General features: G+C 36.2%; 1 protein-coding gene and 1 pseudogene across 1 annotated transcript; one reads left to right on the top strand and one right to left on the bottom strand.

The window, feature by feature from the left end:
- The first annotated feature begins 405 nt into the window (after positions 1 to 405).
- CAAP1 (caspase activity and apoptosis inhibitor 1) lies at positions 406 to 54,738 on the top strand. The gene is made up of 6 exons (XM_037495454.2): positions 406 to 765; positions 4,967 to 5,167; positions 6,334 to 6,418; positions 7,309 to 7,384; positions 28,664 to 28,737; positions 48,360 to 54,738. The coding sequence occupies exons 1-6, from the start codon at positions 484 to 486 to the stop codon at positions 48,704 to 48,706; spliced, it is 1,065 nt and encodes a 354-aa protein (XP_037351351.1). The 5' UTR covers positions 406 to 483; the 3' UTR covers positions 48,707 to 54,738.
- Positions 40,495 to 42,395, bottom strand: LOC119232912 (peroxisomal membrane protein PEX13-like; annotated as a pseudogene).
- Positions 54,739 to 121,896: the final 67,158 nt, after the last annotated feature.

The following is a 121,896-nucleotide window of genomic DNA, read 5'->3' as shown; positions in this document are numbered from 1 at the left end:
ATACAATTCCCTAAAGTCACTAAAAATCTACTCAGATGATTAAATTCTCTTTTTTGTTATAACGTTTAGTGTCTTAAAGATTGGAAAGAAATGAAAACAGACGTTCGGAAACTACGTTCCTCTTACCACGTAACTGCTTAACGATAACGTTTGAAAAAAACAGAATCAATAAGGCAAACAACCGCAGTAAAGCTCCACCTCCGTCCTCTGCACAGGTGGAAAAACAAACAAAACCCCACCACGAACGCAGCCAGCTCTTCCGCAAACAACTGACGTCCGCGCTCGCGCAAACAGCCTGATTGGTCCGCGCCAGCGGAAATAGCGTGGTAGGTCCGGGCCGCCACTTCAGAAACGTCTCTAGGCTGTGCGACGAGGCCGGAAGTGACGCAAAAGCTGCGACGCCAGCGCCGGCCGCCACCGGAGCGGGCTTTTGGTGGCTCCACAGGCAGCGAGCTTTCCTTGGATGCTCGCGGCGGCGCGATCATGACCGGAAAGAAGTCTTCCCGGGAGAAGCGGCGCAAACGAAGCAGCCAAGAGGCAGCCGCGGCTCCCGCGGCCCCGGACGTGGTACCGGCCCTCGCCGGCAGCGGCAGTGGGAGCACCAGCGGCTGTGGGAGCACCAGCGGCTGTGGCAGCGTCAGCTGCTGTGGTAACACCAGCTTCACTGGGAGTGTCACGGGCGGTGGGAGCAGCGTGGAGCGCGGCGAGCGCAGGAAGCGGAGGAGCACGGACTCTTCTTCCAGCATCTCGGGCTCCCTCCAGCAGGTGCGTGCGCGCTCTGTCGCGGGCAGGGAGGGGATTGTGAGAGTGGGATGGGGTGCCCGCTGTGGCTCGCTGCTAGAGCTCCAGTTCCAAGGTTCCAGTCGTGCTTGAGATCCCAGCACCTGCATCTCGGTAAACCCCCTGTCCCCAGGGCCTGAACTTCAAGTTTCTGCATGTGCTCATCACCTAACTCGTTTTCCTTTGGGCACTTTTCACTCTGTTCTCTGTCTTCCTGAAACGTGTGGGTCCGGAGCTGTCCTTAAGTGCCCTTTGCGAGACACACTTTACTTTGGTCTTAATTTTCACCTTTTAGTAGATTATGATTGACGTTGCAAGAGCTGGAAATGTAGCGTCAGAGGTTAAGGATGTTAACCCCCTACTCACAAAAATGTTAATAACTTCTACATTGGAATCCACTGTCTGACTATAAAAGCGATGTTTATGTTTCACCAACCAGCCAGGATACCACAGTTTTAAAAATCGTGTGCTTATATTTTATGTACTGTGAAATAAATGCATGAATATATGCTTAAAGCTCATACAGTGTTGGAAGGGAAAAACTTGTCTTTTTTTAAACTTCCCCACAAATAGTTTGATACACCACCTCCTCATTAATTCTTGTCAGATATGTGTAAAGTCTCCACGTAAGTCATATTGTTATATGGCTCTCGCCTTCCATTGAATTGGCTGATATTATTGTATAGGGCTGAGGGATCTTTCTATATGTCGTACTTTTTTTTTTTAGTGACTACAAGATAGTGTCTTCATTGAATATTAGATTTCCAGTTTTATTGCAGTCAGAGTTAATATGAAAATGAATACCCCCATACAAACGTCTTGTGCAAGAATTACTTTAGTGAAGTCGCAGAATGAAAGTTGCTGTGTCAAGTTTATGCGTTAAAAAATATTTGGTAGGTATCAACCACCAAATGCTCACCAAGGAAGGCTTTATATTTCAAGTAGTATATAAAAATGCCCATTTCTGCAAATTTGCTTTATGCCCACTGTAAAATTTTTTTATCAGTTTATTGAGTAAAATCATTACTTCATTTGCTTACATTTACACTTTCCCTATTAATAGTGAGAGTGAATGTTTTTCTATTTTAATTTGCCATTTGATTCCTTTTTATGTAAATTGCACATACACAGCCTCTACTCATATTTTTGTTCGATACTCAAGTTCTTACTGGTAAGTTTTCACTCTGCATAAAGTCTTTGTTCTAATCCTTATGAAAGATATTTTGCAAATGTTACTTTGATTTTATACAAAGTGACTAGATAATCTTTTTCATTGCTTTATGAATTTTGTGTGTTTAGCAAGATCTCTTCTATTTCAAGATTATACAATTATTCTGTATTTTTTCTAATACTTTTTAATGATACATATTTAAATTGGCAGTTAATGAAAGCATAAACGACTGTTTATTTCTATGTATTTTCTTGTATGTAGCCTCACTGTTAATTATTAGTTTCAAACTGATTCTTAGAAAATTGCTACTAACAGGGAGTTTTGCCTCCTCTTCTTCAGTATTAGTATTTCTTATTCTTTGTTCTTTTGTATTATCTAAGACTTTTAATGTAGCATTGCATGGAAGCAGTGATAGTAGGTATATTTTTCCCAATCCTTTTTATAGTGGGACCATTTCAAATGTTCCATTAATAAGTATATTTGCCATCTGAAAGATGCCTTTTATCAAGTTAGGGAAATTATGTTCAATTACTAGTTCCCCAAGGGATGTGAACTTTATCAGATGCTTTTATGTCATTCTGTTGAGATACATAATTTAATATTAAGTCATAGATAAGTAAGTCACATTGAATTCTCCTTGAAGTACTGGAATAGACCCTATATGTTTTGTTTGTTAGGCACAGCTGGAATTCAACAGTTATTTTTATTTTAAAAGATATATTTATTCATACAAGAGCTGGGTACAGGCCAGAGGTTTGAGGGGTGAGAAGATTCACCAGAAGCAGAGTGGGAACAGAACAGGCAGACTGACTAGAAATATACTGCTGAGGAGAGCAGGTGAGCGAGTCAGGAGAGGTCTGCTGTGCCATATTGGTAGCTCCCTGGCTGGCAGGCTATCGGACTCCTGCTGCAGAGACTGGGGACTATTTCATAATGCTGTGCTTAATCCTGTGTGCCACCAGGGAGGCCTCCAACATAGTTATTTTGTGTCATAATTAAACACTATTTAGAATGAGAACTAAGTTTATTTGTTTAGAAGATGTCACTATATTTGGGACTGTAGATTGCATCTTAGAATTCTTGAGCATGCCATTGTATCTGTTGTGTATTGAGTTCCCTATTACAACATTTTTGGTAGTAATTTTATAAAGGTATAAGTCAGTGTGCTGTTCAGTAGTTGTAAATATTGAAAGAGTTGTGCAACCATCACTATAGTCAATTTAAAAATCTTTTTATCACACTGCAAAGAAACCCTTATAGCTAATACTCTCCCATCTGGTTCCTTACCTAAGCAACCAATAATCTACTTCCTGTCACTACAGTTGTATATATTTACCTGGTCTGGACATTTTGTATGAATGGAAATATATAACTCATGTTGTGACTGGTTTCTTTCACTTAGTGTAATGTTTTTTCAAAGTTCATCCATATTGTAACACATATCAGTACTTCATTCTTTTTTTGTGACTGATTAAATTTCCTGTAGGGCTATGTCACACTTTGTTTTTCTCATCATTTATCACTTGAGCGACATTTGGATTGTTTCCACCTTTTGGCAATTATGAATAATGCTGCTGTGAACATGTGTGTACAAGCTTTTGTGCACATATAAGATTGCATTTTCCCTGGCTTGTATTATCTAAGAATGGAATTATTGAGTTATTTTGTAATTCTTTGAGAAACTGTCAAATTGTTTTGCAGAGCAGCTACACCATTTTATTTCCTGTTAGCAGTGAATGAGAATTCCATTTTCTCTACATCCTCACTAACACTTGAAATACCTTAAAAGCCATCAGAATAAGAGCCAATCTTACTTACTTTTTCATTTAATTATAGTATTTAAAAAAAAATGCCTGTTTTTAACCTGCTTTTAAAACAATTTTACTAGAAAATATAGCAAAGAAACCTACCTGTATATATCATTCAGGGTGATTTTTCCAAGGACATAATTTTTGAATCGATATCTGAATTTGTTAATCTTGAAAGTACAGTGTAGAGTGGGAGATGGGGAGGAAAGACTGTCGTAGACAGCGGTATGAAAATCCTGCCTTAATGAGATGAGGGGAGAATAGGTTATATTTGAGTAATTCAAAGAAATCCATGTTGTTTGTAGCATGAACAATGAACATGAAGACCCAGATTGGCTCTATTACTCAAAGAGCAGTGGAAAGTTATTGGATGTCATACAAAACAAATTGGAGATACCTTATGTTAGCTGTAGGGAGTCTAGTTAAGTGACTGTGAAATGATCTAGGAAAATTATTATGGTATATCTTGGACTAGAATTATGGCAGTAGAGTTGGTGATATAGTGTAAATTTAGGAGATAGGAGGAATTGATATAAACGTCTTAAATTGTGTGTTTGAATTTGATCAAATTATGTAGCAGTTTTAAAAATGATACTAGTTCCCGGTAGGCAGTAGTACTTTATTATGTAATATTTGTGATTTATATTGCTATCCCATTTCCTTATATGTATTTTAAAAGATTGATGATGCATGCATATTATTTGTGAGTGAATAGTCTACTAGGGAAATATTTTAATTCTTTAGAAGTCTAAAAATTGTAGGAAAATATTAAGTATTGAGTATATTTTAATTATTGTGTTCTAAGATATTATTTTTTCACTTTCTATCAATTTACTGAGCTTATTACAATGTGGAGAGTAAGATAAAAAATATTGAGCAATTAAAAGAATAACTATAAGAAAGAAAAAATAAAAAAAAACAAACAACTGTAAACCAGAGACACACTATGGGGGTGGGGGCAGGGAAAGGAGTGTTTGGGGCCAAAATAAGAGGGGTGCAATTGTATTGTATGGGGAATATAAAAATTAAAAAAAAAATGAGCAATTAAATATTTTTCCCTTTGGGTTTAGATAAACAATCCATGCAAACAAGGAATTTGGAAATGTTTAATAAAGAATATATGAAATTGAAGTCTAAAAATTATTTACATATCCCATACATTTTAAGTAGTATTATTTAATTATTTTTTAATCTCTTTTAATTTTAGGAAACCAAATATCTTTTGCCAACTTTGGAAAAAGAATTGTTCTTGGCAGAGCACAGTGACCTTGAGGAAGGTGGACTGGACCTGACCGTGTCATTAAAGCCAGTTAGTTTTTATATATCTGACAAAAAAGAAATGCTTCAACAGTGTTTCTGTATCATAGGAGAAAAGAAGTTACAGAAGATGCTTCCTGATGTGTTAAAGGTACTTCATGACATACACTACCAGACTTTCCACATGATTAGACACATGTAAAATATGTGGCATATTTTTTTCTGTGGCACTCATTTTACTTAATGCAGATTATAATTAGTGTTTTCAACTAAAACAGGCTACTTCAAAAACATATAAAAAATGATTTTGGAAAACTGCAAATGGCCTTGTATATTTATAAATTTGTCAAGGATGAAAGGGATAATTTACTGTATTTAGGTAAGAATTTATTGACCCTCTGAAAATAATTTTATTGAATGCAGGCATTACTAGTAAGTAGGAGCACTGATGACTCTGGTGCTTTAAGAAATAATGTATTGCTGGGCCGCCCTGATGGCGCAAGGGTTTAAGCACAGCACTGTGAAGCAATCTGTAGCCTCCGCAGCATGAGTTCAATCCCCGGCCGGTCAGGGAGCAACCCACGTGGCACAGCAGACCTCTGCTGTCTCGCCTGCTGCTCCCCTTAGCAGTGTGTTTCGGTCAGTCTGCCTGTTCTGCTCCCCACTCTGTCTCTGGTGAATCCTCTCACCCCCCGGTACCTTGGCCTGTACCCCAGCTCTTGTATGCATAAATAAATATTTTTTAAAAAAAGAAATAATGTATTGCTGTAGAACAATACATAGTGATGTATTGGGTTGTTGGAAAAGTCATGACATATTTTTTCTATGTTTTTCAAAAAAAAATGTGTCTGTCATGACTTTTCTGACAACCCAAGAGCTTATATTTCATTAATTTACAAATATTTCATATACTTCTGAAAATTAGTCAGAGAAGTACATGGTACTTAAATTTTGCAATTGTGGAAATTGGGTTTAGACAAGCTAAACCAAGCATCATATATTTAGGATGTATAGAACAAGGACTTGAATATTTAAACCTTTAGAGTAGTTACCTAGCACAAATAGGCTGCTATTAAACAATATATGGACATTGGAACCTGACTTACTCTTTAGTTCATTCTTTAAACTCATTTCCCATTAACTCTATCAAGTATAATGTTCACATGTTAACTAGTAGTTTTGCAGATATCAGCCCATAAAAGAATTTATGTGGTTTTAATGTAAGATTTTACTAACCAAACTTTTTTTGGATTGCTGTTTTCTAGTTACATTAGTGCTATGTTACATAAATGCGTTTTTAAAATTCATTTTCTTTAGAACTGTTCAATAGAAGAAATTAAAAAACTATGTCAAGAACAGTTAGAGCTGCTATCTGAAAAAAAAATCTTGAAGATTCTTGAGGGTAAGAATACATATTTCTACATTTTGATAACATTAGTAAACACTATGTTCAGCAAAATCCTAGGTATATATATTTTTTCCTTGAAATTTATTTATATTTCATTATTGAGTAATCACTGAAAAGTATTTTTACTTCTATTTGTGCTAAGAAATATAACTCCCATATTAGAATAGCATTTTACAAATGGACTTTTTGATGATTTATGCATGCTTTTTTCCAAATCAAGCATACAGGTTAGAGTATAAGTTTACACACAGTAAAAAATTGAAATAAAATGTTTACCCAAAGTGCTATAGAAAATTAACTTCATAATTATAATTTTTTTATTGTTTTCTTTATATTTATTACTTTTGGTTACCTATTTGCTCTAATGAGAAGTGGATGCAGAATTAGAAGAATTTCTTACAATTTGCCAACATTTATATTTTTGTCTGAAATATCACTCCTCTTTATGATACTATCACCTGTAGAATTTTGGATTTTTAGGTATTTTTTTGCTTTTGTAGCTTTACAAGGATTTGAGCTTTAGCATCATAAGAGAAGCAACAAGAATGGAGACTTTCAATTTCTGCAGATATCTTTTTAAATAAAATGTTTAATGGAATTTGTAATCGGCATAAGATGTATACATATGTGTATAATCTGAAAGTATATATACACACTCTTCTGTGTGTTTGTGAGTGCATTTAAATAATAGATAACAGGGAGGCAATAAGAAATACCTAATAGTCATTAAAAACTCATTTTAAATACAAGCAATTAAAAGTGTCATCTTTCAACAACTATAAAGTTCTTTGAACTGCATAATTTTTAAAGATAACAACCTTTTTTATAATGATTTTAACTGTTCTATGAGCATGCTTTCAGTTTTATTTTATTTTATTTATAAGGTGACAATGGTATGGACTCTGATGTGGAAGAGGAGGCAGATGATGGCTCTAAGATGGGATCTGATGTAGTCAATCAGTAAGTAAAACTTTCATTTTCATTTCAAAATTTCTTTGTTATTCCTTTGGTGATTTCTTACCTCAAGAATGTGATTGTTTTCTGGTGTTTATTTATATGAACCATTTCAACAGTGTAGAAGAATTGATTTGTTTACTTGTAATGATTGGTCATTTTGGTGTATATAAGGATAGAGTTAATTGCTTTGAGGATTAAGATAATTTTCTTAAACTCCTAGTCATAAATATAGGACAACAGCAATGCCACCTTGAAGTGGAATTATGTCTCATTTAGAATTTGCGTATACTGTCAGTGGTATCCACTATATATTAAGTACTTACTCCACCAGGAGTAAATAGCTTAGAACACTTACCTCACTGATTCTTCTGTGTACTGAGCAATGTGCATATTTCTTTTGGAACTTTATGTGGATTTTAGCTTTATCATCATAAATGAAGGAAAAAAATGGAAACTTTTGATAACAGTTTCAATTTTTGAAACTTTTGTCTAAATTTCACGGATGAGATGGTTCATTTTATATTGGTAAAGATAGTTTAATTGTTATAGTGATAAAAAATGCCTAAAATTTTGGGATGCTGACTAATCAAGGAGACATGTGCTATTTTCCCTCTAGATTATTCTATCCTGCCATGATTCATCGAACTTTGACCCACTAATTTTAGCATTCATTGATGATTTTGGCTAATATAATTATTTTTTGTTGTTGCAAAGACTGTTTTGTATCTCTCTGTAAAGAGTGGTAGCACAAATAAGAATAAACTAACAGAGGAAGTACTTCGCATAAATAAGTAGTACATTGGTGAATATACACCCGAGGGGGGGAAGAAAAAAACCTGTATTGTGGGGGTAAAAAAGGAATGTAAAATAACATAATACTAATGGGTAAATGTCACAAAAGACAGACTAGTTGATTTCATGTTAAAACTGTAAAAGCTATCATGTATTCTACTTGAACTGAAGCATTAAAGAACTCTTATTGCTTGGATGCTTCATAATTAGTAATTTTTGGTCATCCCATTTGGACACACGTGGGTGTCATAGGGCGATTTATACTTACCTACGGAATAGAAACTTTACATATTGGTTTCCCTTCAAAATTCTTGGCTTTAAATTATTGTAGTAACTAATCTATTTCAGCTAGTTAATCATTTACAAGGCTTGTCACTTTCTAGCACCTAAAAAATTCTTAAATTATCTAAATTGATCATTTTGTTTCTTGATGTTACTTAGAGAATTCTGAATTGAACTTTTGCTTGATTACACTTATTTTGCCTTTATTCAAATCTATTAATTTTTCCCAGCTTTTGAAATGTTGTCAAGGCTAGTGTTTTTCACACCGAAATACTAGTGTTATCTTTTCTACTTCTAAACCATTTATTGGCTACCCAGTGAGATTAGAAATTTAAATCTTTTATGAGATGTTATGATCTCACAATGTTTGACTTCTTTTCCATTTATCTAATGGAAAAAATGAAGAATAGATTTAAAGTGACTATCATGAAAAAACACTTTGCATGTGCTTATGAGATAGGTCATGTTAACTTTTTTTTTTTTTTTTAAAGATTTATTTATTTATTTGTTTATATAAGCACTGGGTACAGTCAGAAGCGCGGAAGGGTGAGAGAATTCACCAGAGCCAGAGCGGGGAGCAGAGCAGGCAGAGGGACCAAAGTGCACTGCTGAGGGGAGCAGCGGGTGGCAGGAGAGGTCTGCGCTCCATGTGGGACCCTCCTCCGGTGGCCGGGGAGCAGCCGGGGATCAAACCGGCACTGCAGAGGCTGCGGACAGCTTCGCAACCCAGCGCTCAACCACTTTGCCACCGGGGAGGCCCATGTTAACTTTTTTTAATGCTGCAGTGAGGTGATTGAATAGTCACTAATAGTATCAAAAATTGGCTTAATAGCCACTGTTGGTTTGGTAAGTGCCAGATCATTGAGATTCTTTTGAATTATTTGAGAATACAGGCATTTCTCAAAAGAAAAAATAAATTGTTTGGCCAAAGATGCCAAAATAAAAATAAGAGTTAACACTTACTGAGCATTTTATGCCAGACACTGTTCTAATTACTTAATTTGACTTCATTCATTCATTGGATTTGTACAACAGCCATGTGAAGTAGATGGTACTAGCATCATCATTTTATAGATAGAAGAGTAAGGCCCAAAAATGATTTGTGCCCCTGAAAGGAAGAGGATCTGAGATTTTCAGTTACCTTTTGATATGCAGGAGAGGCTTTAGATAGGGAACCTTATTCTCTTCAATGTATTGAGCAAAATCTGAGGCACAGAGTCAAGGCAGTGATTTGTCCTTCCATGCCTTAGGAGGCCTCTTAAGAGGACTCAGTTGGCAGAATCCTTTGTGTTTCATTGGTGTGTTTGATATCTTCCTGTTTGTTTTGTGCTTAGAGTTGATTCAGCACTGTTAATTTTTATACAGGGAAATTGAACTGATGGGCAGACCCACAGAAACCTCCTTCCTTTGCTTAACAGATTGTTGACTAATATATTTGGTGCTTAGTGCTAACAGTTCCCATGTTTTTATTGCATGTTGATTTTCCCCTTTCTGATCGATGCCAGTAGTCTGACCTGTCTGGAATATGAGGGAATAGTCAATTACAGTAAGCAGGGGACGATTATAGGAATTCTCTAACTTGAAATAGGAAATCTAAGTGGAATAAGTAGCACAGGAAGAGTCTGTGGAGCACAGAATTTATAGAATTTATAGAATACAGGAAAGAAAACTTCAGGGAACTAATGAATGAAAACTCTTAAAAAAATACATTTAGAACAAATATAATTTCAGAAACTGAGAAATAATTCTAAATTAAGTAGGTGAATCAATGACGAGATTAGTTATAACTGGACACTTAAGTCATTATCCTGAAAAATCAAGTTGTTTAAATACAAACCAATAGAGAAAAATCATACAATCACAGAACTACAGTTTGTGATATAGTTAGAAACCAGAGTGTATTCAGTTTTTTTTTCTCAATTGCTTTGACTCTGGGGTTTTTTTGTTCCATAGAAATTTTAGAATTTTTTTTTCTGTGAATAATTGGAATTTTGATAAGAATTGCTTGAATTGCTTGGGTTGTACGAGCGTTTTAGCAATATCAGATCATTCCAAGCCATGAGCGCAGAATGTCTTTCCGTTTGTTATATTTTCATTTACTTTGATTAATGTCTTACAGTTTTCAGTTTACAAGACTTTCATCTCTGGTTAAATTTATTCCTAGATTTATTCTTTTTTATAAGATTTTTTTAAAATTTTTTTAGAGGTTTTTTTTGAGGTTTTCTTTATTTATACAAGAACCGGGGTACAGGCCAGATGAATGGGAGGGTGAGAGGATTAGCCAGAGACATAGTGGGGAATAGAACAGGCAGACTGATGAAATACACTGCTGAGTGGAGCAGCAGGCAAGACAGGAGAGGTCTGCTTGCCATGTGGGTTGCTCTGAGGTCAGCCGTGATCAAACCGTCACTGCAGAGGCTGCGGACAGCTTCACAGCTCTGTGCTCAACCGTCTGCACCACCGGGGAGGCCCCCTTGATAAGACTTTAAATGGGGTTATTAATTTTTCTTTCTGATAGTTGTTAATAATGTATAGAAACACAGTAGATTTTTGCGTGTTCATTTTGTATCCTGCAACTTTATAGAATTTGTTTATTCGGAAAGATTTTTGTTGAAGTCTTTAGGGTTTTCCATATGTATTATTAAGCTACTTATAAATAGTGATAGTTTTACTTCTTTCCGCGTGGAGCCCTTTTCTTTCTTGCCTACTATTTTTTTTTAAGACTTTCTTTTTATTTATTTTGTACAAGAATTGGGGTACAGGCCAGATGCACGGGAGGGTGAGAGGATTCACCAGAGACAGAGTGGGGAACAGAACAGGCAGACTGACAAAATACACTGCTGACAGGAGCAGCGGGCATGACAGGAGAGGTCTGTCTTGCCATGTGGGATCCTCCCGGCCAGCCAGAATCGAACTAGCATGGCACTCAACTGCCTGCGCCCCCAGGGGAGGCCCCTTGCCGACTGTTTCTGACTAGGACTTCTAATACTATGTTTAATAAAAGTTAAATCAGAGCGTGTGATAATATCCCTTTGCTCTTCTTCCTCAAGATTGCTTTGCCTCTTTGAGTTTTGAGAATATCTTCGTCTTGCTCCTGGTCTTAGAGGAGAAGTTGTAAGCTTTTTACTACTGTGTGAGATGTTAGCTGTGTGGTTTTGTTATATATGGCCTTTATTATGTTTAGGCATGTTTCCTCGGTTGATACTTTGTTGAGAGTAGTTGTCATATGATATGTCAAATGGATATTGAACTTTGTCAAATTATTTTTATACATCTGTTAAGGGTTGATTTTTAAGCTTCTGTTCATGTGTTGTATTACATTTATTGATTGGATGTTGAACTATCCATCTTTGCATACCTGGTTGATATAAATCCCCTTAAATATGGTGTATGTTTTTTCCCATGTATTTTATTTTATTTTATTTTTTTAAGATTAATGAATTTATTTATACAAGCACTGGGTACAGTCAGAAGCACGGAAGGGTGAGAGAACTCACCAGAGTGGGGAGCAGAGCAGGCAGATAGACAAAATACGCTGCTGAGGGGAGCAGCGGTGTGGCAGAAGTCTGCGCTCCATGTGGGACCCTCACCTGCGGCCGGGGATTGAACTGGTGCTGCAGAGGCTGTGGGCAGCCTTGCAGCCCAGCGCCCAACCACTGTGCCACCAGGAAAGCCCTTTTCCCCTGTATTGTGGAATTTATTTTCCTAACATTTTGTTAAGAATTTTTTTAATTTATGTTCATCAAGAATATTGGCCTGCAATTTTCTTTTTTTATTCTGACATCCTTATCTGGTTTTGCTATCAGAGTAATAGTGGCCTCATAAAAATGAGTTTGGAAGAGTTCTCACCTCTTCTGTTTTTTTCATGTAGTTTAAGAAGGATCAGTATTAATTCTTCTTTGACTGGTAGAAATCACCAGTGAAGCTTTCTAGTCCTAAGTTTTTGTTTGTTGAGAGGGATTTGATTAGTGATTTAAAACTTTTCCTCTAACGTTGCTTGTTTCTAGGATTGATCCATTTCTTCTAGTTTATTGAATTTGATGACATCTTATAGTATATTTATATATTTTAACTGATTGATTGATTCTAATAGAATCCAGATATAGTTTGGAGATCATGTGTTCAATATGATTGTTAATATCACAAAGCTGAGATTAAAGGGAAGCTTTAGGTTTGATAGATTAAAGCTCAATGATTAGACCAGGAACTTAATCATATTTTAAAGGAATTAGAAAACTAACATCTAAAAAAGGTTGGAAATATATAATAACAATGAAAGTAAGAACTAAAAATAACGAAATGGAAAACAAAAAAAAAAGCATCATTAAGTTCATAAACTTGGTCTTTGTAAAGACTGGTCACATTAGGTCTGATTAAAGAAAGAAGTAGAGAGCAATTATAATTAAGATTAGGAAGGAAGAAGAGATAACCACAGACAATTGTGAGCTTAAAAGAATAATGAGAATGCACACGCAGCAATTTATTAACAAACTTGAAACTAACAAAGGGATGGTTTTCTGTCAAAATACACATTAATGAAATAGAACCCTGCTAAAAGTAGAAAACAGGAAAAGGTTAACAAAGAAGAAATTGGAAAGGAGAGTAAAGGTTTCCTCCTGAAAAAGCACTGCTCAAAAGTAGATTCACGAACAGAATTGCATAAATCAATAAATGTAATATGTTTACAGCTAATAAAAAATTCAATAAATGCCATTTACTATTGTTTTCAAACAAATTACACCTGTGTTATTTAAATTAGTCTGGGCTCTAAGAAAAGGTCTTCATATTACTTCTGCATAATATTAATACCCAAAATCTCATAAGTAATGTTAAAAATGTGTGTGTGGGATTATAGCCCATCTCACTTGTAAATATATAAAAATTATAGGTACAGTGTTAGAATATAGAATTCAACAATGTATCAATTACACTACTGACCATGTAGGATTTATTGCAGGAATTGTAAAGAGACTTAATTAGAAAATGTATTAGCATAATTCATATTAGCATATTAAAGGAGAAAAATTACATGGCCAGATAAGTAGATGCTAAAAAGTCCTTTAATAATATTCAGCACTCATTTCTAATAGAAGCTGTATATAAAAAGAGACATAGTAGAAAACTACTTAGACATGATAAAAGCTATCTGATCAGACTAAACTACTGATTGGTGAATTAAAGTGAGGACCTGGACAGGAAGCATGTTATGAGCATTCATTTTTAACATTCATTTGTGGGGGTAGGGGACTGTAGGGTGTCTAGCAGACAAAAATTACATGCATGCAAAAAACAGGTAGCAAAGTTGGGGAGGGACTGATTGATAAGTTTTAGAAAAGAAAAATCAAAATTAGGTCTCTAGTTTATAAGATTATAAATCTGAAACACCTGAGAGATATTGGATGGACTTGGAGATAAGATGGACTTTAAGAAGAGTGTTAAAAAATCCAACAACTTTTCTCTCTTCTAATAGAAGCATGTCTAAAGAAATGTATTAGTCAGGGTTTTCTAGAGACATAGAACCAGTAAGGTAATATAGTTGACCCTGGAACAACATGGGTTTCAACTGTGTAGGTCCTCTAACATATAGCAGGTGATAGAAACTTATGCTATCAATAAATATACTACTGTACTGTAAATGTATTTTCCTGACTTTTTTTTTCTTCCTTTGTTGTATTATACAGTATATAGTGCATGTACATATACAAATTATGTGATAATCGTCTATGTTACCAGTCTGGCTTCTGCTGGAAGGCAGGATATTTATTAGTAGTTAACTTTTTGGGGGGTCAAAAGTGATGTGAATTTTTGACTGCATAGGGGATCAAGGCTCCTAACTTGCATTGTTCAAGGATCAACTGTATGAAAATATGTAAAAGAAGAGATTTATTATATAAATTGGTTTATGTAGTTATGAATGCCAGGAAGTTCCATAATCTGCCATCTCTAAAGAAGACAACCAAGAAAGCTGGTAGTTTAATTGAGCCTGAATCTTAAGCTTAGAGAATGGTGGGGGGTGGGAGAAGTGATGGTGTAAGTCCCAGTCTGACTCCAAAAGCCAAAGAACCAGGAGTGCCAGTGGTTTGCCATTCCTCTGTTTTTTCTGTCCCAGTCCTCAAAGGATTAGATGATGACCACCCTCATGGGGGGTCATCCACCCATTTTACCAGTTCAAATACTAATCTCTTCCAGGAACATTCTCACAGACATGCAAAAGTAACATTTTACCAGCTGTCGGGCAATCCTTAGCTCAGTCAAGTTGACACATAAAATTAGCCATCATTGCAAATTAGAAAAAAATAATCTTTTCACAATACCTACAAAAAACTGTGATATACATTCATACATTTAACAGTAAACGGAAAATCTTATGATCTTATTAGAAGACAGTCATGTCCTGAAAAAAATAGAAATATGATTTGTGTAATCTATATGGGGGGTGAGGAAGGTGGAAGAGGTTTTTAAATAAGTTTAAAAACCCAGAAACCATAAAGTAAAAAAGAAAGAATTATTCATTTGAATAATTATTCATTTGAAAAATTTTGTTCTAATTTGACACACATAATGTTAACATGTGTCAAAGTCAGTAACAAAACAAAAGGTCTGAAAGAGGGATTTGTATACTAGATGGAATAATACTAAAATCCGTCTAGGTTGAATTCAGAGCAAAAAGATTTACATGAGGAAATAAAGGAGAATTTATAGTAATAAAATGTGAAATTCACATAGAAGATCTAACAGATGTATACCTCATATCTGATTCACTTATCCATATGTATGTATACTTCCTCTGTGTAGCTTTTTAAAGCAAAAACTACAGGAATTATTTAAAATAGGAGGAAGTATATGAGTACTAGGAGCTTGATTTTGTCTTTTCTGTCTCATGAGAGATCATATGGATGAAAAAGTAAGAATATTAAATATCCTAAAAGTAGTAATTGATATACATCATATCTGTACTATGAAAATAATATATTGATACCTCCTATAGAATATTCATAATGATTCTTGGTCATAAAATGTCAATAAAATACATAAAGAAAAAATTACCTGATTTTAGAGAACTAAACTGAAACAAAAAATGGTTGAGGAATTTCACCATCTACACAGTTTAAAATTCAACAACTTTTAGTTTAAATAATTATAAACTACCAGAAAACTAAGAAATCATATGCTAACCTAATGAGTTTTATAGGATGCAGCTAAAGTAGTACTGAGAATGAACCTTTAGCCTTAAATATATATTATTAATGCACAAATAATTAAAAATAAGTGAATTGTATATGCAATTCAATAAATTAATAAAGAACAACATAATAAACTTTAAAAAAAAACAGAAGTATATAGGTAATGGCATATGTAAATATGAATGGCTAATGTTTTCTTTCTAAGTTAGGAACAACCAAGAATATTTACTCTCATCAAGCCTGTTCACTGCTCTGGCAGTTCTAACAGGTGCAATAAAGCAAGAAAAAGAAATAAAAGGCTATAGATTAGAAAGGTGGGAGGGGTATGGGAGAGCTGTTTCAGTTTTCAGAAAGCATACTAAGGTCTGTTGGAGCTACTTTAACAAAATACCACAGATTGGGTAGTTTATAAACAGCGAAAGTTTATTCTTAGTTGTGGAGGCTTGAAGTTTGAGATCAGAGTGCCAGTATAGTCAGGTGAGGGTGCTCATCTAGGTTGTAGAATTCTTGTATTCGCACATTGCAGAAGGGGCTTTGAGATTTGTAAAATCTTTTTCTGAACAGTTATAATCCCATGGGGCCCTAATCACCTTCCAGAAGACACTACCTAATACCATCATCTTTGAGGTTTAGGATTTCAATATATGAACTTAGTAGGAGACACAAACATTCAGACCATAGTACATAACCAACTATATAGAAAAATCTCAAGAATGAACAACAGAGAAAGAATGGATTCTCTCCTGGTGCCTCCAGAAATGCAGCATTGCCTGCACCTTGATAATAGTGTCCTAAAACCCATTTCAAATTTCTTACCTCCAGAACTATCAAAGAATAAATTCATGTTGCCTCAATGTCACTAAATTTGTGACCATTTGTTATAATGACTATGGAAAACTAAGGCAAGGTTCTTGATTAAAACCTAGACATAAGCCAAAGTTCAAATTGTTTGTCTCGAACTATAGAGATAATTTGTTTGATCTAAAAGTTAATTTTTTTCCAAATGCTTTCCAACACTTAAAAAACTAAAGAACACACCAATATCTGGATTTCTGAGTTGCTTGAAAAATCAGATCAAGCAACTTTTCCTGAGAGCAAGAAATTAATTGGATTTATGTATAATTACTCTTTTTTTGCATGGTATGTATATTTTTTCAGTGTGTCACAGAGCACTTCATTTGCCTGAATGGTAATGTGCAAAGTATCTATAAAAAAATCGAATGAAGGGGAAATAAATAAAATCCAAAGGTTGGCTTTGGAACCAATTATATCATTTTGTCTTATCAACTGGAATGTAAGCTTTTGCCTCTTTTTCCCAATTTTGAAGAGCCAAAATATTCAAATAGGTATACATAGAACAATTTTATATTACAGATATATGAAAATTTCAGTAGGTTTTCTTATGGGCAACTTACGCTCTTTTAGTATGTTTTTTTTTTTTTTAAATTAGAAAGTATATATAGTAGAATTGTCTAAGAAACCCAAATTTCAATGTGATGTATATATGAGAATGTATGTGGAATTTAATATGCCATATGTCAGTTAATTTTCTTATACAGTCTAATTTTTTAAGATGCAGAAGTACACATAGGTGTTTGTATACAAATAAAAAAATTCTAAAATTATCTTTATGATTTTATATTATCTCACATTCCAGCTTTATTTGTTTAAGTAATATATTTCAAATGCTTGCTTTTCTTCACAGTCTCTTTTGATCTCACTGCTGTTTAAAAGATTTGCTTACTTTTATTATTTGCTTGCAGTAGTTTTTGTTTGCTACCAAAAATAACAGGAAATCTGTATTATAAGAAGTTTTTGATATTGCACTACTTTGAAATTTTAAATGAAGGAGTGTAAAAAATTTTCATAAGACATGAGATTGAGGAACTGTGACAATATAATACCCATGTTAACAGTATTGCATTGGGATTGTCATCTAAGTTCCCCTAGGTAAGCAAATGAACAAATTTATATTGTATTGCAGCTAGTTTAAAAATTTAGCATCTCTAATTTTGCAGTATTTTAAAACTATTAGGTATTGCAGTATGATTTGCAAATGTTATGGATTTGGACAACTTACCTAACAAGAGCAACATTTTTGAGTAAATAAAGTAATATGGAGTCCTGGAATTAAACTGCTATCTCCATTTGTAGATATTATTGTATTTGGAGAAGCCTTATTGTAGATAAAATCACACTAAAAATGAGAACAGGTATTAGCCTGGCCTATTATGTGAGATGATTATGCTCTCAGAAATATGTCTGTAATGAAATTTAAGTCTTGAATAGTGCAATAAAGTAGTCAGGATTGAAGTTTTATATATAAAGAACAAAAATACAAACACGTTAGGGAAATCTTAGTATTTTTGATTTGCTCTGTTAAATATCTTTTTAGGGATTTTAAATTAATATAGTTTAAGTTGATGATATTGAAGGATATGTCAGTGGGAAGGAAGCTGTGTTTCCCTACAGATAATAAGTGATGTTGAGGTAACATCATAGTTCTAGAAGAGAAAGGAATTTTAAAATCTAAGTTCTCAAAATATACAGCAAAGCAGATTCTATTGTATATAAGTGTTTTGTAGCTATTATTTCTTGTCACCTCTCCTTTCTTAGCACAGTGGCTGAACATATTCTAAATTGGTTATTATTGCGTTCCAGTTTTGGGGTGATAAACTTTTGTGAAAAATAAGATATTTCTTAATTGGCCTTGAAGATTTTAGGTAATACTTATAAGTTGACAATTTATATTCACTAGAATATTTAAATATCTAATGAAATTTATAGGGAAGTGTTTTGAAAGTGAATAAATCTTTGGTAGAAATTATTCTTAAATTCATTTAATTATGTGTTGTAAATCTAAATAGTGAGCGTTTTTGTTTAAAATGCAATACATGGGTATTACTAAAATAGAAATGGTGAAAAATAACAAGTAGTCATCTGGTTCTAGTTAGTATTTATAATGTACTGGTTACGAGTTACAGTATACTAGTAACTGGAATTGTATTTCTTAAATAGTCCACAAGTCATTCCATCCTTTAAAACTGAAGTAACTTCCTATTTACTCCTGGATAATCAGATTAGGCACTGTAGAGTTGATAGAATGATTAGAGCATAATTCATAAATGTGTGTTTGTTTTAGAAAGGGCAGGTAAATGACTTCTTTACATTGTTATTCTTAAAAATTCTGGGTGGTTCCTCTGGTTTGATCATTTGTCTTATTGAGAGCAACCACTAGAATTGTGTGTGTGACCTCATTTTAATATTGATGAAGTTCAGTATGTAGTGGAACTCTGGTATCATTTGTTTAATAAAAAGCCAGAGATTAGTGGCTGCATTAATTTTCCTAGTGTGCAATTATGACATAGCTACTTACCACCTTTTGGTTTTAATAGTAAAAAACATCCATGTCCTGTTCATGAATTATTGCTGTCAGCTGTCATTAGATTACTAAGAGGTGTTTTTTGTTTTTTGTAACATATATTCCTTGAATGTGAATTATAAATAACTTTCAAAGGGGTAGCAATATTCAGCCAAATGCTGAATTAACAGCAAGTATTCATAAAAGTGAGCTTGTTAGGAATAACAGTGCTCTGTAAGCTGCTGTTATTGAATTGTTGAATAATGCATGTGAGCAGAATGCACAGTGCGATTGTAACAGGGTGGTCCCCAGGAAAGGGGGAGGTTCCCTGCCCCACCCAAGGGAGGGTGGAGCTGAGCAGGAAGAGGAGAAGCGGCAGAAGAGACTGAGGAAGGAAGCAGGATGGAGCCAGGAGACCTGGAGGAGACGCATGGAGCCTAGAAACACGTAAAGAAACTGCGCTTGTCTTTTGGTCGTGGACTGGGTGACACAGATGTGGGTGAGACCCGTGGGGAGGTGACAATGGCAGCTTTTATCTTGATGTTGATTTTGCTCTTTTCCTTCCGGGCTTGTCCAGTTGTTTGTGACCCTTTTCTGTGGGTCCCCACTGGAAGATGTTTTAGACTTGTGGTAGACTTTGGGGCCTTGTTCTGGCCGATCCCATATGGATGGACTTTTACCCACGAGGGGATGGGTAACTTTAGGTGCTTCATTTAGAAACTAGACTCTTTGCCTTTCCTGTATTGTTTCCTAGTTTAATTAAAGTTCCTTCCCATTAAAGTCTCATGTGTTTTGTGTTGATGCGGCGGATGGCAGAACCCATTTAGAATAGGCAGGTTTGCGGGGCTTGGGCTGCCCCTCTCCCTGTCCTATAACACTCTGAAACATTGGATTAATAGGCAGCATACATCTACCATGTGTAATTAATTATTTTTATCAGTGGATGCAAAAATAGGCCTCAGGTAGACCTAAGACCAGGACTTATTGGAAATTGATCTGTGATTCATACAATCCATTTTGGATTATACTCATGTTATGTATTTTGGAGTGTATTGGGATTGTTTTCTGGTAGTTACCTATTTATTTGACTCTATTATGGAAAATTTTAGTGTAAAAAACCCTTGCATATCTGTCACTCATTATGTCTCCTCCCATATTACTTTTATTTATTTTTTTAAAGATTTATTTTATTTATACAAGAACTGGGGTACAGGCTAGAGGCATAAGAGGGTGAGAGAATTCACTAGAGACAGAGTGGGGAGCAGAACAGGCAGATAGACCGAAAACACTGCTGAAGGGAGCAGTGGGCGAGACAGGAGAGGTCTGCCGCACTGTGTGGGTATCTCCCTGGCCAGTCCGGAATCGAACCTGCGCTGCAGAGGCTGTGGACAGCATCACAGAGCTGCGCTCAACCCACTGCGCCACGGGGGAGGCCCCCATATTACTTTTAAAACTCTTCTAAAGTCTCCTTCCTCCATAACTTTGAAGCAGGTCTTGACCCAGTTTCTTTTAAATGTTAAACAAAGAGGCACTTTTCCTGAATGTGAATAGAATGGGAGGGAGCAAGCTTTTCAGTGGTTTCAAATGGGAACTTGATTTGAACTGCAGTTGTTTTCCTCTGAGGAACTTTGGAGGGACTTGGGAAACTGTGTTTTTGTAACTATCTCTACACAAAGCATTTTACATTCTTACAGAAACGTGGTTTTTAAACTCTATTGGGATTTTTTCATGCGTTTACTACTTCATCCTGCTGCTCAAGCACTGGGTTAGATGTTAGGTGTTTTTCCTTCTTTCTGTTCTTCTGTCATTAAAAAAATAAAAGGAAATAGCATTTTCCTAATCCCTTGACAGATAAATGGTATTATTAGTTCTTCCATTTCATTTGAAAAATAAACTCACTTTGCATAATTCCCACCAGTTCAATCCATGTTATCTCGAATGGCAAGCTTTCATGTTTTTTTTTTTTTTTTTAATAGCTGAGTAGTATCCATTGTGTGTAATATACCACATCTTCTTAATCCAGTCATCTGTTTGTTGGGTACTTTGGTTGTCTTCATTACCTTAGCTTTTGTATTAGCACTGCAGTGAACATAAATACATCCCTTTGAATTAGTGTTTCTGTATTGTACAATCAAGGCTACCAGAGGTGGAGGGTGGGGGGTGGTACATAAAGGGGTGGGAGCCCAATGGACTATGGTGAGAGGGTTATAGTTGCTTTGTAGTGGGTGTGGGGAAGTCAAGACACCTCTCAAGAGGTGTCAACCAGCACCTCTAAGTCTAGAAAATGCTTTAAACCATATTGCCTCAATATAAAATAATAACAAAAAAATTCACTCATGTTCAGAGAGTGCTGAATTGGTTGTTAATGATTCTCCTTTACTACACCTGTGTACTTCTCCCATCATTTGATCAGTTTGCATACCAAGTCACTCATTTGTTTCTAATGCAATTACTGTAGTTGCATAATTTACTTAAATTAATAAACAGATGAAATGTCAATATGAAAAGAGTAGTTGGTTAACGTGAATGTTTTGGAAAACATTCAAAGTCAAGTTGTTAAAATTTGTCAGCTGTAGGGAAACAACAATAAAAGATCAAGGGACTTGGTGTATATGGGAAGTTATTTTTTTCTTTTGCAAGATAATTTTCACATTTTAAATAAAAGAAAAATGTAGAAATGTGGACAGTGTTGCATGTTAGTGGGATGAGACTGAACTTTCTTCCATGGATTCATTAATATGAAAGGTACGGCCATGGTGTCATATCCAAAGATTAGTGAATGAAGATATATTTCTTTTTCATGTTAGTCTAAAATGTCTGTTATATATTTAATTTTTAAAAGTGCTTCCCTCTGTTAATGAAACATGTTTTCACCCAAGTGACATTACCTTCCATATCAAATAAGAGAGATTTTACTTTCTTTCTTTTAATTTTTATTATGAAAAGTGTGAAAATTTTTTTTAAGATAACAAACCCCCATACCAGTTGCCTAGATCTAACAGTCTACAATTTTTATATTTGCTTCCTCTGCTTTCTTGAAGTATTGTAAAGTGAGGTACAGATGGCTTCTTCCTGAAATTTGTGTTTGTATTTCCAGAAAATAAGGACATTGTCCTATAACTGTGTCTGACATATAGAACAATGTCTTTATTTTCTGGAAATACAAATAAATATTGTTATCAAACAACTTATTTTTGAATTGTAAATGTCTGAACATAATTAAAAAAAATTAAGTAGTGAAAAAAGTCCATCTTTTTCCTTTCCCCATTCTCCTTTCTTATAGGCAACCACAGTACACAAACTTCTTGGTTTATCTTCCTAGAGATATTTCCATTCATTTATTTACACATATATACACTATGTGTAAATATACACATTTACACATTATTACACTAGTAATACGCATATATTTATATGTGTATGTTCTTTTTTCTCACACAGATGGCACAGTGCTGTGCAAACTATTCTGTAACTTTCTTCTGTTTAACTTTACCTATATATTAATATGTCTTGTCTTAGATTTTGTTTATCTGGTATATGTGATACTTCCTAAATTTGTCTTTATAACATTCTGTTGGATGTAGCAAAACAGACACCAGTGGACTTTTACTATGTTGCTATGTGTTGTTACTATAAATGATGTGACTCTCTGTATATACATATTTTTTTCCTTCTGTGATTTTATATGAATAAATACCTAGAAGTTAATTTTTAGGTTTGGGTACTTGCAATTTTGGTTGATATTGCCATAATTAAGCTAATTTATACCACCTCCCTACCATGTGGAGTATATGTTACATATACTTTAACCTATATAACATTTTGGTCTTCGTTCATCTGATAGAAAAAAAATTCTCTTACTAGTGAAATTAACCATTTTCCCATGTATCACAGAGGTGTTTGAATTTTTTGTGACCTTTTTGCCATTTACTTACCTTTTGTATGTCTTTTTAGTCCATGGATTGTGATAAAGTTTCCAATTACTATTATTATTTTTTTCCCCCGCTTGTTGTTTTTTGTTTTATAACTTACTGGTTTTTAGCATTTGTAAATATTTCTTGTTTATATAGTCTAATTTTAACATTCTGGGTTTTATAATATAATTAGAAAATGCCTTTTCTGACATTATAAAAAGTATTCTTCATGTAATTTTTAGTACTTTTTTTTTTTTTAACGTTAAGTCTGATGCATTTCGATTTTTTTGGTATAAGTTGTCAGGCAGGGCTTTCAAGACCCTCTTTTAATTTTCATTTTGTCATATCCCTCTTTACAAATATCAAGTGTTCACTTACAATATTATTTTGATTGTTCTTGATTAGACAGCTGTTATTCAGTAAATTCTGTGTATTTATCTTGTATCAGCTGCTTCATCATTTATTATCTTCCTTGTTTTCTCTGACAGGCTTATGTGAACCTGTGTTTTCTTTAGCTTTTCTTAAAATGTGAAAATGTAAACATGGGTATGGTTTAAAAAATTCAAACAGTGTAAAAAGGTATACAGTTAAAAATGTTTCTTTCTGACTTTTACTTCCAACCTCTCAAACCCTTGTTCAGATTTATTGGTCTTTTGTTGTTGCTCATATCTGTCTTTCAAATGAAACTTCCCATTTTTAAAACCGTAATTCTCTCTGATGATTTAATAGCATAAATAGCATATTTTTCTCTCAGTTGCAGCTTCCTATTTTTAAAATAATTCTCTCTTGATGATTTAATAGTATATCTCAGTTTTTCCAGTAAGAAAGAAGTATTTTTTTCTGGTGCCTTGAGCTCAAATTCTGAGTAAAAACTGACTTTATACTTTAAGGTAAACATAGCTCTGTGTGTGTGTGTATATGTGTGTATATGTGTGTGTGTAATTTTGAAGTGTTATTACTTGGAGAACTGTTTCTCTAAGTAGTAGAAAGTATGCATAAATGTAAAGAGTGAAGTTTGAGTTAAATTGCCTACATTTTTAACTGCAAGACTCCAGTTTAGTATCTCATTGACCTTTGGAAGTTGGTTGTGATAATGATTAAATAAGAAAAGATTGTTAGTGCTTAGAATAACTCTTGTCACATGGAAGACATTGAAAAAAATGTAGCTGTACTTAATTTGGAGTTTTTACTCTATAACAACAGTTCCTACTACTCTGATGGGAAATTCCTCCCCATTGGCAGTTTCCCCCCAATGCTTTCATGAAAACTTAATGAGTGCAGGGGAATAATAACTGTGATTTTTAATTATTATTCTTTACTGTTACTACTTTCCACAAAATTCATTGTTACAAAAATAGTTTAAGAGCAAACTATATATATATTTTGTTTATATACATTGCACTGAATACTTTTTTAATTGATGTAACACTGATTTATAGTGTTACATAGTTTTCAGGGTATACAGCATTATAGATAACATCTGTACACACTGCATTATGTTACAATTGACCATTGTATGATTTCATTTCCTAGGGTTAAGTGTCATAAAATGTTTAAGAATTAATTTAGATACAGTAAAATTCACTTCTTTACTATACAGTTCTGCCAGTATGGACAAATGGATGGTCATTTGTCTACCACCACAGTTTCTACATAAATGGTTGCAACATACCAAAAATTTCCCCCATAACTCTTTCTAGTCAACTCTCCCTATCCCCAGTTAATAACAACCAACTGACCTGATTTGTCCTCTACTTTCTCCAGGATGCCATATAGGTGAAATAATCAGGTAGATAGCCTTTTAGCCTGGCTGCTTTCACCTGACATACTGTATTCGAGATTCATTTATTGTAATGTGTTTATCAGTAATTCCTCCATTTTTATTGCTGAGTCATTTCTGCTCCATTGTGTAAGTGTGCCGTTGTTTGTTTATCCATTCCCCCATTGAGGTACTCTCATAGGATGTGTACATGCTAATCCACCACTCTAGAGTGGTGTACACTCTAATCACCAGTACATGAGTAACATTATGTGTACTTTATATGACAGAAGGGACTTGACAGATGTAATAAAGGTAGGGACCTTGAATTGGAGAGATTTCCTTGGATTTTTAAATTGCTCCTGTCTAATCATGTAAGTTCTTAAAAGTGAAAGAGGTTAGAGGAGTGTGTTAGACATTCAACATGAGAAGGCCTGATCTAGAAATTAGGAATGAGGGGCCTCCCTGGTGACGTCAGGGTTAAGTATCAGCACTAGCACGCTATCACTGATGCAACCTGAGTTCGATCCTAGGCCAGGGAGCTAACTCACATATGGCGCACCCTTTGCTCCCCTCAGCAGTGTATTTCAGCCAGTTCACCTGTTCTGCTCCCCACTGTCTCTGGTGAATCCTCTTACCGCCCCACGCCTCTGGCCTACACGCCAGATCTTCTACACATAAATAAATAAATCTTTTTAAAAATTAGAAATTAGAAATGATCATCTACTTACAACAGCAAGAAAACAGGGACTTTGGTTCTGAACCTCAAGGAACCAAATTCTGTCGACAACCCAGATGAGCAGGAAATTACTTCTCTAGAACCTCCAGAAAGAAAGGCAACCTATAGACACTTTGATTTTAGTCCAGTAAGACCCACATTAGACTTCTGGCCCACAGAACTGTAATATACATTTATGCTTTTGTTTTAAACTCTCAGGTTTGTAGTAATTTGTTATGACAGCAATGGAAACTAATAAAGGAACATTTGAAGTATTTCCTGTTCTTGGTGATTTGAGATAGTCTCTGTAGACTGCATCCAAGTTCATCAACATCCAGTTCCAGCTGGTTTGTTTTGTTTCTTTACCCTTCTATTGAGATGTCCTTCCAGTTTTTCTTTGAACAAGAAAATGACTTTATCTAGTAATTCATTGTTTTTCATTAAGTTCCATAATCTCTCCAGCATATATTGAGGGTGGAACTGTATTCAGGGTAAAAAAAAAAAAAAAAAAGAGCTGATGTTGCCTGGAAAGCCTAAATCTGAAGAAAAGTGGTTTCTTATAATCCAAGGCCAGGATTGTAAAGCTGCTTGAAAGAGCATTGCAGATGGGAGAAGGGAATTAGAAAAAAGAGAGAGTACGGAAGTCTTTGGTGTTAGCTGTGTGTTCCCTTCCTCCCCCAACTTCTCTTTTTCCCCTTCTTCTCTCTCTCGTTGAAAATTATGTTGAAAACTCTTCATAGTTTTAAAGTGTTGGATAGAAATATTTAAATGTTAAATATAAATTTGAAAAAGAAAATATATATGTTGTATTCTTATACTTTGATATTTCCTGATTGTTTTGCCTTTCATGATCTTTGGTGAAGATCTTTAAATTGTATTAGAGAAATCTAAATCTATATGACAGTTTTAGTTGCAAAATATATATGTTGGGAAAGTTTGCTAGATTTTTAAAGTTTCAAATTATTTTGTGGCATTTTTTTCAACTTTAGATAATGCTGATACAAGTGCATCTTGCTTTTTACTTTTTAGCCACATGGTGGTGCACTATTCCTACTGTATGAAATTATGTTTGCCCACTTTCTTCAACAGTCTGATCAAACCCATCTGATCAAACCCAGTGTAAGATAAAATAGAATGTTTTGAAAGTTTGCTTTGGACACAAAAAGAAATTGTTTATGTCAATAGTCTTTATAGAGGACCCACTTTATTTAAAGGGGATTCAAGGGTGTCTTTACAGAGAAAATAAAGCAATGCATAAGATAAATGCATTTTACGGCATTATTATTGAAACTTCATTTGGAAATGATTTCAGACTTATTAAAATGTTACAAGAATAAGAATAGCACAAGAAACATCCTTATACTCTACCTATCAATAATACATGTACCTATTATTAACATTTTGTCCCTTTTGTATATCTTTTCCTGAAAAATTTGAGCCTAAGGTACATATGCCATAACCTTTTACCCTAAACACTACATGTGCTTTTCCTAAGGCCAGCAATTTTTTATTTTATATAACCATAATACAGTGTCAACTTCAGTAAATTAATATTGATAAAATACTTTCATCCATTCCTACCTTCAGTATTTCAGTTTGTCATTTGACTCAGTAATGTCCTGTGTAATGCCCCACCCCCCCACCAGTTCAGTCTCAAGTCAATTATAACTTAATTTTCATCTTTCTTCAGCCTGGTATATTCCTTGTCTTTTATAACAGTGACATTTAACTTCTCTCCCCTTTTGTTATAGAACATTATTCATTTCCACTTTGGCTTTGTCTGATGATTCCTCGTGATAAAGATAGTACATTCTTAGCTATAATATTGCATATAATACTATTACAGATGCCCATGACTTTCAGTGGTGATGTTGCATTATGTTTTTGTTCGTCTTTTTTTTTTTTTTTGTAAATTTAGATGTGTCTTTAAAAGAACAAAGCACCATTCTAGGATGTTTAAGAATAAGCAAACATTTTCTCTAAAGGAAGTTACTTAGAGATAAATTAATATTCTTAGTAGATAAAGTCTAATTTGACTGAATGGCTTATAGTATATCTTAACTTTAATTCTTGCAATGCTCTTAATCGTATATTGACATTTAATCCTTGGAATCTGCCAGTGATTCTAGCGAAGTAATGGAATCTAAATAGGTGACATTAGACAGAAAGAAGTATAAAAAACAAGTATCTCCATAATAGTTCTCTCAGGTATCATCATACCAATCCAAATAATTTTATAGATTCTGTTTGGGTTTGTGCTTATGTTAGTTTTAATACAAAACGGTCATAGAAGTGCCAGATATGTTGACTGGAAAGAATATCATAAATTTCCCAAAGAAATTATCACGAGTTTTTTATTCTTTGACTATTTGAGTGATTTGTTTTGAAGTGCATAGAAATTGTTTTGTGAATAAGAAAATTTCTTAAATATATCTAGTGTGTTATTCTGGATGTGTATACATAATCTCTGAAGGTCACTGATACCTGTTTCAAAGAAAACAGTCATTTTGAGTATTTGCAAATAATTCTTGATTTTTAACTGAAAAGTATTGTAAAAATCAATATAAAGATGGTATAATGACCTCTAAGGAAGAACGTTAGTTTCAAAACATGATGAATCAAAACTTTTTATAGAGTGATCTTACACTTAATTTATTTTCTTGGATTTCATGTATATGTTACATATAAAATATGTATTTCCCACATAGATAATGTAGGCATCAAAGCATTTGAGGTCTGAAATTAGATGAATATAACATACTTTGAATGCCAAAGTGCCCATTAAATTTGATAGTTGAACTGGAAAAATTATTAGATCTGTGAGTTTTAATTTCTCTCATCAGCTGTCCTGCAAAGGATTAGAAGAGAGAAAAAAAATTACTTCCATATTCCTTTCAGGCTTATCCCTGAATTTTACAAAGAAGTATACAGATTTCCTCTGTTGTCTAACAGTAGAACCTTCCTATTTGTTATGACTTGGGAGGTTATTTTGGGGGGTATGGGGATGCTCAGAAATGTTTCCATGTAAATTATTGGTAGTAGTGTTTCCAGACCCCAAAAAATCACCTGCTGAATAATACCAAATATGAACATTCTACTTTCAGATAGTGGGGAAATCTATGCTGCTTAAACTGGTAAATGTTTTAATAGATGCTGCTTCTGGTGCTTGTATATATGTGTCTTAATTTCTAAAGTGCACTAAATGGTATCCTATGCATTAAATATCATTAGATTGAATATGGTTTTTATAATGTTTTATTTTCATTCTTTAGACAAGACACTTGTATAGATTCTACTTCATCCCTGAGAGAGACCAAGCAACCTGAAGGATTGGAATTAAAACAAGGTATGAGTCAATTTATTTTTACTTAGGTTTTACCTGAATTAGCAATTTACCCATCATAAATTTTCAGTGTTCCATCTAGGCTTCATTTTACAGATAGGGCAACAGAATAACTTCCTTGGTTTAAGGTCAGAAGAGTACAGAATACATCCTTATTTCATGTCTCCATTAATCACTACTGCATGAGTGATGTGTAGATACAGATGCCACCAGAAAGTAGTCATCTTGAATGGTTTTATAAGTAACTATATCTTCAGGTGCAAAATACTGGAACTAGGTTAACTGCATAGCTTTAGGTCCTATGTGGAAAAATATGTTTTACAGGATAAGTTTTTTCTCTCTATTTGCAGAGGTAGTTTGTCCTTATTTAATTTCTTATTTATTTGTTGTTTTCTATAAATCAATAGCTGTTGACATTACCAGCTAGCAGAAGTAAAGTGGTAATTTGTAATTTATTCAAGCCAAATAGATCAATCGGTCTCATCTTTCGCTTATCTTTTTTGTTTGCTTCTTTTTTATCTTGGTAGGGAAATTGAAAGCGAAATAAATTTTTATTAGTTACTCAAAGACCACCTCACATTATTTTCTTTTTCATGATAATATTACTTTAGAGCAATAAGATTCTGTTGCAGCCAAGAGTGTGGTGATATTTATTATGTAGACAGCTAATACTCAGTGACTTAGAATAGAACTACTTGTTAGAGATAAACAGGTCATTGGTTATTTAGGGAGAATTTTTTTAAAAAACTGGTTGGTGTTACTAATGTATAATCAGTAAAATGAATACAAGTTGAGTAATTCGTTTTATGATTCAATTTATATATACAGAGAACAAAATCTAACTTAAGTTTACTGAGTTGATGTATTTCTGATGGTTTTAAGGATCCCAGTGCTCTTCAGAAGTGCTATTAGGTAGCTTTCCAGTTGTCAAGCAAAATTTATTTTCGTACTCTGCTTCTGAGCACCTTCACCCTGCCCCATTAGCTCAGATTCATGCTTTGGTTTACATTTATTTGTCATATGTAAATACATGTTAAACACCTATTGTTTCCATGTATTTTAATCAGTCGTGTAACTGTTGCACCCCATGTATAATTGGACAGTGCTGCTTTTTTTTCTGCTTTTGTTTCTACTCTTTGCATAAGAGCAGGCATTTGGGTGAGGGGGGTTGGTAGGGTTGCTGTTAGATCATCTACAGGAGAAGAATGTAACGTAAAGAACAAAAAATGCTAGGATGTGCTGATTGACTCCAGGTCCCAGGGTAAAAAGGAATGCAGCCCTCATTGTACAAATCATCAGCACTGCCCTCCGAGGGAAAATGTTTGTGTTTGGACACCTGAGCTCCTTAGCACTCCCTTCCCAATATTAACAGTCTATTTTGTTGTGATTTTCTTATGGTAACTTTAGTCATTTTAAAGCTGGTCATGGAAGCAAAGAGGCAGAATAAAAGAACTCAGAGTAGCCAGAGGTCACAAAGCCCAGATCTTTTATGCTTAGGAGCCTATAGAATACTCTCAAGTTCTCACTTAGGCATGAGAAACTTCAAGAACACATTGTCATCAGTAAGTGACAACAAATGGAGGTGAATAAGCATAAGATCAAAGCACAGCAGTACCTGTGTGCAGTTCATAGTGTGACCACATCTGTAGGAAATGACTAAATTAAGCTTCCTGTCAGTTTTTTAAAAAGCTGGGATATAGCTAAAGTCTAAAGATATTTTAGAAAAATGTTTATAGAAGTGGTTAAAATATTCTGTTTTATTAGAGAATAAGCCATTTATTTAAAAGAATCAATTATGTAGAACATTTTCCCGATAAATATTAATATAGCTAAAACACTAGCATAGCTAAATTTGAATCACATAGTAAGTAACTTGCTGGGAGTAATCCAGAAAACTGAGGTACATCAGGAAATAGAAATTCTGGTAAGTGTAATAAAGATTATTGTCTTCTTTCTAAATGAACTAATATTGTCTGTTTTTAATATACAGAAACATTCTTTGACCATTTAAGAAAATTCATTGAAACATTTAGTACTGAGGTAACCCTTTTTTCAGACATATAAGACAGCATTGAATTTTCTCTACTCGTTCAGAGTAAAATACATCTTATTATATTACCTATTAATGGCTTATGATACTGGCAAGTTATTTAAATTATGTTTTCAGTTTTTTAACATCTAAAATACTCAAATACTGAGAAGCATTGACTATAAATAGTTAAAAATGAAATTGGCATTTCTTTATCTAGTACTGGTTTCGTTTATCTTGTTGATAAGAAATGTCATTTATTAAGCTTCCTTGCTGAAGATGAGTATCAGTGTATACTCACTTCTGCCATACTAACAGAGGACTAACACCTGAATCTTGACCTTCACTGTGTAAACGTTACTTAAATGTAAATATAATCTGCTGGTTGATTGAATGGTATTATTGTAAAATAGAAACTCTTCTGTTAGTCTTAGTTTCCTAAGTCACTCATTTTTAGTAGGACAGGTATATAAGAAACACTATAGTTTTCCCTTTTATCTTTATTTAGCACAGCTGTGTTTGTGTGTACAGGCTCATATACTTGTGCAAACCTGAGATCTTATGTTAATTTCCTGGAAAATTTCAGGGCTTATATTATTGAAAAGGAATAGCTCAGCTTTTAAACTAATAATGGTTTATATAAATTTTCTAAATCGGTCATTTTGCTATAGTTTACACAAAATGAAAACTGCCATTTGTCAAAGGTACTTGATTTGTAGAAAATATTTTTAAACTATCAGACAAATTTTTGCTAAAGTCCTGTTAATTTTAATGAATTATCTTCCTGTATATTTGTTAATAAGTAAATGAATTTGCTTAAAACATCTGCTACATTAAAAATAATGGTATATATTTAAATTGTTGCTTTAACGTTTACAACTGATACGTGTAATTTTGCAAATTATTCTCCTTTATGGCTTGAAGAATTAGACTCTAATGCTTCCATGGTTCTTAGAAGTTGTTCATAAGAAATGTTTAATAGACATGAAAAATACCTAGTTCGATTTGAATATTTTGGTTGAGGTTTGGAGTAGTCTCTCTAGTGAAAGACCGACTAGGCTTGTTATGTCTCCAAAAATAAAGATAGGGCCAGTAGATACAGTTACTATTAGACTAATTTTCATTCAATTTAATTTCCAGTAATAAGTATCAGAACATGTATGCCTTTTGATCTTGCTCCTGTTTGGGAAGTGTGAAATACAGTTTATATAAGCCACCACTTGATGGCGTTGTTGTAGAGCTAATTCAAGCAATGTTTAGGTGTTTGGCCTTAGTCTTGAAGTTCTTTCTAGCTGTCAGATTTTGTAAGTGGTGCCTAGAGCAGTGTCTGTTCTTAGGAAGAGCGCTTAATAACTGTTTTCTTATATTGTTTCGTATAAGCAGAATAGAATATGCAATTTTTTTCTATTTCTACTTTTTTTCATTCTGTTAGAAGAAAAAATGCTTTAAGCTGTATGATTGTAGCTTGAAATGCATTCGTTGAATATGGTCGTAAAAATAAATAATGTAACCATGTGGTATATAAAAGGATCAATATCAATGTTTTTAATACCTCCTACTCTCAATCTTTTACTTTCTCATGTGAAAATTATACTTCCTTTTCTTAAAAACATGCTAACATACAAAATATGGAGAGTTGTGCTGTGGCTAAGTGCAAATATTGATACTTAAAAAAGCAGTAATAGAGTTATCTTATGCAGTCATATTTTGACCTTCTAGTTCACAAGTTAATGAGTGATAGATAGCTTTAAGAATTATCCTATTGTGGACTTTAATAGGGAAAAATGTTTTATTGGTTAAAACTATGTGATGAAAGTTGAGAATAGATGTCTTCTATGGGCTTCTCTCTGCCTTTCCTACGAGTGGTCACCAAAATGATTATACACTCCCAGAGAATGCAAGAAGAAAACATGCAGACTTCTAAAGTAAATGAATATACATAAACATATTTTTCAGTCTGTCTCCTAAAATTTCTGATTACATGTTATCTTTTTTTTTAAGATTTTTTTTATTTATACAAGAACTGGGGTACAGGTCAGAGGCGTGGGAGGGTGAAAGAATTCAGTAGCGACAGAGTGGGGAACAGAACAGGCAAACGAACTGAAGACACTGCTGAGGGGAGCAGCGGGCGAGGCAGGAGACGTCTGCTACGCCATGTGGGTATCTCCCTGGCCGGCTGGGAATTGAACCCATGCTGCAGAGGCTGCAGACAGCTTCACAGCGCTGCGCTCAACCCTCTGTGCCACCGGGGAGGTCTGATGAATACATATTTGTTACATGTAATATAAATTTATTACTAGGTAATAAATAGGTACTGAGACAGGTACTTGAAGTTTTCACTGATAGGCTTATGTAGATAATGAAATTGAGAGATCACTCCTTTAGACTATTGTAAAGAATTGGTGATAGTGGGCCTCCCTGGTGGCCCAGCGGTTGAGCTCTGGGCTGTGAAGCTCTGCAGCACCAGTTTGATCCCTGGCTGCCAGTGAGGGTCCCACATGGCTCAACAGACTTCTCCTGCCACACCCACTGCTCCCCTCAGCAGCATATTTCGTCAGTCTGCTGTTCTGTTCCCCACTCTGGCTCTGGTGAATTCTCTCACCCTTCCGTGCTTCTGACTGTACCCAGTGCTTGTATAAATAAATAAATAAATGAATCTTAAAAAAAAAAAAAAAGAATTGGTGATAGTCATAGCTAACTCATCCATTCTAAAAAACTGAATGTGACATAAGAGATTTAGTTAAAGTAGTTAGTATGAAACTGTGAGTCTATTCAAATCCTTATAAGGTGAGGGATGAATGGGAAAAAAACAACATTTTTTTCTTTTTCTTTTATTTTTGCATAGAACTGATGTGTAGGCCACAGGTGCAGGGGGATGAGATGATTCACCAGAGACCAAGTGGGGAACAGAAGAGGTAGATTCACTGAAATACACTTTGCTTAGAGGAGCGGTGGGCAAGACAGGAGAGGTCTGTTGTGCAGTATATGAGATAGCTCCCTGGTCCAGGATTGAACTGAGTCTGAAGCAGTGATAGCATGATAGTGCTGAGACTTAAAATTAACCCCAGGCCACAAGGGAGGCCCACCATTTTTTTCTTATTGCTGTTACTATTTTTCTTTTCTTTTTTTTCTTTTTTTTTAAAAAGATTTATTTATTTATGCAAACAAGAACTGGGGCACAGGCCAGAGATGCGGGTGGTGAGAGGATCCACCAGGGACAGAGTGAGGAACAGAACAGGCAGACTGAGTGAAATACACTGCTGAGGGGAGCAGTGGGCGAGACAGGAGAGATCTGCTGCGCCATGTGGATTGCTCCCTGGCCGGCCGAGGATTGAACTCATGCTTCAGAGGCTGCGGATTGCTTCACAGTGATATGCTTAACCCTTTGCACCACCAGTGAGACCCTGTTACTGTTTTTTAAGGTTAGTACTGCACTGAGAAGCAAAGGTGGGTGAGTAGAGTGACTAGAATAACAGAGTGAAGAAATGAATTTGCAGTTAAAAAGGAGTTAGTTAAGTCTTACTGAAAAGAACTTTACAAAGATAACTGAAGGAATAAATACAAATAATGAAAACGCAAGGAGAGTAAAAACAATGTCATCAAAGACTTTTATTGCTTTGTAAAGGAAGAGAAAAAGATGATCATTTAATTAAGCAGAATTTGTAGACCAAGAGTTTTACATGTCTGTCGTGTACGTTTTGTCTTAGAAATCTTAGCTTGGATGGATGAATTCTGTGCTACCTCTTCCTTTGAAGAGCTGAATTTGAAGAGCTCATGAGTTTTAGAAAGTTACGTGGAATTTTCATGGGGGAGGAGTGTTACAAGGCTGTTGTGAGTTACAAGCAGAGAAGTACATGTACCACTGATTTATTATAAAAATTTGAGTCTAATTCCTTTCTTCCTAGCCCTTGATTATTTCCTTGACTTGTTCTGAGAAATAAGTTTTCACAGAATGCAGCTTCCTAACACGAGTTAGCTTCTTTTTGTTTTGAATTGACTTCTTTAAAGGGTTTTTAAAATCTTGTTCTGGGGAAATGATGTCCAGTTGGAGAAGTAAAGAGACGATGGTTGTAACCATCAGTGCTTGCTACTTAAGAATTAGTGTTTCTTTATTCATTTCTTTAAACCTTTCACAAGTTATCACTAGCAGTGACAATAAACAGCATCTCCCTCCCCCTTTTTAATTTTCTCATTATGTGAAATTGTGAAAATTATATTTGTATGGCACGTTAACTCATACTGTGTCTGTACCTTTTGAAGGTCCTTCTGTTGCATTTATTTATTTATTTTTTTTTTTCAAATATTAAATTTTATTTTTATATTCCCCCATACAATTGCAAACGCCCCATTCTGACCCCAATCCTTCCCCTCCCACCCGCCACCCCCCAAAAAGTGTCTCTGGTTCATAGTTTTTGTTGATTTTGATTTTCACTTTCTTATATTCATTTTCCTGGTCCCTTATTTAAGTTTTCTAGATTCCTGCTATGAGTGAGACCATCCTTCTGTTGCATTTAAGTGTGAGACTTTCCTGGGTGTTTTTTAAAAAAAGCAAGATTTATACATGCCATAATGCCTTGTATGTATTTCATCAATAATGAAATTATGAAGAATGTCAGTATTTTGAGAGAGCTATTTCTTTGTGCCCATTTCAAACATTCTATCTTTCAATGGCAGCTACTTTGATGGTTACATGGTCTAAACTTTCAGAAAATAGCTAGAACCCCTTTGTGTTCACTGTGCTTTTCAGTCATTAGGATAAGTACTTACAAATATGCAAGTGCTCCTACCAAAGAAATGAGTAAACCCTACGTTTGGAATCAGATTTTATTGCTAGTTCTGAACTCTGCATAGTCTGTGATTTAAGTAGCAGTTGTGGTTGCTGTATCACATAGTTTATTAATGTTGAACTTAAGATAAACTTACTTTAAATTAATACTCTTTAATTTTTTAAACAATTTTAGGCTTTTTTTTAAAAAAAGGGCAGAGTTGCTGTAGACCCACTTAACCACCTCTTCTCCTGCTCTCCTATGTTATCATCTTGGGTTACTGTGGCAAATTTGTTTTAATTGATAGACCAATATTAGTACATTATTTTTGTTACTTAAATTCAATATTTTACATTAGGGTTCATTCTTTGTGATGTGTTTCCCATGAGGATACATGTGTAACAGCACGTATGCTCTGTCACAGGATCACCACATCAGTTTATCTCTCCCTTCCCCAGACTCCTGGCAACCACTGATCTTTTTACTGTCTCTACAGTTTTGTCTATGATGGAATCATACAGTACAGTGTAGTCTTTTCATATTGGCTTCTTTTCTTCTGTCTTTTTGAAACTGGATGGCTCATTTCACGATCTAACGTGCCTGTGAAGATCTTATTGTGGCTGTCCTGTGGTATGCTTATTCATTTACCCACTGAAGGACATATTGGTTGCTTGCAAGTTATGGCAATCATGAATCATCTGTATGTGAGTTTTTGTATGGATGTAAGTTTTCAATTCTGGGTAAACACCAAGTTTAATTTAATAAGAAACTGCCAATCTGTCTTTCAAAATGCTGTACTATTTTACATTTCCACCAGCAGTGGATGAGAGAGTTCCTGTTGTTTCACATCCTCATCAGCATTTGTTGCTGTCAGTGTTGTGGATTTTGGCCTTTCTGAGAAATGTGCGGTGGCATCTCATTGTTTTCCTCTGCAAGGCTTTTCATCTGCTTCTTTGCTATCTGCATCTCTTCTCTGGTAACTGGAGTCTTCAGATCTTTTGTTCATCTTTTTTAAATGGGTTATCTGTTTTCTAATGGACGCTAGTCCTTTTTCAGGTCTGGTTCCCAATTATTTCCTCCCAGTCTTTAACTTTATTCTCAATATTTATTCATATTTTATACATACTTCTTAGGAGACTTACATATTTTATTTATTCTGTGTGTTTTAAGTACCTCCAAGTAGTTATATATAGCCTGAACCAACATTCTTATCTGTGATACTTCTGTGGGTGTTCTGATTCTGTTAAGATCTGGGATGCAGTAGAGAATGTTTAAATGCATAATTTTTCGAAACTTGGGTTTGAATTTTGCCTCTGCCACTTTAGTGGGAACTGGAGCATATTTTTTTAAACTCCTTTCCTCTATTTCCTCATGTATTAAATAGGAATAATAACATGAATGCCTCTGCCATTTTGTTGGTATAACCTTTAAATGAGTAAAGTGCTTAAGAGAAGTTCTTACACATAATACATGCTCAGTAAACATCAACAGTTGTTGTAATTATCTTTGCCATCATTTTGTTACTAGTATTTTCTGTTTCATTATCTTAATAATCATCCTGGCTGTCTCTAATAGTTAAAAATGCCTCTAAATTGAACCATAGTCTCCCTTTATATAACTTTTACTCATTTGTCCTTTTATGTTCTTTGGATTATAGAAAATAAGTTTAGTACATCTAGATAATGTCTCTTCAAATTTTGAAGCTGACCTCTCCTTTCACCCAATTAATTGTTTTGTTCTAGCCATGTGATAGAAGTATAAATAAAATGTGGCCTGTCTTGTAAGAATTTGTCTAATAAAGGAAGTTATTTTTTTTCCTATCCACTTGTGTCTGAACTTATTACTCCTATTTGTGAAAATGGATGAACTCTTTGTGTTGCTGAGACTAGCCTCTCTTTTGTGATCAGAACCCCTTTTGGTACCTGGAATTGTTTCCTCTTCTTCCCTCATCAATGCCCCCCTCTCTAGTGACCTTTGCCAGCAACTATTTCACTGGTCATTGCCAAGTTCTCATGCTATCCTACTAGCCATGTTTGACAACCTAGATTGTTATCTTTCTACTCAATCCATTTTGTATCATGCTTCCTGTACCCAACTTCTAAAGGGTGAGAGCCCCAAAACTTTTTAGATTTTTCCTCTTTTCAGCATTCTTGTTTTAAGACTGGCAAGTAAAAATTTCTCTAATTCAGACTTCTTCCCAATACTTAATGTCTAACTTACTAAGTATTGAATAAGCATCTTAAAATTAATAGGCCCCAGAATAAATTCCAGATTATTCCACTTTTCCTTCCCCCTTCTCCCCCCACCCTGCTCCAACCTGGTGAAAGCAGCAAACAAAAATAAATAAGCAGAGACTTCAGAAACCTTGTTTTTCCTGCAGCTTTCTATCTCCTTAATAGCTACTATATTCTTCTTTATATCAAGGCCAAGAACCTTGGGATCATTGTTGAGTTCTTTCTTCTTGTAGAATGTTTAGAATCCATCCACATTACACCTTTTCTTAGCCATATTGTTCTGGTGTTGATTCTTATTATATCCTGGTAACTATTTTTATATTTTTTCAACTTCAGTATATTTTTTGTCTAGAAAGGTAACTTGACAATCTATTAATATTAAAAATGAAACAGTATCCAATTTTTTAATTAAAAAGCACGATGTAAAAGACAACTAACTATATATTAAAGTTAATGTATAATTATGACACCAACAGACTAAATCGAGTGCTTAAAATGTTAGAACGTGAAAATTTAGAGTACTCTTATCTCTTCCTTTCTAAATCGATGATACAATCAGAAAAATTTTTAAATGAAAGTTGTTTTCTTACTATAGCTTGTCGTTATTTCATTTAATTGAAAATGTTTTGATTTCGGTTAGTAATTTCTGTAAAGTAGCACTCCTTAAATAAGTTTCTAAAAATAACAACATTGGAGACTTGAACATTACATTTATCATTTAGAAAAATTATGCCCAAACTGTCATAATAAATAGGTTACAGAATTTCTCTGCTTATTCTAGTTCTAAATTCCTTTTTTAGAGTTTTAATAGAGACTGAATTTTCAGACACAAATTTTCAGTCAGATCATCTGTACTGCAGTTTATTGTATTTAACAACAACAACAAAAAAATAAAAAATAAAAAAACCCAAGAGAAATGAAGTTAATTTTGTCATTCATTCTGTCATAAATTGCCTCACTATACATCTTTAGTAGTAGTTAAAAATTCTATCCTAACCATTCACCTTTTTTTTAACTAAATAGTGCTGACACCACATTTCATTTCCATTTCACTTCTGGCATTCAATTTAGGTATCTCTCAACACCAACTTCAATGATTCCTTTTATCAAAAATTTGTTTCAAGAACAAAATTCGCACAAATGGCTCTGACATACCAAAGCATAGTCTGATTGTAGAACATAATGGAAAGTAATATACAAGAAACTTTATTTCTGCAACTTGAAAACTTTAAGTAATACCTGAGTATTAGAAAACTAGACTGAATGTAAATAAATTTTACCTTATTTCTGCATAGTGTCAAGATTTGTATTTTAAATGATATATTACTTGTTGTACTGTCATTTCAAAAAAGTGGTCCCCAAGGAACTTTTGGTAAATAAACTTAGTTTCTGTATGTCTTACTTTAGTCTAAATGTTCTGGAATTGCTTATTTGATGAACATAAAGTTTGTAAGAAGAAAGATTAAAAAATATAATCAAATCTTTATCAAATTATTCCAAGTTTTCAACAACATCTATAAACATATTCTTGTACACCTATAGTCTTAGTTTTATTGTATAAGCACAGTAAATATACAAATGTTCCAATTGAATGGGAAATAAACGTTCACGTGAATGAAATTTAACTGCATTTAAAGTCATAATTAAACAAAAACAAAAAAACAAATAGTATTAATTTAAATAAGAAATGAGCATTTTATTTTCAGTCTCAATAGTCTTGGTACTAAAAACTGTATGTAAAAAAAATGTGTCTCCAGTGTGGCACATTTCCAATATTTGGAGAATAGCCTGGATGTATAATTTCAAAAAAATATTAGGTAGAAGCAGAGACTCTATGAAAAAATTGAAAATCATTACTGCTGGAATTATTAAGTACAAACTAAAGATTTGCGTCTTGGCTGGAGCAAAAGAAAGTAAATTTTTCATATATTTTGATTCATTCAAGATTAAAACTAGTCATTCTGCAAAGGTATACAAAGTTATATGATCCTCAGGAGAAATGGAAGCAATCTATAAGAAAGGTAAATTTCAGCTGTTTTACTAGCAGAGAAAACTATTAGGGCTAATCACACTCTTAGAACGATTTCTTTCACAATGCTTCTAGTGACCTATTCAAGATAACTTTTTAAAAATACAATAAAAAGTTAACGGCATTAGGTTTTGGTGGGTGAGTAAAACTATATTATTGGCTGAAGCAAACCCGGCTTGGACAGAATATAGATCAGGAAATTTTTATTATTTAATTTAAGTTGTGAAAAAGTTAGTCATTTTGTCTGTCTCCTATTTATGTTATAACTCAGTTTCTGAGGATTCCAGCCAAAGAAACTTAGAACATTAAATGATTAATGGTCCCTACTGTAGCAAACTGTGTGTTCCACAGTTTATATTTTACTCTCTACTTTTACTTCGTAAACAAAAGGTTTTAAGATGAATGCGATAGCAGTCTCCATAATTGTACAATCTAGGTTAGAGGACCATCCTCACAGACCAATAACATGGAAATGTAACCATGTCACTTGAATAACATAGTGGTTGCACAGCACACTAGTAAGACAACTTTAATAATCTCTAGCAGGAGCATATATGGAATAGCCAATAACAAATGTTTTCATTGGATTATTGATTAATGTCTTTGTAAGAAGTAATTTTTAAAAGTATACTCCACAATATACTTCAATTGTAGGTGAACATGAATGATATTGGAGATTTTATCTCCAGTTTCCTAGTGGAATTAGGTACATCCTGAGGCCTTATTCATTTCTGCAAAAATAGATTCAAAGGCAGTTCCCTGTTCTTCCAGAGAATCAGCAGCTGTGATTCCTTTAATTCCTGTTACGTTGGTTAAAGATTGTTGCTGCTTAGAAAACTTTACAGTATAAATCATGTTGTTTGACCAGTAATACTAGCCAGAAGCCAGTCACGAACTTTGGGCTGCTATTCTTTGAGAGCTCTTAGCTCAGCATCACCAGCATGGAAAGACATTTCTCCTTCAGATAGGGCAGCAAAATCATATTCTGTCCCAGCAACTGCATGGTCCTCCTCACCACTTGCCCAGTTGGTATTGTCCATTAGGTCATCATTGTGCTTAGACAGCAGTTTCCAGCTGAGGGATGAACCACCAGAGATGTCAGCAAAGGCCAAGATTTTGCTGAGTTTAGCTACTATATCCTCAGCACCAAGGCAAGCCACAATTCCTTCACTTTCTTCTAGTAGGTCCTCCTTCTCAGAGTCTCTTCTTAAACTTATACCCTGTATCCATTTATAAATATACCTTATAATCCTTGCTAATGCAGAAGCTGAAAAAGCCCTTGTGGTGTATTTTTAATTATGAAAAGTGATTTGCTACATCTACTACAGCCCTGAAACTGTTACAGACAGCTGAAAAGGTAGTATCCATTATCATACTGACAGAGGCTAATGCAGCTACAGTACTCTCAATGGACTGAAATGCACCTCTGCTGCTTTCTTCAGCTTGCTGAACAAATCTGCTCGGTAGAAGATCATCTACACATGGATGTGGTTATAACCCAATCCATTATATCCATAACTGTAAGGCTTATAGCCTCCATAAAATGAATTTCTATAGCCACCATATCCAGAAAGGAAATGAACTGTAAGCAGGTCTGAAAGTGTTCACATGCCACTTCCTGTCTCCTGTGATCACCTTGAAAGAATAGGTGGGGACACTCTAGTAAGTATTGGTTGTCCAGGCCTTGTTAGTAAAGTAGGACCCAAGTCAGCAAAGTCATTGGAAAGTGGGTCTGGGTGCTGATCCTGAGAGGCCCCGGGAATTCATTGGTCTTCCAGGGTTTTGGGGAAGAGTGCAACTGACAGACCATTTTTTCTGCCTCTGTTCTGGCTCCGTGCCCGACCCCTCTATTTCTGTATATGCTCCCTCTAGTCTCTTAACATTCTAAAGGATTATTTTAAGCCACAAGAATGACCATGTCACTTTTCTTACCAAAGCCTTCCAGTAGCTTCATAACAAAATCTGATGTCCTTCATTCTCATGGCCATGACGCATGAATGCTATGTGCTGATGCATGAATGTGGTATGTGGTATGTCTTGTCACTTTCCCTCCTTGTTCATTCTGGTCCTTTCTTGCTTCCGCCTAACACTCTAAGCACTTGTGTGTCAGGGACTTTGCTTTTGCTGCTCCCACTGTCTGCATGTTCCTCCCTAAGATATCCATGAGTCCTCCACGAATCATTTAGATCCCTGATCAGATATCACCTGATCTGTCTAAACTAACTAGCATTACTTTTTTCAGAGCTCACAAGCCTCTTAATAAATGTAGATTTTTACTGGGAGTTGATATCGGGTTTACTTTACTGTGGTCTTGTAGAAAGCACTTTCTTTGAAAACCAGAACAATGTTGTTCTATCATGTGTCTAGTTTATAGCATATCTCAGAATATAAATAGAAATCAGTGTGACTGCAAGTTTTATTAGCACTTGTTCAGATCTGAGATTTTTGTTCGTACTGGTGGTGTACTCTTACTGGTCACACTTCTTGCTCTTCAAGATCAAATATCTCCAATTAGGTGAAGCCTTTCCTGACCTCCTGCTGCTGACATCACCTCTTCACTCAGTGCCCTTGTATAGAATTGATTGTCACCTTACCTTGTTCATACCAATATCACGTATTATGTACTTATATTTTAATACTGCCTAATAATTAGTAATTCTTTTTAATTTAAGAAACATTTATGAGTATCTAAATGCTATTTTGACATGGTCCCTACCCTCAAGTGGCTTCCCACTTAGGAAGACTGATGCTTGTTAGGTATCCTAAGTTAATTTTAGTTTTTATATTATTTTACAATGTTCTCTTTTGTCACTTCAGTAAATTCTTGGTGGGGAAGGGAATTAAACATGTGTGTTCAACTTGTTATCTTTTGCAGGAATTCAGACCGATTTAATTATTACACATTCTAGGGTTTGTCTCTTGACTCTACTCAACAATTCCACTATCAAGAAGTTTTACAAGCATGTAGTCACTGTATTAGATGTGCTTTTATTTTATGCATAGAAACATTCTGGTAAGTTGTATTATTAGCAGTAGAATATTATAGGCACTGTCATGGCTTATATATGCTAGTACAATTTAAAAATCCTAATTCTGAAACTTGATATACATGAGTCCTAATCCTTACTCATGTTTTAATTAATAATTCTTATGTGTTTGCTCACTTCATTGGATATTTAAAACTTTTAACAAAAAGCGAAAAGACTTAAAATATTTTTCCTTTATCTAGCTTAGGGAATCTCTGCAGCTCTTAAGCATTAAGGTTTGTTATATATGATAATAAAAATACAAGTAGTGCATTTTAGCTTTTTAAAATTATATATGTGCTGAAGATGATACTTTTAAAGTAATTGTATCTTTTATAGTATTTTTCATCTTGTCAATAAAATGTTTAAAGGGTGTTGCCAAATATTTTGCTTTTATTGTTTAACCCATGTTCATAACAGTTCCTCATTGAATAATATAAACATATTTCTCTGTAAATTATTCCATTTATTCTTCTTTGTCAGTGATGGATATGGTAGTGATTGATTCAACTTGCTGTCTAGATACGTGTCTGGGTTGATTGGTTTATTATTTGAGAAATCTTTAGTACTCATGTTACAGGGCATTAAGACAAAACATATTCTAGTTTTTAAGACCTTCAATGGAAAGAAACTTTAATACAATTAATGTGTAATACAGAAAAGGGGAAGAATATAGTTTCCAAATCAAGCACCCAAAGTTACTCATCCCCTCATGGGTAAATGTCTAGACCAACGGGGTTGGCCCAAAGCAGGGCCACTGAGGTCTGAAAGCCTGCCACAAGTCTAAGGCACATTCTGGCAGGGACCCATAAAATAGGGTCAGAAACCCAGGACAAGTCTGGGAGGAAAAGAATAAAATCAAAATCAAGATAAAAGCTGCCATTGTTATCCTCCCCGTGGGTCTCTCACCACGTCTGTTTCAACTAGTCCAGGACAAAAAAGTAAGTACAACTTCTTCACATGTCTGTGCTCCATGTGCCTCCTTCAGGTCTCCTCCTGGCTCTCCATTCTTCTTCCTTTCTTCTTCAGTCTCCTGAAGGAGCATTTTTTTCCTCCCTGCTCAGCTCCATCCTCCCTTGGGTGAGGCAGGGAACCTGAAACCTCCCCTTTTCCTGGGGACCATCCTGTTACACTCAGGTACAGAGGTTTACTGGGGTATAAATCAAGTCAGTAACACAGAAGTTAACAGGAAAATAAAAGAGAGATGGTGAAAATATATATACCAGAGGAAAATGGACTGGAATGTACTTTGGTGAGTAATTGGATCAACTATAAGTGATAAATGCCCAATAAATATATTAACTTTTTATTAAAAAAGTTTTCCCTTTAAAAGTATTTTAACTCTTATTATGTCTTCCTACAATTATTGATTAGCTAAGCTTTTAAACATTTTAAATCCTTCCCATGTTACTTGGTCCATTTCTTCACTTACATTGCTGTTTCTGAGGTTCTCTAAATGGTATACAGTATTTTAGATGCTGCTCATCTTACTGGATGTGTGTGTGTGTGTGTGTGTGTGTGTATGTATATGCATGCATATATATGCAGAACTCATTAATGTTATTTTGCAATTCTGTGGCATCAGTGAGTTGTTTATAATTTTATCCTTGCTTTCTTTCCTGAGCCACTTTTGCTTAAGTCTTACAGAGTTAATACCCTGAATTCTTAGTAGCATTTTTAATTGCATTTGTATTATTTTACCTCAGATCCACCTGTCTTTTATTTTTCTTCTTGGGTTTTAGTAACCTTAGTTTAACATCATGTGTACATTGAAACTTTTCATTTCTTTTAGAGAAATTGACCTTAGATTGGTCTGTTACTCTCAGACTTCTAACCCCCTTTGAAAACTTAGTATACCTTGTTTTGTGGAGTTTTCATATAATTTAGATGGGCACTCCCTCTGCAAACACATGTGCACGTATGCACACAGAAACACACAATTCATAATTGCAGGTGCAGAAGGACAGAACATGACAACACTAATATTTTAAGGACTTTTAGTATGACATTTTAGAGTTAAGTTACTACTGAGAAAGGATGTATATGATTTATCCCTTCCACTTTGGGGATCATAATTGATAGAGAAAACCCCAACAATTTCTTAATACCAAGAGTGAGAATAAGTTATCTTTAGGAAAATATCCCTATGTTTGCAAATAATGAGTCAGTAAAATGATGAAAATTAAGGAGTAGTGGGCTTCCCCTGGTGGTGCAGCAGTTGAGCGCTGAGCTTCGAAGCTTCCCGCAGCCTCTGCAGCACCAGTTTGATCCCGGCCGCTGGTGAGGCATGACAGATCTCTCCTGCCGCACCCACTGCTTCTTCCCTCAGCAGTGTATTTCGTCAGTCTGCCTGTTCTGTTCCCTGCTCTGGCTCTGGTGAATTCTCTCACCCTCCTGTGCTTCTGACTGTAAAGACACTTGAAATATGATCCTAGGTCTACAAATAAGCTTATCATGTTATATTAACTTTTTTTTAAGATTTATTTATATAAGAACCGGGGCACAGGCCAGATGTGCGGGAGGGTGAGAGAATTCACCAGAGACAGAGTGGGGAACAGAACAGGCAGACTGACTGAAATACACTGCTGAGGGGAGCAGCGGGCAGGACAGGAGGGGTCTGCCTCGCCATGTGGGCATCTCCATGGCTGGCGGGGATCAAACTGGCACTGCAGAGGCTGTGGACAGCTTCACAGTGCTGTGCTCGATTGCCTGAGCCACCAGGGAGGTCCATAACTTGTTTTAATATTTGTGAAGTACTGAAGTTTTTCTGCTATATGTTCACAAGACTTTGGCATCTGTGGTGTAGGTATAAGATGGAAACTATGAATGTGTTTACCAAAAGCAAAGCCCCGTGTGCCCATTAAAATGTTAGAAACAAAGTCAGAAATATAAATGAAAATACTTGTTAACATTTTCTTCTTCTAAAAATTTGAAGTGTGAGTGTAAACATTATATTCCCGAATCTTTGGGCTGATAACTTCATTGAATAAGGATTTTATTATCATGAACCCAAGCAGAGGAATTCTGTGGTTACTTCTTAAATAAGCTTTTGTAAGTAGACTTAAATTACCAGAATTAAGTGAGAATATATAATAGCTCATTTGTTCTTAGTCATTTAAAAAGTATTTCAAAGCTATGGACATCCTCTCCAGAAAAAAAAAAAAAATTATGAACATAATATACATTTCATTTTTAAAAATACCTATACACACTTAGGTATCTCCCAGTAGTCTTTTGATGAGAAATAGTAGACTGGTGGTATATGACACTGTCATTCAGTTAGAAGATTTGACACTAATCACTTCAGGATCTACTAGTAGAGATTCTTCACTTATTTAACAAAAATATCTCTAAGTTTCATTGATTTTTTTTTTTTGCTGTTATTCTTTTATTTCCTGCATATAGATTCAAAACAAATTTCATAAAAATGCAGCTACTTCAAGCTTTGTGATTTATCTTTATAAGGGATTTCATGGTTGTATCATTGTATGCTGATTCCTGGACCCAAGATAATAATATCTGGACATTATAAATGTATTTCTTTTTTGGTAGAAAATCTGTTGCCAAAATTTTTTTGGTGGAAAAATTTAGTAAAGCATAATTTACTCACTGGTTACTAATCTTTCATTGTCTATTGCTGCCGTGTAGAAAATCTTTTATGCAGGGGGAAAAAGGAAAATAATTTAAAGTATTGCCATTTTATGTTTTTTTACATAGACTTAACCCACTATGGTCTTTAGAGATATCCTAGGATAATTAACTAATTTAATTTAGGGAATAGAAACTTTAAGAAGGAATTTTCTCCTTACCACATAACTTAGTGTCAGAGTACATTTTAGGACTCGTGTATCCCATTTTTCAGATTCTCCTGCCTTTGTCCTCCCCCAATTATATTCTACTGCTTTTTATTTATTTACAGGTGACAAATTCTAATTTTGAATAACAAATTACATGTTTCCAAACTTTTCTTTTTAAAAATCTAAACAGAATCAGTGACTAGATTCATAAGTTTAGATTAAAGCATGATAGGTGTGAGATTAACTTTTTGAGATTGACCAGTTTAACACTTAAATTTTTGTTTTTTTTTTAATATTTTATTTATTTATTTATTTATTTATTTATTTATTTATTTATTTATCCAAGCACGGGGTACAGTCAGATGCGCGGGAGGGTGAGAGAATTCACCAGAGCCAGAGTGGGGAGCAGAACAAGGCAGAAGGACCGAAGTACACTGCTGAGGGGAGCAGTGGGCGCGGCAGGAGAGGTCTGCGGGCCATGTGGGACCCTCGCAGGTGGCCAGGGACCAAAATGGCACTGCAAAGGCTGCGGGCAGCTTCATAGCCCAGCGCTCTACCACTGCGCCACCAGGGGAGGCCCCGTTGTTATTTTCTTTTACACAAAGGCTATATTCATTTTCTTGCATCATCTTGAAGTATTTGTTGCTTTGGGGGAAATTTGTAAAGTGTTCTTTAGCATCAAATAAAATTGTAGCCACTTTTTTTTTTTTACAAGCTCTATTTGTGGACACAAAGGTAATTTATTGATTTGTTTTCCACTTTAATTTTGGAATAGGGAGTAATTTTTATGTGGAAAGATCTATCAAAGTCAGTAAATCTTTTGTTATAAAACAGAATTGTTTTTGTTGTTATACATTAATAACAAAATCTTTCAATCATTTTTTACAAATAAAATTTCCCTGTTATAAGAAAGCTAAAATATGAGGGTCATCACCCCCCCCCAACCCTTTTTTTTGGACATATTAGGGATCAAAAGATAAATAGCTTGAAGATATCAGCACTGGAAATTGAAAATGGCACTTGAACTTGAGTATCATCCAAGGTCAAGGTCGCTGAAATCTATCATCTGTATTTATATTCAAGTTCTTAGCATCAGTTCTAGAAGTTTTATAACAAATGCATTTTTAAAAATTACGGTGAACTTTATTAATTGAAATCCTCATAGTAAAAACTTATTTTATCTTAGAAAATGGCCTTAGGCATGCTCCTTTATATTATTGATTTAGACCAGTGTTTGAAAAAAAAATATGAAAAGATTTGAAGTGATTGTTATGCACATGGTGTCCAGCTTGCCAATGATATTTTCTCCTTTTTATAATTTATAAAGCAAAGTATATTAACTCCTGGAATGGAATTCTCCTTAGTAATAAGCAATTCTCGGTCCAAAGGGTTTCCAACATTAGCTTTCATTTTGTAACGTAGAAACTTCACTGTAGTATAAAAGTTAGGACACATTAATTGTTAGAATAGGTCTTGGAACTCCATATGATAATGTAAATTTCCCAGTATTTCCATGTTTTACTAAATTGGAATGTTCATTACATTAAAATTTACAATACATGTAAATAACACTTTGAATTAAGTGTTTTTTTGAAGTTGAGTCAGGGAATAAGGGTGTGAGTTGGGATTATGGAATGCGTTGGGGGAGGTAGGTTCAAGCAAACTGTTATCATAAATAGAAAGGACATTCTGACCTGGGCATTTAGGTTACATGGTTCTTTTCCCCTTTTTCTGTTTGTTACAGGCAAAGGGGAAGATAGTGATGTACTCAGTATAAATGCAGATGCTTATGACAGCGACATAGAAGGCCCATGCAACGAAGAAGCAGCTGCTCCCGAGGTCCCAGAAAATACAGTTCAAAGTGAAGCTGGTCAGATAGATGACCTGGAGAAAGACATTGAGAAAAGTGTGAATGAGATTCTGGGACTGGCAGAGTCTAGCCCAAAGGAACCCAAAGCAGCCACTCTGACTGTTCCTCCTCCAGAAGATGTTCAGCCTTCTGCACAGCAGCTGGAGCTGCTAGAACTTGAGATGAGGGCGAGAGCTATTAAGGCCCTAATGAAAGCTGGTGATATAAAAAAAACAACCTAGTTATTTAACTTGAATCTGTGTTTGAGCAAAGCCATGTCATATTTTGTATCTGAAGTTTATTTTGGGTCTTCTATTTCACATGTAACTCTTATTTGATAAATTCATCTTAGGTCTGAAATACCTATTTTTTTTGTTGTTGCTACTTTTCTATTGTATATGTGTTACTGTTTTTTGAATTCATGGCGAATACCTTTGGATAACCTAGATACTTTGTTAGATGAGTATTTAGTTATGTCTGCAAGTTAATATCCAAAAAGCCATTAGCAAAGAGAAGAGTCATGGCATTTTTTTTTTCTTTATTCTTAAATGTTTTGGCCACCAAATCTAAAAGCCAATAAAGATTGCCTAAGCATGTTGTTCTTAAGGCTACCTATATTTTGCAATAGACTATTAAATTATTGCTTCTAGATTTGTTAACAATTGAAAACTGTTCATTATGTTGCACTTACAACTATGTTCTGTCTTAAAGATGCTTTCTATGAGTGTGGATTTAGTAGTAAAAACTGCATAACAGTTTTTGTTACAAGGCTTACATAGCTGAAATGGATGATTAAAAACTTATTAAAGAAGAAAGGATTTATTATAAGGCCGATTTTTTTAACAATGTAGAACTAACTGCCCAGCTTTAATTCCAGCAGACAAACCATTCTAGCAGATTATTTCATATTATTGGACACTTTGTTCAGGTTTTTCCTTCAATAAAAGGGGAACACATTTTCATTTACATTCCAAGCTATCACGAAAAGAATATTTGATCATATAAGCTTTCATCTGATGTTTTTGCTTGAAGATCTGATGTGCTATAATTCCATGAATTAAAAATAATAAAGACTATCATTCTGGACCTGAAGACTTTTGATACATTTCCAAAAGCAAAATTAATTTCAGGAAGCTTTGATAAATTGATGTTACAATTAATCTAATTTTGTATAGTTTTTGTAAATAAATTAACATCCTGCCACAATCACAGATGCTTTTTGCCCCATCACTAATTACAGTTGTTTGATACCAAAATTAATTCAGGGTAAAGACTCTTTAAGTAAATTAGTTTTTCCTTTTTCTAAAATACAAACCTGGAACTGTTGTTTTTATATTTGCTAGCAAATGTAGTATATTTCATTTATAAACCATGCTCTACTAATGTTCTATGAGCATTTTCCTCATACATAAAACTTGCAGGGATTGGATTGTATTAACTGGCTTTATTACATGTAAATTCTAGAGTGTTTCTTCGGAAACAGTATTTATGAAACATTGGAATTGTGGCTACAAATTTATTTTGTTGTTGCTCTTGAACAGGCTTTTAAATAACCCTATTATTTTTTCCCATTGAATTTTTCTAATGAAACACTGAGGCCTGTATCATTTGAATTACTTCTCTTAGGCTGGTAAATGCAGATATGGTTTAAATAGTGAGTTCTCATTGTTCTGCTTCAAGATGAAAAAACATTGATATGGTAAAATAATTTTTCAATTCCAAATTAAAAAGTTAAAATTACATAGTGCAGAATAAATTTTATTGCTATTTCTGAATTATGAAATGTCATTAGCATTTGTGTGATAAAACATCATAGTAGAAAAAGGTCTGAGTGCTTTGTAGCTGATGATCTTCACTGCCGTTGTAAAGTGTTTTGTCCTTTTGAGTGTGTAGACTGAGTTAGAGTACATTTGACTAGAGTGGATATGCGAGTGAGAATGAGCTGAACGAATTAAAGGCTACTGAGATTTCTACCTTGGAAAATCAACTTTTCCTTTTTATTGGTTCTTTTTTCTTCTTTTTTAGTGGTGAAAGACATGAGATCTTTTTGAAGATGAATGGCTTTAGAAAATAGAAATAAGTTTGTTTTAGAAATGCCTACGTATGAAAAAATACCATATATTGATCTGATGCTATCATTTAAATCATCAGCTCCCACGTATTTATTGAATACCTCTGAGGTGTTCAGTCTTGTTCAGAATCTTAAACTCAGGGACGGCACAGTATAGATTTTAGCATGGAATAGACTGATTAATAAAGATGGATGCCGCTTCTTTATTCCAAATTCCTCCCTTTTGCCAAGGTAGGGGAAATTTCTAGGCAATGATTCATTAGCAAATGAAACAGGAAAAAAGGCAGCGTAATTTTTTTTAATTGAGATAACATTGATTTACAACACTGTATATGATTCACAGGCATAGGATCACACCTCCACAGATGCTTACCACCACACCACATCCACCCCCAAGGCACCTACTGTCCTTCACTATGGTCTGTTTTGCCTCCTCCTGTCTTTGTTTTATCCGCCCCACCCCCTCCATATCTGTAGCCTCAGTTCCACAGATTTCTGGGGTTTATTACTGGTTTGTTACTATATGACACCTTTATTTTGTTTCTCTGTATTCCACATAAAAGTGAAACCTAGTATTTGTCCTTTCCTTTCTGACTTGACTTAGCTTACTTAACATTATCCCCTCCACTTCATCCATATTGTCTCAAATGCAAGAGTTCATTTTTTTTATAGCTAAGTAGTATTCCGATGTGTATATATACCCCATCTTTTACATTTTTTTGAGGAACCTCTATATTGTTTTCTAAAGTGACTGTGCTAATTTACATGTCCACCAACAGAGCATGAGGGTTTCTTTTCTCCACATCCTTGCCAATGCTTTTTGTTTCTTGACTTAGTGAAAGTAGCCATTCTAACCAGTGTAAGGTGGGACTTCATTGTGACCTTGATTTGCAATTCTCTAATGATAACCATTATCTAAAAGTTGTAGACTGTCTTTTCATGTTTATTGACCATCTGTATGTCTTCTTTGGTGAAATGCAAATTTAGATCTTTGCTCATTTTTTTATTTGGGTTCTGTGTTTTCTGTTAAATGATGAGTTTATGTATTATGGATATTAACCCCTTGTCTGACGTACATGGTGGAAATAGCGTCTCCCACTCAGTTGGCTTTTTTGTTTTAATGATGGTTGCTTATGCTGTGCAGAAGCTTTTTAGTTTCCTATAGCCCCATTTGTTTATATTCTTTTGTTTCTCTGGCTGTTGGAAATGAATTCACAAAGACATCACTAAGGTCAATGTCCAAGAGCTTATCTAAACCTGTTTTCTTCTATGTATTTTATGGTTTCAAGTCTTACATTCAAGTCTTTAATATATTTTGAATTGACTTCAGTATATGGTATAAGATAGTGCTCCAGTTCCACTCTTGTAGTTCTTCCAATAAGCTGAATTTTTCTCTTCTATCATTTTACTATCTAAAAGATTTTGTTGTTGTTGTTCTCTCAGTATTTTCTCTTAACAATAATAGTATTATGTTCTTGTGTTTGTAGGACAATGGATCTACCCTATTGTCCTGGTGACAATGCACCTGTCCCGGTAGGCCATGTCGGCAGAGTATGAACCTCCAAAGGACTAAGTCTTTTTTTTTTTAAGATTTATTTATTTATACAAGAACTGGGGTACAGGCCAGATGTGTGGGAGCATGAGATGATTCACCAGAGACAGAGCGGGGAACAGAACAGGCAGACTGACAAAATACACTGCTGAGGGGAGCAGCGGGCGAGACAGGAGGGGTTTGCTGTGCCATGTGGGATTCTCGCCGGCCGGCTGGGATTGCTGCAGAGGCTGCGGACAGCTTCACAGTGTGGCGCTCAACTGCCTGTGCCACCAGGGAGGCCCCAAAGGACTAAATCTTGAAGTAACATCCTGTGTGACCCTCCTAGGAGCATGACTAGAAAGGCAGTCACCAGAACTTTTTCTCATCTGCCTTTCTTGAAGAAGACTTCCTGTCTTGCAGAGGGATGTCTTGAGGCACATTTTTCATCTTCCTCCCTACTTCCTTGCAGACATGAGAAGTTTTATCTTACCCCTCTTAGCACGACTATATAAAGTTGATTAGCTGCAGCATGGCACAGAGGATCCCACCGACCCTGTTGCATTTGGTCCCTCTTGATTTGGTGTCACCCTCACCCTGCACAAAGGTCATGTGGACTTGTCACCTTTTCACCATGGATATAAGTAATAAGGTGTTTCAATATAGAAAAGAGTACATTGTTTTTCTTTACTGCCTGAATGCCTCAGACTTTCCTAGGCCTTTGTCTTGGCCTCATGCTTGACAGTTTTGTGTGTGTAACCTTCTACCTCTCTGAGGATTTTAATTTTAGTGGTGGTTTTTCAAGTTTTCTTCTGCTTTTCTGCTTTCTGATAATTTTCTCAAATTTCCTTATATCTGATCATGTTTGCTGGTTGCATATTAAGAGGAAGGTACTGAAAAACTTAACTGGAAACCCTGTTTATGGATGAGACTCATTAATTGGTAGAACTCACTTTTGTCTTGTTAGAATTAAGAGCAGTATATCCTTTTAGAGGAGCTGAGGATTTCTCCCTGATGGCTTTTACTTCATACCCCTGTTTCATTCGGTTAACCCTGCTCTTAACAAACTCCTTGGTTTGCCTGAATTTAGAAACTCATGCTGCAATTTTGCTAGTCTTCTGTGGAGTTGGAGAATGAATGGTTGCTTGTTTGGGTAAAGACCAGCTTTTCATGTTCACCACCCCTCCACCCCCGTAGTCTATCTTTGTAGGAACTTGGGATCTTCATAACTGAGCCTTACTTGGGTTTATGTTTAGAATCAACTTATTTCTGAATTTTATCTTTTTGTAGGCCTTTAAGTTACAATCTCCGTCTGCCACGTCAATATCACTTATTTGTGTTCCAGCTTCCAAAATTTTCTTGACCCATCTATACCTTCTATTTCATAACCTATCTAAATGAGTTAGTCTTTACTCTGTCATTTTAGTGGATTTTCATAAGGGAGCAGTGGCAAATACAGTATTCAGTGTTCCTTGTTTAGGGAAATGTTACTTAATTTTAAAACTTTTTACTTCTGCCAATCTTATTTTTTTTTTTTCTGGATAAATCCAAGGTTAAATTAGTGTAGCATTTTAGTTTTCAATATACATCCTTTCTTGCGGATCTTTTGTATCTTCATCTTGAGTTAAAAATTTTCTTGTTTCTCTATAGGCATTATATTGTGCTTATTAAATCCTGTGTTCCTTCTGTAGTGTAGTTTTCATTTATGAAATGAGATTTTTCTTTCATCTCTAATTCTTCCTTGAATGCCATCACCTCATATAATTCCTGTTATTTATGGCATGTCATTTCTTAATGACATTAATCTCATTTTAAAATACAAGAATAGTTTTGATATGTTCTTGGATCTTTCTGGTGTACTTTTGTCTGGAGGGTGGTTATTCTCCTTATTCTCTCTTTTATTTCTACATTATTACATAGAATTTGACCTTGATATTTTTGTTTCTTATTTTTACTTGATCATTTTCTTGAACTTTCCAAAGGAATCTTTGAACTCAGAGTAGCTTTTCAGCCTTTATGTTTGTTTCTTTGTCTGATTTTTGGACACTAATGTTTAAAATATGGTGGCTTGCTTTCTAAGTTTCCCTGGCTCTCTTCCCCTCCCCCACTTTGACTTAGACTTCTCTTTCCATCCTGTTAACTTTCTCTGTTCCCATTTTGATTCCATAACCATTTTGATTCCATAACCACCTTAGTGCGTGACTCAGGTCTAGAAGGGAATGCTGGGCAGTTTCAGGTGATCTTAGGTGCTAGACTGCTCCAGCTCCTTTCAGACCTTGTCATTCCTTGTGCCACCTGCTGATCTTAGAGGCAGAACCCTTCCCAAGTTCAGTTGCTGCCCCAACTGAACTTTTCATGATTTCTATTTTAAGTTTCTCCTATTACCTATTTGATGCACAATTGACTTCCCCCTGCCCTCTCCCATAGAACTGCTGTTGTTATGTAAGTAGTATGACTCATTAGTGGTTTGTTCTAATCTGCTTATATTTGGGGTCTCATAGGGATACCTTAGTTTTGTTTTGAACATTGCCCAGGGTTTTTGGTTTTTCTTTCTACTGTTCTGCCTTTTTTTGTGTGTAGGTATTAAGAAAAGATTAAAAGACTCTTTTGCTACTGCCACTATCATCCCATGTATTCACACTTCAGCATATACAAATAAAATGTATTTTATATCAAGGAAAATTAATTTACATGTAAAATATCTTATTGAATTATTTATAGTGTATTCTTAAAACTATTATTAATTTTGATGTCTTTCTTAAAAAGGTACTTCTTATTTGGAAAACTAAAGCCTGTGTGTAATCTTATTTGGTAGAGTTGTCAGCCTGATATATAGAAGTTAGCACTGCTCCTTAATAGCAAAGGAATTTAGCTTTATTGGGCATATTCTTATAATAGATAATTATGATAAGTTGAAGAATTTTTAAAATCTGTTAAAATTAAAAATTACCTAAAATTAAAAATACAGCATAGATTCAAAGGATCAGTTGTTTAATATTCTTAAAAGTTTTTGGAAGAGAAGATTTAAATTTTCACTTTTAAAAGACAAATTATCTTTCCTTTTTGAACAATTTCTATTTATTCATTGCTCTTCTGTCTGTCATGCCTTCTGTACTTGAAATATATTTTCTCAAAGTCCAAAAGAGAATTTCAAGTTTTGGCAAATGACTTTTTCCTTCTAAGTTACTTTGATATAAGATTTTTAAGTAAGATCTGCCTTTAATGTATATTTAAGTCACAACATTAGTGGATATTTGGTTTTATCACCTCTCATATTTATCAGTCTATTATAACATGGTCATAAAACAAACACACACAACTCTACCTGAAGTGAGATTCAGAAAGGATTCATTAAGTTTTCCTTTCTGTTCCTTAGTGGAAAAGATACCTTGATACAGTTGCTAACTATAAAACATTTTGTTATTAAATATTTGTGTATAGGTTTATTTGTGAGATTTTTGAATTAGTAAACATGGAAGAAGAGAACATATGAAGAACACAGATATAAAATTAAAATCTGATGAGGTCCTTTGACTTAAAATTATATAAACTTTTTTGTTTATTTCACATCAAACCTGCATTGTGATAAAAGGAAAAAGTTTTATGTCAGGTTTCATGTTTTATAGTTTTTTCTTGCCATTAACATTAAATCATGGCGAATACTTAATGCTTTCTGAAGTCTGCATCAGACTGCTGCTGCCAAAGAACTTAACTGTCACTACTGCATGGTCATGAAACTGCAGAGGCCAAAAGAATCATCCTTTTGTGTGTGTGTGTGTGTGTGTGTGTGTGTATGTTCATACAATTAACTATTTCAAAAATAATACTTTAAGATATCATCTTTTCCCATCTAATTTGTGAACTTTTTTGTGAGAACTTAATGTAAAATTTTACATGGCAAAAATCAGTTTTATATAGCTTAGTGTTATCCATGTTGAGTAAATGAGAAAAGTCTCTCCAGTTATAAACCGTGTTTACATCAAGTTAACTACAACTAGAGGAAACTGGTTTCATAGTTACCTGTATATAATGATTAATGTTAATTTTTTAAAGCCTGTTAGTCTTTAGTGAAAGGTAGGTATTTCATTGATTATCCTTTTTTAAAAACTTTTTGTTATTTTTTGAATCCCCAAAAAAGAATCTTTGTTAGGTAGATTGATGCGGAATTCAGAAGTTTTGATTTGTAGTTCTCAAAGTTTTATTTAAACCATGAGTGATAATTGTAAGCACATAGTATAGTGAATTAGTTTGAAATGATTTGTCTTTATTAGCCACATGCCATCAGACAATTGTTTTGATTGGTAGGAAAATAAAGTTAAAAGTTTATAAAACTACCAAATGGATAGTCAGCTGAAGGGTGCAGCTACCCACACTGGCTAGGGAGTAAGTCTGCTTTGAACCTGTCCTCCTGACCAACCATTTTAGTAAATATTTTGTCTCTTTTTTGTTTCTTTTCTTCCTTTTTCTCTTGCACTTCACTTTTTGTTTATATAGAAGAACTGGCTGTAGGCCAGGGATGCAGGGGATTGGGGGTGAGGCAGGTTAGAGGATTCACTGGAGACAGTGGGGAGCAGAACAGGTGGATCTACTGAAATACACTGCTAAGGGGCCAGTGGGAAAGACAGAAGAGGTCTACTGAGCCATATGTGGGTTAGCTGCCTGGCCTGATTGAACTTAGGCCAGTGATAGAGCTAAGACTTAACTCCTAGTCCACCCGGGAGGCCCTTACACCTCATTATTAGCTCTTTCCTTTTCTGCCAGTTCCCTGCCCTACACTTCCTGAACTGTTCATTATTTGAGGCAAAATATTTTTTTCTTTTAAACTTTGTTTAAGACCTGTTTTTCATTTTATGGTAGATAACTGAGAATATTATAGTCATAAGGAACCAGAGAAACAGAATTTTCTGGGATGGGATATTAAAGATCTGTTTTAAAATACCAACAAGTTGAATACTTTATATGATTTGCAAAAATATGCTTTCTTGAGTTAGTGTTTTTCCATTACAGAAAAGATTAAAGGGTCTCATTACGCCTCTTTCCCCATCCCCCACAGTAGTTTCAGTATATATGTCACTCAAATACTAATTTTTTCCCTTACATTTCCACCACAACTTCAATTTAAATTATCAAAAGTATTCGAACACTGATTTTTGAGTTCAAAGGTGTTTTTAAAGTTTGTTTTCTAGTTCCAAATTTCTCACCTATAGTGCTGCAGGCTTGTTGCAAAAAACTTGGACAAAAAGGTATAAAGAGGAATCCTACTATCTAGATGTATAGACTGTTTTATATAGTGTTTAAAATAATTATCTGTTAATGAAATTAGCAGTGCGCACATACACACAATCATGCAATATTTATCTTGGTAATAGTGTAAGGTATAAAAAGATAAAAGAAAAATCTGGAGGAAAGCATTTACACAAATATAAAAGGTATAGGGTTGATATTCTATCAACATGTATTACATGTAATCAAGAAATTATACCCTTGGGGGCCTCCCTGGTGGCACAAGGGGTTGGGTGCCACACTATGAAGCAATCTGCAGCCTCTGCAGCACGAGTTCGATCCCTGGCTGGCCAGAGAGCAACCCACATGGCGAAGCAGACCTCTCCTGACTCGCCAGCTGCTCCCCTCAGCAGTGTATTTCACTCAATCTGCCTATTCTGTTACCTGCTCTGTCTTTGGTGAATCCTCTTGCCCCCCTCATCTCTGGCCTGTGCCCCAGCTCTTGTATGCATAAATGGATAAGTTAAAAAATAAAAATAAAAAAAAGAAATTACACCCTTGTCCTGAAATGGTGTGTTCACTATGGTTGCTGATTCTTCAAGACTGGAGTATTTTGGAAGGGTGGGAGAGAATGCTGGGGGAATGTGCAGAGAAACAGGAAAAATGACAGTTGTCACTGAAATACATAAAACACCTTCAGTTATGTGATCCTTGGGGACGATTTAGAGCAGGAGCAAATAGTATCACACTCAGAAATTTTTGTTTAAGCATCACACCACAGTATGATAATTGATGTTTCTGATAAATCCAAGACTGCAAGGAATGGAGTTTATGTGCAATTGTATTCAAATAAGTTTTATTGTAAAAATGTGTTAAAGGTGTTTTGGTGTAAGAAGACTAAGGAAAGATACTTTTCTTGGTTTATGGCTAAATAAGGCATCCTCTTTAGGCAATTATTTGAAACAAACACTGTTATATTCATGCACATTTGTATTTAGTTCTAGGTGCAGTCAAACTCTACATTTCCTGGAAAATGGTAATTTGTGCTCTCAGAAACAATACAATGAAGAAAATGGACTTGTATACTCTGTGGTAGATGGCCACTTAGTGCCATTTGAAGTATAAGGTGTTTATCATTGAAAGCTGAAATTAGCCCCAGAACTAGCAGGCTGTGTTTGACAGTTTAAAGGTGTAAACTCAATGAGGAACATAATTAGGGATAACAGGCTTTTATGCTTGACAGGGGTAGGCGGCACATTTACTTAACATGCATTGCTTAATATTACCCTCTTGATGGATTCTCCAAATATTTTTTTCCATGGCAACATATGCCTCTATATGTTTGGCATCTAATATGAGCAAGATTTTTTTTTAAATGGCTGGTTGCAGTTAAATAATAAGAATTCTATAGTATGGTCAAAGTGAAATGTCAAATATTTCGTATATAATAAGTTTGAGTACTCTAACTTATTGAAAGAGTTCAGTTACACTACAGTCAAGAAATCAAACTTTTTTTTTTAAGAAATCAAACTTTTTAACAGTTGTGAATCTGTAATCTTCAGCTTCCTCACAATTCAGTGCTCTGTGAAACCAGCACTTCCTCTGCCTGCCTTGCTTTTGATTTTTGTGTTTGTTTTCTCCTGAGGAGAGTTCCCAGATTATATTTCCATATCAGATCCTGTAAGCGTTCAAAAATTTAACTAATCAGAGATATGAATAACCTTTTCTTTGTTGTAGAATTTTGAATAAACAATGCCTAAGTAAAATAGTAGAAACACAATAAAGGGAAAATACTCTTTCAGTGTTTTAAATTTGTGTCATGTCCTTTTTTTTTTTTTTTAAAGGGGGTAGGGAAGAAAAGAACTTCAGATTTTTATATTTAATTGAACTAACAGCATGTGCTGACAAGTAATAAATAACAGCGGTTCGAAGTGACTAAATAAATTGGTTTCCACAAGCAATGATTCATCTTCTGTCTTTCATTGCCATCAGGCTAAGAGACAGCTTCTTTTTTGTCAACTTACAAGAAAAATATTTGACAGTAAAACAATCCTGTTTCTACTCCTGAAATAAAAGCTCATTATCTTCTATCATATTGTAGTTGCATTTAAAAATATTTAAATACAATTTTAAAAATATTTAAATACAATGATTAAGTCTATATTTGGTTGTTCATTTACCTAGAACTTTGTGAAACCATACTCAGTCTTGGTGGTGTTTTATAATATTTTGGTAGGGTCATATCCCTTTTAATTTTTCCTTTAACTCATGGTTTACTTAGAAATGTGTTACTTAGTTTCCTAATATTGGGGGATTTCCTAAAGACCATTTTTATTTATACTTAATTTAATGGTATTGAGGACATATGCTAAGTTTTGTATGACTTGAATCCTGAGTCATTTATTAATGTTTGTGTCAAGTCATTTATCAAGGTTTGTACCATGGCCTAAAATATAGTTTATGTTGGTGAGTGTTCCTTACACACTTGGAAAGAATGCATATTCTTTTTTTTTTTTTTAAGAATGTATATTCTGCTTTTGTCTGATGGTGTGTGAGATAAATGTCAATTAGGTCTAGTTGGTTAATAGTGTTGTTCAAATTTCCTATATGCTAACTGATTTTCTGTCTATATTTTCTTATTGAGAGAGGACATATATTTTTTTTCTGTTTTTTTTTTTTTAAGATTTATTTATTTATTTATACAAGCACTGGGTACAGTCAGAAGCACAGGAGGGTGAGAGAATTCACCAGAGCCAGAGCGGGGAGCAGAACAGGCAGATGGACAAAGTATACTGCTGAGGGGAGCAGCGGGCGGCAGGAGAGGTCTGCGCGCCATGTGGGACCCTCGCCCGGCGGCCGGGGATTGAACTGGCACTGCAGAGGCTGCTGACAGCCTCGCAACCCAGCACTCAACCGCTGTGCCACCGGGGAGGCCCGAGAGAGGACATATTAATTTTCCATTGCTGCATTAAAAAATGTCCAGAAATTGGGTTTAAGGCAACACATGTTTATTATCTCACAGTTTTCATGAGTTAGGAATATGAGGATATCTTAGTTGTATCCTTTGCCCAGGGCCTTAGAAGACCACATTATGTTTGAGCAAATTATTGCTACATGCAATGAGGGAGAATCTCATAAATGTAATTCTTGAATGAAAGAAGTCAGACATGGAAGGGGACATGAAGAGGATTCCTAGGTACTGGCAATGACTTACTTCTGCACCTGGATAATGGTAACATTGGTTTGTTCTCTGTAGAATCATTGGGTATTATGATTGGTTACTTTTCTGTATTATATTTCAATTAAAAGTTAACTTTTTGCTAAAAAAGAAAATTCTTTTTACTATATTTTTGTCTTACTAAACAACATAGCTATTTAGTTACGTTTCAGCATATCAAAATACATTTATTTTACCTGTATCTCTACATTTGTGGGTATATCATATGTCTTCTGATAGGAATCTTTAAATAGTACATTTAGTTTCCATGGCTCATTCTACAACTGTCTTAGAGACCCTGTATCTCTGCTGAATACAGTTTCCACATTGGAGTTATATTAAGATATTATCTTTGTGTGTTGTTAAACAGTCTTCCTCCAGAATATTTTATATAGAAATAGTTCTAAGACTTTGCAAGGGATTGAGAATTATGACGGTACTTTAAGGAATAATGCTTTTAAAACCACTGGAGAATTTAGCATAGAATTTCTATGCAAGCTTTGGGAGATCTTGACCTCATCATAGAGAAACCATTGACTCAGTAACTTTAAGAAACAGTCTGCATTTTGGTCAATGACAGACCATGTTTTCTACTGTAAACTGTATCATGGCCTAGGTGTGTAGTAGATTGTACCATTTAGGTTTGTGTAGTTATAATCTATGATAATATTGCTTAATGATGCATTTCTCAGACTGTATCCTTGGTAAGGGACCTATGGCTATATTTCTGTGCAATTATCTTAAAACTTTGTTGCTTAAAACAATATACATTTATTTTTTAATTTTAATAAATATACTTTTTATTTTATACATTTTTTACATCATTTTTCATTTTTGCACAATGTATGCATTTTCATCTTGGTTATAGTCCCCATACAATCCACCCCCCCTTGTTTTGATCCTACTCCCTCCTATCCACTCCCAGTCTTTTTCCTGGCTCCTTATTTGTTCTCATTCATAGCAGGAATATACATTTATTATCTCATAATTTCTGTGGATTAGAATTTGGATACAATTTAATTGGGGTTCTCTAGCTTAGATATTTCACCAGGATGAGACAATAATAGTGGTCTTAGCCTGAAAGAAGAACCTCATCTAAGCTCATTCAAATGATTTTTCAGAGAATTCAGTTTCTTGGTTGTCAGAGGAAGAACCTTAATTCCTTGTAGTTGTTAGTCTTGCACAGCTCCTTGCCATGCGGGTGTCTCCATAGGGTAGCTTACAATTCGGTACCTGCCTTCAATCAGTGCAAGAAAAAGAGAGTAAGAAAGGACAAGCAATATAGAGGCCATAGTATTTTTGTGACACCCACCACTTTTTGTTTGGTTCTATATATCAGAAATGAATTACTAGGTCCAGCCCATACTCAAAGGAATTTAGACAAAGGTGAGAACTATCTAGAGGTGAAGATTATTGGAAGCCATCTTAGAAGCTGTCTTTGGCTATAAGTAGCTGAGGTGATAATATGTAAAATATGGTTTTAGAGGACATATGAGATTATCTTCAAAGCAAATTTTTCTTTGGTTTATTCTGACTTCTATTCCTTGGAGTGTTTCTCTAATTTTTTTTTTTAAGATTTATTTATTTATTTATACAAGCACTGGGTACAGTCAGAAGCGTGGGAGGGTGAGAAAATTCACCAGAGCCAGAGCAGGGAACAAAGCAGGCAGACTGACAAAGCACACTGCTGAGGGGATCGGCGGGCGCGGCAGGAGAGGTCTGTGTGCCGTGTGGGACCCTCGCTGGCGGCCGGCGTTGAAGAGGCTGAGGGCAGCTTTGCAGCCCAGCGCTCAACTGCTGTGCCACCAGGGAGGTCCTGTTTCTCTAATATTAATATGGATCAAAACATACACTTCAGATTTGCAACCATGTCTCTTCACCTCCATTTACCTCCACTTTCCTCTGTTCCCTTTTCTACAAAACAAAGAACTACCTATTTATTTTATATGATATAATGTCAGAATCCGGAGGCATACTCATTTCTGTGTTTCAAAAAAATTCAAATTAAAATGTTAACTTGTTTATCTGTGTTCTGTTATATGAGGGTATTGCTTATGCACGAGCATGAGTTAGTGGAACTCTCCACTAGTTGTCTGTGTCACTCACATTTCCTTCAACAGTTCAGGATATGAGTTAGATTGTCCTATTTCCTCCAATTTCCACAGAAGGAGGTAATTGGTGCTACTAGTATGTTTAAAATATATCTCGTTAAGGCTTTCTTGCTTTACAGTGAAATACTGTGTTGTTGTCTGTTTTTCTTAGTATTGTCAGCAATGAATCTTAAAAAGAGTTGAAATCATGGTAACTTTAGGCCCTTATTAAAGTGGCAAAGAAGAATTACTGGAGAATAAATGTACATTTCTATGAATAACTGTTTTCTGGTTGTAAAATAATGCTTATTTGTATAATGTTTAAATAATACAAAAGCAGATGGTTAATAACTCCTATCTGTAGCCATAAAAGTAAAATAAGTTTGTTTTAATTTTTTTAATATCAAATGAACATGTGGGCAATTAATATGTTGCGATCTTTCCATTGGGAACAAATTGAAAATAGTATAAAAATATTTAGAAATGATTTTTTAGTTATGGAACATAGTTTCTTATTTTGCTTCTCATTGGCCTCTTTGTTCTTGTTGGCAATTCTGAAGTATTGAAATTTGTTTTTTCTGTAAAGAGCGCTCCTCCCTTTTATCCAGGAATAGATTTTGTGGCAAATCATTGAGTCAGCAGTTATTTTGACTCTAACTGAAAGAGATAAAGTTCCTAAGAATTTATTATATATGTGTCTTGCCACCAAGTGAGCAAGAAAAATACATACCCATCAGTGCTGACTGGTTGGTAATTTCTGAAACATGATGCCACAGCTCCTCATAAATAACAGAGTAACAGAATCACAGAGAATTTGGCAGAGATCAATCTCTAGATGGATGAGTTAGTCTATAAGCAAATAGCTACTCAACTTCTTTTGACTTTTAAGAATGGTCTATGTGTTTTCTAATCCAGAGCCTTGGATTTCAGTGAATCCCTAGAGATAAAGAAATTTTTACAGATAAATAAAGACTAACCATTCAGCAACTGAGCATTGGTATATGGAGGTACATTGTAATTTCAGTGGAAGACACGCCTGTTCTGCTTCAAGAAAATCTATTTATTCCTTAACTTGCTATTATGGAAATTCACCACCACTGCTTAGTGAGTTGAATTTGACCTTGATGTTGTAGCATGAGAAAGTATAGATTACATCAGTGATCTGCAAAAACTACTAATAAAACAATTGTGTGGCCTACTTGTTCTATTTTTGACATATTTCTAAGGCTGGGCTATGCAATGTCTTTGCCATATGTTTATCACTAACTTTTATAAAAGCATATCTTTAGTAGCCAAAGATATCTCCATCCCTTACCACATTTCTTCAGCAACTATGCATAGAAACTATAAATGTGTATCTATTTGATAGGTTTGCTACCTGATAATCCTGTTGCCTTGTTTGGACCCTGCCAACATCACCCAACTCTGTAAGTGAATAAGGAGATGAACTAAAAGCAAGTAAATTTGATTTGAACTTCCAAATGAGATAGGAACCCAAGCAAGCCTTTTAGCCAAGGAGTGAGGTGGTAGGAGATGCCTGGAAATGACTTTGAGGTGCCATCAGCTAGTATCTCAGGGTTTTGGTAGCTGTAGGCAAACAGGGTGGTTAGAAGTTTGATAAGTGTTTAATAAGTTATGTCACGTTTTTATTTTTATTTATTTTTTGTCTTTATTTTATTTTATACATTTTTTACATCATTTTTCATTTTTGCACAATGTATGCATTTTCATCTTGGTTATATTCCCCATAAATTCCCACCCCCTTATTTTGACCCTAATCCCTCCTCCTCTCCGTAGTGTGTCTTTATAGTTGCTTGTTGATTTTGATTTTTACTTTAATACAATTAGTCGTTTTCCTGGTCCCTTATTTAGGTTTTCTAAATTCCTGCTATGAGTGAGACTACGCAGTATTTATCTTTTCCCTCTGGCTTATTTCTCTGAGCATGATCCCTTCTAGCTCCATCCATGTTGCTGCAGATTGCATGAGTTTATCTTTTTTTGATTGTTGAGTGATATTCCATTGTGTATATGTACTGCATCTTCTTGATCCAGTCATCTAGTTGTTTCCATAGCTTAGCTATTGTGAATAGTGCTGCTATAAACATAGGGGTGAAGGTGCCCCTTTGAATTAATATTTCTGTGTCCTTTGGGTAAATACCTAGGAGTGGAATTGCTGGATCATCTGGAAGCTCCATCTTTAACAGGTTGAGGAATCTCCACATAGCTTTCCATAGTGGTTGGACCAGTTTGCACTTGTTTGCCTCATTGTACGGCTTCTTACAGCCTTTTTACATTTGGACAAATTGAGGTATTTTTAAAATGGATTTTTGTTTCAATATGTCACTGGGTAGGGACAAAACTACTGTATGGGGCATTTTAACTATTTGGGGATGGATAGCCTTAGACATACTTGTAAAATAAGCCAAGTGCCTTTCTGGCGACCTCTTTCAAAGTGTCCTTCTGTATGAAGGGATTTGTACTATCAGTACTGCCCAGGGCCCCAATCAGGTTAAAAAAAAAAAAAAGGTGCCATTTTATAAAGAACCAAGAGAAATGGCAATACTGATAATAACAACAGTAAGTTCCCTATTGTGTGTTGGGCACTGTGCCAAGTACTTTATATATGTTATATTCTTCATGAAAACAACCGTGGGAGGATTGTTATCCCCTATGTGCTCACAGTACAGAAAAATAACAGGCAATATCCATCCATCTGGGGCAAAACAGCTTCTTTGCTTTGTGCTGCTGTTCCTACTTCGAATGGTTGATCACTGGAATTTTGGACATCATTAAGAGAACATGATTTTAGGGTAGGGATTCCCCTCTCCTCCCTTCCCCTCCCCTCCACTCCCCTCCCCTCCTGTCCCCTCTCTCTTTTTTTTTGCCCCTACCAGAGACACATGGAATGTTGCAGGTGGGATTGAGGCAGAACTACTCAGTCTGGAGACTGAGAGGCTAAGGAAAGGGGGAAATGTGTATTTGGAGTTTTGGACTCCCATTAACACTGTGTTTTCTTATTCTCCTATTAAAGTTTTATAAAAGGCCCTCCTAGCTCTTGCCTCCTAAGAGGCATCTTCCCCAACACCAAGGGGCAAAAATCATTCTCTGAGTGCTTGACTTCACCTAGCTCCAGAACATCCCCAGCCCCTCCCTGCCAAAGGAGGAGTGGCAGCAGGAGCATCTGAGCAGGCACAAACACATTTATTTACTAACCAAAAGAATGATCCTAATGAAACCGATATGTTGAAATAATTGCATGTAAAATATTTATAATAAATATAGTAATTAGTTCATCCTCACAGCTAATTGCTGTGCAAAATGATGGGGTTTTTATTCTACTTTTTCATAGACTCGAGTCCAGGTGACATTCTTTATCATGCATCCCACCGCCGATAAGAGTTTTCTTGTTACTGTCCTTTCCTTCTTGTCCCATTCCTAATGTTGGGCCAATGCCAGTAGAGAAATTCTTCTTAACTTCTTCAGGGTATGAAAAGACAAAGTTAATTCTGTCACTGAGATTTTCACACACCCTAGAAATGTTTTCCTGTCTTTTTGAGTCTATGAATAGATTAAATGTATGATAGAGCTATAAGCCAATTATAGAGAACAAATAAACAAGAAAAGGTCTAGATAATGATGGGAGGTCTTTTCTAATTACTGGAATAACTCCTGTGAAAATCTGGCACCCAGGACGTAGGAACCACTCTACCTGTTTGTACCTGAAAGCCTTCAGCCCCTTCTGTGAATGTCAGAGGAACAGTTCTTAGAACTGTAGCTGGTGCATTATAAGAATTCAGTAAATGTTAGATATGATAAATAAAAAAAAAAATCCTTTTTTTTTTTTTTAAGATTTATTTATTTATACAAGCACTGGGTACAGTCAGAAGCGTGGGAAGGTGAGAGAATTCACCAGAGCCAGGGCAGGGAGCAGAGCAGGCAGAAGGACCGAAGTACATTGCTGAGGGGAGCAGCGGGCGGCAGGAGAGTTCATGCGGGACCCTCCTCTGGTGGCCGGGGAGCAGCCGGGGATCGAACCAGCGCTGCAGAGGTTGCGGGCAGCTTTGCAACCCAGCGCTCAACCGCTGCGCCACCGGGGAGGCCCTAAAAAAAAAATCTTTTGAGTGCCTATGATGTGCAGGCACATTCTGAGTTTATGCCTCCCCTCCGGCCTGACTCTGCCCAACTTAGAGGTTAACATTTATTGAAAGTGCTTATTGACTTTCACTAGGTATCACACTTTCTACTAAAATAAGTGAGTGAGAACTCTCTCAAAACCAACCTGTCCTGTTTTGCCCTAATAACAAAATTTTACAAATGGAAGTAGAGATCATGGAGTCTACTTCCTTATTTTACATGGTTGAGGAATCTGAAGCTCAGGAAGACTGAAGAAACATTTTTCTATTTTTGTTACATAGTCATTTCTCCGTTGGCTAATGAGAAAATTATAAGACTGTTATGGCAGATGAAGGCTTATGTTTCTTTAATGTGTCATATGAAGTCATTATGTGCACAGTGATGCTTCCTTGGAAACATATAGAATAAAATAGAAGTTTGGCACTACAAAGGAACTAGGTAGAGAATGAATTCATCTCTTGGGCAGTGAGTAGAATGCACAGGACCCTGTCATAGGCCTCTTCAAAAAGGAATGTGTCACGGGGTTTTTTCCTTACCAGAAGGAAGCATCCAGATACAAAACTCTTGGGATGTTCTACATCCTTGCTGTGAAACCACCTAAGGAGAGACAGGGGGTTGTTACTCAGAACATCTGATTTCTAACACCAGTTATTGCTAACAAATGATCCTGACAATAATGTGAAACAACATAGAACATGAAGATCTTAATAAAAATTGTTGTGTAACAAGATGTATTGCTTGAAATGAGCATCATCTCCATCTACCTAGAAACAAAATGAGAGGACTCAAGTCCAGATGCTTCAGCAACACAAAAAGAGACAGCATTTACTGTTGACCTTGTCTAAAAATTCTTTATTCTAGCAGCTGACCGTCAGGTGCTAAAGACTTATTTATTTGTTTATTGTGAGAGGAAAATGCAATATTCAGTTTGGGACATTCAATTGGAAAGCTGAAGTAAAGTGATCTAGAAGTAAAAAGTATTGAAGAATGAAGACCTAGAAATAAATCAATCTCTCTCTCTTCCCCCTACACCTTCCTTCCCTCCTGCTTACTCTTCTTCCTTCATTCCCTCCCTCCTCTGAAATAGCTTGAGAAACTATGAACAAAAATCCAAATCAGTTGCGCTTTTTCATTGATATTAGAACAAAACAGAGGCAGAAGTTATACCATTTAAGGCATTTAAGTAATAAATTACAAATTTTTTTCATGCTGTCAAAGTTACTACTGCCTAGAATACCAAAGACAGGACTAACTTTTCCAGGAAGGTTATTTGTGGTGTACTTAAAAATAAACTGGCATATATGTAGACAAATACTGGGGGGAGGAAATCAATGTATCAGTATACTCCCCCTAAATACCTCATCTGTATATCATTAATTAGAATTTAATAGTTATTTGCATTCTTCTTCTGATGTACAATTTGCAAGGAAATGCATCACATTAAGAGTACAGTCACTGAGTTTCAACACACATACACATGTCTAAGCTATCAAGATAAGGAACACTGAGGGCCTCCCCTGGTGGCGCAAAGGTGAGGGCCTCCCCTGGTGGCGCAAAGGTTGAGCGCTGGGCTGCGAAGCTGCCCGCAGACTCTGCAGCGCAGGTTCGATCCCCGGGACCCACATGGCACTCAGACCTCTCCTGCCGTGCCCGCTGCTCCCCTCAGCAGTGTATTTCTTCATCAGTCTGCCTGTTCTGTTCCCCGCTCTGGCTCTGGTAAATTCTCTCACCCTCCTGCACTTCTGACTGTAACCAGTGCTTGTATAAATAATAAATAAATAAATCTTTAAAAAAAAAAGATAAGGAACACTGATAGTACCTTCATTTTCATTTTCCTTCCCAGTGAGTTCCTCCTCCAAACCCCAGAGAAAACCCCTGTTCTGATATTTTTCTATAGTAGATTAATTTTTCATCAATTAATTTCTTTTTTTTAATATTTATTTATGCATACAAGAACTGGGAAATAAGCCAGAGGTTTGGGGGTGGGCAAGAAAATTCACCAGAGAGAGTGGGGAGCAGAACAGGCAAATACACTGAAATACACTGCTGAAGGGAGTAGTGGATGAGACAGGAGAGGTCTGCTGCGCCACGTGGGTTACTTCCTAGCTGGGGATCAAACTCATGATGCAGTGGCTAAAGATAGACTGATAGCGCTGTCTTTAAGCCCTGCGCCACCAAGCCTTAGATTAATTTCTATAGTAGATTTTTTTCTATAGTAGATTGATCTAAAATCATGTAAATATACATGCTTTTGTATAACTTCTTTCACTCTGCATAATGTCAGATATTCAGCCATATTTGCTCATGTATCAGCAATTTGTTCTGTTGTGTTGCTGGCTTCATTGCTTACTACCATTTATCCGATCTCTGACTCATGGGCACTGGGATTGTTTCTTGTTTTTGGTTATGTGAATAAAGCAGCTGTGAACATCACAAGACTATTTTTATTTTTTTAAATATTTATTTATTTTGTAGAAGAACTGGGGTGTAGGCCAGAGGTACGGGGAGAGTGAGAAGATTAACCAGAGACAGAGTGGGGGGCAGAACAGGCATATTGACTGAAACGCACTGCTGGGGGGAGCAGCAGTGATGTGATGCAAGACATCTTAGCTACCCAAGAATCATGCATATGTCCTTCCATACTCTCTTGTAGAAGCCTTATAGTTTTAGCTTTTATGTTTAGGATACTTACCTTTTTACCAATTTTCATAATTTTTGAAGAATAGATCTAAACTATGTGGGATACTTTCATAAATAAACAAATAATTTTAATCAGGTTATGAAAACCTATTATGCCATCTTTCCTGAGAAAAATAGGTACAAACATGGACTTACTGAAAAGATCAGACCATCTTCCACATTCATGTTTTGTTTTTAAGCATGTAAGTTAAAAATAAAAGAATTCTCCGATGAAAGAGCAATCTTGGCTTCAAGAGGTATTTTAAACACATTTTTTCAACTAAAATAAAATGAACAGCTCTGAGTATGGATCTGTAATGGTGAGCGGCAGGGAGAGAGGAGCCGCACCTATAGATACCTCAGGCTTTAGTCTGCTTAAACATGAATGCGGGAGGAAAATGAGAGCAGAATCGGCATCCTCCTGGATTACACAGGAGACAGAAAGTGACTCTGTGTTCCCAGTTGTCCTCATACTTGTCCTCCCCTGTCCCCCACATTCAGATCTATGGAAGATGACCCTGGCCACACTGCTTCAGGCAGGGAACATAACTTGTGTTCCTTTACAAGGTCTGGCTCCCAGCTGTTACATCGATGGAGAAATCTGACACACTGATAAATGAACAGGCCACCTGATATTCTATCCAACAGAGGGCAGTGGCTCATTTAAACTCTCACATAACATTTGCTCTGAAAATGGATTTTCTGAAACTTTCCACTTAAATAACTATGGATTAACTTTTAGTGAGGCTAACATAGTGGAAACTAAGCAGAGCGTATAACCCCAGACTGTTGGGCAGACACACAATGTCACGGTTCTGACTTAATTCACTGCATATTACTTCCTTTGAAATTTGCAGCCAGATTCTAAACTCTTCACCTTTTAAAGTCTGGAAATGCTTAAAACATTTGGCCATTTGTTCACCTTGTTTAAGCAGTACACCAAGGTAGGGTAGAAATTTATTTGTCAAAGCGAAGTTCTCTCAAAGATTAGACTGGTACTTTCAAAATGTTCTTCTCACTTAGCCACGCCATGGAATGTTAGTGATCATGTTTTTATACAATCCTTTCAGTGATAACATTCCATGTCATGATGCCTCCACTTCCCCCTTTTTTTTATGAACCTAAAAAAAGTTTCTAATATAAAGGTTATATTATCAGCGACTGTTAGTTTGAAAGAACCAAATAGGATTTTGAAGATTACCCTTCTTTAACAATGCCTTAAATTTTTATCTCCTTATCCATTCCTCCTTGCTTTCTTTCTCACAACATTATGGTTTATTGTGTCTTCACCAGGTACCTTGCATGTGATTTACACAGTGAATGGCCCTGCTTTCGGAGCAAGTTAATGATATAATATCCCCATTTATATTCAGAGCAGTCAACACTTTCTAGCTCTCAGAATAATAAAAGCACCTGCATTTAATATACATGGAAGAATGGGAAGGCAAATAGCAGATAAGGCACAATCAGGTAAGCGTAATCAGATAAAATATCACAATATTATAGTAGATCAGCATCTGGTAATGACTTGAATTTTGAAAGACTGACAAACAGCATGGCCTAAAGCAGCCAGGCAATACCTCATTCAGATCGACTCTTCCCAGAGCTGATTGCTCCTCTCATGTGTTTTTTGGCAGATTAAGCAGGTAGGGTTTCTTATTTTAACTCTTCTAGAACTGCATTGTGCCACTGGAAAAACACTAACAATGTTCTTTTTGAACCCAGATTGAAAACAAAAGCAAATGACATATCTAAAAGCAATACCTTGCATCTCCCAGCAGTTATCTCAAAATTGATCCAAATAAATTTTATTGAAAAAAAGAGCTTGCGGTGATCAGCAGAGCTTTCTTTTCCATCTGTGCATGGCATAGATATTTTATTTTGTTTTTAGTTGGGGAAAACTGCTAGTTTATTAGAAACTGATTTTTCTCAGAGAACTTCTTTACTTTTAACTATTGTCAGCTGGTAAAACTAGCTGAGTACCTTAGCCGTGCATGAGCCCTAATGTAATAGAACCATATGGAGTCAAATAACGAGCTTCAGTTTTGCAAAAACCTGAACTGAACAAAGCTTGTTTGTAGAGTGGAGTTTAATAGTTTTCCTTTTCCTTTTTGTTGGAGGCCAGTGATCTCTTCCCTGAACTCACTTCACTCTGATTCACAGTTGACTCCAGTGTTGGCCTGTCTTGGGGGTTTGGCACCAGCTCCTTCACAGAGAAATCAGGAAGTATTTTTGCTCTTATCTGTTGCAATTGGAGTAGGACATTGTGTGTAGCAAATGGAACTCTCTGCTCCTTCTTCTGAGAAGGGGTCTGTTCACTCTCTTAGTCCTCAAATTTTATGCTTTTGTTCTGTTTCAAGGGTGGTAATCCTGGGGGGTCTATTTAAAGGACACTTTCATAAATATGAGTAAGAAAGTGATGAAATAACTGTCCATTGCTTTCAGAACAACTCTTTTTGAATGAAATAACTTCCCAGAGTACTCTGTATCTCTATCTGGTTTAGTCAGCTCAGGCCATGATAACCAAATATCATAGATTGGATGGCCTAAACAATGGGAATGTATTTTTTCACACTGCTGCAGTCTGGAAGTAGATGAGTTTTGGTGAGAATGCTCTTCCTGGAATCTGGTGGCTCTCTGATGTGTGCTCACATATCCTCTTCTTTGCAGAGAGAAAGAAACAGCAAGCTCTCTGGTGTCCCTTCTTTTTAATGACACTAATCCCATGGGTCCTACCCAATAAGGTCACCATCTCCAAATGCCATCACATAGTGGGTTATGAAGGGCCTTGCCATTTGAATTTGGGGGCACACAATTCAACCCATGGCATGACTCAATTGTCTTACTGTGGCAAAGTGAGTAAGGCTGAGAAAAAGAGCCACTCTGGCAAAACAGTTGACATGAAGACTATCAGCAGTTCCGGCCACCCCGGAGCCACGTGAATTAACAGGACCCTTTGATAACCACACCCATACCCATACTCACCCCTACCTGCCACACTCACTTTAGACTTGTAGAGAAAAAGATCATAAAGGAAGGTGTTTGTGTCAGTGTAACAAGGTGGTCCCCAGGAAAGGGGGAGGTTCCCTGCCCCACCCAAGGGAGGGTGGAGCTGAGCAGGAAGAGGAGAAGCTGCAGAAGAGACTGAGGAAGGAAGCAGGATGGAGCCAGAAGGAGACCTGGAGGAGGCGCATGGAGCCTAGAGACACGTGAAGAAACTGTGCTTGTCTTTTGGTCGTGGACTAGGTGACACAGATGTGGGTGAGATCCGTGGGGAGGTGACAATGGCAGCTTTTATCTTGATGTTGATTTTGCTCTTTTCCTTCCGGGCTTGTCCGGTTGTTTGTGACCCTTTTCTGTGGGTCCCCACTGGAAGATGCTTTAGACTTGTAGCAGGCTTTGGGGCCTTGTTCTGGGCCAATCCCATTTGGATGGACTTTTACCCACAAGGGGACGGGTAACTCTGGATGCTTCATTTAGAAACTAGACTCTTTGCCTTACCTGTATTGTTTCCTAGTTTTATTAAAGTTCCTTCCCATTAAAGTCTCCTATGTTTTGTGTTGATGCGGCGGATGGCAGAACCCATGTAGAATAGGCAGGTTTGTGGGGTTTGGGCTGCCCCTCTCCCTGTCCTATAACATCAGGAATTAAGTTGGAAAAGTAACAATCTTCAGGATTTTTATGGTGTCAGCATTTCTCATACTTTCTACCTTCTCAGCATAGATTTATCACTGAGTTCAGAATAATGAATTAACCACAGAGAATTTATTCACCCAGGAAGTTATCAGTTATATCTTGAAACACAGAATATTTCTAATGACAGGAGTAGAAAGTAAGGAGTTTGTGAAGAATCGGGGTTCATTATATACCCTATTTCCAGAGCATCCCACTTTAATGTATTCTTTCAAAAAATTCATTATTGAATGGTTTGGGGAGGTGGGCTGAGATTTACATTTATATATGAAGAAATGTGACTTCTTCAAGGTCATGAAAAGATATCTGAATTATTAATTTAACATGAAGTACACAATATTGAAAATAGGAGGGAACGCCCCCAATAGTTTCTTTGGTTTTGCATTTTAGTTGTGACCTAAGAGTAATAAGAGAAGCATTCTGTTGTTATTTTAGCCTGCCATCTTGTGAGTCTAGGTCATGAAAAGTCATGAGGGCCATGTTAAAAAGAAGATGTATTAACACTATCTGATTTGTGATAGAGCCAGCTTTAGATAAAGCGTAAATGAGACTATTTCAGCTTCCAAATTGAAAACATTTCTGTTTCTGTTTGAAGCCACATGGAAAGGCATTTTATAAATTGTGATGGTGATAATATAATGAGCAAAATTATTTTCTGGTTCCACCTTCATTCTTTACCCTTTCATCAGAGTTCTTTTCCTGGAGGGCCAGACTACTACAATAAGTTATTAGTAACACTGTTGTCTGAAGTATACCCTAAGCAATGACTTATCTTGAGTATTTAGTGATATGGAATATGAAACATAAGCCTTTGCAACTTCAGATTGTGACTTAGACATTTTTGCCAGCACCACCCCATTTTTGGCAGATGAAGTAGTGATCACTTAGAAAGGATTGAAGAAAATAAAAAGACTAGAGAGGCATGTGGGTGTAATGCATTTACCCTTAGAGAAGGACAAGATCATTACTTTAAGAGAGAATCTATGATTATTTTTTAAGGACTGCATGATTCATTCTTTTCCCCTGTATATAATTTGTGTTGAAAATAGTAGGTAACAAGAAAAGATACTTTTTTGTTGCCTTTTCAATTATATTTGGGTGATATACTCTGACCAAGGGAAATACCTAAGTTTATCTTTGTTAAGTGCATATCCCAAATCTAAACTTGGTTTATTTCAGGCTTCTGGAATTAATAAAGATTAGAACATCTTAAGACGTCGTTTAGTTTTTTACTTCAGGTTTCTCATTTGAAAAGCAAAACCATTATTTTATGCCAGGTTTAATAATCTACTCATTTCTTAGCCAAATTGTCTAGATAGTTGTCAGAAGATTTTGTCATTATGTGATGGGATGCAATTATTTAGTAAGTTATTGCTATAAAGACATTATAGAAACACATATATAAATAGATATCTAAAGAACAAGTGTACATAGTTGGAGATGACAAGTTGTTAAATATCAAATATGATTAGCAGAGAAAAACCATCTGAAAAAATAACTCAGCTGAGCAATAAATGCTACAATTAACATATTCTACAAATTTATCAATACTATGGCTCAGCAATGCTGATTTCCTGCTCTTTTTGCCTTCTGAGTCCCATTTCCTCAGGAATTTTTGACCTTCCTGTGAGACACACAATGTATTTTGCAGCTCTCATAAAACATTCCTCAGAGTAGACTTTGAATTTAAATCTGTATTGATAGTTCCTTCTATAATGATATGTCCATATAATTTGATTACCAAGAAAGGTTGTTCTTTTGCAAAGGAGGATCTGCTTCTCTAGGACTGTCAGTCTGTGCCTCCTCAGTGGTAGCCTTGAAGGATCATGTGTTGAAGGTCACGTAGGACCAGAGATTATACCACAGAGACCAAGTATTTCTCAGTTGGAATTTCCAAAACTAAATACCACAACTCATCTCAGCGCAAGGAGGGAAAAGCCAAGAGGCAGGATTCCAGAAAAAAAGGAATTTTTGCCAAGAAGTTAGAATTTGTATGTTGACTCCCAGAACAAACACCCTACCAAATGGAGGTTTGGTGGCAGCTGCCAGAATCTGTGCAAGACCTGAATTGTTCTGTTCCTGAGCCTTCTTATACTTCAACTGGTGATGACTTATTCTGAATCACCTGATTATTGTTAGAACTCAGAGACAAGAAATAAATTTCTTTGTTCTCTTCGCTCCCTTTCTCTCAAATATGTTTTTACAACTTGAAAGAAGTTGTATTTTATTTTGGTCTTTTCTCTGCTGCCAGTTTGCCTGATTTTTAAGCCCTACTTAACTCTCACTTTTTTTAAAAGATTTATTTATTTATGCATGCCAGAACTGGGGTACAGGCCAGAGGTGTGGGGAATGAGAGGATTTACCAGAGACAGAGTGAGGAACAGAACAGACAGATCCACTGAAATACACTGCTGAGGAGAGCAGCAGGCAAGACAGGAGAGTTCTGCTGTGCCATGTGGGTTGCTCCCTGACTAGCCAGGGATTGAATTTGTGCTGCAGAGGCTGTGGACAGCTTCACAGTGCTGTGCTTAATCCCTTATGCCACCAGGGAGGCCCTTAACTCCCACTTTTATATATACTTACTCTATCCTTCTGTCATTTTTATAGTTTCAGTCTTCACCATCTTTCACTAGGTTGTTGTACAAGGCATGTTTTGGAACTGGCCACCATCTTGTCCCTATCTGTAAACCAACTATTCTTCCAGCATCTACTCCAGCTTCACCCACCTGTCAGTAAAGTTTTCCTTCTCACTTCTTGGGTCTAATAAACTCTATTTTCTTTAATTCCACAGCACATTAAACAGTATAAAGTGAACTTGTAAGATTATACTTACTTGTTGGTGGGCCTGTCTTCACTGAATTGTTAGCTCTTCGATAACTACGTGTGTGCCCTTTGTTTTCATATACCTGGCACAAAGTAGGTGCTGATGGAACATTTGATGAACAAATGTTCAATAATTCTCTTTTGTTACATGTAACAAAATATTTTTAAGTTAATAGGGAGCTTTTCACTTATAACTTAAAAGATATAAGTGAAAAGAATAAGTGCGTATATAGCAGGCCCTTATATATGTCATTTCATTCAACATAGTTTTGGTTTAAGTTGATGAGAAAAAAAGAAATTGACTCCTGACTGGGGCCACTGTCTGTGTGGAGTTTGCACATTTCCCCAATGTCTGTGTTAGTCTTCTCTGGGTATTTCATTTCCTCTTACATCCCCCCAAGGTGCATGTTAGGATCACTGGCATGTCTAAATTGTCCCAGTCTGAATGTGTGTGTGTGTGTGTGTGTGTGTGTGTGTGTGTGTGTGTGTGTAAAGATTCTGTGCAGTGTTGGGTCCTATCTTGCACCTGAGCTGTCAGGATAGGTTCCTGACAGCTCCCATCCTAAAATGGAGTAAGCTGGAAAATGAATGAATGAGTGAATGAATGAATACAAATTGTTAGCATTAGAACTGCTTGGGATCTTTTTGAAGAAGTTGGGTGATGTTTTTGTGACCAGAAATATGCTGTAGAAGCTAAATTCTTGTTTATATTATTTAGCCTATGCCAAGATTGATTCATTACACTTTGTTTCACTTCACGTTGCAGTTTCCACAAACCTATTGACAATGTTAAGTGAGGATTTACTGTATTTTATTTATTTTAAGACATGTAAAACTATATATATTTAGTAAATTTGGGTAAAAATAATGGACTTGCTAATGGTAACAGGACAGACCATTTGGATGGCATAATGAGGCACAAGGATTTTAAGCCAGAGTTGTAGACATAGCTTTGCCATAGAAACTTGCTGAAAGGTGCCTAGAGCTTTCCCCTTGCTGAGCCTAATTTTATCATCTTGTAGAATGGAGAGACTGGATAAGATCACTTTACATGTATTCCTAGACTGCTCTGAAACTGTCATCTGTCATTACAATTCCATTTAGGGTTGTCTGACACTGCCAAGAACTTTACTTATCTAGCCCTGTATAAAGGCACTTAAATATTTCTTGCATCCTATTCATATTTGGGGTCCTTTAGATATTTAGATTTTTCTTGGTTTCCTCCTTTCATACACTTCCTTATCCCCTAGTATTGTAGGCTTAGCCTTGAAACTGCAGGTTAGTTTGAACACAACCCACCGTTATATGGTTCTTCCATCCTTCCCATAGGGTCGCCAGAGTCACCTCTCCACTCTGTCCCTTTGCCTCATTGCACCAGCCCTGCATGCACTTTTAGCCTCTATCCAATGGCACTGATAAGATTTTAAGACTTGTATTTTGCCCGATCTTCAATTTTTTTGTGCAAAAATCATCCTACCCCAAAAATCTACAGCCATTTCACCATCAGCTTGCCTCCCTTTTTTCTGCTTTTCAGAACTCTCCCACCTTTAGTAAGACAATCATAAAAATACCTGTTAGTGGAATGTTTGCTGTTATGCCAGCTATTGTGATAGGCATTTGCTGACATATCCAGTCCTTGCAGCATCCCTAAAGGTTAGATCTTTTGTGTTAATTTTAGAGTTGAAGAAAGTAATTCTTAGAGTTTTTTTTTTTTTAATAAAACTTAGCCATATGGTACAACTCCAAGGCCACTGCTGTCTCCCCTGCATTATACATGCTGCATTTCAGCATGTATAGGTCCATATCAATTTTTGCTGTTTTGTTCAGATCAGCTTTTTCTTTGTTTCAGAAAAGGTATTATATCATCAAAAAAGAAAAACATTTCACCACACTTTATGACATATCAACTTGCTATTTTACTTTTTCTTATATATGCCTCTACTCTTATTTTACACATCTTTGAAAGTTATGATCATAATATAGCATAGTTCTTATTCTAAAAATTGTAATTCCATAAGCTTCTTCTCTGTTGCTCTCTTCCATGTTGTCGTTTTAATGACTGCATACTTTTATTTAGATTATTTATACTTTGGGAAGTACATTATGTCATAATAATATGTATATCCTTTTTTAGATTATTGGTCATAAATTGACTTTTAAAACCTTCTTTGTTGTGGAATTTTTTAAATATTTTCAGGAGACTAGAGAGGACCTGCTTCTATCATTCAGTTTCAACAGTAATCAACATTTTACTCATCTTCTTTCATTGGCTTGCCCACTTTTTTCTTGAGAACATTAAAGAAAATTTCAAGTATATTTTATGTAAATATGTCACAATAAACTTGTAACTCTTTAGGACTTTTCCCTAACTCATCCAACATTCAGTCTATGTTTTAATTTCCCTGTTTATCACAAGAGTGATTTGTTCACATGTTGCAGTTGGTGTTATATATCATTAAAGTTTTATTTCTTATAAATATACACATACACGCACACACATACCCTTTTAATGCAATCAATTTATTGGCAAAATCATCTCCATAGTCTGGTAGAATGTCTCCCATTCCAAGATTGATAATCTTCAAGGTCTATTTAACTTGTTAATCTACGGTATTTGTTTTCACCAGTGCTTAAATGTCTGAGACCTTAATAAGATTGTATTCAAATTATGTAAGTACGGTCCTTTCAATTTGAGGTCAAGCTCAGCATGCTGGTCAGAACTTTTTACCAGATAATAAACTTCTTTCTTGTTCTGCTAGAAAGTCTCTTCTATTGGCATTTTCTTCAAATAAAAGCCCATCCATGTCTGATGCATGTAACTGGATCCCTGCTAATCTCAGCTTCTTTTACCCTTCTGTATTAGTCCAATGTTAGCATCCACTAACTTCTTTCTACCCCATCAGCCTTGGTGAAACACCAGGAATTGCCGAAATAATTTTGAAATCTGCTAGAAACCCAAGAAAAACCTCAATTTGAAGGAGGATGCGTCAACCTTAGACAGTAAATGTTCTGGTTCACAGATTAAGTTCAAGGGGATTGGGCATGATACTGTATTGGTGCCTTTACAGGTCAGAAAAGGGCTGACGCATATACCTGTTTTTCTATGTTTCTATCCTTTGAGTTTAGGGTAGTTTAAATGGCATGGCTCTTTTTTTAAATGTTAATCTGGAAGGTCATCCTAAAGCAGTAAGTTCTAATGAGTCTGGTACCTTCATACAGGGCCACCATGGCTAGACAGGTTTAAGTTGGGGGAATTTCTTATCTCTATATAACATATTCCTCCCTGTATTTTAAATGTTATCTCTTCAGGAACACATAATATCCAGAGTCCCACCAAATAAAGTAAAAGCTTGTGCAAGATGTGAAACTCCTGGCCCTCTGCATTTGGAAAGACCCTTTCTGTAGTTCATGACATCATTGCCTTTGTTTCATCATGTTAATTTAGTACGTACTGGTCATTCCTTATCAGTGTTTATAATTGATAAACTGGGTAATTGGTATATGCTTCCTGACACTGTTCATTCATTGTTCATTTCTTTCTACTGCATAAGCAATAAATTTCCAAGCAAACAAAGGAGTAAACTCTGTATATATGGATAAAGCTAAAATAAAAAAGCTTGACTATCTGACATGCATCAAATGTGCTCTACAGACTAATCCATTACTGAGTTTATCTGGGAATGCATGAATTAATCTTAATCATGTTTATTCTTTTAAGAATATCAACAGTTAAAAATTGCATATCTTATTGTTAAAAATGGTTTAGGAACTGAGATTTAATCTTCTAAATGAAGGAATAAAATAAGGAACAGGGTAATTCAACTAACCATTTTTCTTCCTTAAACCTTGAAATAAATGGAGATCAGGAATGTTAGACATCTTTAAATAAATCAGAGGTCTTATGACATTTCTAATATTTTATTAACAAAATTTTGGTTTGATTTATCTATTTAAAATAACTAGCAAGGTATTCTCTAAGTGCTGAAACATAAATTACAAACATGAAACCTTGATTTATGTTAATGGTGAATAATATAAGGGACATGGCAAGTTAGCACAGACTTTGCAATATTCCCTGAGTTGGGGTTTGGAATCATAGAAACGTACCAGAGAAAGTGCTGCCTTCAGCTCCATTTGTTGATATATAGATGATAGCTGTCCTCTAAGAAATGATATAATCCCAGTAATGTGAACTTTCACTTTCATTGCAGACACCTCCAGATTTTAGTGAAATCTGCTCGACAGTTCTGAGTGTCTCCATGTCTTGATGATGGATCGGAAACATTTAGATGGCATAGGAATTAAAAAAAAGGTTCTGCATAGGTAATTTTGGGTCTCTCTGATCCTTTGCAGTAATGTTAACATTTTCACATTGCTCAAAGCACCTTCATATCCACCACCATTTGGAACCTAGTGATACCAACTGCCAATTCCCAATGCTGTGTCAGTCCAAAATATTTATTCTGTATTCTTTACCCAGGCTACTGTGCATTACCAGAGAGAAATCCGTGGTTCTGCAAATTGGCTTAAGTCCAAATTTTATTTACCAACCTCAAGAACCATTTTGTTTGTCTCATGCACCAGCTCTCTGCATGGCTCTCCTTTCCTTATCCTTTAGGTCTTACTGTAAATGTAACTGCCTCAGAGAATCCTTTCCTCATCATCCTATCTATGCAGCCAGCTGCCCCACCCACCCACTCACCCCAAACCTGGTACCCTGTTCATTTATTTCTTGACACTTTGCACTATTTACAATTTTTTTCCTATGGTGTTTGCCTGCCATTGTCTCCACAACTGATTGCTTGTGTACATGGGCAGCATCTGTTTTATCAATTACCATAGTATAGTGCTTCCTGGCACACAGTAGGCACTCAGGAAAAATTTCTGTACAAATGAATAATGGGAAGATTACATTTTAAAAATCCTAATGAAGCTTAAAAAAACACTTTAAATGAATAAGTGCAAGAGATAACCTTATGGATGTCAGGTTGCATGAGCTTTTCAAATCGATTTGTTGGTGTGGTTATATAGTTAAACAGACTCTTGTGTTCCAGCTTTGGAACACAGAGCAGTATTTCAGCCTTTGTAACAGTGGTTCTTAACCTCCTTTTGTCTGCAGGTGCCCACCAACAGCCAGCGCCTTGCTGTGTGTGGTTCCCAGTGCCCTGACCTGCAACTTCTGCACTTGAGAAGCCATATTGGGGTGCAAATGAGTGTGACTGTAAGGCTATTTGAAGGATTACAGTGAATTTATTATAATTTATATAAAAAACCTAAAGAGAAGCCAATCATTAGTTTTAGGATTTAAAAACAAAAGTAATGAGTTACTTGCTACACACTTCACGACCAGTCAAGACACATCAGTGTGTCATGACATGTGAATATAAATTGATGTCTTAGAAATTAATTCCAAGCCACAGGGGAGAATTGTATTGCTCATGTAACTTTTGAGGAAGAAGAAAATGCATGTATTTGAGAGTGCAAAATGGGAACCTTATAGGAAAGGGACTTGGAAATAATCATCACAGCAAAGCATATATTGGTACTTGTGAGATACTGCCTTTGAAACCCTCCCTTGATTAACATGAAATACTTATTTAAGTTGAACCATATTAATGCAAATATTTGACATCTTTTTTCTACAAATGTAGTTTTATAAGATGCAAACCACCTAATATTTTCTATTATTCATCTAAAATGCTTTGGAAATGAGTTATAAGCACTTGTAGTAAAGGGGAAAATCAGCATAATAGTGGATTTTGGAGTGTCCCTTTTCGTGTCTACTTTCTCAGAACAAGTCAACCAATTGAGGAACCTGTCAGCCATGGCACACATACTTAGTTCATTATTGGTGCAGGTGCTGTCTGCAGGATGCCAGAAAACCCTAGATAGCTTTAGCCCATAAGAAGTTATAGTCTAGATGAAAGAACATGGTACATCTAGAAAATTAAAGCAGTTTATACATGCTGAATTATGCAGTTCTAACAAATAAAGAAGAATGGTTTATTACCACTATGGTTCCTGCTGTGTCTTTACATATATGTACTTATAAAAGCTTTACATTTTGAAAAGTAATTTTATATTTATGGAAGAGTTACAATGACAGATTAGTACTTCCCTTATGTCCTTATTTCAGCTTTCCCTATTGTTAACATCTTATACAACCATGCACAGTGATCAAACTTTAGATATTGCCATTGACCCATTACTAGCACCCAAGCTACAGACTTTATTCAGGTGTCACCAGTTTTTTATTAATGTCCTTTTTCTGTTTAGGATCCAATCTGCTATGTCATTACATTTAACATGTATGTATTTTAATATATAATGGATAAGATAAAAATAAGAGGAAAAGCATTTTACCCTTATGTAGGTATCAATGTGATTAATATTTTAGTATGTTCCCTACCTGACATACAAACATAAACAGATACCACACACATTTTGGAGTCAGACTGCACACTTATTTTTGTACCCTATTTTTATCTTTTAGCAATTTATAAATAATATTTCCTATGCTATTAATTAGTGCTTGAACAAGTCTAATGTATACATATTCATGTCATAAAGATATAGTTTATGTTAACATTTTCAGATTATTGAATGCTTCTTTCCATGTTCTTCCTACCAAAGAGAGACACTGATGATTTTCATTGGGCCTGAATTCTGGGCAGTTTTTCTATTTCTTCAGGCTGATCACATGCAAGAATACTGTGAATACCTATGGATTTTCCTCTCTTTTATTATTTTCATTGAGATATCCTTTATTATGTTTTTAAATTCAGAAGTAATACATTTAAACTACACTGAAATCTCTAAAATTGAAAATGAAAATCTCCTTCTGCTCTGGTAGACTTAACCTCATTGAGAACAGGAGAGTATCATGGCATCAACCTGAGCTTGTGTGACTGAAATTATTAGGGGTTTTCCAGCAACTGTGTAAAAATACAGCTCAACTGTGAGCTTTTCATAAATGTTCAAATTTCCGGTGAGTTCTCAGGAAGAATATTCCAGCCCCATTATCTTTTGATTTGTGGCCCAGGATGGCATTGCCTGGCCATTTCCTGTGGTTGTGGTTGACTTTTTGTTTTCAGAATTTTGCAACAGACACCAACATGAGACACCATGCCTCTGCCTTTTAGAATAGATAATTCATTTGTTCCTAGGACATTAAGTCTTGCAGAGGAAGCCCCTGAGCTGGGTCAGCTGACATTGTTATTAAACATGAGTACTTTCAGAAAACATCTTGGGGCACCTAGTTCCCAAAGTCAAAAGCCATGGTAGGTAGTCATCAATAGCTCACTGTTGATGTTGGTGTTTTCTATTACCAGGGACCAGAGACCTGGTAAATGAAAAGTGTGCCCTCTTTATAGCTTTACTATATTATTTTTTGTTGAAGTAATGCTGGTTGACCACATTATATATAATTTAGAGGTTTTTGTTTACATTTCTTCAAATATAGGTTATCACCCACACCCACCACCAAAGCATCCATAAACCGCTACCATACTCCATTGGCTCCCCTTCTCTGTTGCTCCCCATGAAAATGTTTCATTTCAAATTAGATAGGGCTGCGCTCAAATCCTGGTAGGTAGGATCGAACACTTACAAGGACTCCAACTTTAAGCAAATAACTGAGCCTCTCTGAACTTGAGACTTTTCAACGGTGAGCTTGAACTTTTTATGCAGGTGTTGCATAATTTGAACAAAATGTGAAAATGTCTAGTACATTGCCTGGCACATAATATGTCTTTGGATAAAGGTTTGTTAAGTGAAGTGATGGAGAGATGACTCATAATCAATTGAAGATGCTATTTTTAAAATAGGGGTGTGTTGACATTTTTGATAGAAAGCAAAAGAAATCTCTATGCAATGAGTTAAATGTCTATTTAGTTTTTCCCTCAGGGTTGCAGATAACATAAACCAACTCCAGCTAGCCAACATAAAAAAAAAATAATAATAATAACTTATTGTAAGGACACTTGGGTCCTAAAATCTAAAACAACCAGTCTTTGGATGGGCTGGAGCCAAGCAAGTCAGGTCTTCAGAAGCAGAATATTACAGATTTTTTCTGTTGAACGTCGACAGCTGTATTTCTCCTCTTTAGTCAACTGCCATCAGATGAATTGACTCTGGCAAGAAGGCAAGATCGTGTAATGCAGGTATGGCTGCTACAAGTCCCTCCCCTGTATCAGGGGCAATGCCCAGGACCAGGGGAATGTTGGGAGCTAATAAACTGCACGTGTATAGAATGTAAACATTTATACATTTTGATATCATCTATCTATCAATTATCTATCTATCTATCTATCTATCTATCTATCTATCTATCTATCAATCATCTATCTAGCTCCAGAAAACTCACTATAATGAGTATTTCTATCATCCCTGAAGATTTCTTTGTACCTCTTTATAGTCCCTTACCCCCACCCCTCTATGTCCTCTGCCTGTCTCTAGACAGTTATCTGCATTTGTCACTATAATTTGCATTTTTTAAAATAAATGTGATATGTAATATGTTTTTTTTCTAATTGCTTTACTTCAGCATAATTATTTTGAGATCCCTCTCTGTTACAGCATGTATCACTACCCCATTTTATGGATTAAATTATGTTCCTTTGTAATATAGGGGAACCAAATAAAGAATCAGGAAAAAAATAATAATAAAGAAACAACAAAGCTAGCAGGCAACCATTAATAAGAGACATTCTGTATGGGGGTTAGGAAAAGGGATCAAAACAGGGAAGAGAAGAGCACAAGGGACTATGGTGATGGTCACGCGTGAACTGGTGGTGGGAATTTTACAGGGAATACACAATTATGTAAAAGATACAAATAAAATAAATAAGTTCTAAAAAATGTCCCTTTGTATGAATATATCAACTTATCTATTTACTTATTTATGCATGTTTGGATTATTTCTAATTTGGCTATATTACCAATAATGCAGCTTTGAATATTCACACATAAGTCTTTAGACATATATTCACTTCTTTTGGTAAAAACCTAGGAGTATAATAGTTGGATCATCTTGGAATATGTTTAACTTTTTCAGAAAACGCTAACATTTTTCCAAAATGGTTGTGCCATTTTACATTCCGACCAACAGTGTGTCTGAGTCACAATTGTTTCAAATCCTCATGTAGACTTGGTAGGTGCCCAGAACTTATTTTTAAAAACTCTCAAAACATAAGAAGAGGATCAACAACCTATTTTTTTAAATAGAAGATTTCAACAGATAATTCACCAAAGAAGATATGCAATGGCAAACAAGCAGGTAAGGAGATATTCAACATCATTATAGAAATGAAAACTAAAACTACAATGGGGCCTCCCCTGGTGGCGCAGCAGTTGAGTGCTGGGCTGCGAAGCTCCCCGCAGCCTCTGCAGCGCCAGTTCGATCCCCGGCCACCAGTGAAGGTCCCACATGGCGTGCAGGCCTCTCCTGCCGTGCCCGCTGCTCCCCTCAGCAGTGTATTTCATCAGTCTGCCTGTTTTACTCACTGCTCTGGCTCTGGTATATTCTCTTACCCTCCCGTGCTTCTGACTGTACCAAGTGCTTGTATAAATAAATAAATAAGTCTTTAAAAATAAAAAAATAAACAAATAAATAAATAAAACTACAATGACATGTTTATTCAAATGGCTAACATTAAAAGAGTTAATAATATTATGTTATTATTATGCCCATTTTATAGATAAAAAACTGATCTTGGAGAGTTTAGTAACTTCACCACAATTGACTAACTAGTAAGTGGTAGACTTTGAATTTGAACCCAGGTCTGCTAACCCCTGCTTAAAATTGATCTGTGCAAGCAACAGCCCTTTGAAAGCAACTTCAAACCTCATGTTGGAAACAGGGAAACTTACTACTCAGGAATAAAATATTTATTTATTTTTTATTTTTATTTATACAAGAACTGGGGTACAGATCAGAGGTGTGGGAGGGTGAGAGCATTCACCAGAGACAGAGTGGGGAGCAGAACAGCCAGATAGACCGAAGACACTGCTGAAGGGAGCAGTGGGCGAGGCAGGAGAGGTCTGCCACTCCATGTGGGTTTCTCCCTGGCGGGCCGGGAATCAAACCGGTGCTGCAGAGGCTGTGGACAGCTTCACAGCATGGTGCTCAACCCTCTACGCCACCAGGGAGGCCCAATACAATATTTATTAACTCTGATGGGACAGTTTACTACCAGTAGTGGTGGTTATTATGAAACCTAAGTTTCACTTTCTACTTTACCTAAAGGATAAAAATTTAAGGTTTTCCAGTATCCAGTTTATCTAGATGCCTCAGGGGAAGTATTCAAAATGTGGCATGGTCACTAAGCCTTCACTGGTCCAACAAATATATAGATATATGTTTAACTGTAGTGATAAGGTATATATGATTTTTTTGGGTTTTGGCTCAGACAAATGTGAGCTTGAATTACAAATCTAGTATTTCTTAACTGTGATCCTGGACAGATTAACAAACACTTTGAGCTTTGTGATTTATTCTTCTTTAAACTGGGAGAAATTATACTGGCCTTTTTTAAGGATTAGTGTTTAAGGATTAGAGGAGCTGATGTATGTATAGAAAGTTTAATAAGTCCTGAACTTAATAAATTCTCAAAACACTGTTCACATGTCATAAATAATAATATATAACCACGCTAAGAAGAGGTGTTTTAACTTCATTCACTGCAAAGCCTAAATAAAAGACTAGCTCATCACTAACTGAGGTCTTACATCATGCTAGGGACTTGCTCCCTCCTTTAGGGTAATGCTAATCCAAGAGCATTTAATTCTTTAAGAATTAGTAAGAAATCAGTGAAATAATTATCCTTCAGTTGTAAATATTAGAAATATTCTTTGGAGGGAATATGATGGTTGCTCTTGAGCCACATCAGCTGAATATCCACATGGCGTGTTTAAGAGTTCAATTATCAGATATGCAGGAATCACATGGCATAGAGAAATCAAAGTAAAGAGCTCTATGGAGCACGTTACTCATGCTAAGATAACGAAAGCTCAGCTGAGGTTTCTTATGACTTATAAACCTTATCAGGCACTTGCACTTGGTGTACTTCCTTCATCCTTTACTTGCACCAGCTTTTTTTCTAGGCTCCCAAAAAACCTACTTTAGGTATCAAAGATGCATTTTTTTCTGTCCTCTTGTTTTTTTTTTCTGAAACACAATATTTTCAGTCAGTACTTGGAGACTAGAGTCAACTTTCCTCCAAGCATTTGGGTGTAAGATGATGAGGACAGACAAGCTAGTTTCTCTACTGAGAGCCTCCAGCAACTTTCTCTGAGGTAAGTTCAGTAATGAACCAGCCCTGAGGAGAGAGCCAGAAGTTCCATTGGTTGGCACCAGTGCTGGTATGAAAACCACGCAGAAGAGGGACACTGAGAACAGAGTGTTTTTCACACTGGCAAGGCTGTACGTTATTTTCAGAGCAATTGGGTCAGGTGAGTTCTGTCACCTCCCATCTATAAATATAGGAGGTGGCAGGGCACTGGGGTCTCTCTCCTAGGGCACCATTTAAATTGCTGTTTGCTGTGCCAGCTTAAGCAGGACATACGGAACTTAAGCTTGGGACAGCAAGAAACTAGAGGACACCTACTTCCTCTTCCTTGAACCAAAATGTTGACACTTTCTTCACTGAATCTCATGGTGTTTGAGAATTTGACTTAAAAACCAGCCCATAGTGTGTGAAAGTAATAATACTTAAATTCAAGTCTAGGATCTATGAGATATGTCTATAATTCATATAATTGATCCATTCACTCCTTTGTTTGAATTGTGATAAAATACACATAACATAAAATTTCCCATTTAAGAGTACAGTTTAGAGGTATTGAGTAATTCGTGTTGTTGTGCAAGCATCATCACCCATCTACAGAATTCTTTTTATCTTCAAAACCAAAATTCTATATCCATTAAACTGTAATTCTCCAACTCTTTACAGCCTCTGTCAATTACTATACTTTGTCTTTATGTGACTATTCTACATACCTCATATAAGTGAAATCATATAGTATTTTTTTAAAGATTTATTTATGCATACAAGAGCTGGGGTGTAGGCCAGAGGTGTGTGTTGTGGGGGTGAGAGGATTCACCAGAGACAGAGTGGGGAACAGAACAGGCAGATTGACTGAAATACACTGCTGAGGGGAGCAGCGGGTGAGACAGGAGAGGTCTGCTGCACCATGTGGGTCACCTCCCTGGCCAGGGATTGAAATTGTGTTGCAGTGGCTGCGGATTGTTTCATAGTGCTGAGACTTAAACCCTTGCACCACCAGGGAGGCCCTGAAATCATAACAGTATTTGTCTTGTTCCATTCATTGGTAAAATCAGAAGTTAGCCAGTAGAAGTTTTGCAACCCTTGGCAAAGAAATCCATGTGGAGAACTGGGTGAATATTTATTTTGATGCCATTAAGCATTGTACATCCTTATTCTCATTCTATAATATATTCACAAATCAATCCTCTGATTATGTTATGGCTTCTTAAAGTAAATTCAGTCAGTTGCCTCCCTAACCTCCATCCCATCCCATTTATACTGTGTAGCGTTATATTACAGTTTGGGTGGTATTGCATCCCTTAACTCCAGAGATCAGTCATAAATCAACTTTGGTAAACCAACAATCTTTGTCATGGTGACTGATTAAAGGATGGACATTAATCTAGGGCTTAACCAATCCTCTGGCTACAGTGATTAGCTTATAGGTATTGGGCTTACCCAGTTTGGTCCAAAGTGAAGATCAGGAACTTCATTTGATGATTGGGCAAAAAGAAGTCATTCTTCTTTTGCTGCAGTGAATTTAAAAATACATATCTTCTTACTGCTGTCAACAACCATTTTGTAGCCATGAGAAGCTCTAAGAGAATGCAATATGATGGAAAATAGAAGCAATGTGTGGAAAAATATTTAATTCTTGATGATAGCCTCAAGTCTTGCCCAGAGCACTCCCTTCCACAGACATTTTGAGTTACATGAATCCATAAATTCTCTTTATTCTTGACCTGAATTTGAACTGTTTTCTCTTACTTAAAGTCACATTTGAATGGATTATTCATAAAAATCTGTATAGAATCAGAAAACAATGGTTAAATGGCCTATTCCCTTTGATACTAATTTCTTGTCCAAAAAAAAAAAAATGGTATTTTGGTCTTACACTTTTGTTTTTAGCTTCTTTTACAAAAGCTGTGGATTCTTTCTTATGATCCTGACAAAATTTTGTTTTTTATTTATCCTACAGAGGTCTGTGGCATACTTTCAAGTGGAATACACCCTATGGAGGCATCTTGGGAAAAGACCTTAGTGACCATGTATGGTCTGTCTTGGAATTGATTCTCCTTGGAATTGAATTTTCCTTTCATTCTTTTGAATTTCTGTAGCCACTGTAAATTTTTCTGAACATCAGTTCAGAAATTTCATTCAGTGCCAGTTGTACTTACGATCACCGAATCTCTCACTCCTGTTCTCATAATCTTGAGAGCCTCCTACCTTAGAACCTGTTGCATTCTCTGGTGGGCAATAGGGATCCAAGTCTTCTTCATTTAAAAGTCCAAACCTTTAATATGTGACTATTACATAAGTGATATTGCCTAGCACAATGCCTTTTATGTCTAAATGTTTGGATTCTGAATCTGAGGGTGTCACTAGCACCCCTGAGAAGACTGGAAGATAAGTTCAGTAAGACTCAAGTAAGACTGGCTTTTGTTTAGAACTCTTTGAATTGATCCAGAGGTACCTCAGAAAAGGCCTTCCTTGTGGTGTAGTAGTGTGTTCTTAGTGTTTCCCTCCTTCCTTTACCCCTTAAACAAATCTGGTATCATTTTATCTTTCTCTGCTGGTCCTGGATAAAATATATTTTACACAGAATAGAAATAATACATTAGCAATAGGGTTATTTCCATGTAGTGTTCTCTCAAAAATGATTGTTATTAAATAGAATACTAGAATTTTTATTATTTTTAGTTTCACTTTATTTTTTTTGAATATTTATTTATTCATGCATACAAGAACTGGGGTACAGGCCAGATGCGCCAGAGGGTGAGAGGATTCGCCAGAGACAGAGTGGGGAACAACAGACAGACTGACTGAAATATACTGCTGAGGGAAGCAGCGGGCGAGACAGGAGAGGTCTGCCTCTCCATATGGGAATCTCCGCGGCTGGCTGGGATTGAACCCGCGCTGCAGAGGCTGCACAGGCTGCAGACAGCTCCACAGCGCTGCGCTCAACAGCCTGCACCACCAGGGGAGGCCCTTTAGTTTCACTTTATATCGAGGGTTCCTTGAATGCAGGGCAAGTTGTGGATAAAAATATTTCAGTCATCCTTTGAGAAATGTTCTTGGCTACATATTCCATCATTTATGGCTAAACATAGAGCTATTTACCTGTCAGAATCAAGACAAGATGGACTTGAGATTCCACTCCATAAACACTTCAGTGCAGTTACTCTAAACTGATTGTGGCCTTGATTTGTATTTTCTCATTTCCAATGATGGGATCATTTTTAACAGATCATGCTGTGTGAACTAGTTGAACTGAATACCAGGGAAGTCTTTACTACATTATAGGTGGATTTAAGAATCCTTTCTGCTGACATCTAAGGTAGGCTGGCTGAGTTGAAAAATGGGGAATGTTCATCCAGAAGGCCCAGTGGGTCCTACATAGCAGAAAAAGGAGATTCATGAGTTGAACCTATTATTTTCATTGTATAGGTTTCCACTCCACATGGACAACTTTCTCTAGCCCATTAAAGCAACATGTTGTGTAATTAGTTACTTAAGAAAACTTCTGCGGAGTAACCCAATTTACCTTCTGCAAAATCAGAGCAGAGTGAATTCACTCAGCCCCTCAGTTTAAATAGGAAAGCTTCAAAGCAATCCAAGATAGATGGGCCTTGTTTATATGCTTAACATCTCTAAGAAGAGATATTTCACAGCCTCTCTGTGACTAGTGTTTCCCAGCATGTATTACATTTTCTGCCTCCTGTGCTGTCATTAGGAGGAGGAAACGGCTGTAGATGAAACATCAGAGCTTCTGCTGAGCTAGGCCACTTCTAGAGATGCTGTTGGTTTTGTCAGTCCATTGTGACTTTCTGCATTCATTTATAAATAACCCCCTGTGAGCTGTGCTTATGAGAATAAGTGTGAAGGTGAGTGGGAGTTAGGTTCTGAATTATAGAGTTTCCTTAAATTGGAGCCACAGTGTTAGAAAAAGCAGTGTGTTTGGAAATTATTGCAGAAATAACTGGGATTCTTGAAGGAATGTTCAGAAATCATGAATATTACATTCATCTATTGCACTTGTACGTAGACAGGGTAAGAACTGTTCCATCTCCTTTTAAAGCCAGTTACATGAACCAAATTCAATTAGAAATGTTTATGCTGCTTAAACCAGAGATGCAACCAGTAACACCACTCACTTATTTTCTTCTAGAAGATCACTGAGATGGTTAGAATTTATATGTTTCCTGTGCACTTGAAGAGCTCCCAGTAGAGAGTGCAAAGACAGGGAAAAGGTAAAGAAGAAAAGGTAATGAACAATCTCCTCCTCGTTGGCAAAAATAATCTTATTGATTTGTCATGTCAAAGGTTTGTGTGATAAGCCCTGTACTTTCTGGAAGTTTCCTGAAGTTCCTATTCTGTGTGAAGTAAAGGGCAACGAAAGAACAATTTCTAATGCACAGAATGGAATTTTCTCTTCTATAGATTCAAGTTAAAAAATTACTCTGGACATCAATCTGGAAGTAGTTTTGTGCAAGTTAGTTTACAGCACTGTGTATGATGTAGGGGTATAGGCTCACACATTTTCAAATGTATGTTACCACAGCCCACCCAGCACCCAAGCACTCATAATCCTCTACAGTCCATTGTGCAACATTGCTTTTAAAAGACTCTTGTGAACACATATTGCTGTGTCTGTCAACCTGGAAGTCATCTTCAAAGAGATGAGCATGTATTCCAGGCCACTTTGGCTGGAATACCCTTCCCTCACTTGGACAGTGCAAAATCCTTATCCTGTGTTGAACAAAGCAAACATCTTTAACCTCTCTTTCCTATGCAGACCTGTCCTTCCTTGGTGACGTTCAGTTTATTCTTAATTTATTTAGATTTTGCCTCTGTTATAACACCTTTCAGAGTGGTACAGGTATATGTTGACTTACCTTGCAAACAGAAGAAAACTTTTCTAAGTACTTTAAGGGTGACTCTTAATAATCAACCTAGTATCATCTCTAGTACTAACAAGGAAATGAAGCAACATACCAAATATGGTTAGTAACTAGTATAGAGTAAAAATGGAAAATAAATGAACAGAAATAATACTAATTAATATGTTTAACAGGTCAATAACAGTATGTTTATATACTGACCTAATGTCCCTTTGAGATATAAACAGAATTATACTTTGTAATCTTAGCACTGACAGAGTGCTTGGCACCTAGTAGCTGCTTAATAAATCTTGGTAAAAGATGGTGAGTATTTGATCAATTGATATGACTCTTCCTAAGAATTTGGAGTAGAGCAAAAATGATCAGTTTATATAGAAAGCAGAACTTTATATCACTTACAAGGTTGTAGGGTAAGCGATTTAATCAGGCTTTTTATGCCAGTAGCCTCTGTGGCTATCACTTCTGGCTTTGATCCTGTTATCACAGAGGGTGCGTGGCTGTGGGGCACGAGTGCCTCATTGTGGACACCTGGAGCATGGCTGTGCGCCCAGTGCACATCTGTGCCTAGAGGTCAGCGATGTCAGAGTGGTGTCACTCAGAGACAGAGGATGGCTACGGGGGACAAGCAACTACAGAAGAGGTGAGACCACAAGAAGATGCCAGGGAGAGACCAGAGAGAGAGTCAAGAGATTCATGGGGGGTAAGGAGGAAAGGCTAGGAGGCTCCGTTGCCTGCCTGAATGCTTGCTTTCTAGCCCTCTCCTCCACCATGGCATGAGCCTCCAGGCCCCCCTCCTACCAGCCAGCCTCCCTGCCCTGTCAGCCTTTATTTAGGCTTGCCACTACAAAGGTATTTTTCTAATTATAAAAATAATGGAAGTGTATTTGCAAAAATTAGGACAATACAAAATATATACTTTTTAGTCATTTATAACCTAGAGACAGTGAATTTCCTTCCACAAAAACACTATGTATTTTTTACTGAGATACCATACATATTTTTAGCTTTACAGATTGCTTTTAAGATATTCCAATATCACAAATATTTTTCTATTTCATAAAATATTTTATTAAACTTTAATTTGGGATATAGATATATATGTTTATTTGAATATTTAACGTGCTTGTAATTTTTCACAAAGTAAAGGACTGTAATGAACATCTTTATGCATATGTCTTTGCACATATCTTTGATACTATGTTGATATAGGAATTTTTAGAAATGGAATTAGTGAGCTAGTGTATCTGTATTTTTAGATTCTCTCTGCATATTGCCAGTTTGCACTCAAGAGCAACTATATACATTTATACTACCTATATTTGAAATCCCTCATGGCATTCTGAAAATGGAAAACTCTTGGGAAAAAGTTGGATCTATCTAGTGTTTGGGAGAAAAGGGATTATCAAGAAAAGGGCCTGGGGGAACTTTTTGAGGGTAATGGAAAACCTCTATATTTTGATTTTGATAGTAGTTTCTTTGATGATATATATTTGTCAAAACTCTTTGAACTATATTCTTGAAAAGGGGGTGAGTGTTACTCTATATAAATTGTACTTCAATAAGCCTGGCTTAAATTCTTTTGCCTTCCAGGAAAACTGAGCAGTTTTATATTTACAAGTCATTTATATTTCTTCTTCGAAGATTTATATTTTTAGTTTATTGCAGAATTGTCCACTGAGTCTGAGAATTTTTCCTATTAATTTGGATAATCTTTTAACATCACTGGTAATACTTGTTAAAAATATTGGAGCACATGAGCTTAATAGGCATTCATAGGACACTGCACTCCAAAAAAGCTGAGTACAGATTCTTCTCAAGTGCACATGGAGATTCTTTAGGTTCCACCACATGTTGGGTCATAAAACAAGTGTCAATAAATTCATGAGGATTGCAATCATATCAAATATATTCTCTGACCACAGTGGTGTCAAGTAGAAATTAATCATAAAAAGAAAGCAGGAAAAGCTTCTAGAATGTGGAGACTGAATAACATACATACTGGTAAATGACCATGGATAAATGAGGAAATCAAAGAAGAAATTTAAAAATCCCTGAAGAACAATAAAATAAAAATTAAAATACCTGAAGAAAGACCTGTGGGACACAACAAAAGCTGTACTGAGAGGAAAGTATATAGAATTACAGGTCCACAAGACACAAGAAAGAGCTCAGATATCTCTCACCTTAAGGTTCTAGAAAAAGAACAAATAATACTAAAAGCCAGTAGAAGGAAGGAAATAATAAAAATTGGAGCAGAAATAAATGAACTAGAAATCAAAAAGACAGTCCAAAGGATAAATGAAACTAAAAGGAAAAAAGCTGGTTCTAAATATCTTTTCACTTTAATTATGCAAACTTTCTTTGTATTTATTCAACCTAGCCACATTTATTGGCATTTACTTTAGTCTTTTTAAAAAAATTTTAGGGCCTCCCCGGTGGCGCAGCGGTTGAGCGCTGGGTTGCGAAGCTGCCCGCGCCTCTGCGGCGCCGGTTCGATCCCCGGCTGCTCCCCGGCCACCGGAGGAGGGTCCCACATGGCGTGCAGACCTCTCCTGCCACCCGCTGCTCCCCTCAGCAGTGTACTTCGGTCCTTCTGCCTGCTCTGCTCCCCGCTCTGGCTCTGGTGAATTCTCTCACCCTCCCGTGCTTCTGACTGTACCCAGTGCATGTATAAACAAAACAAACAAACAAACAAAATAAATAAATAAAACATGCCTCTATAAAATAAAAAAAAAAAAAAAAAATTTTAGCAGAACTCCCTGATAGAAACTTGAAACACTAAAATATTTCTATAAATTTTACTTCATATTCTTGCAGAGATTCACCAGATGTGGTCTGGGTAGATTTTATAAATTGAAAGAAAAAAATAGCCCCTCGATGGGCAAGTGTAGTTACTGACTTTCATGAAAGATGCTCTTCGGCTCATCCTCTCTTTTCCAAAGTAGAACTCCACTCGGCTGAGTGATGGGAGCCACTGTCTGTGGCCTCACCTCCCCTTTCTTTCCTCGAAGGGGCAGCAGCAGCAGCAATTTAGGCACCGTGAATTTTCTGTTCAATATAAGGGAGTAAAACCTTAATCAGTGGAAAACATCATCTAACAATTTCCGCTGTTCTCCAGATTTTGGAAATTCTGCCTGGCTTGATTAGCTTCATAATGGGGCTGAGGAGAAAATATTACTACACTTACACATTTCAATGTTTATATTGAATCCTATGATGTGCCTGGAACTTTGCTAGACAATAGACATACAGTGAAGAATAAGAGAGACCATGTTCCTGTCCTCATAGATTTTTTTAAAGATTTATTTTAATTTTATGCATACAAAAGCTGGGGTACAGGCCAGAGGTGCAGGGGGTGAGAGGATTCACCAGAGACAGAGGGGAACAGAACAGGCAGATCGACTGAATTACACTGCTGAGGGGACCAGCAGGTGAGTCAGGAGAGGTCTGCTGTGCCATGTGTGTTGCTCCCTGGCTGGGGATCAAACTCCTGGCTGCGGTTAGCTTCATAGGTTGCATCTTAACCCCTTGCACCACCAGGGAGGGCCATGTCCTCATAGATTTTATAGATTAGTTATGTGGACACACAGTATCAGATGACACAAAAATATTTGGAGAATATGATAAGTACTTTGAAGAAACAAAGAGGATATTATTGCCCTGCTGTAAATGGGAATGCAAAGAATGGCAGATCTTTCCTTCGCTCTCCAATATGAAAAGTTTTGTTTGGCCTCAAGCTTCCAATAAATTTTTCACTTCTGGGAAGCCTTTAGCAGAAGGAAAATATTTGCAAACTGGTGCTCTGTGGAATTATGAATAAATGTGACAGTCGAGTGAACCTGGACAAAGCCCAATTTTCTCATCTATAAAATACAGATAATATTATCTGTCCTTGGGGGAAATTGGCAGAAATGAATGTATATGATGTAGAAGAGATACAGGCCAGAAAGTCTGGAGGCAGAAAGCCTGGGTTCCGATTCTGGTTCTTCTACTTTATAGCTGCTGCTGTCTCGGATAAGTTATTGATCCTCCCTGTGCCTCAGTTTTCTCATGTAGCAAATGGGGGCAGTAATGGTGACTGCCTTTTAAGGTTGATTTGAAAAATAAATAATAAAATAAAGCTTTCAAAATAGTGCTTGATATATGATATGTATCAGATCAAGACCAGCTTCTGCCATCGTCATCATCTTGTCCTCCTTATCACTGGGCCAGGTCTAACAGAAGTACAAGCAAATATTCTCATGTGTTGTAACCATGTGCTCAGATTATCCTGGGACTATAAGGAATAGCTACATGGCATAAAGAGGAAACCAGAACAGAAAAGAGGCTGTCAGCTTTCTATGTCAAAGGAAACAGGGGTCTCATCTCAATTCCAGCCCCATTTTCTTTTCCCTACTTTCCAGAGGAAGATGACCTTGAAAAAGAGAACTGCATTCTGAGGCAATGGAACAGCCTTGGCTACAGCCCAGCTTCCAACACCCAGGCACACAGAAGAGCCCTCCGATGTCTCTTGAATGATTTAGCTTTATTGTCTTTTGTCTCTCTCTCCAAATTGCCTTGAGGATGAATGTCCCAGTCAGAACCCATATAGCGGACACCAGCTTCCCATCTACCTCCTGAGATACCGATGCTTTCTCCATTTACGAAACATCCTTCAAAGTGACCGTTAGTAGAGGCAGTGTTTTGCACCTTACAAAGAGGAAATTACTCTGCATTAGAAGTTCTGCACTCTAGCTTAGGCGATGAATCAGATGAGGAATACAGGCTGGGGTGCCTTCCTTCTGGACATAATACCTAATTTATTTTCATTTACATTAATTTCTCTACATCACTGACTGCATGAGGCATGAAACTGTTAAATGCAAGCAATTCCCAATTCCTTGACACAAATAGAAATGTTTAATGAATAATAATAAAAAGGAACCTATGGATGAAACCAATATGCAGAGTTGTGAAAGTGTGTTAATCAACTTTTCATTGCATGGAGCTCAAAAAACTTTCTTCCTCTTTTCCTTTCCTCCCACCTTCCTTGTCATCTCTCCCACCCACCCTTCTTCAGCTCTTTCTCTTTCTTTTATCCCAAGTGTTCTTTGAGAAGACAAAGCAATTGCATTTTAGTGGAAGAAAATAGAGTAGTCTAGTACTGGTAACACAATAAAATGTCTTTATGTGGAGTATTATAAAATGTGAAGGAGGGAGGGAGGAAGGGAGGGAAAAACTCCCCTTCATCAATATGGAAAAGAGATTTCTCCAGCAAATTCCACTCCTAGGTATTTACCCAAAGGACACAGAAACATCAATTCCAAAGAGCATCTGCACCCCTATGTTTATAGCAGCACTGTTTACAATAGCTAAGCTTTGGAAACAACCCACATGCCAAAAATAGATGACTGGATCAAGAAGATGTGGTACATATACACCATGGAATATTACTCAGCATTCAAAAAAGATAAACACATGCAATTTGCAGCAACATGGATGGCGCTGGAAGGGATCATGCTCAGCGAAATAAGCCAGAAAGAAAAAGAAAAATATCAGATGGTCTCACTCATAGCAGGAATCTAGAAAACTTAAATAAGGGACCAGGAAAATGAATAACTATAAGAAAGTGAAAATCAAAATCAACAAAAAACTATGAACCAGAGACACTCTATGAGGGGTGGGGGGTGGGGAGGGGAGGGACTGGGGTTAAAATAAGGGGATTGCAAGTGTATGGGGAATATAAAAATAAAATTTATTTTAAAAATAAAAAAAAAAGAAAAGAGATTTCTCCCTTCAGTTTGGGAGCTGATATGAAAGGGGATTTTAATTTATGCATCTCATCTCAGTACAATTACATCTACCTAATGTCTTCCTGGCCTCATTGTCCCCATAGAAGGGGAAGCAGTTTAGGGAAACGGAAGCTGACTGTGCTGGGGAAACTTCCCAAGACCTCGTTCCCAGACTTCTGGTTCTTTAGGGGGTTCTTGAATGGGACTTGAATCTTGAATAATTGCTAGCTCTTTGCCACCATAATTTTCCTCCTACCACCATCTTTATAGTGCATTGTCATTAAAAGGTGGTGGTTAAGAGAATTCTAGGTCAGAATCCATGCTCTGTCTTTTCACTAGAAGTATGACTGGGAAAAATTACTTTAACCTCTGATCCTCAAATTCCTTAGTTACACAATGGGCACTATATACTTGTGTTCCATGGTTATTCCACCTAGAAACTCAAGTGTATAGAGGTTTATATAGAAGAGAGGCTGGAAGGAAAAAACAATAGAATACTACCAATGGCTGTTGATTTTGCTGCTCTCCCTATTTTGCACTTTTCAACTTTCTGTCATAGGCGACCATTATCTTTCATAGGAAAATTATGATTTATAAAAGCATATCTTTTTTGACCTCACATCATTATTTCTATCGAATTTTCTTTCCCTTTCCTTCTGCCCCATACAATCTACTCTTCTCTTTTACTGTTTTGAAGCAGATGGGAGTATCTACTTTCCCATTGCTGCTTTAACACATTACCACAAACTTAGTAAATCAAGGTGTTGTCAGGACTGGGTCTAGAAGGGTATGAAGGGAGAAATCTCTTTGCTTTTTACTTTTTCACCTTCTAGTGGCTGCCTCTCTTCCTTGCGTTGTGCTCCCTCCTCCTTTTCAAGTCACTTCACTCTAGTCTGTTTCTTCCCTTATAAGCACCTTCATAATTACATCAGACATGCTATATAACCCAGCATGATCTCCCCATTTTGAGATCTGTGTTCACATCTGCAAAGTCCTTTTTGCCATGTAAGGTAACAATTATTAGTGAGCCATCATGTAGCCCAGCACATGGGGTTTGTATAAGACGGGGAGGGTTAAACAAAGACCTAAGGAAAAACAGCAACAAAGTCTCTGATAATGTGAAATAACAAACCAAATGTTTTGTGCAGAACATCTGTTCAATTCTAATTGTGCTGGACAAACTGCACTGGTAGGAAATTCAAGGCATTTGGTTTCTGATGTGAACGCAGAAACTGATGTACTCTATTAAAAAAACCAAAATTATAAAACATAATAATGAAAAAGGATCAAATCCCTCTTCCCCAAATTTCTCAAAGTCCAGACATTCAATCTAAAATTATTTTTTTCTTTGAAGTGCCAATTGTTACTGTTAAGAGGCACCAGGAAGACTCATGTCAGGGAATACTCCTTGATTCAAAAACAGCCTGTTTTCTTCAGCCTGGTACTAAGCTGTTCTAAGAATGATATTTTTAAAAAAGCAAAAGTGTTCAAATTATTTTTTGTTGCAAAAATGCCACAGGTTATTAAACTAACATCAGGAATGGATATAATCAGATCTCATCTATTATTAATGAGGTTCTGCCTTAATGTGATCGTTATAGGTACGTGCCTTACACCTAGGAGCTACCATCTAACATAACAACCTGAAATAATGAGTTGCCAGCATAATATTTTTCTTTTGTGAAGGGTTATACCTATAGGGTTGCTTCTTCCTTTTCTTATAACAACAACAGCAATAATAATGAACTATAACATTTTAGACAGGGACAGGTGTAACTTTATTTGTAATATAACGGTTACTGCTTAATATCTTTACAGTTAAGATTTGCTACAGAGCCAACACAAAAATGTTTTGAAAATCATATTATTACTACTTATAATGATGATCGCAGAGCTAGAAACACTCATGTAACTTTCTATAGCTTTAACTTTGTGTGTGAGAGACAGACAAGAACACAGAGAGACAGATACAGACAGGCAAAGGGAATAGAGATGATAATGCTTATATTAGTAAGAAATTTAATTGATTTAGTAAGAAATTTAAAAGTATTTTTTTCTCACACACAAGCATTTTAACTCAATTTGTTTCCTTCTCAAAGGCATAGACTCAGAAAAGACCTGACTTAAGCCTTTATGAACAGAGATATAGACAGACCACATCCTGAATGTCTTGCCAAAAAAATCCTACTTAATTCTTAATACAGTTAAATTCCATGGCGTGCAACTACCTGGAGACCGGACGAAGCACACTTTAAATGTCAACAAAGAGAGTGAATGCAGAGATATGCCAATGAGACCCAATGTCTGAGCACCTGACAACAGCAGAATCCACTGAGACAAGCTCAAGTTTGTCCGGTTATAGCCTTAATTTCACAACTGTTTTTTCTACTCTTCCACCTTCTCTCTCTTCACTGCTCTCTTCACTTTCTCACCATCTTCTGGCTTCCAGCTCCACATGTGACTTGAGGTTCGGGCTGAGCCTGAGATCCCAAATCATAGGGGGCAGCCCTAAGATGTGTAAGGGGCTCCGGTGGATCTAAAACTTTCCGCATGCCTTAAGTGGGAAGGGAAAATACCAAGCTGACAGCTACAGTGTAGTCTTTTGCTATTGTCAGACATGAGTTTAGTAGTTTCGAATCCTTCTTAACTTAATTGTGTGGCTGCATAAACTTTCATAGCAAATGATGAGTTGGGGCTGGAGCCGAAATGTTATGAACTTTCTATGTTCCTGGAGAGCCGGTGGCACGAGGCTGTGCATTCTAATGGCCTGCTTAACCAGATGCAGAACTGGCCCCAGCAAGCTTGTTTTGGCTTGAAGAGGAATACTGCTGAATGAGGGGTCCCACCGGAGAGCTTTTTGGCTGCCCTGATGTGCTGCCCTCCCCTCTCCAAGGAAGTGGTTTTCTCCCCAAGACTTGACAGGCATTCCTCTTGGGTCAGAGCAAATGTGTCCCTCAAAGAAGTCGGACAGTGTCTGTCTTGATTTGAGTGTTGAAGGATAAATTCTGACCTAGGAGGAGTCCTTTCAGCATCCACCCGTGATAGCCTTATTTGTCCACAGAAATCAACACTGACTACCTGTTCTCCAGCCCATCTGCCAAGATGGCACCATGCCTGATTCCTGGCAGGGAGGACATGCCAAGGGGCTGGGGTTTTAGTGTGCTGTGTTAGGAGGGATGGTTCACAAGGATGGAGTAAGGAAGGGAGAGGAGTGGAAGGAGAAGAACCACAGGAAGCTATTGTTCCCTTCTTGTCCTTATTTCAGGCTCCGCACCTCTTATATCAGCATACCCTGCTTTACTCTTCTGGGGGCAAACCGTTTAGAAAGCTCAGGCATGAGAATTGCATGTTTGCTTGGGGAATAGTGAATACTGTAATCTGATGTCAGTGCACCCCCTGCCAACCACAAATGCCTGGAGGAGTCCTCACTCAAGATGCGGAAAAAGTAGATTGCAAAATAATAACTCGTAATGCCACCTCATTCATGTAAATGTATGTATGTACATGTGTGTGACTGCACACATTAGTTTTTCTGGAGGTAGGTGGTGGCTTTATAAGTGATTTTTATTTTGCAAATTTATTATCTGCTTTTACAGTTTTCAACTGTATATATATATATATATATATACACACATACATATATATGGATAATATATAAAAGCAAAACAAAATTAGCTATAGAATATTAAGTATAAGAACAAACTTACTAAACGACCTAACGTCTGGCTGAGGAAGAATTTTTAAGCCCTCTGTAAAATGTCAATCAATTTCCACTGGCAAAATTTAAGCTGGGACTTTAGGACATCAGCCAAAGGATCTGGAAGCAAGAGAGACTGTGCAGCAGGTGAAGCAGATGAACCCCAAAAAATCATTCTAGAAGAACTGTGTGCGTTGGGGTAGTGGAGGCAGGGTAAGTATGAGGAGTAGGGCCAGACCTTTGGGGGAGACTCAGTGTCTGCATTACTGTCCCTGAGAAACCTTCAACTCTCCCACCCACCCCCATGTCCATTCCCTGCCATTCCCAAGGGGCTGGGATTTTAGTGCACACTGTTTGGAGGGAGGGTTCATAGGGATGAAGTAAAGAAGGGAGAGGAATGAAAGGAGATGATTTCTCCTTTTCCTGATTCCACAGACACATTTGCAGGTCTGTCAGAATAGTTTCCCCATTGTAGGTGGGATTCATTGATAGATTTTAGTCTCTCTCTCTCTCTCTCTCTCTCTCAACTGCCTGGTTCAAAATCGTCTCCTCAGTGCTGAGAAGGGAAACTGGTTCTTGGTGACTGCTCAAAATAATTTGTCTTTTCTCAATCAGAAACCTTTTTGTTTTCACTGCCCTAGTTGATTTTTTTGTGATAAAATATGCAGAATATAAATGTTGCCATCTGAACCATTTCTTTTATGTGTACAGTTTAGTATCACAAGTACATTCACATTGTGCAGTCATCACCACCATCGAGCTCTAGAAATTATTCTTCCCAACTGGAAACCTATACCCATTAGATAATATCTTGCCATTTCCTCTCCTCCCAGTCTCTGGCAACTACCATTCTTCTTTCTATTTCTGTAAATTTGACTATTCAAGGTGATTCATACTAGTGGGACTACATAATATTAATACTTGTCTATTTATGACTGGCTCATTTACTAATGTCTCAAGTTTCATTCATGTTGTGGCATGTGTCAGAATTTCCTTCCTTTTTAAGGATGAATTATATTCCATTGTATGTATCTGACACATTTAGGCTATTGTAATAATGCTCCTCTGAGCCTGGGAGTCCAAATGACTGCTCTCACTCCTTTTAGGAACATCCCTAAAAGTGGAATTGTTCAAAAAAGTTTTTAAAGCATGGCTCCACTCGGCTGAGATAGCAGTGAGATATCAAAGGATCATAACTGTAGGAGTTAAGAGTTCAAGTGGAGTTGGAGGACAACCTACCACGGATTTAGCTACTGAATCAAAATCTTTCTGGGAGCTGAACGAGAAATCTGTATTTTTAATAAGTGTTCTGAGTGATTTAGATGACCAGTTAGGATTGGGAATCACAAACTCTAATTTTTAAGGTTGCTTCCTTCTCTACAATTGGATACAGCTCTGGACCTCTCCTACCCATGAGGTATCTATGAAATCCTTGGAGGTTTCCTTGCAGTACAATCGTAAATCAAATTGTGGCTACTAATTGAATACTTTTGTCCATGAGAAGTCCCAAAACTATACCTCAAATATTTTGCTGCATCATTATTTCTACACTGCAATTTTGTTGGCGATATGATCAGAATACCACCCATATCTGTTATAATATTAGCTATCATTTTTCATGTCAAAGAGAGTTCTGGTACTCTTCTGGAAATATTGCATTTAATTTCCCCCAAATCTTGCTAGGCATATACTCACCTTCCATTTTATAAACAAGGACACTAACGCATCAAGGATTTAAGCAGCTTGACTGAAATCACATAGTAATAGGCACCTCTGTGGGTATGTATGAAAGACATATCAGAAATTAGGGTCTAAAGGAAATCCAATCCACTGCCTCACTTTCCAGATTCATATATTGACACTGCTCTCAGCAGGACTGTTGAGACTCATTCCCTTGAAATTCTCCCAGTTTCCTCCCAGTTATGTAGGCTGTGAGTTTCTTCCAGCTATGACTTTCATCAAATACCTGCGGATTCCATTGTGCTTAGGATGGAACTAGACACATAATAAAGGGTGACTGAGTAGAAGGAGCCGTGCAGAGGAGAGGAAAAAACATCTAACTTGCAGAGTGATCCCCTTCAAACTGTAATTAGTGTCAATGAATGCAAGGGGAAGAGTTGTTCCTATTAGTCTATGTTGTAGGAAACATAGAAACAAACACTTGGAGTGCAAAAGAATTGAGTTTTAATTTTATTTCACTGTTTTGTGTGTGGGGGGGTTGCATAGAAGAACTGGAGTGTTGGCCAGAGGTGCAGGGGTGTGAGACGATTCACCAGAGACAGAGTGGGGAACAGAACAGGCAGATTGACTGAAATGCAATGCTGAGGGGAGCAGCTGGTGAGACAGGAAAGGTCTGCTGTGCCATGTTGGTTCGCTCCCATCCTGGGGAATAGAACTCAGGCGATAGTGGTGATAGTGTTAAGACTTAACCCCTAGGTCACCAGGGAGGCCCTCTATTTCACTGTTTACTACTGTAGAAGATCAGAATATGCTTCCCCAAATGTACCACTTTGGTGAGTTGAAGACAATTGAAAATTAACCTGTGCAGGGCATGTGAAAGCAGGGCATACATTTTCCTTTGTGAAAGTGTCTTCATGACCACCCACCCTCCCACCCTGTCACCCCCCACACACACAGGGAAGAGAAGAGTCCTCTTTTTACCAGTGATGGAAAACTACACCAAGATGAGTCTGTAGAAGCAGACCTTTAATAAAATAACACTTATTTTCCATGATTTCACCCATAGATTTGTTAGTTGTTTCTTACAATTTAGATTCCCTTATGGTCCAAACCTACTTTCTTGTGTTAATATATAAGCCCTATAGTCTATTTCTTTGAGTTTTAATTCTTTTCTGTGCATTCCTACACATGTAAATATTAATAAAAATTGTGTGCCTTTTTACACGTTAATCTATCTTTGTTAGTTTAATTTGTACATACCTGTGCTATTACATAAGCAGATGAAGGAAAAATTTTTCTTTTCTGACACTGCTTTGAGATCTTGGGCTAATGATTAAACTCTCAGCCTCAGGTTCTTCCTCTGTAAAATGGAGAGACTAATATGTACTTCAAAGATTTACTAGAAATAAAAAGTAAAAAGACCTTTTACAGAGCCTGACACACATTGGGCCCAACAAATTTTAGATCTCCTTTCCAGGAGGAAGCACAGCAACCTCAAGGAGAAGTCTGGCTCGCCATTCCCAAAGGGGATGCTTAGCCTATGTAACAGGGCAACTGGAGATTGAAGTTAAGTTCAAGTTTTTGGCGCAGATAATGTGTTTGTTTATATCAAATTGAGAAGAGTCCACTTGCATATAATAGTATTACAATAGCCAAATGGTGTAAGCCACTCAAGTGTCTCTCAACAGATGGCTGGATAAATAAAATGTGCTATGCACATACAATGGGATGGAAACAGATTTTTAAAGTAAGGGAATTCTGACACATGCTACAGCATGGATGAACTTTCAGGACATTATGCAAAATGAAACAACCCAGTCACTAAAGAAAAATACAGTGCAGATTTCACTATGAGATACCTAGAGTAGTCAAGTTTGCAGACAGAACATAAAATGGTAGTTACCAGAGCCTGGAAGGACAGGAAATGTGAAGTTGTTTAATGAACATAGAATTTCAGTTTTATAAAGTGAAAAAATTCTGGACATTGGTTAAATTACTCAAATTACTGAATTATGTACTTCCAAAAGGTAAAATTTATGTTATATGTATTTTACCACAATTAAATTTTTTTTTTAAAACATCAAAAGGAGAGTTCACAAGCAATGAATATTCTTTTATGCAGCTTCAAGTAAAGCTACCTCTTTGTGAGTTCAACCTGAGAACTTGAAATAATTTCTTTGGAGGCAGAACTCCATCTGAGCTGCAACAGGTGAGAAATAGCTCCATAATTTTCAGATTAGCAAACTTTCTCTGCTAATGTCTCACTAATTATCATGTAGACTTAGCATTGAACCATAATTATTATCAGTTAATTAGACCTTAAAATGTATCTTTGATAACACCTCTGGCATTTAATTATGTAACTGGTAACTTATGAATGTTATTAGGGGAATATATGACTACAGTAAAGTGTAATTAGATCTCAGTTTTGTTTCTTGATATATTGATTGTGATAGTAGTTTTGTAGTTTTTAGAGCTTATATGGAAATGGTCACATTAAATTGATAGTCTAGAAAACAAATGCACACTTTAACAAATATATAAAAAGCATATTAAAATGAGAGGTTGGGATAAGGACCATTACTGATGCTATTTAACAAAAGTTTATAATAAATAAGTTGCTTGTTCTCAAGTCACTTTTTGCCTTAAAACAAATATGTAATAAAAAATTCATTGAATTTTTTGGAAAACAAAAAAGAACTATCAAACTGTTTCCAATATTATAAAAGTAACAAATATGTTCCCTCAAAAGTTCTGTGCACATCGATGCATATTTTATATATCTCATTGTACCCTTAGGAAATGCACAGGGAGTCTTTCTGTAAAATGAAGATTTCCTTTTTTAGAATCACAAGGTTCATTTCTTCTTTTTGTAGAATTACTCATCAACTAGAAATCATGGATTTTAAATTCTTGGAAGCCAAGTATTATCCATTTTATGTCTTAAAATCATTTATAATTCCTAACATAGTAGTTCATACATAGTAGGGTTATTTTAACTTTATTGAGGTATTGACAAAATTATAAGATACTTAGAGTGTATATAGTAATGATTTGATACATGTATACATTTGAAAGGATTGCTCCCATTTAGTTAATTCCATCCATCACCTCATACATTTATTTTGTGAGAACATTTAAGTGCTACTCTTTTAGCAATTTAATATTATTCATTAGTGTTATTGTTATCACCATCTTATACCTCAGACCTTCATATTATATTCATCTTATGGGTTCAAATTGGTACCTCTCCCTATTTCTTTCACCACCATTCTCCAGCCCCAGACAAACACTTTTATATTCTCTCACTCTCTAAGTTTGACTTTTTATTTAGATTCCACATATAAATTATAATATGCAGTATTTATCTTCCTCTGTCTGTCTTATTTCACTTAGTATACTGTCTTCCAGGTCTAACCGTCTTGTTTCAAAAGTACAATTTCCTTCTTTCTCATGACTGTAATATATACATACACCCAACAGATGCACAACCACATATACCTCACATCTTTATTCATTCATTTATTAATGGACATTTAGATGGGTTCCATTTCTTGGTTATTGTGAATAATGCCACAATGAACCTGAGTGCAGATACCTCTTTGATATTCTATATTCATTTCCTTTGGATATAGTATGATTGCTGGCTCATATGGTATGAATATTCATTGCCTGTTGAGTGAGAGAGCTTGGAGGAAATTAAAGAAACTGCTTTATGTGCTTTCTCTACAAAACAGAGACAGTGAAACATGCCTTAGGAAAACAATTTAAGATTCTGATGTGGATAGTCTATCAGAGCGTAGTAAATCGGTGGACATTTGGTCACAGAGGATACTGCTGTTTACCTAAGAAACTACAGTGCAAAAATAGATAAGGAAACTGTGGCAGTCAGGTCAGGTGTGAAAATAATCTACATGAAACTAATTCAAATTTGAAATTTATGCAACTAACCTAACACAAATAGATTGATTTAGGTAGTTTGAATTACATGTCCTGATTTATAACAAAAATATAACAAATTAGCTGGAATGTGGGATACTATATGAAATGAAACATACTCAAAGAAGCTCATCGTCAAAACCACAAAGGATGAAAGAAATCATAGCTTAAAATCACTGCAGTCATTAACTCAAAGTTTTGATAAAAAACAATTCTCATTTTTCAATTCAAATTAAGAGGACATTTTTTAAAGAAATTTTGATAACTTAAACTTACTGTTCACAGAATAGAACTGCTCTGGTGTCTCCATTGGTAATGTACAATTGAAGAAACAGTGAGAAAATACTATTCCTTTTTTTTTAAAACATGAACTTGTATCACTTTTTTAAAATAAATTATTTATTTATGCATACAAGAACTGGGGTACAGGCCTGAGATGCAGGAGGGTGAGAGGATTCACCAGAGACAGAGCGGGGAACTGAACAGTCAGACAACCAAAAGCACTGCTGAGGGGAGCAGTGGGCAAGATAGGAGAGGTCTGCTGTGCCATGTGGGTTGCTCTCTGGCCGGCTGGTGATCAAACTCATGCTGCAGAGGCTGAGGACTGCTTCATAGTATGGTGCTTCACCCCTTGTGCCACCAGGGCCTGGCCTTGAACTTGTATCATTTTTGATTTGAGTATATGTGTAAATGTTCCACAAACTGAGAGAGAAAACCTAGGTGTATGGTCTTGGGCAACTTGTTTAACATCTGTGAGAGGTGAACATCCTTACCTGTAAAATGGAACAATGAGTTGCTGTTTGTTAGGTTAAGGGAAAATATTTGTAAAGCATATGACTTTTAACTGGTGCTTAGTAATCTTCCTCTTAAGATTGTGAGGAGTTGAGAGGCAAATTGCAATCCACTGAAAAGGCAAACCAATCAGTTAACCAATGAAGAACACAAAAATGGAAGTAAAATCAGATTGTGTTCACCCAAAGCAGCTTCAGTGCATTTTGTTTGAGAGCAAATAGAGAGATGTCAGGACAAGTACCCAGAAACCGGTGGAGGATCTCTCAGTAATGAGATGATATTTGTGAAACACTGCACAGTGCTTGGCACAACATAAATTAATAAACACAGATAAAAGGCTCTTTCCAGAGCAAACACATACTTCTGTAGATGAAATCAGTGCAGCTCAGGGGTGGTGACCTGGCTAAGCTGCTTCACCAATTGAAAACAGACCTTTTGTCTCTTGATTACTAATTTAAAGTTGTTTGATTGATTAATTGATTGAAGAAGCATTGCTTTATCATCTATATGTTTCGGTTCTGCATCATTAAAAATCACCAGTAGCATTAAGTTCACTACTAAAAGCAGATTTCCTCTTCCATCATCCCTCTGAAGTTATTATTTAAGAATCATTGCAGCACACTCACTAATTTATACATTTATTAAAAATATATATAATATATAAATATATATTAATAAAATATATGAGTATAAAATAAGTCACACTTCTGTAGGTTTGTTGTATTCACAATGCAGTATCTAGGAAACCTGAGTAATAAAGAAAGAAACCTACTTTAAATGGTGCTTAAGAGTTTATTAAGCCATAGACCGCCCTGGTGGCCTAGGGATTAAGTGGCTGCCCGCCACAGCTGCCCACTGTGACAGCCTGAGTTCTATCCCTGGCCAGGGAGCTAACCCACATATGGCACAGCAGGCCTCTCCTGTCTCACTGGCTGCTCCCCTTAGCAGTGTATTTCAGTAAATCTGCCTGCTTTGTTCCTCATTCTGTCTCTGGTGAATCCTCTCACTGCCTATACCACAATTCTTCTATGCTAAATAAATAACAATCTTACAATAAAGGAATAATTCTTTTTTAAAAAAAGAGTTTATTAAGGCAGAAATAACAGAATTATTGTAGATCATATTACCACCTTTCTCCTCTTATGAAGCCTGGCTGCCTCCCCCTGGTGCTGGTGGTATGTAATTACATTTCTTGGAAATTTTGCCCTATGCGTGAGTTTGAGTCATATGTTGATAGAAATTAAATAGGAAGCCCTTGAGACCAAATACCGGTGCACATAATCTGGACGGGGGATGTGAAGTTACAATGCTGACACTACCTCAGCATACCAATGGGGTGCAGAATGACTTCACCTTTTAATAGAAAGTAATCCATTTCTGAGAAACCATCGCAGGCAATTTGGAACAATTGAACTTCGTCTTTAACCTTTTGCTATGATTTATGTGATTAGGCCACTGGAGGAAGTGGTTTTCAACAGCATGATTAAAGCACTTTGAGGAAATTATTTCTGTCTTCAAGCACCTCGTGTACATTTTGTTTTCAAGTGTTTGTCCTTTCTCATTAAAAGGAGAGGCAGGAAATGGAGAAATATTGACTTTTAAGCATTGTCTTGGACAGAAAAGAATAGCGCAAAGCCAGGGTGCTGGTTTGTCACAGGCCTGTTGGAGAAACCCCAGGACTAGAAGGGCTCCCCCCAGACTTGAGGATTTCATCCTTCTACTAGGAACTTTTACTAAATGTAGGAAATATATCAAGTTTTAAATTTTACTAAGCAAGGAATTATTAAATAAACAAGCAAACAATGAATGACTATTACTAAGAACCAATTTTCCAAAATAAGAGGACATTTTATTACCAGAAAAATCATATAATTTTACAATAACAGATACTTTTATCCAAGGGAGTAGAGTTGTTACATTAGTCTTTGGCTTTCTCATCTTGCCAGAAAGTGAAATTGAATCGAAGACATAGAGGTTTAGAATTCCCTATTGAATGACCTACTCAAATGCACTTCAGACTAATATTCTATCCTGGCTCTGTACTTACTACTGTGCCTCAAGTTATATCCAGAGGTTCACAGAGAGTTTTGAAAATCAGTGAAATGTATAGGCAATATATATTGCTCCACATATTTGGAAGCAGGAAGAAATGTTACAAGAATTTAGCTAAAAGCAGTGAAATTTGCAAATTCCAAGATTTTGAGTAATCATGCTGAACTCTGCTTGCTCTTTGCCATTTTCTTTTGAGAAATAGGATCTTGTGCCATTGCCCCACAGTTCTTTACATCGCAACAAAAAAGAAAGCGGATGTGTTCTTTCTGGAGAGAGTAGGTTGTGGGTGACCTATCTGAGTTCACCAGCTCACTGAACAGTGATTAACATTTAAAATGTATGCAAACTAGACTCCTAATTAAAGTCCAATAATGTAAGACTTTCACTGAACCTATTCACTGCCTTTGGAAATAATCACAGATGCTGGCTGCTTATCATGAAAAAGCTATTATGGTAAATGACCAACTCCCCCACCTTCTCCTTTCCATCAACTGCAAAAGTGATTCTCCATTGCAGGGATTTGCAAATGGTGCATGTTGCAGAGGCAAATGTCTCCTGGTAGCTGTAATTGTTATGCAAATTATCTTACTTACAGGAAGAATACAATTTACAGAGCTCCTATCATGTGAATTTGTAAGCGTGTACCAAATTTGTTGATGGTAGACACTGATGTTGATTTGCGGGCTCATTGAGAAGTCTTGATGGTGATTTGAACATGACAATAATGAAGGATGAATGACCACAACTCCCTTTCTTTATTCTTCCTCCCTTGCTTTGCTTTTTCTTTGTGGGAGAGTGGATTGAAATAGAGGGAGTCAGAAAAGTGATGAAATCCAGAAGAAGTCAAAAATATTCACGAACCAGACATTAATTTCAGAGTGAAGAATCAAAGTCAATTTGTTTATCAAAGATAGAGAATCAGCTAAAGAGTCAAAGATTCTGCCTCAGAAGAGAAAAAAAAAGGGAAAATAAAAACCAACATGTATTGAGGACCTGCTATGTGCCAGAGATTATAATAAGTTTTTATCCATTTTTCTCATTTGACATGTATCCTAGCCTGATGAGCTAGGTTGAATTATTTTACAGGTGAGGAATCTGGGATTCAGAAAGGTTGGTATATATGACAAAGATTCTACTGACTAAAGTTAAACTTCAAGTCTGAATCTATCTGATTTAAAAATTGAATTATCCAGTACCAATTTGCCTCTCAAGATTACTCAAAAATTACTCTCTGAAGAATACAAAAACACCAATTTTAAAAGATATATGGCGTCCTATGTTCATTGCAGCACTTTTTATTTATTTTCTTATATCTTTGTATTTTGGGGGTAGTATTTGATTTCTCTCCTCTGGTGTCATCCTTGTAGTTCTCTTCCCACCATTTTGGCACTATTTACGACAGCCAATCTATGGAAATAACCTAAAGGCCTGAAGATGGATGATTGGATAAAAAAAGATGTGGTGGGGACATATACCCAGCTATATATATATAAAAAGATGAATTCTCGCCATTTGTGGCAACATGGCTGGAACTGAAGAGGATTATGCTAAATGAAATATGTAAAAAGGAGAAAGACAAACACTGAGTGATTTCACTTATGTGGAATATAAAGAAACAAAACTAAAGAACAGACAAAACCCAAATCAAAACAAACTCTTAGAAATCAACTGCAGAACATAAGTTACCAGATGGGTGGGAGGGGTAAGAGAAAAATGGTGGTGGGCATGGTATGGTAACATACCCTGAAGAGGTGAGGAGGTTCTAAAATGGTGTAAAGCAATGTTCCCTCAATTAAAAAAAAAATGCACCCTCCTAAATGAATCTTAGGAATAAGATTTCAGAGCCATAGTTCCACTTCCTTATTCACCTGGACTTTAGTGCCACAGAGACAATGTGGCTACCATCACTGTTTGTCCCAGAAGCAGCTGCTGACATGACTAGTGCATTATGGTCCTTAAACAGAACTCAGTAGAATGTATTGCTCCAGAAAGGGTTCTGGGAGTCCTGTGTGCTTCATCAGCCCTCTTACTATGCTTTGTGTGGTTAAAGTGGGTTGAGTCACTTAATGTTTGCTTGCCCTAAGCAAAGATTAAAATAGAAGTCAGCTTCACCTTTCAGAAATCATGCATTTAATGGAGACATTTACAGATTGCAAGTTATTTTTTTGAAGATGTTTGAACAGAAAAAGTGATGACGGATGAGTTAGGGGAGAAAAACTTTTATCCTTTTTTCCTGACATTCTCTGTGGCAGCTTTCTCAAATATCTGTGAGATTGGGGACACAAGTCCAAATAGAGGCCTAGACACCATATGTTTAAATATTTACAACTATAAATCAAGTTAGAAAACTATGAAATATGTTCTGTCATTCTAGTTCATAGATAAACCTTTATAACGATGTGAAAGACAAGGCCAACAACCTTCTTGGGCTCTGAGGAACTCTCTGTGGAAGATCAGTTCAGGGAAAGCTCCAGTTTCTCTTTTCTCTCCACCCTTTCACATATTTCTGCATTCAAAGAGGCTCACAAGCACCCATGGGTACATATCCAGCTATATGTACAACTTATTCCACTGTCTTCACAAATAGTTTATCCCTTAGGCCTCAGCTGTGCATCCTGTGGTGTAGCCTGAGTTCTGGAGGACAGACCTGGGAAAGAAAATCATAATGGTACTTGAAGCAGTCTGGGAAAATTTGAGTAGGGGGTTATAGGGGTCTCTGGAGCCCAGAAGTAATCCATAAAGGGAAGGCATGGGTCTAGGAGGGCACACGGACTCCTTGCTACACAGCAAGCAGGACTCAAGTGGTGCCTTTTAGATCAGAGACCAGGCCCCTCTTGCTGGGTCTAAAAGTAGCACTGTTGTCTGCTGTGGGTTCATGAGGAGGGCAGGCTGCAAATAGGGAATGGGGCTTGCAATTTGTTAAAGAGAAAATACTCAATATTAAAATTAATTTTATATATGTTTATTGTACCAATTCTTCAATATTAAAAATGTTTCAGTTTAGCAGTTTTATGCAACTGAACATACTCTTCCCATATAATCCAGCGATACTGGCCTTTGGTGTTTTCCCAAAGGAGCTGAAAACTTAATGTCCACGCAAAAACCTGCATGCAGATGTTTATAGTACCTTTATTTGTAATGTCCAAATTGGAGGCAACCAAGGTGTCCTTTGGTAGGTGAATAAATAAGGTTGTGGTACAGCCAGATAATAAAACACTTTTGAGCACTAAAAAGAAATGAGCCAGCAAGTCCTGAAAAATCATGGAGGAACCTTAAATGTATATTACCAAGTAAAAGAAGTCAATCTGAAAAGACTACATGATTCTAACTGTATGACATTCTGGAAAAACAAACTGTAGAGACAACAAAAATGATGAAAAGGTCGCTGGTTACCAAGGGGTAAGAAGGAGGGAGAGATGAATAAAAACATAAGATTTTTTAGGCCAGTGAAAATGCTCTCTGTGATATTATAATGGTGAATACATATCATTATACATTTGTCCAAACCCACAGAATATAGAACACCAAGAATGAACTTGAACTCTCTAATGTGTCAATATTATATTGATGTGTCAATATAAGTTCATCTGTTGTAACAAATGTTCCATTCTGATCATGGGGAAAGCTGCGCATATGTGGGAGCATGGAAAGTATGTGGGAAATCTCTGTACCTTCCTCTGTTTTGCTGTGAACCCAAAACTATTCTTAAAAAAATACTCTTGAGAAAAGGTTATTGTAATAGCAATTTCAGAGATTAAATCACTCACAGTCTTACCACTTTTAAAAGGAACTTTTATTATAATTAGTCTTTTTCCTTGTCCCTTATTTAGGTTTTCTAAATTCCTACTATGAGTGAGACCATCCGGTATTTTTCTTTTTCTTTCTGGCTTATTCCACTGAGCATGATCCCTTCCAGCTCCATCCATGTTGCTGCAAGTTGCATGAGTTTATCTTTTTTGATTGCTGAGTAATATTCCATTGTGTATATGTACCACATCTTCTTGATCCAGTCATCTATTTTTGGGCATTTGGGTTGTTAACAAGCAACTGTAAACCAGAGACACACTACCGCTGGGGTGAGGGGTGGGGAGGAGGGATTAGGGTCAAAATAAGGGGGTGGAATTGTATGGGGAATATAACCAAAATGAAAATGCATACATTGTGCAAAAGTGAAAAATGATGTAAGAATTATATAAAATAAAATAAATTAAAAAATTGAACTTTTATTTTCTATGTACCTTCTTTGTTTACATACACATAATTTTCATTTTGAGATCATTAGTAGATTCTCATGCAGTTAGTTATGTAAGAACACACACACACATGCTTAAGCATTTAAGCGTAATTTTTTTAACTAAGAAAAAAGATATGTTTTCTACTATAAAAACAATGCATACTATATACTATACATACTTCCAATAAATTCAAGATTTAAGTTGTTGGGTACACACAGCAATCTTTTCCCTGAAAGACTCTTCTACAAACAAGATACAAAGTCTGGAAAGCTAGTTGGTGACTTTCCACTTCACACAAGCACAAAGAACTCTATAGTTGCATTAGCTAAATACATCTATTATAATATCGAATCACCAAATTAATGGCTTACTACAGAGATAAATAAACTTCTATTTGTTAATGTCAATCCCATGCAGAATGTCTAAACACAAACACAAACACACACACTGACAAGTCACCTGTAGTTTCTTTTCCAGGATGACATGACAAATCCAACTTTCTGCATTTATTTCTTTATTTCTTCTAACATTCATCATGTTTTTTTTTTTTTTAATGGATGGCATAAGTTAAGCAAAGTAAAATTTCCTTTATCATGGTGACATAAGGTTTCTGACTTGTTCATCTTTTTCTCTTTTTCTGCAGCTTCCCTTTGTTCACCTATGAATGCATATGTATGTTTTTGTTGATTAATCTATACACATACACTGCTGGAAACAGAGGATTCCAGGGCTCCAGGGGATGGCAATACCATAAGTTGGAAGAAACCTGGGTCTCTAAGTAACCATGTGGAAGAAAGCCATCTATGGCCAGGGAACACCTCCATGGGATTGACAATAATTAGAGGTTTGTTTATCTTTCTGTGGGAAGCCATTAATTTGGTGCCTAGATATTACAATATATAGTATTACTTTAACTAATACAACTACAGAGATTTTTGTGCTTGCATGAAGTGGAAAGGTCACCAACTAGTTTTTCCAGACTTTGCAGAGAGGCTGTCAGGGGAAAGATTGTTGATGTGTGTACCCAACAGCTTAAATCCTTGGAGTTATTGGAAGAAAATGAGCACAGTATCTATGAAGGCCATTTTCAGAGAGTCACTTTTCTGATTCCAGTTGCATTCTAATTAATACCATGGAGCGTTAGCAAACTAAGTAAGGAACAATTATTAGCTATCAGATTCTGGGTTTGGGAGAGAAATGATGGTATGTTGTGCATAATTTTTCCATCATTAAAAATTAAATCCCATAAGCATAATGACTCAAACATCAGGCTCTGACAGTATCTGTAGATGATAAACTATAGTATGTAAAAAAACAATTTACTAGGTAATGGTGCAATATTTTCTGTATTTAGACAGAATTTCCCCCAAATGGCAAAATGTATTTTATATCTAATTATTAACAGTCAGAAGTTAGGGGAAGAATAAGAATAGTAACCTAATGTTGTTTTTTTTTTTTTTTACATGCAAGTATATACATGTACAGGATGGACTGTTGTGTAGAAAGCTTTCACAGTTTTTCTATTTTATAGAAAGTAATTAATGAAAGGGGCATGGATTTCATTGTAAAGCAAATCCACATTGAAACTTAGGTCAGTGATCTTACTACACTGAGTGAATTTGGGCAGGTTTCTTAATCTTACACATCTTTATTTTTAACAGCTGTCAAAATAAGATGCTTGCCTTACAGAGTTTTTGTGCAAATTAAATGAGCTAACAGTTAAAACACTTCATGCTGGCTGCAGTAGAGAATAGACAATAAAGGTTAGTTCCTTTCTTCCTTCCTTTTTTTGCCATGTGTTTGAGCTCCCTTCCAGAGGAAGTATCTTAAAATAAGAATCTGCCATCAAGCTCATGGGATGAATCACAATAGGGATCAGAAATGGCTGATTGGAACTTTCCAGGAGCTCCTGAAGATCCATCTGTAAAATCTGTGAACGTGAAGTCAGTGACTGATGCCGCACAACCAACCTCTGTGGAGACTGGTAAGATTTCCTTGGGGTAGAAGGATGACTGGCATTTGTGTCTCCCTAGGTCTTGTCATAATTCCCTCAGTGATGATTTAAGTCTTCAAGGAAATAAAATGTAGTTTATGTTCGAGACCATCCCAAGTGTTAGGGCTTGCTTGTGAGACCAAGACCATGCATTTGATGTTGGATCCATTCCAGAGTCATACCCTGATATCCCAATCTGTGACTGGTCAGCTCATTCTTGAGCATTGGGTCCAAGTTGGGACTAGAAGAAAGACTCTGAATGCTGACCATTAACTAATGAGGAGCTGCAAATGATAAACTACAGTATGTAAAAAACAATTGACTAGGTAATGGTGCAATATTCTGCACTTGGATGGAACTTGTGACTCCTGTGACCCTAAGCAACATGTCCTCTGTTTTTCAGTTTCCTTCCAGTAAAGTGATTGACCACCTTTGTGTTATTTATTCACATTCTTCCACACTAACTGCAAAGTGCAGTGTTATTAGTAATTTTGCATCTGGCCCCATATCGTTAAATGGTTATCTGAATTAGTCTTGTCCTTCAATATTCCAACTTATTCTCTCATTTACTAGCTTTGAGGCCATAGTTTACTTAACTTCTCTAGAAATCAATTTTCTGTTTGTAAACAGGGGATAATAATACTAAATTTCAGAGTAATTTTGAGGATTAAATGAAATAATATGTAAATATTTCCTTTCTCATTCCTTTTAACTCCAAGCTAGAAGACGAATAATACAAAGGAGGAGTGTCTTGTGGTTTAGTCAGGAGATAATTAATGAAGTATTGTAAATAGAAATAAAGAACTCCTTTATGCAATCCAGGAATTTCCTATATTTTTTTTGTGGTTGGTACATCCACACAATGCTTATTTTAAAAACATTTATTCATGACTCAACAAAAACAAAGTAAACAATCCATTCAAAAAATGGCAGAAGAACTAAACAGACACTTCTCCAAAGAAGAAATGCAAATGACCAACAGGGATATGAAAAAAATGCTCGACATCACTTGTAATCAGGGAAATGCAAATCAAAACCACAATGAAATACCACCTTACATGAGTGAGAATGGCATATATTAAAAAAAAAAAAAAACAGGCAACAATAAATACTGGCGAGGATGTGGAGGAAAAGGAGCTCTCCCACATTGCTGGTGGGAGTGCAAACTGGTCCAACCACTATGGAAAGCTGTGTGGAGTTTCCTCAAACTACTAAAAATGGAGCTACCATATGACCCAGCAATTCCATTCCTAGGAATCTACCCAAAGGACACAAAAACATTAAATCAAAAATATACCTGTATTTCTATGTTTATTGTAGCATTAGTCACAATAGGTAAAATGTGGAAACAACCCAAATGCCCAAAAATACATGACTGGATCAAGAAGATGTAGTATTTACACACAAAGAAATACTATTCAGCAATCAAAAAAGATAAACTTATGCCTTTTGCTGCAACATTGATGGAGCTAAAGGGGATTATACTTAGTGAAATAAGCCAGAAGGAAAAGAAAAATATGAGATGATTTCACTTATAGGAGGAATATAGGGGAACCAAATAAGAGATCAGAAAAATAATAATAATAATGAAAAAAACCAAAATTAGTGGGCAACTATAAATCAGAGACATTCTGCAAAGGGGTGGGGCAGAGGGGTCAAAACAGGGGAGAGAAGAGTACAAGGGACTATGGTGATGGTTCATGGGTGAATTGGTGGTGGGAATTTTATGGGGACTACACCTGAGAGGAGAAAGTCACATTGTACAAAAATGAACAATGATGCAAAATATATATTTATAAAGTAAAAACAAAAACAGTTATTCTTTTGACCCATAAACTGAACTATGTTCAGTCCACCATCTTGAAACTGGAAGTCCACTGTCTTGAAACTGCATTTATTTTTAACACCTTAGTTTTCTTTCCTTTACTTGAGTTGCTTCTCATTTAAGAAGGCTGTTCATAGTAGCAGTGGTAGCACAGTGGGGTGCTGAGGAGTCATGGATATATTCAACTTTCTATTTACACATCATGAGGTACAAAGAAAAATAGAAAAATTATATCCCTTAAAGTGGAATGACCAAGATTAGAAGTAGTAATTTCCACATATTCAAAATTTAAAAGAAACTCTAGGGTTTTCAAAGACGTAACAATATAAAAACAAGGAGAAAGAACAATGGGACTGTTGAGGTTTAAACATCGCTCCTTTAAATTTGACCAACTTGTGTCAGTTGTCTGTCCTTGGTTCCACCTTCTGTGAAATGATGGAGGGTCATAACACAGATAATTTTTATGGTATAGTCAACTCTTGAAGCTATTAAGGTCAAAGCCTAATATACAGAGTGCCTGCAGAATTACCTGCCAGAGGTTTAACAGTAGTCTGTGGAAGAAAAGAATGATAAATCCATGACATGGAGATTCTATTTTGTCTAAGAAGAGGGACTGAGGGTGAAACTCTAGGAACAAAGGTGTTATAGCATTTTAGTAGAAATACTAATACAGAAAATTTAAACCATGCAACTTTAAGTACAGTATGACCTAACCCAAGAAAATAAATGTTCGCAGTGAACAATTAAAAAAAATATTCCTATGGAAAGAATATCCATTTGTGGCAGAGGCTGCCTGCTTTATAGCTTTATAGCTTGCTTTATTCAGTAAATAAATTGATTTCAGAAAATGAGGGCAATACAAAATACTACATGTGCGCATATGTACACACACAGATACAGAAGCTATAATTGGATATCAATAATCTAAAATGACTTGTCCATGCAGAGACTGTGTCTAAGTGCCTTATCAAATAATACATCATACAAAACAAACTGAAGGCAGAGTGTTTTTTGAGTGCAAGAGGATTACACAGAAGGACACTGCCTTAGATCTTTGAATGCCTTATATTTCTTTGTTTCTTTGAAGTTTTGTTTTTGTATTATAATATTAATGGACAGAGGAGAGCAGAAAGGGGAATATGACCTAAGTTTATTCTTCCTTGCTCAGAGGGAAGAAATAGCAGCTTTCAAAAGGTAAAAGCCAAGGCAGTTGGAGAGGGTAGAACATAAAAGATTGATGATTGGGATAAATGAAGATTTCATTAACTTTTCCACTCCATGGATATTTATCAAGGATCTATTATCAACCATACTCTAAAAGCTTCACAAAGGAAAGGTGATGGGCAGGGAAACATTTTGCTCTTATAAAAGACATGTACGACTTGAAGTGGAATTATTTTATTGATACATGAAATTTCCAGGGAACAAAGGAAAGGATATTTGGGGAAAAGGGTGAAGATGTGGCAGAGGGGGAAGGAGAGAGTGGGGTGATGTCTGCTCCAGGAACCCCATGGGGAGAGGATGTAAGATGCAGGAATGTCTTCAAGAAAAATTTCATGAACATTGGTAAAAGTACTTGGAAGGAAACTAGGTGGCCAGGAAACAATGGCAAAGCATATGGTTACCATAAAAATGTATTGACAGAATTGAAGGAGTTACTGTGATGGGTGCCCTTGGAATTGAGGCATTATGGAGGAGTTAACAGTGATGATTTAGAACTACAACTGGCACAATATAAGTTGTCAAGAAGGATAAAGTGTGAGTTTATTCTCTGGAAGGAAAGAGTTCAACTCTTTTTCTCTTATAAGAGGGAAAACTGGAACCTACAAAAGGAGCAGGGGAAAGAAATTGTTTTTTTAGCCCTTATTATGTAAAAGTCACTTGACTAAATGACCTTATTAGTTACTCTAAGATAATGTTATACATATATATAAAAAGAAAAGGAAACTCAGACATTTTAAGTAATTGTCCAAAGTCACACAGTAAGTAAATGGTAGAACTGGGACTTTGCTCTGGCCTATATAGTTTAAAAACAAACAAGGTTGGGCCTCTCTGGTGGCACAAGGGGTTGAGAAGCGGTACTATGAAGCTATCTGCAGCCACTGAAGCATGAGTTCGATCCCCGGCCAGGGAGCTACCCACATGGAGCGGCAGACCTCTCTTGATTTGCCCGCTGTACCCCTTGGCAGTGTATTTTAGTCAGTCCACCTGTTCTGTTCCCCACTGTCTCTGGTGAGTCCTCTCACCATCCACACCTCTGGCCTATGCCCCAGCTTTTGTATGCATAAATAAATAAATCTTTTTAAAAAAAATCCAGGTTTATCAGTCATGGTCCATTCAGAAAACTGAAACCACACCAACTATTTTTTCAGAATTCAGTAATAAAAATTAGTGGAAGGCATTGAAGTGTTAAAAATGCAAAAGCTGAACATGAAGATATTACAAAGGTAGAAACTGCACAAAGCAATGATGAGTTGTTGAGTTGGGGGAACAAATGAAAAGAGTAGGGTGATTATCAATTTAGAGTCTTGGAGGGAGGACCCCTGCGTTTGGAACCCTAACCTAGTTGTGCTGGTGTCTCTGAGAGTCCAAGAGGAGGCTATTTCTACCAGTGTTGGAAATACTGCCAACTGGGACCAACTGCTGCTACAGGAAGGAGCTGCGGCTGCTGTGGGGTGATGAAGCCTTGGGGTGGGTGTATGCCTCAGAAAACTGGAAGCTGATAGGGCGAGTCAGCCCCTTCCCCCCACCTCCAGTCGCCCTAGTGCCCCCTGTTGGCAGAGTCTAACAGCTGCTAACAAAGTAAAAAGGCGATTCAGATTTAGATTCAGCAGCAGGAAGCCCAGTGTGGAAGGGTGGTGTAAAGCAGGATGCATAACTTGCAGATAAGAACAAAGAAGAGAAACACAGGAATGCAGTTTAAATAGTCACCTTCCCCAACAGTTCTGAAGAATTTAATGACAGATTTTACTATTAGTTTTATTGAAAGGTGTATGAACAGGGCCCCCCTGGTGGCGCAAGGGGTTAAGATGCAATCCATAGCTGCTCCTGGCCAGCCAGGGAGCAACCCATATGGCACAACAGACCTTTCCCAACTAGCCTGCTGCTCCCCTCAGCAGTGTATTTCAGTCAGTCTGCCTGTTCTGTTCCCCACTCTGTCTCTGGTGAGTCCTCTCACCCCCTCACCTCTGGCCTATACCCCAGTTCTTGTATGCATACATAAATAAATCTTTAAAAGAAAACAATAAAAAAAAGAAGGGTATGAACAGAATAGCCTTATTTCACTAATTTCTGTAAATGTAAAATCTAAACTGCAGGATACTTTTGGAGGAACTACAGCTTTAAAATTTCCAAGTATATACAAAATTGTTTTAATTGGGCAAGTAAAAAAAAATATTAATTGTCTTACATGGTGAGATAGGAAAAGGCAGTTGATTAGCCACTGCAGATTCTCTGTTATTACACAAAATACGACTGGTTTTTAAAAGCATTTCTCAGAACATATGCAACCTTCCCCCGCCCTCCAATGTTTCTCTTCTCCAAAAGAGAAAAGAGCAAACCAAACCCTTTCCCACAATAACTCTGCTTGTGGAAAAGCAAGTGCTAAACAGGAATTAGGAAAGAGAAAACATCCCCAAACCCCATGGGGATGACAATTCCTGGTTAACTGTAAAAAATGGAGAATGTAATTGAGACAGATGACCAGATTTAGGAAAAATAAACCTCACCATTAAAATCTAATTAAATATTTGCATTTCAGCATTAAGTTTCTTCTCAAAAGTTTTGTGAGCAGCAGGGTGACAGTGAAGATTATTGACT

This window comes from Talpa occidentalis, unplaced genomic scaffold (genome assembly GCF_014898055.3).
Source record: "Talpa occidentalis isolate TD23 unplaced genomic scaffold, MPIMG_talOcc4v2.1 talOcc4.7, whole genome shotgun sequence".
NCBI classification, from domain to species: Eukaryota; Metazoa; Chordata; class Mammalia; order Eulipotyphla; family Talpidae; genus Talpa; species Talpa occidentalis.
Note: the sequence above shows the minus strand (reverse complement) of the source record. Positions and strands in the feature narration are given on the sequence as shown.

Coding starts and splice junctions, on each gene's coding strand:
- CAAP1 (XM_037495454.2), top strand. CDS start 484: ATGACCGGAAAGAAGTCTTCCCGGGAGAAGCGGCGCAAACGAAGCAGC. Junction 6,419..7,308: donor AATCTTGAAGATTCTTGAGG/GTAAGAATACAT, acceptor TTTATTTATAAG/GTGACAATGGTATGGACTCT. Junction 7,385..28,663: donor GGATCTGATGTAGTCAATCA/GTAAGTAAAACT, acceptor TTCATTCTTTAG/ACAAGACACTTGTATAGATT.